General features: G+C 40.2%; 1 protein-coding gene across 8 annotated transcripts; it reads right to left on the bottom strand.

Moving 5' to 3' along the window:
• Nucleotides 1–6841: 6841 nt before the first annotated feature.
• On the bottom strand, nucleotides 6842–105988 carry UQCC1 (ubiquinol-cytochrome c reductase complex assembly factor 1). 8 transcript variants are annotated; one of them, XM_072736034.1, is made up of 12 exons: nucleotides 105591–105634; nucleotides 95182–95342; nucleotides 89201–89305; nucleotides 79879–79974; nucleotides 77695–77802; nucleotides 70741–70813; nucleotides 65178–65235; nucleotides 51128–51236; nucleotides 29010–29057; nucleotides 16771–16848; nucleotides 11217–11330; nucleotides 6842–8355 (listed from the first exon to the last, which is right to left on the bottom strand). In XM_072736034.1, exons 4-12 carry the CDS (start codon nucleotides 79963–79965, stop codon nucleotides 8221–8223), a joined length of 810 nt encoding a protein of 269 aa, XP_072592135.1. In that variant the 5' UTR covers nucleotides 79966–79974; nucleotides 89201–89305; nucleotides 95182–95342; nucleotides 105591–105634; the 3' UTR covers nucleotides 6842–8220. The 8 variants fall into 8 exon arrangements, with proteins under 8 accessions (XP_072592135.1, XP_072592132.1, XP_025865610.1 ...); XM_072736031.1 differs by lacking the exon at nucleotides 95182–95342 and having other exon boundaries at nucleotides 105591–105784; XM_026009825.2 differs by lacking the exon at nucleotides 29010–29057 and having other exon boundaries at nucleotides 105591–105649.
• Nucleotides 105989–106199: the final 211 nt, after the last annotated feature.

Below are 106199 nucleotides of genomic sequence, written 5' to 3'. Positions count from 1 at the left end.
AGAAAGACTTGTGGGTGTGCAAAATGGCAAGCAGGGTATTCCCAGCGGGAGGACTAGAGGGCTGAGGCTGTGATTATCGAAGGAAGATGGGGGCTGTGGCGCAGAGGAAGAACTGGTGGAAAGGCCATCTGGAGCCACACTGGAGAGGGCCTTGCTAAGTTGCTGGTTCTCGTTGTACGGACGACAGCACAAGGTTGGCAAGATTCCTAGAGCAGTGTTTTAGGGTAACTTAGGAAGCAGCCCTCCCCCCACCTCCCAGGGGGAGAGGCCCAAAGCACTAGACTCCTAGAAACAACCCAGATGGGTATGGTTCACTGTTCTTGAGCACCCACACAGGCCTTCAGGAGGTCCCACTGGCTCTGCGACTTAATGTAAATTCAACAGTCAAGTCACAGTGGCTTAATCTGTAAAATGGGACCAACATCATTTCCTTCACCAGGTTTTTATAAGGAATAAATGGGCTATTCTATGGCAAGTGCCTGACTGAGAGGAACAGTAGTTTAGTACATGCTGGATTCTAGAGCTTTCTCAAGCACAAAAGGGCAGGGGCTCGGTGACACTGAAGACAAATGAACCAGCAACAAGGGAAGCTCTCCTCAGTCAGTCTTGGGCCCTTTCTAGACCAAAGGCTGGCCCTGAATGTGAACATGGCCCTCTGGTTGTGTCAGTGGACTGTGGCTCTGAGATTTGGCCTCTTATTTCAGCTCATAGGAGGCAATGGCCTCTCCTCACCTCCACACTCAGGTGAGCCTTCTGGCAGGCAGACCACAAGAATGAGAATTTGAGCATTCTATTTTGGAAAGCTGGCTGTGTATCTGGGGTGTAGACTGCAGACACTGTGATGATGGGGTTTCCCTTCACTCAACCTCCCTTCTACCCATTCATCCACCTCATTCCATCTAATGGTGGGAGATTTGTCCTCACTAATGTTTCCATACAGGAAGGGAATTCCCACTCTACTTTCCTCGAGGGTGAAATGTGAGACCACCCCCCTCTTTTCTCTTCACTCACCCTTCCTTTCCAAGGGAGGAGGTTTGTCTGATTGGTGGCTTAGAAGGAGCTGGGCTGAATCTTTCCACCGACCCCCCTCTCTTTTTTGGTTCTGTTGTAGCAAAGGTAGCATATTCTTCATTGATCTACATGGTAAATTTCCAGATGAAGTTCTGCCCCTGTACCAGGGAGTGAGAGGTCTGCTCTTTTTGGGGGTGGAGGTGAGCATGGTTAGTTTTAGGAGATTATTTTTTTTTAAAGATTTATTTATTCATTTTAGAGAAAGAGAGCACATATGCACAAGAGCCAGGGGAGGGACAGATAGAGAGGAAGGAGAGAAGCAGACTCCCAGCTGAGTGTGGAGCCTGATGTGGGCTCAATCGCACAACCCCGAGATCGTGACCTGAGCTGAAATCGAGTCAGATGCTCAACCGACTGAGCCACCCAGGTGCCCCATGTTTTAGATCATTAACAAGCACATTTGGCCACATTCTCTAATCAGCTTTGTCAGAAATACTGGTAAAACCACTTTTTCATGTCTGTCTTTTATGTCTTATTTCTCAATTTATTTTGAACTGAGAGGAGGAATTATCTGGTGATCTCTTAAGCCCCCAACATTATTGGTCCAGCTACCTCACCCTCCCCAACCTATCCAGCACACACACACACACACACACCCCAGTCCATCCAGTTTACCCAACATGTATTTAATGCCTCCTTTAGGCCAGGACTGTGGTCACAAAAATGAGTAAGACTTGGTCTCTGCCCTGGAGGAACTCGCAGTTTAGTGGGGAAGGCAGACTCATAAATAATTATAAGCCACAGGTTAAACCAACGTATAAACCAAGTGCTTTGGGGTTTAGAGCTCATGACCCAATCTGGAACCTTAGAGGAACCATGTCTCCATTCCCCTGTCCCCAACTAGTGTACAGCCCTGAGGCAGGCTTTTTCTCAGATGGTGACTGGGAGGTGAAGGAGCCATTTCTGGTCACAAGGAGAGATAAAACTAGGAAAGAAACAAGCCAGCAAGACCTATGGTTCTGGTTTGCAACTGTGAAACCTTGAGTCAGCCTCTCAGGACCTCAGCCTCTCATGTGTAAAGTAAGAAGGCTGAGTTGGAGGTCTCCAAGTCTCTTCTAGCATTCACATATTCCATTACCTTTTGTTTTTTCCCCCATCACTTCTTAACATTACAAGTCAGTACTTGAAGCCTCCCTTCCTGGGACTTCTCCAGTTAGGATCTCTAGGACCTGACCTGTAATGTCAGGTCCTAGGCTCACCAGCATGGCTCAGGGGAAGTCTCCTGGAAGCCACAGATGACTTGTGATGGGTGGTTAACACTGGAGCAAGGGTGAGTGGGTAGAGGATCATGGCTGGGGGGCCTGGGGTCTGGTTTACCCCTCCCTAAGGCCAAACCCATTGGTGGGGGTGGGCAAGCCATAGTGGGATGCTGTGGGAAGGCTAGAAGTGGATAGAAACAGGGCAACAAGTACAGGAGGACTGCTCCCAAGGGAAGAGTTGAAACATTTTGTGACTATCTCATTCTCTGTCCACAAACTTGCCAGGTTCCCCCCTTCCTTTCCCCTTCACCCCAATAGCTGATAACTCTAGGTTTCCTGGGCACCGAGACCAGAAAGGGCTGGCTTTTCCCTCTCAGCCCTCACCTCAGAAACCCCTTGTCCCCATCTATATTCCAATCTCTGGTTTCAGAAAAGAGTTCCCTCCTCCCCTCCAAAGGCAGCAGGCCCTTGCTCTCAAGACCAGGCTCCCATGTCCAGAGGGATCTAATAATTCCTAACATTTACAGGAAGTTTCCTACTCCACTGAGTGCTTTACATTTAATCAGGCTCCCTCTCACCCCCATGTGCATCTTCAGCTTTTTTCTGTGCTGAAAACACCTTAGTTCTTACCCTATTCTTTTCTGTGCTGAAAACACCTTCTTACCCTACTCTCCTAACTCCTGCCCAATTTTTCTCCATTTCTTTTCAGCTAGCCACATACCAAGATATCACAGCTGCTGCCATACCCTTTCTTAACTCTTCACAATCTCTAAAGCCCTTAAGCCTCATTCACTTACTCCCTGGCCCCTACTCTGCAGGATGCAGCATTAAGAACCTCCTCCTTCTAGAAGCTCTCCTCTCCCGACTTCTACTCCAGCCTCTACTTCCTACCATAGTTCCTACTTTTCCTACTCCTCCCTCCCCAATACCTGCTGCCACCTGCCCCACCCCACCCCACCCTGGAATGCTTTCTCCCACACCCACCCCAGTCGCTGACTGGTAGTGGGTCATTTCACTCCCTACATTTCACCTCTGGAAGCTCATCCATTTTCATGATTTCAAGTGCCCCTTCCACACTACACCCAAGACAAGACCAAAGCCCTTAAAGACCCCTCCCTCCTAATCATCCCCTGAAGTCCAGCCCCTCTCTTGCCTTCCCTGGAGCACCTTCCACCAGACTGGCTCCCATACAGATATAACCTACATATACCAAAAGCAATGGAGTAGGGTTCAAAAGACAGGAGATTGTTTGGCTTTGCCACAGGGTCACCTTGCATCAATTTGTGGCTGCTTATCAGTGGACCTGTCCTCCTATTGCATGATGGGGCAATAATCCCTGCCCTGTCTATCCCATAATATAATTAGCACTTGGGGAAAAAAAAAAAAACCCCACTACAGAGGATTCTTCTCTTTGAGCTTCCCTCTTCTGCCTGACTTCACCATCCCGTTCCCAGGAAAGCTCTAGGCTGCTCTCTTCAGGCTCCACATGCCAGGAGGCATCAAGTCTTCATGATTTCTCTGAAACATCTCTGGGGTTTGAGCTTCCCTTTGAATCCCTACAATCACCCCCCAGGCTCCCAAACCTAGATGGCTAGTTCTTGACTGAGCCAATCTACCTTGCACACTGCTGTACATCTTCACTCCCAGAGGGTCACAGTCCTTACCCAGAATGCCTACCAGGTGCAGCATTACCCAGGCTGTCCCCCACTAGGCTCCCTGCAACCTTTATCTGCCTTTAACAAACCACTCAGTTGGTCCACTTGAGTCTAAAGAAGCTTCCTATTCCGTGCCTTCCTCTAGGTAGCTCATTTCCTGTTTTTCTTTCCACCTTCCTAAACTTTGTCCCTCCTTTTATGTCCTGACTCCCTTCAGGGCTTTTCTGATGTCTAACCCCCTTGTTCTGATTTTTCCTGTTAGTTTGGGAATCTGTCCACACAAGCCCATGCAGCTGGAATATCAATTAAGGCTTCCTATTACTTTTTAACTGTGGCACAACGGCCCCTTTCCCCATCTGGTACTTCTCTAAAACTAAATGCATTGGACTTGGTCTCAGAACCACTTGAGTTTGCATGCAGAGTCAGTTTGGGCCACCCTGAGCTTCATGCAGTTTCCCTCAATGGTAACAGGAATTTAATACCACCACAGATTTGTCACTGAAGATTAAGAGATAGCAAGTAAAAATACTAAGCTGTGTCTAATACAGAACAGAAACGCAAAAAAAAAAAAAAAAAAAAAAAAATCCAGCTGAACTGGGGCCTTGGCTTTAATCTCAGCTTGATGTAAGAAACAGCAATTACTTACAGTTCTCAAACTTTGGGGCAAAACTGCAATCTTAGAGGTACTGTTCACTGCATTGTTCGGTGTATCTCATTTAAAACCCCTGTAATATATTCTTCTCTGAAACATTTCTTTCTTCTGATGAATAAGTATACTTCCTTTTATGTAACAAGATTCTTAGAACCTTGACTCCCATTTCTGCCTTTGGCTCCCAAGAAGCTCAGAGCAAGGTTTTACACTCAGTTGCAGATTTCCTCACTGGCCTGTGGGGGGCAGTGTGGGATGGGGAGAGAGCAAGGGCCCTGGGGTTGGAAGATGGAAACGGGCACTCTGAGCCGGTTCTTCCTGTGCCCAGATGACGTGAGCCTTAGTCCCTCACCCATGGAAAAGCGGTAAGAACGATGAGGATACCTATTTTACAGGACTGCTGTGAGACAATGTGTTAAAACTACTTTATAAATTACCCCAAAAATCCTGTGAAGGTTGGTTATTAGCAGTATAGGTTTTCTGACATGATTACTTCTCTCCCCCACTTCTTAATACTTGCATCTTATCTTTTAAATTTTGTGTTTTTAAGATTTATTTATTTTTCTTTATGATAGACACAGAAAGAGAGAGGCAGAGACACAGGAGGAGGGAGAAGCAGGCTCCATGCCGAGAGCCTGACGCGGGACTGGATCCCGGGACTCCAGGATCATGCCCTGGGCCAAAGGCAGGTGCCAAACCACTGAGCCACCCGGGGATCCCCTTAAATTTTGTTTTAATCACTTTGCAGTTTTATTAGAACGGTGTCTTTTAATTGCTGTGATCCTTTATGGAAGTATACAGAATATAAATAAATTACAATTATTTCTAAAGAGCAATCTCCCTGAGGGCAAGAAATATCCTTCACTTGTTTTGTATAATAACAACTTACAGTAGAAATATATGTAGCTAGAGGGGCACCTTGCTGGCCCAGGCAGTGGAGCATGTGACTCGTGACTCTTGGTCTCAGGGTCGCCGAGTTCAACCCCCATGTTGGTGTGAAGACTACTTAAAAAAGAGAGAGTGAAAGAAAAAAGTAGCTACAGAATGAACATTTAGCTTTCATTACTATGCAAAGGTCAATGGAGGTACTTCATACTGAACTGCTAAAATAAGCTGAACTATAGGTCAGAGAATGATCCAGAAAGGGATTTTTTCATAGGGCTTGTACTGATAATGACTGATGATCTAATTATTCATTCCTTCTTCCATTTGTCAAGGTTTATACTGATGCCTACTGTGAGCCAGGCACTCCTAGGGCACTAGAAAAACAAAGGCGATTGACCCAAACACAGTGCCCACTCTGAAGGAGCTCACAATGCAGGATGGAGAGTGGGTATAAAAAATAATAGTTTCCACCTGGGGCAGACAAGACGTAACGGGGGGTGGGTATTTGAGCACACATGGGATTTCTCTAGTCAGAAGGGCAAGCGAGGATGCCAGGTGGAGGAAACATACAGGGTGATCTTTTCAGGTAACCCTAAGCGGTTCAGTTTGCTCAGAGAAAAAATGAATTAGAGACTCAGAAACAAACACAGGTCAAATTAAGAAGAGCCTTGCAGCCTCCAGGGACCTGGATTTTATCTTGAAAGGGAAGGGGGTGTGTAGTGGGTGAAAGATGCTGACAGCTGGAATTGAGGGCTTTGGGACATCCCCCACCTGATAGATACAATTCAGCTCTCTAAAAGGCAGCTCCATATTGCAAGTTGCACCGTTTGATGATTACTCAGCTTATGGAGACAGGATTTGGCTCTGCAGGCAGAGGTATTCATAAACGGCCTGTATGGACATAGGCCAGCTGAGATGCTGAGAAGAGGAGTCAAGTTCAGGACCTGAGCTGGACTAAGTGACCTCTAAAGTTTCTTCTAAATCTGCAATTCTGGGGGATCCCTGGGTGGCGCAGCGGTTTAGCGCCTGCCTTTGGCCCAGGGCGCGATCCTGGAGACCTGGGATAGAATCCCACGTCGGGCTCTCTGCATGGAGCCTGCTTCTCCCTCTGCCTATGTCTCTACCTCTCTCTCTCTCTCTGTGTGTGTGTGTGTGTGACTATCATGAAAAAATAAATAAAATCTTTTTTAAAAAATCTGCAATTCTGTGATTCTCAAGCAAGCCCAGTAGCTGAACTGGTGCTGTGGGCTGGGATCTGTGGCTGGGGAGCTGCCCTGGGCAGCAAATGGGTTAAGGCTCAAATAACTTTTATATATGAATTAATGTGTAGAGTTGGGAGCCAAAATCTGTTCCATTAATTTTTCCATCCATTCCAGGAGCAGTTAGGTACACACAGTAAAGTTTATTTTGGTACATGGTATACTTCACTCCATTAAAAATAAATTAATCAGCAAATTCCTGCCTGGCTCAGCTCTGGTTTATGTAAATAGTGCCCAGCTGTAATGAGTTACAAGGTGTTACTATCTCACACACACAGAGGGGGCTTCACTCTAGAACTCCGCTCGCAACAAAAGCATCTTAAATAAACTCAGAGAAGGCGGTCTGATTTGTAATGTTTTCACAGAAGTGGGATATACCTCACCCATATAGAATTTCTTTATATGACTCATTTTATAGCAAGTTAAATGAAGGAAGTTTGATGGGGGAAGGAGGGGCAATATGGTTCCCCGCCCCCTTTCTTCAATGCAAAGAAAATTCCCCAAGAAATGACCCATACTCAGGAAGGAGGGGACTGATTCAAGTGCACAGACTGAGCTGACTCTGCAGCACATGCTCCAGAAGTTGGGATGGGATTAGAAAGCTGGGCACAGGCTGGGCCCTGGGATGGTACAACTAAGTCAGAAAGAATTTTCTCCTCTTCTCCCCAGTATCTCACGTAAAGGGAGTCAAGAGAGGAAAGACAGCATGTTCCTCACCCTGTTCGGTGGGGAAGTGACAAAAGGACCTATGTTCTTGGAACTTCTTTCCAAATGATTCAGGATGTGACAAGCCCCTTGGCCATCAGAAGCCTCCTGGGTCCCAGAGGATGGAGCCTGGCAGGCTATGCCTTGGACATAATAGTGACATCTCCATGAACTGGAGATAAGAGCAGCAGCAGAGACCTTCCTGACCTCTTGCCCTCCCTGTCTCTAACTTAGCTGGGTGGGGTCCTCAACTTATGGCAACTGCCATCTCAGATAAGTTTCTAAAAACCCCGAAATAAAGAAGAGCCATGGCAGAGATAAGTCTCTGTTTCTTTTAATGGCCAACTCAACCCCATGGCTCAAAGCCAGAGGACAGAGCATGGTTACCCGTCTTGACTCAGCAGCATTCCAAACTGCCCCTTGGCCACAGCGGGCCCTTGGTGGAAGTGTCCCCTTTCTAACCTATCCCAAACTCTCTGGGGCCTTTAGGAAAAGTTGTCAATCACATAGTTGCTGGAGGGACCAGGGGAGTGTGTGCTGGAAAGCTCTTGCTCCAGGCTTCTCCTGAGGGGGAGGATTCCTCAGAAGAGCTGAGGGTTCTCCCAGCACTATAGTCCACCAGATCAGACTTCTGGGCATACTAAGAGGAAAATCAACACAAATGGGGCCAGATATTTGACAGATGCTGTTTGAAGGTCAGTTCAGGCCACTTTCTGCAGGGTTCTGGGCCAAACAAGCACCTCTCTCCTGGCAGTTCCTCAAAGCCAGCTGGCCAGCTGTTCAGAGGCATCAGCCCATCAAAGACCCTCGTCGTTATAAGTTGGGGAATGGGGCTTCAGGATGCTCTGAGGATTCTTCTCCACGAGAGGGCGCCAGCTCACCTCCCCTGTCAGAAGCAGATCCTCCCCATTCATGGAGTCCAGGTACTGCATCTGCAACAGGGAGAGCAGGAAACAAGACAGGGACAAGGGCAGGAGAGACATAAGATGTCATACGGAACCAGCCTTCCAATGGAGAGGATGGTGGGCGGGGGGAGGTTTGTGGAGGGGACCTGCCAGTCCCAGGTCCCGGCACAGCTGATCTCTGATCTCCCAGATTATTTCATTAAAGTGGGTTGGGAGAAACACATCACTGGGGAAGCTCATTAGAAAGGTTTAAGGGAACACCCCATCATACCTCTGGATAGACAGACATATATGCCCTGATTTTCTGGACTGCAAGAACTTTCTAGGGAGGATGTACTGGGGAGACATGTCCTTGGGATGTGTGTGTGTGTGTGTGTGTGTTTTATCTGTCTATTCAGGGCAGGGATGGTACTCAAGGTGAGCCAATTCCCTTTTCTGAGATTTAAGTTTCCTTGTCTGAGAGAGGGATAGTAACATGCACCCCACAGGACTCATGAAAAGATTAAATGATACAACATATGTACACTGCTAGTCACTGGCACTTTTTAAATTTTAACTATGTATGTCCCTAATGTTCTCTAGTGAGCCCCAAGCCCACGATTAGTGGACCACCATGCTGGCCAGTGGGCCCAGCTTCACCTCCTGAACAGCAAGCAGAGAAGCGACTCCTGTGATGGAGAATGGGGAATAGCTGCGGAGAAGGTGAGATTTGGGTAGTTCTGCAAGAGGCAGGTGATCTAATGAGTGGCCAAGTCTCAGGAGATGAAGGTGGTCTCTGGGAAATCCTCCCCAGGCTGCTGCTAGTAAGGAGGACAGCAGAATGAGAAATGCTATCAAGGGGAGATGTGTATCACATCAGGAGTGAGAGCACTGGATTCAGAGAGATGAGGCTCCATTGTAGGGTGAGAAGGCCCTTGGGAGAAAGGGAAGGGACAGGAGTCTGGAGGCCTCGTCTTAGTCCCTGGATCATCTCCCTCTTCAAGGATTCCTTCACTCCTATTGTTTCACCTTCAGCTGCTGACCCCTGAACTCAACTTATCTCTCACAGATACCTCAGGTCTAGATCTCCACATGTCCTGTTGTCTTCCAGAGCAAGGAGAGCAACTGACCTATTACCTTCCCTAAAATACACTCCTCTTTCCAACAACTCCATTTCTGTCCCTGATGCTACCACTCTGTCCATCTTCTGCACTGGGAATATTACCATAACCTCTGACTGGGTCTTGGGCTACCCACCAAGCCAACTAGGATTATGGTGCAGAACTAGTCTGCTCAGGACCCAGCTTCTTTGGTTTCCCGAGCAGTGCACTCATACTTAGTCTTGCTTTTCTTTGGCCTTCCACAGCACTTTGTTTCTACCTGTATCACATCACAAACTGACTTATTCCAGGGTTAGCCTTGTGCCTGACTGGCTTCATCGCTAAACCATGAGGTCTGGGTCCTATGAATTTCTACTTCCTCAACAGAGTGTCTGGCACAACAGATATTCAGATGTTTTGCTGACAGGACTGGGTCCCCATCAAAGCTTCCTGATTCCTTAAGAGCCCCATCACTGTTTTTCTATTGCCTGCCTCTCATTGGACAATATGGGACTTCTTCTAGGGGCCCTGGTGTGCAGTCCCTTGTTTTAGGGCCCTCAGAGAGGTCCCAGCTATGCCCTTGTTGTGGCCCCTGGCACAAGCCCACCATGGCAGATGGAAAAGTTAAGCTGGTCTCTCAAAAAACTCAGCATTTGCTTTGCCAACTGCTACTTGTGTCTGATGGTGAGTCCAGTCAACAGTGTGAGTCTCAAGAGTTCTCTGTGGGTGGAGCCCTCTGGCCACAGTGCCTTCTCCCAGCTCTGTCAGATTTGAAGAATAGTCAAACAGAAGTCCTGGCTTCTGGGGGTTCTCTACCGTCTGGGTCTGAAGAGCCCCACTGTGTGATTTTTCTAGCGATCAACAAGCTGTTCCTGCTGGCTCTGTCTTCTCCCCCAGAGCCAGGGCCTGGCCTTCCCCTTCCTGGCTGCTGAAGGCTTGAAGGCTGTGGATACAGGTGAATAAGAGAATAACTGGGGTGAGGCCCCTTCAGCTCCAGGGCCAGGCCCAAGCCCAAGAAGCAAAGGTGTGACTCATGGGACAGCCTGAGCTGATGAGCTGTCTGGAGCAGCTAAGGCCTCTAGTGGCTACATGAATCACCAGCTTGGGGTTGTAGGCCAGCTGTGCCATCTGACTCATGGGAGACCCTGGAAAAGCCCTTATGTTCCTGTTCCCTGTCACTCAGTTCACTCATCTATACGGTATGGGTTTCCCATCAGGACAGGATCAGGGGACAGAGAGATCAAGAAGTGAAGCCATGGTTTCGAGAAAAACTATGTAGTTAAGCAGTCCTCACACTGGAGTTTTCTATTGGAAGTTTTAGTGTCAGGGAGCCTTGGGGGAAGAGGAGGTTGGGGAATGAGGCGTGGGAAGAGGCTCGAGGGATGTCTGTAGAATGCTGCCTGGAGTCTGGTCCTGCTAGAAATCAGGAGTGGGAAACATGAGCCTTGGAGCTTCGAAGTGGGGACAGAGGGGGTTACAGTGGGTGACTGCACTGTACCCCATTCCCAAAGCCTACAGGACTGTGTGTGCCTGGGGTCTCATAGAGCACTGGGCACATAACAGGCAATCAAAGGTGTAGTGAATGAACGCCTAAAAGTTTTTGAGAGCAGACTACTCAGTGCCTCTTCTATCTCATTCCCCATCGCCACCCCAGCTCATGGCTAGGCTGCACGTGATATGGTCAGAATAACCTCAGATTGGCCTATGGAAACTCAACCTCTCCCAATCCTCTGCAAGTCCAGCATCCACAGTCCTCAGGAAAGACTTGCTTTCCATGAGCCTCTGGAGGCGAGGGGTAGGTCTGCTCACCTGTTTCCTCACATACTCCACCAACAATTCAAGCTGTCGAGGGTCTTCACATTTCTGGTTGAAGAAGGTTCTCCAGAGGGCAGCAGCCAGCCCATGGTCATCTGAAAGGATCCCCTGGAACACACAGTACAATTGGTCTTCCAGAGAGCTGGGGATATTGTGAATATGCTGGAAACCACAGAACTGGACTGGAAAGGCCTTACAGACACTACAAGAAAGAAATAGGGCAGCTACATGGTAGAGCTGGAAAGGGTCTTCAGAGAGCATCAGATCCAAACTTTTCATTTTATGCAAAGGAAGGACATGGGAGTCGGGGCAGGGGGGCAAGTGACTGGCTAAGATTAATGTGGAAATGGGGTTCATGTATGGCTGCCCTCCTAGGCCATAGCTCCCTCAACTCTCCCGCACCATACTTGACCCAGCAATACTTATGAGGCCGGGAAGAGAAATGGTGCCACAATGCTCCTACTGCTATCTGCAAGGAATGGGCATGAGTAGTGTGGGTGGGTATTTTTTCCCCAGAAACAGATCTGGGCATAGGCTGCACCTTCTCTCCTGGTCCAAGGGCACATATCTGCAAGGCAGCTAGCTTTATGGGGAAGGAAAACAGGCACCTTGGCCTCACTGTCAACCATCTCTGGGTTGGTCATGGCTGACACGGCCTCAAGTAGAGAAACAGGCCATTCGGAGGACCGCCATGAGCCAAAAAAGGAACGCTCACAGAGCCTATGTGTGTGTGTGCCTAATACTATCCTTTGCAGCACAGAAAAGGGCTAAGAAGCCCAATGTCACAGAGGCTAATCAGCAGCACCTGGGCCTTGGACTAGGGCCATTTCCTAGCTTGGACCTCTAAGGGAAAGAGAAGGGAGAGTCGGCTTCATGGGGTGAGGGTTACTGAAGGGAAAGGCCTCAAGAAGCTACTCTGTCCAGAGTAGCTTCCTCAGGGACTGTCCAGGTGCCAAGGTCATGTAGACCAGACAAAACACTGACTGGGACTCAGAAGTCAGAAGGCCTGATCAAGTCTTGGCTCTGCTGCTACTAAGCTTAGAGATGGTGGGCAATTCACTACTCATCTATGAAACAGATGAAACTGCTTGCCCTACACACAGCATCTTTGCATTATAAGAGTCAGATCATGTAAAGGTATTTTGTTAAATGTAGTATGTCAGATACAAGGATCAGGAGCTTGCTTTGGTAGGCAGCTGTGGATATAGTTGAATCAACAGTGAGATCTAGGGATCAGACCACCTACATTCAAATGGCAGCTCTGTGTGGCCCGCTGAAAGCCACCAGCCCTTCTCGAGCCTCAGTTTCTCATGAGCCAAACAAACACAGCAAGATCCAGCCCACAGCACTGTTGTGAGAATTCAGAGATAATAGCCAAGACAGGTTCTATAAGTGGCAAAGCATTATACGAAGACCCCAGATCATGTCTTCAGTGTGATGTTGTGGGCTGGCCTCTGGGACATGGTGGCATCTGAGGTCTGACTTTAGGCTTTCTGCCAGGAAGGGCCAAATCCAGGATGGGGTGCTGACAGTTTGGTGGAAAAACATTCAACCTATTCCAAATGCCCCCTGCTAAACATCCCTGTAATTCCCCAGCTTAAGAGGCTGTGCTGGTACAATGGCTGAGTCAGGAAAATCAGCTTCTTCTGGCAGATGGGGACAGGGCCCAAGAACAAGCTCAGGCACATCACCATTCTCCAAGCTATTTGCTAACACAACAGCCTGCCTGTGTCTGAAGTGCCCTGGGCACAAACTGGAGTGCTGCTGGCAGCAACCCACATGTGCTACATGGAAAGGAACAGGAGTGGGAGCAGGTGTCATGAGGACCTAGAGAATGAGCAATAGAGCAAAAACCATGGGAGCCATGGCCTGCTGCAAATAGGCACCCCTAGCAATGGGTGAGATGGCTGGAAAGGGGCAAGTCCATAATCAGTCAGAAAGAAAAGGATGACTCAGGACTCAGATTAACAGTGATAACACCTGACTATTCCAGGCTGTCAGAGTTCTTTCACACACCTGGCTTCTGATGACTACGTATGCCAAGAACAGATATTATTATCCCCATTTGAAAGATAAGTACACAGAGTACACAGAGGCTTGGAGGCTCTAGCTAACTGATAGTAAACTCAGGACCAGAATGCACTGGTGAGTTTAAGGGATGATGCCCAACTAGCTCTATTTACGATGCAGTACCTAACACAGAGTACAGGGCGGTGGGGGATGGGGGTGGGTGGGCGATAAAAATGGCTAAATAAATCAATGAACCCAACACTTCAGCCTTCTTTCCACCCAACTGCTATGAGTCAGTGAAAACAAATGGGAAACTGGTTCTGAGAGAGAAATCAGGAAAGGAAAAAGAGTGTTTGGCAGCCAAATATTAGTTTGCATAGCAATTTTCCCACAACTTACTATGGGACCTGCCTGTTCTCCCTCACAACACAGAAAAGCATGCTTCAGGAGACTGGGACACCTAGGTCTAGACTAATTGAGAAGAAGCCTGTGCCTTGAGAGTCCTGGGTATGGTTAAGGGTTTGGAGTGGCAGTCTCACTCAGAAGACTGATTTTGACACCATGATGTGCTTACCCTGATGCTGAGAACACAGAGTCACAGCAAAATGGTCTCTGGTCATAGGCAGCTGACAATCAAGTTGAAGGGACAAGCTAGTGCATACCAAACAACAGCACAAGATTAAATTCAGGAGAATGAACAACTGCCAATCTGTACAGGGAGACTCCAAGGTATACCCTGTGCATGGCTGGCTCCTCAGTCTTCAGTCTTAGCTTCTATGACATTCTACTTGTAACCAGATCTTTATTTGCTTGTTTACCTGTTTATTGCCCATATCCCCACTAGAAGGTAAGCTCCAGTGGGAAAGAACCACACCATGTTTGTTTTATTCACCAAAATATTCCCAGTGCATCCCATATGGTAGGCACTTTATACCTGTTGGATGGATGGATCGATGGATGGATGATGTTGAAATTCAGAGTAAACAAACAGATCTAGAGAGGTCAGGAAAGCTTTGTGGAGAAGGGGGGCTTTAAGAATGGAGAATATTGGAGAGCTACATTCTAAGAGAGAATATATTGGTTCACTGAACATTCACACAGAGAGTGCCTGCAAGGTACCAGGCCCTGAACCAGGCCCTCAGACCTAAAGCTGATAGACTTGGCCACTGCCCTCCACACCTAGTTGTCCAGGAGAGCTTCAGTCAAGCACAGGATGTCCACGGAGCAGTGGGGCAAATGGCCTCACTTGGAAAGAAGGTTACACACTCAAAAACCATGGGAGATAACAGTGGATAGGACATGTTGGGGACAGTTGACAGAAGGCCTGAAAGTGCCATGGAGGAATTTGGACTTAATATAATAGAAAACAGGAAGTTTCTGAAAGTGGCCAGGATAGGGGCACAACCCAAGCAACATTCTAGGAAAAGTGCTGTAGAACGGCGCTGTCCAACTTCAGCGGGGCTGCCATCCCACTCCCGCAAAGCTCAGGTTAAATCAATGACGTGTGTAGTATGCAATCTAAATTGCTCTCCAATAATTGAAGATATTTGGTGGATTGAGAATCAGGAGATCTCCATTTTAACTGCAAATAAGTCCTATTTTTGTAAGCTTATCTCCTGACTTTAATTATTATCTTCAGACTGATAACACTTCCTCCAGCCTGAACTCATTTCTTACTTTCATCCTTTATGCCTTTCCTCCCTTCCTCATTCTTCACTTGCCACATGCCAGGTACCATGACAAGCAAAAGAAATGCACACACAGCAGACACTGCCACTACCCAGAAGAAGTCCCCATCCAGCAGGGGTGACATTTAACACTAGTGTAGCAAATGCTGTGGAGTCCAGGGTGGGTGAACGGAGTGGAGCATGGGGGAGTTCCAGGCCTATTTTCCAGAAGCAGTGCTGCTTGTATTAAAAAGCTGGAGGTCACCACAAAATAAGCATAAAAGCACATGTTTTGTTAAAAAGATGAGGTATGATGAACCCTGGTAGTGTGCATACAGGTGTTCATTACAGCATTTTTTTACCTTTTCGGAATTTTTGAAATTTCCATAATAACAGTGGGGAGAAAAAAATGAGACAGATGCTACCACATGGGTGAACGCTGAGGGCATTATGCTAAGTGAAATAAGCCAGTCATAAAAGAATAAAATAAAAGAGTACATGAGATACTCAGAGGATTCAAATTCACAGACAGCAAGGAGAGGGTGGTGGTTACCAGGGGCTGGGAGAAGGCTGAGGGCAGAGTAAGGGTTTAATGGGTACAGAGCTTCGGTTTGGGAAGATGGAAAAAGTTCTGAAGGTGGATGGTGGTGACAGCTGCTCAACAATGTGAATGCACTTAAGACCACTAAAATCTGTAACTTAAAAATGGTAAATTTTGGGCAGCCCGGGTGGCTCAGCGGTTTAGCGCCGCCTTCAGCCCAGGGCGTGATCCTGGAGACCCCGGATCGAGTCCCACATCGGGCTCCCTGCATGGAACCTGCTTCTCCCTCTGCCTGTGTCTCTGCCTCTCTCTCTCCTCTCTGTGTATTCTCATGAGTAAATAAATAAAATCTTTTTAAAAAATGGTAAATTTGGTGTCACATATATTTTACAATGAAAAAAATGAGATCTAAAAGTTCTGATGTGGAAAGAGGCCTAAGATATATTATTCACGGAAAAACGCAAGGTGCAGAATAGTGCATGTAGTGTGACTCCCATTGTGTAAAGAAAATATACAGATGTCTGTGTATGCAAATGCAAACGTCTGGAAGGACACCCAATAAACTATTAACAAAGTTTTCCTCTGGGACAGGGAACTGGGCAGGACAGGAAAGGAGCCTTCTATTTTCTACTTCAACCTCTTATTTGCAGTTTTATGAGTTTTTGAAATGAGTATGTATTGCTTTTATAATTAAAGCCATAAAAGTGTGTGATGTCTGGCAGCCCATACTGTTTAGATGTGTATTCCTATCTCTGGAGGCTGAGACTGTGACTGATTTGCCTTTGTCCCTACATCTAGCACCTCACAAGGACTCAATAAATGCTACTAGCTGAATGATCTGACCATATTATGCCATTTGTGCTCTTTTTCCAAGCACTAGGCAAATTGCTGGGCATAGTCATTCCTGTTGCCAAGTCACTGATGATGAGGAAATAAATTCTAAGCTGTGATGGCAGATAGTGATGATGTCCCTTGAAGGTTCCCTCAGAGTTTCTCACCAAAAGTCTTTGTATGTAAGTGATGAATCCCTGAATTCTACTCCAGATACTAATATTGCACTGTGTGTTCACTAATTAAAATTTAAATTAATGGGGTACCTGGGGGTGCTCAGTGACTGAGCATCTGCCTTTGGTTTAGGTCATGATCCTGGGGTCCTGGGATCAACTCCCGCATTGCGCTCCCCACAGGGAGCCTGCCTCTGCCTATGTCTCTCCCTCTCTCTCTGTATCTCTCATGAATAAATAGAGAAAATCTTTAAAAAAAATTAATTAAAAAAAGTCTTTGTTGGGGGAAGTCAATGTTCTGCTTAAAGCTTGGCAAATGATCTTACCTCATCATATCCCAAGATTGCCGCATAGAAATTATTTGTCATAAGGATCATGTTCTTCTTCAGGATATAAGAATTAACCTACAGAAACAAAATGACAAAAACAAAAGTATGAAAAAAGGGGGAAAAAACCCCAAAAATATTATTTTTGCCTCTTAACTATGATAAACTCCTAGTAAAACAGAGAGAGAAGGCCCCTAACAGTTGAACTGTTAGGCCACCTCCGTTTCCCTGATCTGTCAGGATTCTCCCCAATTTGATAGCTTCTTTTGGGTTCTGATCACAAAGCAGTAACTTGGTTTAATGAGCTGAGCCCCAGGTACATGTCAGGCTTCATGGTAGACCCCATGAATACAAAGTATAAGAAATGATTTTTTAGCTGGAGGAGCACACAGTCTAGTATGGAAAAACCGACATGTAAAGAAGAATTAAACTGTAATACGTTGCCTCAAATTCTATCCCCAAGGTGGTAAACAATAAACTAATTTTTTAAAAGATTTTATTTATTTATTCATGAGACACAAAGGAGAGGCAGAGACATAGGCAGAGGGAGAAGCAGGGTTCCTGTGGGAAGTCTGATGGAGGACTTGATCCCAAGACCCTGGGATCACGACCTGAGCCAAAGGCAGATGCTCAACCACTGAGCCACCCAGGTACCCCAATAAATTAATTTTCATACAAATGATCTCTGCTCTGGAAGCAAGGGATGAGTTCTCCAGGAAGTAATGCTTATGTGACCCTTGGAGGAGAGAGGACATTCTAGACAAAGGGAACAAGGTTTGCAAAGGTGCAGAGGCAGGAAAGAAAATGTCTGGGGATGCCAGGGAAGGTAAATGGGCAGTAACACTGGAAAGGTAATGCTAGGATCAGGTTAGGAAATGCCTAAGGGCTACTCAAAGGAGCCTGTGGTATCAAAGACAGAAGGAAGAAGTGTGAAGAGGAGGGAGACAGGGAGGACCTGGAGTGAGATGCTGAGGAGAAAGGAGAGCCAGGAGGCTGTGGGGAGGAGGAGAGAATAAACCAGCTGGAATAAGCCAGGCTGAAGTAGTAAGACCGTTAATCTTAAGAGACTGTTTTGAAATACAATTCCAGTGAGGCCACTGACACCTTGGTAGAACTTTTCTCAGAGAACAGCCAGGTGGGCCTTCAGAGTCTTATACTACAGCTCACTGAATATCTTCAGTAGGGTAAAACTCAGACCTCCAGACTTCTAGGAATATGCTTGAGAGCCTGCTCCATGTTTCATCCCAGCAGAGAGCCTGGTGTAATGTGCAGTACATAAGTAAGGACTCACTGGATATTTAAACTGACAGATTTTAGAAACAACCAAGTTATCTGGAACTTTACATGGAGAATAAGATTTGTGCTTAACAACCCTGACCATAACCATGCCCACTGTCATCTCCTCCATTTACTAAGCACCTGGTTCTGGGCCACGTGCTTTATGGATATCATCTCCTCTAACTACGACTGGAATTCAGAGGGTAGGTGTGCCAGAGTCACATTTTTATATACATAGAAAACTGAGCCTCAGGTAGGTGAAGGGACTGGCCCTAGTCCCACAGCAAATTAGTGATAAAGCTGAGATTAGCATCCAAGTCATCCGAGTCGAAAGTTCATGTGCCTTACGTTCCATCATATTCCTACCTCCAGGAGGAGGATTTAACTTTGGATCATAAATCAAAGGAGTGATTTAATTCTATGGTTCATAACTGATCTGGAAAGTAGAGCAGAAAGGAGTACTGGAAGAACCTGGGTTTGGTCAGACAACCTGGGTTCAAGTTCTAATTCTGCTGTATACAGAGGATGCCATCTCGGGCAAGTCAAACCTCTCTATTTCCTTGCATTTCAAATGCTCTACACACAGGGCATTTGCTGGTTTAAACAGCAAATGAATTAGCATATATTCATTCATTAATTCAACAACGTATGCTGAAAGCCCCAGTAAACTGTAAAGTGCTCTGCACTTATAGAAAACTAAAACCAGTTCTAATAGGGATAATTTTCAAAGAAGAAAGAAGAAGAAAGAAGGAAGAAGGAAGAAGAAAGAAGAAAGAAGAAAGAATAAAGAAGAAAAAAGAAAGAAGAAAGAAGAAAGAGGAGGAGGAGGAGGAGGAGGAGGAGGAGGAGGAGGAGAATGGCACAGCTCAAACTGGAAAATGTGAGAGTAGATATAGCTGGTAATACAATCCATGACCTTTCCCCCTACTATCAGTCCAGGCCAAATCAGACCTCCAGCCTTTATGTTCCTAGAGCTCTGTCCACATTCCTCCTCCTGGATATACAATGTGGTTTAGAGCTATTTATGTACCTGTCTCTCTCACTAGTCTGTGAGCTACTCAAAGGTCATAAGGAACTCTGTCTGATTAATCTTGGCACCCCCAACATCTAGTCCAGGGCCTGGCCCAGAGAAGGGTTTAAGACTGGCATGCTGATGGCTGAATCCTTACAAGTGCCTGAGTGTCACACAGAGTGTGTTCTGTCCAATGACACCCTTTTGTCTGTTTCCTCTTTTTTGCTGCTTTGAGTACCTTGCATGTTTCTAAAATTTCAAAAATACGTACTGCCTAATTTCTTATTGCATCATCTTCCAGAATGGGTTGAGGCAAAAGGCAGAGTCAAGAAACAAGCCAGAGCTAGAGTTCATTCCTTTTGAAGTGGGAGGATAGGACTACAACCCAAAATGTTGATACTCATTTTGGGTCTCTCCCTACTCCCATACAAGTTATTCTCCTAATCGTGCAAGAAGAATCAGAGCCACAAGCAGACGTCAGAGGTGTCAAACACAAAGGCAAGAGCATCTCAGGCGCAAACATTCACTGAATCTGCTAAGCAGAGCTAGTTTATGTATTGTATCTAACCAGTAAACCTTAAACCTGGAAGGGTCATCAGAGATCACCTAGCTCAATGCCTCCAAGAAATTGGTGAACTAAGACCCAAAAAGGGGTAGGGACTTGTCTTGAGGTCACACAGAAAGCTACTGTCAGAGCCAGGATTAGACTGTGATTTCCAGACTAGTGCTTTACCTACTTCACCATCTGTAGGGGCATTTCCAGAGATCAGCAACACGGTAATGTGCAAACCTCAGTTTCCAGCAAGGTTCAGTTACATACAAACACACTTTCTCCTCTTGGGATGCACCTACATTCTGGCTGCCTATGACCCAGGAAGAATGGAGAGCAGGGCTAGAATTCCCTATTAGCAAGGCTCCACTACCTCTGGTCCTATATTCTAACTCTAGTGACCTGTAAGCTGCCTCTCCCTCTTCCCTCTAGCTGAAGGATGGCAAGCAGCCACAGCTAGGAATGGCTTTCAGATATCATCACCCAGGCTGCATTAGATCATGAAAAAGGTCCTTCCTGGAAGAGGGTGGAAGCTCGATCAGTGCAGACACATGATCTGCAGGCAACAGGTGAGGGTGAGTGAGAACAGCTTCCTGAACTACTGGACTTGCCCCAATGGGCCCTTCTAACCAGCCCAGCAGTCAAAGGAAGCTCGATACTCCCTCTGGTGAACCTCTGTTGGGATTTTATTCCCTCATTTAAGCTTTTGTTTGTTGGCATACAGGTTCTGTGCCCTGCTGCCAGATGGTTCTGTATGGAGCACCCTGCCCATGATGGAAATACAGATGGACAAACCAAATGAAAAACTCCTCCCAGATAGTGTTGGGCTGTTCTCTTAGTAAACTCTTATCCTTTCTATAATGCTTTGCTTTTCATAAAAACCCATACATACAGCACCACCACAAGGAAAAGGTTCCTTTTATATCAGTTACTCATATTTTCCCATTTATTTAAGCTATTAAAATTCATGCAGATATTTTATAAGCCATCAGGATTTGGTGACTGGTATTACTGAATGTTTAATAATAAACTAAACAGAAGAAATCAGAGGGTTAAATGATGACTGCAATTCCTGTAATGACTTAATTAAATTTTTATTGAGTACATAAACTATGATGTCATTTCTAGCCAACCATGGGTCTGCTTTCCCAGCATGTCACAGGGTGGGAGCACTCAATAGGAGGCTAGGCTAAATGAGCAGCAAGTCTTAGCTGAAATGGGGAGGGGAGCAAGGCTCATGTAACACACTCAATAAATTATCCGTTCATTTTTAAACAAAGTCCATGAGTTATAATATATTTGCCATGCACTTTTTATGACATAATAAAAATGTTACCTTAAGGATTACTTAACACATACTACAAATGTTATAGCAGAGGCAGGCACAAGGGGCAAAGAAAACAAACACGAGCAGGCCAGGGACGGGTCCTGGAGTTTACGTCCCAGGAGGAACAGCATAGTATATTAAAAAGGGAATGCCAAAAAGGGGGTGGGGAGATACAAGAGTTCAGGGTTACTAATCAGCCAATTAATGAATGAGACAACCAACAGGGAACACAAGTAAAACAATAATGAATCTTGCAAGGCACATGTTTAATTAATATAGTATTCTCGAGGAGGAATATTAGCTTTAAAGAGATGCAGTTTGTTTGAGGCTAATTCGCTGCCCTCTTGCCCCTTTTAGCTATTGCTGCTCTTAAAGAAGTTTATGTGACTGCTTAACAGAGGAACCAGATTATGCAGATGGAGGGAGTGATGAAGGATCAAGTTTAAACTCCTCCAGGAGCTCTACATGGTTCTCTGAGATCTGTTCTTGATCATCTTTCCTGCCTCACCTCCTCCCACCTCCCCACTTTTAACTCACCCTTCAGTCAGGATAAACTATATGCAATTTCCACAAACAGGCCTTGCTCTCTTATAGTTCTTAAGCATACTGCTGCTGGGAATCCTTCCCCCTTCTTTATCCACTGGGATGCTAACTCCTTCTTATCCTCTAAGACATAGCTTATAAATTATACCTTCTGCAAAGCCTCCCCTCTCCCCAGTCTTAAGTGCCACAAAAGTGATTCAAGTCCAGAACGAGGTGCCAGAACTCACTGTTTACCCTGTTCCAAGAACTATGCTAAGAGCTTCATGCATGTGAGCTCACTTAATCCTTTGCAGTGACTCTGTGAGATAGGTACTGTTACTATCCCCACTTTGGAGAAGAGGAAACTGATATTTGGGAAGCTAGGAAATAGTGGGTCAAGATTAGAATATAGAGCAGCCTGACTCCAATGCCTATCTACATTAGAACAAACAAAAAATAATATAGCCACCTGCTCATGTACCTACAACTGAGATTCTTTATAGAGGCAGGGCTAAGAACAGCTAATATAGTCTTGGGTAAACACAACTTGGAGATTCCCAATTGCAATGGTGGCTAGAGATGGGTCACCAGATGGGTCATCAGTGGCCAGTTACTAATACATATTAGACATTGCTAGTATAGCTAAGCCCCGCTCCTGAGAAAACTAACGGGAGAAAGGGTGTGATGTGGCATAGGAGGACAAAATGAAAGAAGGTTGGTGGGGACGACACAAGAACAGGTGCACATGAAGGTAAGAATAAGTTTTACAGCTACTGCCTTGAGGCAAAGCTATTAACAGTAGCAAGCTAATGAGAATTTGTTGGAATGGGGGAGCCTGGCTAGCTCAGTCAATGGAGCATGCAACTCTTGAACTTAGGGTTGTAAATTTGAGCGCCATTTTAGGTATAGAGATTACTTAAAAATAAAATCTTAAATAAAAAAGAATTTCTTGGAATCAATGAATGATAAAGGGTGGCTAGAGCTGCTGACTAAAAAGCATAAGGAATACATGAAATTCATCATAAGGGTAACAGTGCAAAAGATCGCAGGTCAGGTCTTTCTAGCAGTCAGAAACGCCATCAGCGACACTTTGCACCATGAGCTACAGTGACTGCATGGCAATAGGCTAATGTGCATTGAACATCAGCCAGTCTATTAAATTTAATGTTAGAAATGAGCTCACTGTGCAATATTATGTGAAACACACAGAAACAGGTGAGAGGAGACAGAGAGGAGGACATGGAGAGACTAAATACACATGGGTGCATGTAATTCACTTACTTGTATGAAGACTAACAGATCTACTGAGGACCTCTTAGCAATGATCACAAAACACTATAAAATTATTTTATTTTATTTTATTTTATTTTATTTTATTTTATTTGAGAGAGAGAGACAGCATGAGTGGAGGAGCATGTCAGGGGGAGAAGCAGAAGGAGAGAAAGAAGCAGACTCCCCACTGAGTAGGGAGCCTGACGTAGGGCTTGATCCCAGGACCCTGAGATCATGACCTGAGCCAAAGGCAGATGCTTAACTGGCTGAGCCACCCAGGCACCCCAACAAAATAAAATCGTGTGTATGTATGTGTGTGTGTGTGTGTGTGTGTGGTAGATCCAGAGAAAACTGTAATTAATACCAAGAAGAAAAGGAAAAATAATAAAACATGAAAAGATGGACAGTTTCAATTTCTTCTTTCTTCTTTAGAAAATCATGTGAGGGGCACCTGGGTGGCTCAGTGGTTCAGTGTCTGCCTTCGGCTCAGGCTATGATCCCAGGGTCCCAGGACCAAATCCTGCATCAGGGTCCCTAAAGGAAGCCTGCTTCTCCCTCTGCCTATGTCTGTTTCTGTGTGTCTCGAATGAATGAATGAATGAATGAATGAATGAATGAAATCTTTTTAAAAAGAGAAAATCATGTGAATCTGAGTAAAGCATATTTCAGCTGTGATGAAAAGCCAACCTAAACAAAACATGAGACAATTCTTACATCTTATTTTAATAAATCATTTCAAACTTTTAATGGATAGGGAAGCTTGCTACACTGAAATGCCTTTTTAAAAATATTTATTTACTTACTTTAAAAATCCTAGTCTTGGGCAGCCTGGGTGGTTCAGTGGTTTAGCGCCGCCTTCAGCCCAGGGCGTGATCCTGGAAACCCAGGATCGAGTCCCATGTCAGGCTCCCTGCATGGAGCCTACTTCTCCCTCTGCCTGTGTCTCTGCCTCTCTCTCTCTGTGTCTCTCATGAATAAATAAATAAAATATTTTTTTAAAAAAATCCTAGTCTTGCAGCTTAGAATCTACATATTCAAGATTTGCGCAGCCTGATCATGTCTTGAAAAATGAGGTACATGGTTTCGCAGGCATTCCTACAGAACCACCAACTTTAATTTCTGAATGGCTACAAAGTACAGGAGCCTTTTCCTCAGGCTTGGAAAAGAGCAAAGCAAGAGACATCTGTCCTTGAAAATTAAGATCATTTACCCACTTGACAAGGCATTCAAACACATCAGTAAGTCTGAAATCACCTTGAAAAGAGCTGATGAGGGACATTATGGTCCCGGGAAGATCAAACTATCACACCAATTTATTTCTTCTATCTCAGGACATCCAGATAAGAGGAAGATAATAGCTATAATCTACTTTGATTTCTGAAGTTTTTTATAGCATCCCAGACAGCAAGACTCATGTGTACTGCAGTCAGAGGGGCTAACACAGGCTTGAAAGAGTCACTATTTTAACAATAACACTTAGAGCACAAAGTCCTAAGAGAAACATTTCGCGGGGGGCGGGGAGTCTCCCCTGAAAATCTTAACTGATAATAATTACAATAGTGGTGATAGTAACAATAAGCATACATCACATTTGATTTGATATATGTGCTCACATATACAATCTTTTTTTTTTTCTCACATATACAATCTTATGTGTACCTCACGACCATAACCTTGCCCTTCTAGGAGCTCACAACCTAGCTGCTACTTCTGTCCCCATTCTATAAACAAGAAAACAGAAGTTCAAAAATGTTCAAGGACTTGCCCCAAAGTCACACCCTGCTTGTGACAGTGCTATGACTTTTATGTCAGACAGCTGACCCCTAAATCTAGTGTCTTCTCTAAAATGTCACACCTTTCTACTTCTGATGAGTCATCAGAAATGGGAGAACCACGTGAGCAAAAAAATAAAAATAAAACTGCTAATTCCAATACTTTGAAAAACAAGAATAAAATGGAAATGACTATGAATTGTTGAAAAGTTATTCTAGAAACAAGATGAGATCCAAAAAGGTCAAAGCACAGTAGCATGTATAAGCCAAAAAAAAACAAGTAATCGGATGAAGGAAGGTTTTGACAATTTATATAGTAATAATATAGCCCCAGAGCAAATCTCTGGTCATGAGCTGATAAATGAGAAAATTTTAATGTGGACATATGAAAAGAAATTCCATATACAAAGGTCAAAAGTTTTTTTTTTCCTCTATAATTGTAATAGTTAAGAGTCTTTGTTCTAGCTACCATACTTAAGAAGAAACATGGAGAAACCAGAGATATTTCAGTGATGAATGTCAGATAGGTATGGTCGTACTGGGTTGCCATTGGTCATGAGCTGGGGCATTCAAGATTCTGGACAAAAGGAAATGTCCAGAGGCTGTACCATGAGTTGGCCTGGTTGTTTTCATCATCAGTCTCAATAGATCAGCAGATTTTGGAATTACTCTGATACTGCCTGAGGTGAGTATCACTCACTCTCTGCATCCCTTCCTTAGGGCCAGGACCTACTCCTCCCTAACTTCATATGAGTTGGCAGACTGCTGACCATGGAAACCTAGTCCCTCATCATAGAAATCAGCAGAGAATCCCAGCTAATCTAATCTGACTCTTGCTTCTGAGCAGAGACATCCAAAGATAAAAGGTAGCTAAAGTTGGATCATCCCAAAGAGACTATACAAAGTTCCTGTTACAGATACTGAGATTCCTAAGCTTCCTGAGGCCTGTTGTCAAACTCTCCTTTCCATTCTGTGACCACTAGTTACTCTCCAATAAATGCCTTTCTTTACTTAAGTTAGCTGAAGTCTGTCTCTGTTGAGTGCAATCAATGGATATACTGTCATTCATCGATTCAATAAAACCTCTCCATAATAATATAATAACAACATTAGCTAACATTTGTTGAATGCCTCTCATGTGCCAGCAACTGTATTAAAAGCTTTATGTATTATCCCTTTAATCTTCACAATAATCCTAAAAGGGGGATGTTATTGTCCTCATCTTACAGAAGATACATCACTTCATTTTCTGTGAAGTCTTTCAAGTTCCCCAAAGTTTGTTGCTTTTTCCTTCACATGGATTTTAATTAATTTCCACCAAGAAGGCATACTGTGCTATTTTAATAATCTGTTTATAATTTGTCCCCCCCCCAGACTGTGAGCTCCTTGAGGGCAAAGATGGTGCATTGCTCAGCGCATGTCTGTAGAATGACTCAATATAGTATTTCCTATCATAATTACCTCTTGTATTGTGATACCCATCCACTTTGACAAATTTCTGAAAAGCTCCCTTGAGTACAAGGATTTGAGGAGGGGTTGAGCAGGTCTGTGTACATGATGCTGTCGTTTTCATGGTTTCCAAACACGACTATAGACCAAAGAGGCCCATGCCTGTCCTTTCAGTGTGTCCTCACATAGCCTCTGAAACCCCACACCTCTCTCAAAGCAGTGTCTTCCACTGAAATATTCAAGACCATCTCTATTTCCATGACTACCATCTGCTAGTGTTCTAGACCTGAAATTAAAATACTTTAACAGAAGTCTGAAGTAAGAAGGAGAGCTTTCATGGGACACCTGGGTGGCTCAGCATCTGCCTTTGGCTCAGGTCATGATCCTAGGGTCCTGGGATCAAGTCCCACATCACACTCCCCACAGGGAGCCTGCTTCTCCCTCTTGCCTAAGTCTCTGCCTCTCTCTGTGTCTCTCATGAATAAATAAATAAAATCTTAAAAAAAAGAAGAAGAAGGAGAGCTTCTGACTGAACAAAGCAAGAACTTCATGACTGTCAGGGTAAGAAAACACAAAGTGGACAACTCAGTTTTTCCTCTCTCACTGACCATTCTAAAGAGATAATACTCAACTAACTCTCTAAAGTCAACAGGTTAAACATAAACAGACCTCTGATCCTTGTCTGTTCTATAACAAGTGATACAGAAGAATAACTAGGAAACTTTCTAAGAAGTGCCCTTTTGCTTACACCTCCAAGTTTAACAAAGGGCTTATGCTCTGCTAACAAGTGCCAGTGCACAAAAGTCTTGATTAGGCTTTGGTTTTCTGTTACCGAAGACAAGGTTTGGAAAGTGAAAAGTTTTATTTATTAGTGGTCATTAATGACCAATAATCAAGGTAGAACCAATCAGCAAGGCAATCACCTGAAGTATAATAAGCAAAAAATAATTCCATTCACACCTATTAGGATGGCTATAACTTAAAAAAAAAAAAAAGGAAAAGGAAAATTATGTTAGCGAGGATGCAGAAAAACTGGAATTCTCAAGCAATACTGGTAGGAATGTAAAACAGCACAACATTGTGAGAAACAGTTTGGTGATTTCTCACAAAGTTAAACAGAACTACTCTATGACCTAGTAATTCCATTCCTGAGTAGATACCCAAAAGAGTTGAAAGCTGAGACTGGAACAGATACTTGTACAGCAACATTCATAACAGCAGTATTCACAATAGCCAAATGTGGGAAAAGCTTAAGCATTCATCAACAGATGAATGGATAAACAAAATGTGGTATCTACATGAAATGGAATAATATTCAGCCATAATAAGGAATGAAACTGATAATATGCTACAATATGCATATACCTTGAAAACATTATACATAATGAAATTAAGTCAGATAGAGAAGGACAAATATTATATGATTTCCCCTCTGTGAGGTACTAGGATAGGCAAGGAGGCTACAGGACTTGGGGAGTGGAAATGAGGCAGTTTTTGTTGGGGATGATGAAAAAATTGGTATACATAGTGGTGCTGGTTACATAACATTGTGAATGCATTTAATGCCACCAAATGGTACTCTTGTTAAGGGTTAAAATGATAATAATTATGTATATTTTACCACAACAACAAAAAAAGAAAATCTCAATTATAAATAATTTTTCTCAAACAAGAATTTCAATCTGTGACTTAACCATGTGTATACATTAAAGCCTCTCTTACAATATTTACCCTGTTCTGAGCAGTAGTATCATGAAGTAACTTATGTTCCTTGCAGACCCCAAGCTGTCCAAATGTGGAATTCTACATCGTCTTGTACCTTTCACTAAGCATCTATTGAGTGCCTACTAGATATAAGGCATTATAGTATGCAGTGGACATAAAGGACGAATGAAACACAGTAGCTATCCTGAGGAAGTCTGTGATCTGTGATCTCATGTGAAAGACACCACACACAAATGAAACACCTAGCACACTGTAAAAAAAAAAAAAATGGCAGTAGTGACTCTGGGGCATGAAAGACTTCAGAGATAAAGCAACATTTATTATATCAGATATTAAAGGGTGAACAGGGATTACTACCTCTCAGACTGAAAGAACAGTATGTGCAAAGCCATAGAGAGGTAAACAAATACTGCATTTTCAGAGGAAAATCTGTAACAAAGAGGCCATGAATGGGAAGAAGCAGAGGCCAAACTAGAAAGGCAGTATGTGTTTGATTAGAAATGGCCCTGAATGCATGAAAAGGTCTAAGCACAGAGAAGTCGCATGGACAGATTTATTTCCAAAAATTAATTCGAGAAGTATAAAATACAGACCACAAAGTAGGGGGAAAAGCCAGAGGTAGGAATACCAGAGGAGGCTGCACCAATGGCCCAGGTGAGAGTTGGTAAGGAACTGAATTAACATAAGTGGAAAGAGGAATAAAGAGAAAGGAAGGCTTTCAAGAGAAATGTCTACAACAGGATTGACAGGATTTGATTATTAGGTATACGGGGAGGAGGCTGTGACTCACACGTAATCAGACCTCACTGAATGCTAGCTGAAAAAAGAATGCAACAGTTAATATGTAATCATAAGCTGATGACTTTCTGACCTTGGTCACACTCAGGGCAGACAACCAATCTTATAGGGTTTTAGCAACCACAGTGCCCTCAATGTCTCCTGTGTTGCAGTAATGGAAAATCCTACTTGAACAAGATGTAATATGAGCAAGATGTGTACTTAGCTTGAGCCCGGCAGGCGTCTCCAGTGGAACAGGAGTACAGAACACCAGGGCCTACGAGCCTGACCCTCTATCCCAGCAATCTATTCACTACACATCAGTGGATATCACTCATCTGGGTCCTCTGCACTCTACCTGCAGTTATGAGGTCTGATCACTGTCAGCAAGATGCTGACACACCTTAGGTTTCGAGAGATACTTGCAGGCTCCCAAATATACCCTGGATCTCACTCCTGGACTTCTGAGTACAAGATAGCTGCAGGCACAACGTTACTTTTTTAATTGATTTTTTAAATTAAATTTAAGCAGACTGGGGACAGTGGGAAACTTACAGGATGCTTGTTCCCCACCAGTACTGGCCATCTCAAGTGCACAGACATCTAAGCAAAACAGATGAAAATGGATAATTAACATGCTAGTAAGTACTTTGCTAATGGAGCCTAGGCACTATCGCTTGTCCTGGATGCCAAAGATCTAAACATCCCAGAACACCTGGAAGCAACACTGTCCTTTCTCACTCAGCAGTTCCAAGACAGACATCATGCTGCCTGGAAAACAACATTCTCTGAGGATCCAAAATCTACCCCCTTCCCAATCTTGAGGTTCCTAGCCCTTCTACTAAACAGTCCTGTCTTCTCTTTCTCTGCAGTAGCGGGGAGCAAAAGAGATAGGCTACCCTAAGTAACTGAATCATACATGTTAACGGTGACTCCTGCTGGGCAGAGGAGGTCAGGCCAAAGTCTACATCCCCAAAGACAATGCTTGTTTTTCACTACTGTCTCCTTACTGCTCACTGCTCAGATTCATACAATTTTCCAAATACTGCCCCTGTGGTAACCTGAGAAACAGGCTGGTCTCCTCTGGAGATGAGCAAACAAAGGCTCAGAAAGGGGAGTCACCCACTGTCACTCCACTCATAGATGGTGATGTTCACAGAACAATGTCATCTGAGTCCTAGTCCAATATTCTTTTGTCTCAAGACTCAACACAAGTGCCATTCCTCTGAAAGAATGCTATAGAAGTATCCTGCGAATGGCTGAGCTTGGATTCTGGTAGAAGGGCTCCTGCTCAAGTAATGAGAAGGCCAATGGTGAGATGAACAGTATAAACATTTTGCCTAAAGGAAAAAGAAAACCTCAGTTGATGGGACACCTGGGTGGCTCAGCAGTTGAGCATCTGCCTTCGGCTCAGGGTATGATCCCAGAGTTCCAGGATCGAGTCTGACATCGGGCTCCCTGCATGGAACCTGCTTCTCCCTCTGCGTGTCTCATGAATGAATGAATAAAATCTTAAAAAAAAAAAAAATCTCAGTTGGGATGCTGTATCTATTAAAGAGCTGCTTTCTCTGGCGATCTGTATTCAAGTTCCACTTGGACCTTAGAAATGCTTTGAAATTTAAGTAAACTCTAGGCCCAAGTAGCTCCATTTCCTCACACTGTGACTCTGGAAGACAAATCTCTGAGATTCAGTTTTGCCATCTAAACTATGAAAACTGCCTTTTTTTTTTCTATTTTAATTATCATGCCAGATACAAATACCTAGTAATAAAAGAGTCTCACATGTGATAACTCATTTACACCCCCATACTACTGTAAGGTGAGGTACATACAATAGCCATACCTTTCTACAGAGAAAAAATGGAAGCACAGACACTATGGACCTTACCCAAGGTCACACAGCTGGCGTGGGGTCTGAGCCTAGTCTGGCTTTGCTGTCCAAGGGCTCTCAACCACTGAGATTCTGCGTTAGAAAGCAAGTTACAAACCCAACCCATTTCTCCACCTAAGCAGAGGTGCCAGGCTGCCAGGCTCCATTCCACCTTTCAGACCCTGGGGGCTGCCTAGTTTCCCGCACCTTCCTGCCATCATACTCAGTACTGTGCTGGGCCAGCCTCCCTAGGAAAGTCTGCAGTGAAAATACAACAAAACAAACAAACAAACAAAACAGGTGAACTCAAATCTTACTGGTTCATCTATGTAGTGTAGAACTGAATCTAGGAAAGATTCGACTTCATTTCTCTTTTTGCCATAGGCTAGTGACTGTAAGCCCTGTAAGATCATTTCTCTCTAGTATACCTTCTACCAAAAGGATTTGGAGATTAGCACATGGTGAGGGACAAAAGTATTCCCTAAATGAATAAATGAATAAAACAATCCTTAACAGAGCCATAAAATGAATAATGCTGCTGGACCTGGAGGGGGAAAAATTCAATTGTGCTTTCATCTACAGATGTATATTCAGTATTAACCATCCACCAAACACTGTTCTAGCAATAAACAAGAGCCAATTCAGGGGTGCCTGGCTGGCTGAGTTGTAGAGCGTGCGACTCCTGATCTTGGGGTTGTGAGTTAGAGCCCCATATTGGGTGTCGATTACTTAAAAATAAAATCTTAAAAAAAAAGGGGGTGGGGAGAGAGACACAATACTTGAACTCCTAGAGCTTATATTCTAAGAAGGGGAAAAGGGCAAAATAAAATATTCAGAATGTTAGGGATCCCTGGGTGGCGCAGCGGTTTGGTGCCGGTCTTTGGCCCAGGGCGCGATCCTGGAGACCCGGGATCGAATCCCACGTCGGGCTCCGGTGCATGAAGCCTGCTTCTCCCTCTGCCTATGTCTCTGCCTCTCTCTCTCTCTCTCTCTGTGACTATCATAAATAAAATAATAATAATAATAAAAAATAAAATAAAATAAAATATTCAGAATGTTAGATACTAATTTTAGTGCTACTGCCCGAATCCTGTTGTTCAAGACTCCTAAAATGAGAACTGCCCAGTGCTGTGTATGGTGTTCTGATGAGGGGACAGGATGGGAGTCAGCTATTGATAAATGCTGACAAGCCCTGATGTAAAGGCAGGAGAAGCTGCTAAGAGACAGAAGCAAGAACATGTGATGGAAGCTTTACTGCATATTCCTGGACAGGTCACATGGTCCCATCTGTATCCCTAGCACAGTACCCAGCACATGGCAGGCACTGAGTAAACACTTTATGCCAGTGCAGAGCATCTGGGAACTGGGAGGGAGGGAGACTGGAAAGCCTCCTGCCTTCATCTGTATCACTCTGCTCTCCACCACCGTGCCAGATAAGAAAGAGTCAAGGGGATAGCAGAGGAAAATTAATCAAGAAAATATTATTTAGAGGTTTCTGGGTGGCTTAGGTTAAGCATCTGCTTTCAGCTCAGGTCATGATTTCCAGGTCCTGGGATCCAGCCCTCCAGTCAGGCTCCCTGCGGGAGGTCTGCTTCTCCCTCTCTCCCTCTGCCTTCCCTCCTGCCAGCCCCCGGCCCTGCTGCCACTGTGCACACATACGCTCTTTCTCTCAAATGAATAAATAAAATCTTTTTTTTTAAAAAAGAATATATTATTCAGAATATGTTTTACCCTTATATTTAGCATAGCTATCTCAATATCCATCAAGTTTTTTCTTTCTAATCTCCCCTGGAGCCTCTTGCATTGCAACAAAACTACTTGTTTGATCAGATCAAGAAGCATTTCCTGTGCTCTGTGCTGGACCCTGAGAAGGCTACTGGAGGATGCCCCAAGATCCTCGTACTCAAGAAAGGTACCATCATACTGGCAAAGTAAGACACAAATGTCAATCTGGAGTGGTTAGGGAGAGTTTTAGGGGGAGTCAGTAGAATGTGGATGTGCAGAGACTGAAGGAAAAGCTCTGCAGGCAGAAAAGATAATCAAATGATGGCGAATCACAAGAAACCCTGAAGACAGGTTAAGGGGATGGCGTATAGCTAGCAGGTCACCAGGAGACACTGTGAGTTTCTGTGTGATGAGTATTTGACATAAGCAGTGTTTAGGAAGATGAGCCAGGCTGTTAAATGATTTGCAAGATGCATATAAGATGGAAGAGGGTCAAGAGGCGGGGAATCAGTGAAGCAGCCGGCAGCGAGTGGACATAGGATGTCAGGACTAGATGTAAGCGTCAGTAATACAGCTCATGTCCAGAGAGTGGTTGTGGTTCTTCCTGCTCCTTGGAGGACCAGACGTGTTACATTTATGTTGCATATCACTGCCACTCAGAAAGAGCAGCTACAACAGATAGCATTGACGTGGAGGAAGAAGTCCCTGCTTTCTAGCTAGGCCCCTTCAGGTCTATCACCACAGGATTTTCACCCACCATTTTAGGGAAATGGGGAAGAGGACTGTTAGAACTGCCTCACCAATGGATCCGGAAGTACAGCACATCCAGGGCAGCTATAACCAATGTCTGTCTCTACTGTACCCCAGGTGTGACCCCCCCCCCTTAACTTTCAGAAGTTTTTCACGTAGTCATCCCATCTTTAATAGAGCCACTGTCCTCTGGTAGTGTCCAGTGCAGGATTAAACTCACAGGAGTAAAGCGCAGACAGTTGCCTACCTTCTGGTAGGACACAGAGTGAAGGGTACTAATAATCTTGCCTTACCCTAAGAGCTCCCCACAGTGCTACTACAATCATTCCTTTTGCTGAAGACACTATTAACATTGCTAAAAATGCAAAAGTTATCTGGGACCATTAAAACATTATCCTATTAGCATCCATCAACAATTTAGTATGAATGAGTTTATCAGGTAAGGTAGCAGTAGAGAACTGATTCTCATTCTGATAAGAAGTTAGGAATAGACTCTGTGAGTTCATTTACTTATTCACTAATATTTGATGAAGGCCTATTATGTACTAAGCACTGTGCTAGGCACTAGAACACTGACCTTAAGAGAGAATGATCAAAAGAGCAGTAACCTAGGAAGACAAATGGAGGTATGTATAGCAGCTCTAGAGAACAGCAAAGGGGATAGTACGATGTACTGAAAAGAAGAGAATGAATCAACAGTGAGTTTTAATCTCTGCTCTGCTATTGTGACCCCCAAACAAACTAGTTTTTTTCTTGCCAGGACTAAGTGTCCTCAACTGGAAAAGATTAAATTAGGATCATCTTTGTGCCTGTCAAACTCCAAGGAGATTGCCAGCCACTGAAATGGCACAAAATATAAACGCTGACTGCTTTGCAGTTCTGACCAGTGAGAGCTAGCCCTGACTTAGGCTTCCTGCCATCAGCCAGAGCAGTCTGGACTTCCTTAAAACAGCATCTGAGGGTCATCACCAAGTGGGATTCTTCTGCCATCCATGTCTACCCACGGCTTCAGACCAGATAACTCCAGCATGTTCTGAATCCCCCTCTGGTCCCCAAACCACTCTAGTCTCTTCTGGGCCTTTGAGCTGAGGATAATAGGGAAAGGACCAAGTTCTTCCAAGGCTACAGAGCAAAAGAAGCTTGGAGAGTAAGTTGGAAGTCTGACAAACTGCTGTTCCCTCCTGTGAATTCTATGCTGGACTGGAAAACTCTTATCTCATATTTTTTCAAGCTGGAAGGGCTCTTAAAAATAATATGGGCCAGGGGTGCCTAGGTAGTTCAGTCTGTTAGGTGTCCAACTCTTGGTTTCAGCTCAGGTGATGATACTGGGGTCATGGGATTAAGCCCCACATCAGGCTCCATGCTCAGTGGGGAGTCTGCTTGGGATTCTCTTTCTCCCTCTACCACACCCCAACTCTCATGTGTGCACTCTTTCTTGCTCTAAAAATTAATAAATAAATCTTTAAAAAGAGAGAGAAATAATCTCGTCTAGACTCTTCACCTGCGTCTGCTGATTAATGGTGAACCCGTGTTTAATTCCTTAGTCTTTTGACTCCAAAACTAGTGAGTAGTTTTTCGACTCTCCCCTCCTCTCCTTCCTCTAGGAGGAGGATCTTTTTTGGCAGGCACAGTAGAGGATAAACACTTCCTGTCTTTGAAAGAGAAGGGGTATAGCCATAAATTATCTGGACTCAAAATACCAAAGACACTAGAATTCATTTGAAATCCAAAGAATCTTAGCAGAAGGGCATAGGACAGGGATAAAAGTAGTAGTGTGGGAGACACTGAGAATGCCACTGAGTGCTTAATGGGAATGGTCTCCTACTTCCCCCACAACCAGGCACAAACCACAAGTCTGCTGATTCTTAACCCCAGCAGCTGAACTGCCCAAAGCCCACAAAAGGGGCAACACACACAGTTTACACCTTTTATTATTCTGATAGAAATTTCTCTCCTGGGAGCAGAAAGGAGTCAAAAGTCCAAAACCAAAAATATATATCTTTATAAGTCAGAGCAAAAGAAGTATTACAGCAGACAGTAATTTAAAAAAAAAAAAAAAAAAAAAAGCCTTAGTTGAACAGAGCAGAGTAGGAGGTGTTAGAAAACTCACTCCAAGTAATTTATTCGCTGGGAACCACAAAGGGCTTTCCCAAGAACAGCAAAAACACCATTAATTTCCCCAGTACCCTCCTTTCAAAGGGCTCCAAACACTTCACACATATCGTTTTAAATTGTCCTCAAAGGCTCCAAAATAAGGGGTTACTATTTCCCCAGGTTCAGATGGAGAAACTAAAACATTCATGGCCGCTGTGCTCTGTCCAAGTCATCCTAACAGATTCAGCCAACATCACCTGAGTGCCTGCAATGCACATGACCTATGCCAGGCAGAACAGAGAATACAAAGATGAAAAATATGATCTCTGTCCTCCGGAGAGTCAGAATCCAGTGAGGCATGACAGATGTGTACATTCATCTTCTTGAAATAAGGCAGCCAATGCTAGGTGTTATAGGAAGGGTCCAAACAGTGCCCATTTTATCAAGTTACTAAAATGTGCCAAGCACTGTGCTAAGTCTTTACTAGTATACTGTTGAAGTCACACACTGTATGTGACTCATCTTACAGAGAAAGGAGTGGAGGTACGTAAGGTTAAGAGATTTGCTCAGGTCTTAATTATGGCACAGTATGATTAGAACCCACGTCTGTCTGGCTCCAAAGCCCCTATGATAGGAGTTAAGTGCTTGGGAAGTTACATACATACATACGTGACAGCAGAGCATCCTTTTCTCAGAGGCAGAGTAGAACTCCTGCAGAGGAAGGAGGCCTCTGTTGGAGATCCCTGGAAAAGGTTCTGGCTTGACAGCTCTATAGAGCCCAGGAGGTGCCCAGGTGGGGGTAACCTCTGCCTCTTTTGCCAATGCTCCATTTTGGAGACCAAGGAAGAAAGATTTGAGGGAAGAAGAGCTTATGGGGCAGCAGGCCACTGTTTGCAGACCAGACAGGTTAGAGAGAGTATGATCAGACTTGGGGAATCCCTGGGTCTTAGCAAGCTTAATATAAATAGCTCTATTTTAAGCCCATAGGACAAAAAGCAGATGGGGGAAAGGGAAGGTCCTCCAAACTCTAAGAGCCAAGCAGAGCCTGGTACTATGGAAACCCAATCACCACTCCAACACTCTTCCCATTTAATAATGGGATCCTTCTTAATTTCAACCTATGAAAACAATAACAACAAAAAGCCTTTGATGGGGCACCTGGGTGACTTGGTTAAACATCTGACTCTGGCCCAGGTCGTGATCTCAGGGTCCTGGGATAGCCTCACTGGGCTCCATGCTCAGCAGGAAGTCTGTTTACTCCCTCTCCCTCTACTCTCCCCCTGCTGTGTACTCTCTCTCTCTCTCAAATACATAAATAAATAAAATCTTAAAGAAAAAAATCAAACATTTGATAGAGCCAGATACTTCTGTGTATTACTATCTCGATCAACACCAGTGATCCTGTCAATGAATAGGTTAGTCATTAGTTCATTTGCTTGTTCCTGTATTCTACCTACTTCCAAAAAAGGTTCAAGTTGGCTTCTAATGAAAGGCCTGTGGTATGGCCAAAAGTTTGAAAATCAGTCAGACCTGGACTTGTGACTTACTATGGTGGCCACAGCCTAGTTCTTTGACTTTTTCTGCCCCTCAGTTCTCTTCAGCTGCAAAATGGGCACACTCTTCTCTCTAACCAGGCAATTTGTAAGTGAGACAAGATCTGTAGAATGCCTGTCAGAATCTGGCCCAAAATAAACATCTCAACCAAAAAGAAAAAAAAAAAAGTAAAAGAAAAGCATTAATAAAGGGTATGTGTGAGAGAAAGAGGATAATGAAAAATTATATCAAATACATAAATAAGGGAAGCTCTGTACTTGCTGGCAGTTCCATGGCAGCTTCCCATGGAACAGGGAAGCAGGATTGTTATACCATTCTCATCGTTAAATAAAGGGAAACGTGTACATTCATCAGAACAGAGAAAGTTCTTAATTCTAAATGCAGAGAGGATAATCTACAGTTGAGTGGATGTGGATGTGCACATACATACATATGCACACTTACACCATTTTTCTCTCCAACAGGAACAGGGCAAAAGAGCTCTCTAGAGCCCTGCTGCCCCTCTGACACCACACTACTGCTGCATGCAATGAAGTACTTCAACAGTTAAAACATTTTTGTGCCAATATTTTAAGAGTGCAGAAGGTTCCAAATTACATGTAAAATAAACAATGCCAGACTGTGAAAACTCTTGGCTGCAACGTTCTCTGATGTTAACAAGAGTTTCTTTATTACTGTAACCTTTCAGAAGTGAATAAAAATTATTTCTCTGCCCTAGTTTTGCCCTCCAGTAAAAGGGAAGAGAACAGTGACCATGGAAAGAGCTGTACAATGACCTCTCATGAAGGCTAGGAGGCTGGGAAGGGGGCAGTTTAAAACACAAAGCCTTCCATATATGTTTCTAGTCAAAGGTTAGAAATCTAGTTTGTGCTGTGCTGATCATATTGTAAAATTTTACGTTCCCGATATTTTTATGTAACTAAAACCCTCAGGGGGACCAGAGGGTATTTGCAAGGAGCCCAAACTAAGCTGATGCTAGGAGAAAACCCAAATCTTGATCAAGTCTTCTTAGCCATTCAGGAAACCTCATTACTCTGAAATTGAGTCTGAAGTACCCTTAAAAAACAGCGGCTGAACTGTCTGCCTTCAGCTCAGGGCATGATCCCAGGTCCGGGGATCAAGTCCCACATCAGGTTCCCTATGAGGAGCCTGCTTCTCCCTGTCTATGCCTCTGCTTCCGTGTGTGTGTGTGTGTGTGTGTGTGTGTGTGTGTGTGTGTTTCATGAATAAATAAATTTTTTTAAAAAAAGAAAAGAAAAACAGGGAAAAAGATCTACAGGTGGCCAAGGCTTAGACAAAATAGGTTCTTTTGCAGACCTTTGAGTCAATGAGTCTGAATATTGGACACCCAAAAGGATCTCAAAATGGGAGCTAGTCTGGATAGAAAGAGTCTAGTTTCAGCACTGCAGGAAAAGGAAAAAAGTTACCATACAAAGGCAAACATGCTCTGTCCTCTCACACCATCCTGCCTCTACCTACACTGTTCCTTTGCCTGGGGCCGGGGGGTGGGGGGTTCTCTTGTCTATTAAAAACTTTTCTGAAAAGATACAACCCAAATGTCATCTACCCCAAGCTTCTCTCCTTTGGGCCTTCTCAGCAATTTTTAAATATCACAATCTCTTAATATTGTAATCACCTGCTTCATATGTGTGTCTTTTCCTATAAGACTGGGGAATTGGGGACAATATCTTCATCATCTGTATACTCCAGTGCCTAGCAGAGTACCTGGAAGCTAGCAGGCCACAATAAAATGGAGGAAGAGATGGGTAAAATCTTGTTTGTGTCTGGGAACAGAAATCAGACAGAGAATGATGAACTGCTAAAAAAACAGAACACAAGCTCTGGGATTTAACACAAGGCTAGCTTTTCAGACTCTCACAGAGTTGCGGAATGTTAAGTCTGGAAGAGAATTTAGAAATCATCTAGCTCTCCTCCCCAGAGAGGTGAGGTGATTTGACTTACTCGAGCTCACTCAGAGAGTGGCCAGGCTGGCCAGAACTGGGGCATTATACCATACCACCCATTCCTTCTCTTTACTATCAAAAATTATAGGTGTAAATATTTATTTGGCAGTGAGATGAGAAATATGATTAAGACTACTTATTTTGAGAATGCTATTTCATTATAAATAAATAACAATGGATGTCATGCTAAAATTCAAACAACTTGACACAAAATGCTCTGAATTGCTCAAAAGTTAAACCTAACATCACTGTATGACCCAACAATTCCACTCCTCAGTAATATACCCAAGAGAACAGAAAACCCATATTCAGACAAAAACCTGTACATGATGTTCACAGCAGCATTATTCATAAGAGCCAAAAAATGGAAACAACCCAAATGCCCACCAACTGATAAATGAGACTAAAATGTGGCATATTCATACAATAGACTATCCGTAAAAAGAAATGAAGTACTGACACATGCTACAACATGGATGAACCATGAAAACATGATGCTAAGTGAAAGGAGACAGAAAGAAAAGTCCACATATTATGATTCCATTCGTATGAAATGCCCAGAATAAATCTATGGAGACAGAAGGTACAGGAGTGGTTGCCAGGGGCTGGGGTAAAAGAGGAATGGGGAGTGACTGCTATAGGGCTTAGAGTTTCTTTTTGAGGTGATGAAAATGTTCTGAAATTAGATAGTGGTGACGGTTGCATAACACTGTGAATTTACTTTTTAAAAAAGCACTTAAAATGGCGACTTTTTAAAAAAAAAAAGGCGACTTTTATGGCAGATGAATTATAGCTCCATTTTTTTTTTTTAATGGAAGAAAAAAAAGATACAATCTCTGCCCTCTAGGAGCTAACAATTTAACTGGCATGAAGACCAACATACAGACAGGCCTAAGGACTTGGAGGTTCAGTGTCATGTGACAAGTAATGTTATGCAAGTTAGAGGAAGAAGGAAACAACGCTTAAGTTAAAAATCTTAATGTTTATGTTACAGCCATAGTTCTTAGTGACCTTTTCAGGCAGTAAAGTAGTGATTAAGAGCATGGGCTCTAAAGTTTGGCGGCAGGTTTGGGTTCTAATCCAGACTCTCATATTTACTATGTAAGACTGATTAAATTACCTTACCGGTAGGTGGAATAATGATTTCCTAAAAGATACCTACATCCTAATTCGTGGAACCTGGGAAATGTATCTTATATATGGGGAAGAAAGGACCTTGCAGCTATGATTAGATTAAGAGTCTTCAGATGGGGAGGTTATCCTGGATTATCCAGGTGGGCCCTAAATGTAATCACATGGACCCTTAAAGAGGGAGGCTGAAATCGGAGTGATGTGGCCACAAGCCAAAGAATGCCAGCAGCCACAAGAAGCTAGAAAGGGCAAAGAACAGATTCTCCCCTAACCTCCAGAAGGAGCATAGTCCTGCTAAGATCTCCATTTTGGCCATGAAGTTCTAAAGTTCTGGCCTTCAAAACTATGAGAGAATGAATTTGTTTTAAGCTACCAAGTTTATGGCTAGTTGTTACAGCAGCTACAGGAAATGAATCCACTAACCTCTCTGATCCTAGTGTATTCATCTGTAAAATGAGGATAGAAATACTACCTATCTCACATGTGAGTATTGCAAAATTTAAAGTTCATATGGTGCTTATAAAGTGCACAGCAAAGAGAAAGTTCTTGGTAAATGTCAGCTGCTACTACTGGTGACCTGTTTGTCTGTATTATGCTGAAATCCTCAACTTTCACAGCCCATGCCCAGATCCTGCTCCCATCAGCAGGGAGAACAGTAAAAGCCAGAAATCAGGAGACCCAAGTTGTGCTCTTCGTTTGGTTTCTAAGTTAAAATTTATTCAGCTCTCCTGGAGCCAGTTTCTCCATTAGTTAAATGACAGTATCAGACGAGAGCAGTGGCCCTCTAACTGCAGGGTGTGTGAAAACACAGATTGCTGGACCCTACCACCAGAGTTTCTGATTCAGCAGATTGAGGGTCAGGCCCTAAACTTGCATTTTTAACAAATTCCTAAGTGATGCTGAGGCTGCTGGTCTGGGGACCACATTTTGAAAAATCTCTGGTCTAGATTATTTGAAGGTTCTTTTCAGTTTTTTTTTTTTTTTTTTTTTTTTGGTTCTTTTCAGTTTTAAGAGACACCCCACAGAGGTAGCATTCAAATAATAAACACTGCCTTACCAGGCTGAAATAGCTTTACAACTAAGTTCTTTTCCTATGTAAGAGAGTGGGGGATGGGAGGGTATAAAGAACATGGTTACGGACTAGTTTTAACTTTTGAACTAAGCAGAATGAAAAATCTTAAGCAATAGTGGGAACAGGAAGAGGCTGTCTCCTTATCCAACATGCTGGCCCCATTTTAATTTATCTTAATCCCACCTTTCTGCCTTTTCACCAGACCCCTCCCCCTTATGCCCTTCTCGAGAAACACATCTAGATGTCTCCTGAATTCATTTATTGGCTTTGCCGTGCGCAGTATAATACTGCCTTTGTTAGTCTCCCAGCCCAGCCTCTCCGAGCACGGTGTTCAGTCGCGGTGTTCTCTACTCTTAAAAAAACACAACCAAGGAGTCTCTGAAAAATAATTGTAAAATCAACTAAGGCAAATTCAGACGATGTGGAGACATTCAGACTCTAAATGCTGGAAAAAGAAACAAATTCAGAACATTGTTAGCATTCTCACCTGTCCTTTTTTTCCCCCTTAATCTCTATGAGTCCTGTTGAGTAGGAAACCTCTGCCGTATTGGATTAGAAACTGAATAAAAGGGGCCTCGAGCTTGGGACTGCATTGAAGAAATGGAATGCCTCGAGATTCAAGAAAAGCTGTCCTCTTAGCCTTTGGAAGGTGATTAAAGGCTAGGGAGAAGGAACCTGCCATGAAGTTGATCCCCCTCCCACACCCGGGAGGGATCACAGCGCAGTAAAGCGGACAGTAGATTGGGAATCAGCATACCCTTGCTTGGGTCCTCATTCTGCTGTTTAAAACTGCATGAGCTTGGACAGAACAATTAACTTCATTGGGACCCCATTTTCTTACTAGAGAAATGAGCCACTGAGACCAAATCTATAGTCCATACTCTGAGACTCTGATGTCTCTGGGGAGACTTCTCAAAACACACACCTCTGAGCCCCTTAGACTGAGAGCCACTGAACAAAAGAATCTCTAAGGCTCAATCTAACATTCTAAGGTTTATCTATTCCATAAAATGAATTAGAAATATAAATGATGAGGCAGAGATTGTATCTTTTTTCTTCCATTAAAAAAAAAATGGAGCTATAATTCCCAGAGGCAGGGCAGAGAGAAAAATGAAACTTTCTGAGGAGGAAAGATGGTCAGAGAAATTGAACCCAGTTGTGATAAGAGATCATTCATTAAGTCAGTATTTGGGAAATAGTGCTGCCAGTCACTAATAATAGAGGCAAGTACCTGTGTTCACCCAAGTATCTGAGGAGTGATTATGTTAGGCATTCTGTGCTAGACCAGAAATCCGATGATCCTCACTCCAACTAATGGGCATGACCTACACAAACCCACAATTACAGTAGAGCATGTTAAGTCCTATTGTAGGAGTTTGTGCAAAGTGCTGCAACAATACAGAGAAGGGAGTGGCCAAATATACCAATATTGTCAGCTGGCGGGGGGGGGGGGGGGGTGCTAGGAAAAGCTTGATGGAAGAGGTACTATCCACCTGTGTCTTACTGTACCATGAGCAGAGGAGACAGGTGTTAAGACCACATTAGACAAAGGGAACTACATAAACAAAAGCCCAGAAGCATAAAGGAATATGGCATACTATAGCATTAGTGAAAATCTGACATGAGTGAAACCTGTGTTTGAGTGTAAATGTGTGACTACACATGAATATCTGTGTATTAGAGAAGTCTGCTGGCAATCAGACTAGAAAGATGGGTTGGGGCTAGAATATGAAGATTTCTTTCCCCCCATTTTTCGCTTTGAAAAGTTTCAAACTTACTTAAAAAATGGAAGAGTAATATAACAAAAATTTGTATAATTTTTAGATTCACAACTGTTACTATTTTTAATATTTGCTTCATCTCTCTCCACATATACACACACGTGCTTTTTCTTTTGCTAAACCATGTGAAAACATCAAATCTTTTCATTCCTAAATACTAAATACTGTATCTTCTAAGAACATTCTCCTATATAACTACGAAGGGTTCTCCTGTTCTATATAATTACAAAGGGTTCTATAAACTGTTGCTAAGCTATCTGAATTTTGCCACTAGGATTTCTAGACAGAGGAAGGATACGATCAGATGTGGAATTTGGAAAAACCTCTGGTGGTTTATAGGGTGACAGGGTTCACTAGAGTGGGGAAAGTGCAGAACTAATTAGGAGGTCATGTGCAATAAAGGAGAGACAATGAGGGTTGATAAGAAGCAATGAAACAGAAGAGTGGAAAAAATCCAAACATATTTTGGGCAGAAAAGTGACAAGACAATTTGGGTGCAGAGGATGAGGCAAGAGTTGAGGAGGACTCTAAGAATTCCAGCTTGGAGGGGCTGGATAGATGGCAATGACATCAGAAGTGAGACTGGAAACACAGGAAGAACAGGTTCATGGACCTATTTATCCCATCTCCTGAGAGGTTTATTTAGGAGAACCATTAGCAATGCCTGAAAGGAAGATAAGGAAAATGGCTTTAACTGTGCCCAATGTACACAGCTCTAAGCAGTATTACAACTATGATACAAAAGATACCAAAGGGAACAGGGCACCCAAAGGAAAAAAAAAAAGTGGTAGGCTGGAGAGTTAAACAGTTCTGAAACAATGAACTGAATTTGAAGTACTTAGTATGAAGAGTACTTAAGAAAGGTACTAAAAAGACAGGATAGTGTCAATGCACCAAGGCAGCCAGGGCTTTGAAAATTGAATTATAAAAAAAAAAAAAAAAAAAAAAAGAAAGAAAAAAGAAAATGGAATTAGGTCACTGTCTTTCTTCTACAGAAATTCCGTGAGGTAAACTGAAGATATAGCAAAGAGGACCGAATTCACTTACTGATTTGTTCAGTCAAGAAACATTTATTGAATGTCTACTAAGTATAGAGCTCCATTTCAGGTACCAAAGGAATATAAAGGCAAACAAATATGAATTATACCTCAGGCAACTTCCAAACTATAACTGCAGATAAAAACGGCTGTGAAAAAAAAAAAAAAACCGGCTGTGAGAGAGATAAATGATCATGTGCATAGAAAGGAGTTTCATGCTCTATTTTCATTTCAATTTCAGAAAGGTTTACAACTTCTCTTTCAGGGATGATCCCTGAAATGAAGTGAGTCCAGTATGCTGCCGAGAAGGACAGGGGAAATGAGCCATCAGACTGGCATTCTGCCTGTATGCTCCCAGGCATCTGATCAGTCAAAAAACTGCCTAAAGCACATACTCCATGCATCCTTGCTACCTACTGAGACCTGGGGTCATGAAACTTGTGCAGAGAAAGGAATGCATCTACTAAAGATACATTTCAGTTGGGCCCTGCTAACGTTCATGAACCAATCCCAAAATGAAATTGCTCTGCCTTCTAAGAATTTAGCCTTCTCTCACCTAATAAACAAATATCTACTCCAACAGCTTAGAACATTTAAAAACTTCCAAAAGAACAACTGATATCTGGGAACAAACATGTCTTTATTTTTAAAGACCTGGAGCCCAAGGAATTGCTTTATATTTACACTCCATCATTTGTATCATTGGCTGCAAAACTATGCCCTTAAAGTGGTCCTCATATTTTAAAATAATACCTATGGATGGCAGTGAGTGTTAATTCTGACCTAGAGATGCAAAGTATAGCAAATTTTTTTACCTTATGGTAAAACAGAGGAGTTTGTTTGAAAATTTCTGTGGGGAGGTAGGGAGAAAAACAGAATGGAATTACAGAGGCCTAGAAGAAGATTTCCAGAAAAACTAAAGTATGTATAATTCTTATTTTTACCACCTTTTATAGATTTAAAGTCTTTGTTTAGAATCATAAAAGGCGCCACTCTGGAAAACTGTGTGGAGGTTCCTCAAAGAGTTAAAAATAGACCTGCCCTACGACCCAGCAATTGCACTGTTGGGGATTTACCCCAAAGATTCAGATGCAATGAAACGTCGGGATACCTGCACCCCGATGTTTCTATCAGCAATGTCCACAATAGCCAAACTGTGGAAGGAGCCTCGGTGCCCATCGAAAGATGAATGGATAAAGAAGATGTGGTTTATGTATACAATGGAATATTACTCAGCAATTAGAAACGACAAATACCCACCATTTGCTTCAACGTGGATGGAACTGGAGGGTATTATGCTGAGTGAAATAAGTCAATCGGAGAAGGACAAACAGTGTATGTTCTCATTCATTTGGGGAATATGAATAATAGTGAAAGGGAATATAAAGGAAGGGAAAAGAAATGTTGGGAAATATCAGGAAGGGAGACAGAACATAAAGACTCCTAACTCGGGGAAACGAACTAGGGGTGGTGGAAGGGGAGGAGGGCGGGTGTTGGAGGGGAATGGGTGACGGGCACTGAGGTGGACACTTGACGGGATGAGCACTGGGTGTTTTTCTGTATGTTGGTAAATTGAACACCAATAAAAATTAATTTAAAAAAAAATATGTAGAATATTTCCATCGTGCAAAAAAGCCTGTAATGCCCATTTGCAATGAGTTCCCCTCCACCCCAACAACCAGCACTGTTCAACTACTGATGACTTTATGTGATTAAAAATTAGATTTGACTTTTCTAGAATTTCAAATAAATCACAGTATTTACTCAGTGTCTGACACGTTTAGCTCAGCATAATGCTTCAGAAATCCATCCATGTCAAGAGTCATCTTGACAAGACTCGTTGTGTATATCAGCAATATGTTTTATTTTTTATTGCTGAATATTATTATGTTGTACGGTTAAACTACAATTTATAGCTATTCATGTATGTTGATGGACATCTAGGTTGTTGAACATCTAAGTTTTGGTTTCTTATGAATAAAGCTGCTATATGCATATGTCGCAAAAAAAAAAAAAAGAATCATAAAAGGCCTCATGTAGAAGTTGTTTTTTTGTGGTTTGGTTGTTGTTTTAGTCAAATCCATTAGAAGATGGGAATGCATGGAAAGAGAAAAACTTGAAGGTAAGGGAAACAATTTCTCTTTTTTTCTTACAGTATTTAAGACTAACAGAGCAAACAAATATGCTCAGAATGAAAAGGGGGATAACTCTCCACCCCACTTTTTCTAATACAGATAAGGGGCTTCCAGAATGGTCTTCTGTTGTCAGTTATTTACTGGACATGGATTAAGTCAAGGGGCTAGGATAAGCACTTTGGAGACTACAAAGAGGGATACAGGGGATGCAGCCCCCCAGGCAATTCACCCGGAAGATAGTCAATACTCATGAATAACAATGATACAAGATAGCCAGAAGGGTACATATAAATTAATTACTAAGGTACTTCCAGCTAGTGGAACAACTGGGACTGGTTTCTAGTGTGGGATGGAGGGATGTAAAGGAATTGGGGCTGTGGTGTTTAGGCAACCTAGTGTATGTACTGCACCAGGAAAGACATAAATAAGACAGGAAGAGCAAGGCATTCAACTTGGCTGAAGAGTATGTGAAGCAAGGCTGGAGTGTGATGTTCATTGAGTGCTTACTATGTGCCAAGCACATGTGCTAGAAGGTTTCACATATTTACAGTTCAAGAAAAGCTAGAGGAAATGAGTTTGGAGAGGTAGTCTGGAGTGTGATCACAGAGGATCTTGCAAAGCAAAATGTTTTCTAAAAAGAAAAGTAGAATTTTACAAAGAAGTCCGGTTCAGCCCACAGCTGCTCCACCTCTTTCTAGGCCTTCTGCATGGTCTCAGGAGGCAGCTCTGCTAGAGAGAACAAAAGACCTTCAGATGACAGAAGGCTCATCCTTATTCTGGAAAGGTACTGGCAAGAAGTCATCTAAAGTCTTGAGGAGACAATTGGGATTCCAGGGACCACTGATAAGGGTAAACTCAGAATTTCTTAACTACTCCTTCCGACCTAGTCTCCAAGGCTTGGAAAGCTTAAACCTGCTCATTGTAAGCCACAAGGTGGAGATGTCTGGCAGAGCAGAACTAAGAGGAAGTCGTTTAGCCAGCCTAAGGTTACCATTAACACTTTGAGCCACTGCCTTGAGCTAATTTTTATGTTTGTTTTTTAAGTTTGGTTGAAATGTCACAAATGGAAAAATTAACTAAAGCGCCTGGGTTAGCCACAAGACTGGACACACCTGGCTGCAAACCCAGCAAAAGAAACTTACTTCATTAGTAGGAGAGGCAGAAAGTGAAATTTACATCTGAAATGTGCCTGCACCAGGAGAAAGTGCTGAGGCCAAAGGCGCTGTCTGTTTTTACAGCTGTGTCAAGTCTTAGTTCTCTACTCTTACCAACACTCAGGAGTGAGGCAAGGGCCCAAGGAAAAATGGTCTCCAACCTCTTCAGCTGCAACTCAGCTCACAAAGGTTTTTAAGAACCAGTTAATGAAATAAAACAAGACCAGATGAGGTGATATAATGAATTTTATTTCCACAGCTAATTTATATGTTTAAATCCCAAATAATGTTTTTTTTTTAAGTTAGAACACTCTAAATTATTGATGTGATTTTTGTAACCTCAAATTTAACACTTGCATTTTATACCAGCTCCACTAATGATATATGAGTCTGCCTTGTTTTTCACAATAGTTGGACTCCTAAGAAGCTGATAAAAAGCAAAAAAATTTTTAATAAAAATATCCCCACCAAATAAGATTGCAATTCTAATTTCAAAGGAGTTCTTGATTCAAATTTCTGATTCATTATTAATTCACAAGTGGCTCCACTCAAAGTAATAGCCTCTAAGAATTCTTTGGCATGAAAAAAATCACCACCACATTGATCAGTCTTATAAATTCTACTTTTTATATGAGTTTTCTTAAAGATGTACACCTGGGATGCCAAATTACACAGAGACAGATTTACAAATTACCACCTTCAAATCATTGATTTTTTGAGGCACCCCAACAACTCACATTTTTCAAAGAATAAACTGAAGCACAGAGAAGGAGACTTGGCAGCCAGGGTCAGAACCAGGCCAGACTAGCTTAGCTCCCTACTACTTTCTTCAGCTGTATGTCCCTAACTTTTCTCATTTCTTTAGGTTGTACACACACAGAAGACTAAGAACTCTATACACATAATCACACTTGTAACTTAGAAGTGGTTAAAATACAATTTTCTTGCCTGTATAAAGTGTGTCTGTTTATACAATGAGCTTGGAAAGGGAATGGGGGGAGGGCGGGGGGACCAAGTCAATTGCAATAGAAAAGCAATAATAGTAATTTCCTAACTTCCAAACCTCTGTTATTATTAAATCACCACCTTTATTTATAGTCTTTGTAAATGAACTGGGGCTTGGCATTTCTCTTCATACAGGTGAATTTACAAGTCTGTACTTGGGGAGTATTATGGATCATCTAAAACTTTGCTCTTCAAAGTGTGGTTACCACAACCTCACCCTGCTCCACCTGTGGCAATCATCACCTGAAGCTTTCTAGAAATGTAGACTCTCTGGCTCCACCCCAACCTACTGAATCTGTACTTTAGCAAGATCCTCAGGTGGACTATATAGGCACATTAAAGTGTGACAAACACCAATCTAACACCTTGCTCTATAGGACAACATCATATCTAGAAAAATTCAGAAAGAAAAATGGTTCAATAAAACAGGAGGAAAAATAAAGAGGAAAAACTAATTCCTACAGGACTGCACTGATACACACTTGGACTAGAAACATACAAATCAAGTATCGCTGGGATCCCTGGGTGGCGCAGCGGTTTGGCGCCTGCCTTTGGCCCAGGGCACGATCCTGGAGACCCGGGATCGAATCCCACGTCGGGCTCCCGGTGCATGGAGCCTGCTTCTCCCTCTGCCTGTGTCTCTGCCTCTCTCTATCTCTCTGTGACTATCATAAATAAATAAAAATTAAAAAAAAAAAATCAAGTATCGCCTATCTGATAAGTGGGCTTTGAAACAATTTTAGAGGCTGAAATTCAATTTATTCATCCAACAGTATTTATTCATCCACTATTTACTACATAAGCAAAAAAAAACTACTATGTAGTTAAAACAGGTCTCCTGCCTTTATAAATATGCAGTCAAGTGGAAGCAATGTTTTAAAGTAACAAAGAAGGTTCAAAGTGCTGGAGATTAGGATGGAGATATTTATGGAGGTCCAAAGGAAATTCATGGTGATGGGATAAATAACTGAAAGATTCCTGTAGTTCAAGAGTTAGTAACCTATGGCTCATTAGCTATTCAAATTGTGGACAGTTGTGGCCCACATGACTCTTGCAGCCCAACTGTCCAGCCGAGTTTAGTCAATAGTGACAAGAAACAGGTTAACTAATTAGAAGAACTACTGTTTCATTGCATGGCAGTCGGCCAAGGCTTTGGCTGGCCCAGGGGTGTCACTGGTTATCATTACGTGATGTGATAGTAGCAGCACCACCCTATGTCCACTGGGTGCTGCCACGGAGTTGGATAGTAAGTACCTGAGGGCATATGGAACACTCCGTGGGATTAAGGCTGCTGATACCACTCTGGGTAGCAAAGACATCAGAAAGGCCTGACAGTGAAAAAAATGGAACAAGGAACCAAAGAATACACAAAGACAGCACTCAATGACTCCAAAACAAATGATGATGATGCTGATGGCAACTAAAACTCTGACATATGCTATCCTCTTCTTGGAATGAACAGAAATACCAATGGTCTACTGTCTCAGAGAAAGGCATGTGAATGTCATTGAAGACACTTTAAGACAAATCTATGTCCACTGTGCTTCCTATATATATATATATAGGGCCTCCAAAGACATGAGAATTTAGGAATACCCTCTCAGTAGGCAACCATCATCTCCATGATTTAGCTTCAAAGACCTCAATTTTACACATATAGTAAGCACATGATACCATTAGACAATGACACAGGAGTGTGTGAAAATAATCACAATAAATAAAACGTGGTGACAACCTCCCACTCAACTCCCATGTAGCATGGAAAAGTCTCTAAGACATATTGTTGAGTGAAAAAAATTAAATACATATTAGTACACAGAGGATGATTTCATGTATACTCTAATATACAAGGACGCCTGGTGGCTCAGTGGTTGAGCATCTGCCTTCGGCTCAGGGCGTGATCCTGAGGTCCTGGAATCAAGTCCCATATCAGGCTCCATAGGAAGCCTGCTTCTCCCTCTGCCTAGGCCTCTGCCTCTCTCTGTGTGTCTCTCATAAATAAATAAAATCTCAAAAAAATTAAGTATACACACACAAAATCAATGCTATATATTTTCTATAGAGAACGTAGAAAAGAGCCTTAAAAGATATACACCAAAGTGGAAACAGTGATTACTTCTTAAAAGGAGGTAACTGGCCAGGAATGAGATTGACGATTAAAGGGATTTCAGTCTTAATTAAAACATTTTGAATTTTAAAAACAAACGTAAAGTAAAAAACATCTTAATATAGGGGCACCTGGCTGGTTCAGTCATGGAGTGTGTAACTTGACCTCAGAGTCATAAGTTTGAGCTTTCATATGGGTGTAGACATTACTTTTAAAAAATCTTTTTAAAAAATCTAATATATATATTAAGTTAAAAAGCCAAGATACAAAACTATGTATGGTTAAGCCCATTTGTGTTATGTTACAGAATATACATTTATAATTTGCATTTATATAGGAAACTAGAAGGATACACATCAACTCTTAACAATGGTGACTTTTGGCAGGTTGGAATGAGGAAACAACACTTGTCTTTACATTAAATGCTTTTCACTGTTTGATTTTTATTCTATGAACATGTATGACTTTTATAATACATATATAAACTCTATTTATTCTTCAGTCCATAGGGAGAACTTTGTAATGGAAAAAAAAAAACAACCCATTTCATGACCCCATCTGATGGTTCTGCTTTAGATGATCCTAAGCTAGGAGGCTTAAGGAGAAAAAACAAGGGGATAAAACAAGGATTACAATCTACTAAAATATGGTCTAGATGCAAAAATACACAAAAGAAGAGATTACTATTTATATAAACAACTGTTTCTAATGCTTTGGTTTCATCTTTCCATTACCATTACATTCTATGTTTTATATGTATATATCCCCCTCTCTCAGGTTAATTATTAAATGTACTAACATACATTTTCAGCAAGTATGTTGCCAAATTTTTCTAGGTTGTTAGTGATCAAGGAGCTTGTTTTTCAGTTCCTGAGGACAGTGCAGGCCCAATGCCAGGGCATTTCCATCAGAACTAATTTAGAGGAGGACTAGTTCAAACATTCAATTGGTGTCAAAGGCATAGTACCCTAAAACTCGATTACTATTTGATTTCTTCCATTCAACAAATCCATCCCTCTTACCACCATTATTTGGGATTAATAATTCCATTTTCAAACACAGGATGTCCTTGGATTGACAAATCATAATAATGTGTGCAAACACATAAAGTGTCCATGGTATGTCAGTCTTCATAGAGGCAGAAACAACTCTAACTGAATTACCACCTGACATTAGGCAGCATTACACAGAAATCTAAAAGCAAAGCTATTCTAGAACAGATAAAACATCAACTCAAGTCAAGCAATCCCTCACTGGAGTTTTCCTGGACCATAATCTAACAGTATTTACTTACCCCCATAACTCTGCCACGCTGCTCAACATCCTCCCACATAAAATGAACTATGATCCGACACATATATTTCCCACTCCGGCCTTCCTGCTTCATTCGGACTAGACACATCCTGGGTGGGAAGAAGACATAAAGAGTAACTAGCTGTTTGTAATTTTTTTTATCACACCTTATAATTATCCTGAAGGTCAGCTCATCTTGGTAATTTCAGTAGAGAACACATAATAAAAAAACTGGAAGTGATCTTGTTAAAAAAAAGAAACTTTCATTGAGGTACAATATAAATACTGTAAAGAACATAAATCTTAAGTGTATAGCTTGATGAATTTTTACATATTATATATATACATATATATATATACACACACACACCCCCACGTAAGCAGCGAGATATTTAGAGATATGTCTATCTCAAGATAGAGATTATTTAGAGCACCTCAGAAGGCACTCTCCTACATGAAAGGAACCCACATTTAGCTATTAGAAGATAAGCAAGACAAAATCGTTCATTTTGCTAAATGAATACAGGAGTCCTATACAAGGGAAGTAATTTGCCCAGCACCAGAGTAGTCTGTAAAGATGGGTATAGTGCTGTGCTGTCCAACACAGAAGCTACTAGCTACATATGCCTATTGAGCACTTGAAACATGACTAGTTCCAGCTGACACGTGGTATAGGTTTAAGATTTCAAAGATTTAGGGGTGCCTGGGTGGCTGTTGGTTAAGTGTCTGCCTTCAGCTCAGGTCATGATCCTGGGATAGAGCCCCACATCTGGCTCCCTGCTCAGTGGGGGGTATGCTTTTCCCTCTGCCCCTCCCCTTGCTCATGCTCTCTCTCTCTCAAATAAATAAAACATTTAAAAGATTTCAAAGATTTAGTTCAACAAAAAGACAAATACCTCAATTTTTTTATACTGCTTACATGCTGAAATATTATTTCAGATATACTTAGTTAAATAAAACCAATTATTAAAATTCAGTTCATTATTTTTCACTTTTTTAAAATGGAGCTACTAGAAACTTTTAGTTTAATATATGACTTGCGTTGTTTGTTGGACAGTATCTATCTAGAACACAGATCACAGAAAGTATTCACCTGTGTAATTATCAAATCGTTTCCCCCATTAGAATGTAAGTTCCACTGAGGACAAAGATCAAGTCCGGGCTCTGTTGTTTTTTTTTTTTAACCACTATATACCCAGGGCTTAAGTGTAGTGGGTACTTAATATTTACTTGCTAAATAAGTAAGTGAATAAAACACCTCAAAGCTAGTTTAGGGCTTCTTCTCCTATACCACATTGCCTCTAATCAGTCTATAAGGGTCTCTGCTTAAGACCTTCCATAAGAATTCTATTTTTAGGGGATCCCTGGGTGGCTCAGTGGTTTAGAACCTGCCTTCGGCCCAGGGTGTGATCCTGGAGTCCTGGGATCGAGTACCGTGTCGGGCTTCCTGCATGGAGCCTGCTTCTCCCTCTGCCTGTGTCTCTGCCTCTCTCTCTCTCTCTGGCTCTTGTGAATAAATGAATAAAATCTTTAAAAAAAAAAAAAAGAATTATATTTTATTAATTAGTAAATATGTATTATACTTAATTATAAATAAGAATATAAACCGGGTCATCAACTTTCCAAACGAGTTCCTTATCTCATTCTTAATGAGCTTCCTTATTTCTGTTACCTCTCATTAATTAGTTTTTAAGCAGCTATAATAGGACTACTCACCAAAAAGACAATTCCTGCTATAATTATGTAATATTCTATCTAAACTGACAATTCTGTCTCCATACACAATCCTACCCGTTAAAATCTACAAATTAAAAATAAAATAAAGTAAAATCTACAAATTGAATTTAAATTTTTTAAAAATGTAAAAAAAGAAAATCTACTAGCAATAGTATGATACAATGGAATGATTCCAGCCTGGCCTGCCTCAACATCTCTGGTAACCACTAAGATGGAGAAAAGAAAACATACTTATCAAATCTGCAGATGACAAGAAGTTGGGCAGGAAGACAAATATGCTGGATGACCCAACTATGAGCCAAAAATACTTCAACAGACTGTTTCAATGGGCTGAATCTAACAGAATGAATTTGAACAGGAGTAAATCTAAGGTCCTGTACCTGGGTCTTAAAGAACTGTATGTAGCAGTGCAGGATAGGTGAGTCATGTCCATCTATGTGTGAAAAAGTCTAGGAGGCTTAGGTTGACAATTAACTAACTTCAAAGGAAGTCAAGGTGATGATGAGGCTGCCCCCCAAATTAATGTGATTTTAGATACAGTAACAGAAATATAATATCTTCCATGTGCAACAGTGAAATTTTTGTTCCATTCATCACAGGTCAGACTCTACTTGGAATACTACCCATAGTTTTGAACATCATATTTTAAGAGATAAGATGAAGAGATGAAAGATCAGAAGATAAATTCCCTGAGAAAAATAGGAGAGTTGCTTTAAATATTGTAGAAAAGTGATTAGACTATTTGCCTAAGAATTAGAACCAAAAGGTGAGCCACAGAGGGAGAAAGAATTATTCAACACTGAACATTGAAAAAAATAACTTTCTAACAGGAGAGTTTCTGAAGTTTCAAGTGATGGAAAGAATAAACCCAAGACACAGAGAATCTGCCTACTTCTGAAGGGCAAATAAATCCTTTGTGAGAACTCAGCTATTTGATAGGCCGACTACATGACCACATCCCTTCCAACCATGAGGTTTGCTGATGTTATTTTAATTCTTTTTTTATTTTTTTAAAGATTTTATTCATTCATTCATGAGAGACACAGAGAGAGAAAGGCAGACACAGGCAGAGGGAGAAGCAGGCCCCATGCAGGGAGCCCGAAGCGGGACTCGGTCCTGGGACCCCAGGATCACGCCCCGGGCCGAAGGCAGGCGCCAAACTGCTGAGCCACCCAGGGATCCCCTGATGTTATGATTTTAAATTTGTAACCTCTGAACCCAATTAGTACCTAAGAATTAACACTTTCTAACAATAAAAACAGGTCACGGAAAAAGATCTGGCTACTTTATATGATGTAGGATATATTCCAAAGCAGAAACAAACTGGGGAAATTTCAATGGTCCCTTTTTTTTTTTTTTAAGATTTTATTTATTTATTCATAGACACACAGAGAGAGAGGCAGAGACACAGGCAGAGGGAGAAGCAGGCTCCACACAGGGAGCCCGACGTGGTACTCGATCCCAGGTCTCCAGGATCATACCCCAGGCTGCAGGCGGCGCCAAACCACTGCGCCACCGGGGCTGCCCAATAGTCCTTTTTCTTAAGATTTTTCTTAAAGTTAATCAAATCGTTCATGTCAGACTCTCACCTGAAAAGACACGGTGAGTTTTGATGCTTACATGTCGTCAGAGGCCAATTCATCAACAGCAAGTGAGGTAATGGAATTCTTCATTTATTTGAAAATTCTGTAGTTTGTTAATACACCTGCCCTCTGAGGTTTAAAAGGCACAGATTTTCTCAGACCATAAAGTATACATTATGCTATGCTCACCTCAAGTGTAGCTACCATCTGTCACCATAGAACCCTATTACAATACCATTGACTATACTTTTGATGATGTACCTTTGATCTCCATGACTTATTCATTCCTTAAACTAAAGGCCTGTATCTCTCACTCTGTTGCACCCATTTTGCCCATCCCTCACCCTCCCTTCCCTCTGGCAACCATCAGTTTGTTCTGTGTATTTATGAGTCTGTTCTGCTTTTATTCATTTGGGTTTTTGTATTTTTTTTTAGATTCCATACATTAGTAAAATCATATAGTATTCTTGTTTCTCTTATTTAAAATTTTAGCATCATACACTCCAGGTCCATCCTTGTTGTCAAAATGGCAAGATCTCAACGTTTTTATGGCTGAGTAATATTCTACTGTGTGTGTGTGTGTGTATATATATATATATATACATATCATATATATATTCTTTTTTTTAATATTCTTTATTCATCTATTGATGAACACTTTGGTTGCTTCCATATCTTGGCAATTGTAGAAAACACTGCAATAAACACAGAGGTGTGTATATCTTTTCAAATTCATGTTTTCACTTTTGGGTAAATACCCAGTAAAAGGGGATCCCTGGGTGGCGCAGCGGTTTGGCGCCTGCCTTTGGCCCAGGGCGCGATCCTGGAGACCCGGGATCGAATCCCACATCAGGCTCCCGGTGCATGGAGCCTGCTTCTCCCTCCGCCTGTGTCTCTGCCTCTCTCTCTCTCTCTATGACTATCATAAATAAATAAGTAAATAAATAAATAAATAAATAAATAAATAAATAAATAAATAAAATACCCAGTAAAATTACTGGACCATATGGTATCTCTGTTTTTAATTTTTTGAGGAACCTACAGTGTCTGCACCAATTTACATTCCCACCAGCAGTGCGTGAGGGTTCCCTTTTCTCCATATCCTTGCCAATGCTTTTTATTTCTTGTCTTTTTGATTCTAGCCATTCTTACAGATGCAAAGTGGTATCTCACTATAGTTTTGATTTGCGAAGCCCTGATGGTGATGTTCAGCATCTCTCCATGTGTCTGTTGGTCATCTGTGTCTTCTTTGGAAAAATGTCTATTCAGGTCCTCTGTCCATTTTTTATAGGATTATTTATTTGGGGGGAATGTTGAATCATATAAATCCTTTATATATTTTGGACATTAACCCCTTATCAGATATATCATTTGTGAATATCTTCTCCCATTCAGTAGTTTGCCTTTTCATTTTCTTGAAAAAGCTCTATATAAAAGCTTTATCTTCTGGTGTAGTCCAGGTATTCCTACTGTCCACACTTTATAATTGAGGAAACTGAGTCGTAGAGAAGTAACTTGCCTAGAGTTACAAACCTAGTAAAGGGTAAGATCTGAACCCTGATCATCTGATCCCAGAGTTATACTGTTTTTCTGCTTCCTGTAATGACTAGTACAAATCTTACAGAATCCATTTACTCTGCTTTCCATTTAATCTTCACAAGGGTAATAACAGTTTCAAAACTAGCATCACATTAGAAAAAGCATATCATAAGGGGAAAGACTGGCTAACTTGAGGCAAGCATACCTACAACAACCAAAAGTAACTGCTGGCCACCTAACAGGAAAGAAAAACTAAAAATATATTGAAAACAAACACACAAAAAATAGCACAGCAACTGAGACTTAATAGTGAGGAGAACACACTCAGCACAACTCAAAAAAGATAGCCTGGCAAAGTGTAACTAAGAGTTATCAGAACCTCCTGAATCATCCTGAAAAGCTTAAAGTACATTGGCAGGTAAAAAGAAAATGAATGAAACAAGTTCAAAATGGTAAACAAAAGCAAAAAAGATCTGAATATCCCAGTACCCACTACGAAACAAACCCAACTGTCAACAATCATGTGTGAGTCACTAAGTAAACTATATTCCACAACAACTGAGAACACTAGGTTTATATAACAGAATGGGATAGCTCTACTTCAATTTACATTATGGATGCATTCCTCATAATAAATGTTTAAGTATTGAGAAGTCAGTTACATTTTACTACTGATTTATCATTTCAGAGCTCTGTCCTGGGAGAAATGGTGGAGGGAAAGGGGCGATACTTTCCTGCTAAAACGTAGTAAGAACTGCCTTTATGAATGCAAAGTAAACTTTAAAAAGAAATAATCTTCCACTCAAACCTAAAGCTGCCCTAAAAATAGACTATTTTTTTAAATATTTTTACAGGGGTACCTCCATAGCTCAGGGATTGAGTGTCTGCCTTTGGCTCAGGTTGTGATCCTGGGGTCCTGGGATCAAGTCCCACATCGGGCTTTCCGCAAGAAGCCTGCTTCTCCCTCTGCCTATGTTCTCCTCTCTGTGTCTCTCATGAATAAATAAAATCTTTAAAATTTAAAAAAAAAAATAAAAAATAAAATTTTTTTTTACAAAGAAAGAACCTAGCAATAAAAATATTCTTGTATTAATTAATGAAATTAATCATTCCTTTAACAAGTATTGACTAAGCACCTACTCTGAGTATAGACTTAAGTCTGTATGTAAACTACTGTTTAGGAGCAATTCCAGTTACCCCTCCCAAGTTTGATGATGTTCTTAAACCCACAATTTATTATTGAGGTTTTAAGCTTCACAGTACTATCCTTGTGTCTCAGTGATTCCAGTGGCTCATAAATAATACTGATCTTCTTTACATATAAGGAAAGCAAATAACCCAGCTAGCAAAGTAAAGAAAAAAAAAGGAGTGGTCAAGCCCTAGCCTTGGCTCCCAACTATCACTAAAAGGAAAGCACAGAGGTGGGGGAAAAGGGAAAAATACTCACTCACTAGGAGTCTCAATAAACAAAGGGCTAAATATAAATTTTACCGTATGGCAAATAATAATAGTGATTACTGCCGTTTATGACATCCTCCAGTAACAGACTCGTCACTTGAAAATGCATTTGCATTCACTCTCTCTTTCATCAACTATAACTGTTCCCATTTCACAAAAACAAAAACAAAACAACAAAAACCCTGATGCTATGAGGAAAGAAGAGAAGGAAGTAAAGAGGCTTCGTCCTCTAGGCTTATAAAAATGTTGCAGTGTTTCCCCATCTTAAAATAAAAAATGTTTCCTCTCCATCTTGTTTCTCCCTTTAGTGACCACCTTTCTTAATCACCAGGAAAGCCTTAAAATGTAGTTCATAATTACTTTAAAAACCTAAGTTGCCCAATGGAAAAGAGCAGAGCTGGAATGAAGCCTGAACTCCCTCTCTTTCCCCTAAGGCTTAATATCTCCCTGGGCAGTGTCGGTATCAGCATGTTCCCCCATTCTGTGACAGCTAGAGCCTCTTCCTCCTACATCAGACAAGGAGGAAGACAGGAACACTGCCTGCAGAGTTCAAAGGAACAAGAGTCCTAATCATGCTTTCCTCCTCTCTGCCTAAATCTGGGAGGGAAAAATTCTTGTTATTCTTGACGCTGACCTCCTGCCATGTATTGGCAGTTCTGAGTATCCTGTCCCGCTTGTTCTGTTTGGGCCTTCTGACAATGCCAGTTGTGTTTTGGCCTTGTTTCTCCCTAATGCTAGTTTATAAAGCTGCTCAGAGAGGATCTGATTTTGACTTCAATGAAAACTAGTGGGCATTTAAGGTAGGTCTGTCACTCCGGCTGCTATGAAGGAATCCCAAAAGGGGCTTTCACATAGCTTGTTTCCCTTACTCTGCCACCAGCTGAGGCCAAGGAAGCAGAGTCTACATGCCCACACTCAAGTCTCAGCAGTGTGCTAATGAATAAGTTTATTTATTTGTGAGCTGGCATGCCTACCCTTTCCTGGGGCTGTGTACATGGCTATCTCCACTTAGTTTCCTAAACTCCCTCCCCATGAAGCCTAACCTTTATGTGCGGAATGTGGGGGCCACAGGACAGTCTGTGGACAGACAAGTGGGGTGAAGCACTTCCTGAAGCCATCTCACCTGACAGTGAGCCTCCTCTAAGAACTACACCTGGCCCCTGTGGCCCGCCTGTCAGATCCACTATAGAGAACAAGCTCCTGGGTAGCATGTACCAGTACTTTTAGGTTATGCAATGTTGATAAAATGATGCTGCATAGGCCTTTGGTTTGTCCAAAAAGCTACATGCGTGAATGAACAGAGTGACTGGATGGGGGAGAGAGAGAAAGGATGTGTACATGGCCAGGGCTTACCATATATAGCAGGTCTGGAGCTGCTGGAATCCAGCGAGAGCTTGAAAGCCCTACAGCTACATCAAAACTGCTGTGGCGGTTCTAAAGAGCCTCTTGCAAAGGCCAGGAGAATCTGCCAGGGTGTCCTCTGGCTGGACTGAGACTGGGACCAGTCTGTTTTCCAACCCCTTCCTACCTGCACAAGTTACTTCCTTCTCTACTTTCCCAGAGGCTTCTTCCCCCAGACTTACAAAAATGTTCCAGTGTTTCCCCCTCTTAAAAAAAAAAAAGAAAAAAAAAAAGTTTCCCCTCTGTCCTGTTTCTCCCTCTAGTGATCATCTTTCTTAATCACTTGGAATGTCTTAAAAAGTAGTTTATAATTACCTCTTATCCTCCTAAAAACTCCTTAACACCCCATGTGCTCTGGTTTTAGACCCCAGAAGGCCAATGCAACTGCTTCCTTTGACCATCTCCAGGCAGTCCCCCTTCCCCTTGTGCTTCCATAAGATCTGCATGTCTGCTATACATAGCACTTACCACCCTCTACTGTTTTCAGGTCTACTTACTTGTTGCCTCTTCCAGAACATAGACAGTTCCATATAGTTGATGATCAGTGCTATGCTGTTCATATTCATGGGAAGAAACCCCCATCCCCATGACCACCAAAAGGAGACACTCGAAGTACTGCAGAAGGAACAGTTAGCTTTGAATTTGAGTCTGAGTCTCAGATCCTCCATTACAGATGAAGAGGCCTGTGACAAATTCCTTAAAATCATCAAAATCATCTCCCCAATTGTAAAATGAGGGGGTTGAACTAGATGTGTTTTATTTTTTATCTTTTTAAAAATATTTATTTATTTACTTGAGAGAGAGAGGGAGAGAGAGAACAGGGGGGAGGGGCAGAGAGCGAGGGAAACAGACTCCCAAGCTGACTCCACGCTAAGTGTAGAGCCAGATGCAGGGCTCAATCTCATGATCCTGAGATCGTGACCTGAGCTGAAATCTAGAGTAAGTCACTGAACCAGCTGAGCCACCCAGGCGTCTCTAGATCTGTTGTTTTTAAGCTGTGGTCTGAGTTTCCACAGAATTATGTAAGGGTCCCTTACCAGTGGGCACATTGTAAAGATCTGAAGTGAGGTCATTCCCACTTCCTCAACCCAAGTAGCAATTCTTTATCTATTCGTACATGGTAACTGAACATAAAATTTCATTTTTAAAAAAGATTTTATTTATTTATTTGACAAAGAGAGAGGGCACAAGCAAGAGGAGCAGCAGATGTAAGCAGAGGGAAAAGCAGGCTCCCTGCTGAGCAGAGTGCCTCAACATTGGGGTCCAATCTCAGGACCCTGGGATTATGACCTAAACTGAAGGCAGACACTCAACCAACTGAGCCAACCAGGCACCCCTAAAATTTCATTTTTAAAAAGGGCTCAGCTGGTAAGAAGATTAAACCACTAGACCCCTACACCTGCAATGCTTTATATTTAAATCATCTCTACACACAATGTAGCCTTCAAACCCAAAACCCCGAGATCAAGAGTCACATGCTCCACAGATCAGACCAGCTGGAGCCTCTACAATTTACAGATTTATGTTTAAGAATAAGCAGGTACTTCAAATAATAAATAGCATTAATAAATGTTTATTTTAAAAGTAAATTAATTAAATATTAGTATTAATAAGCAATTAATTATTACTTTGGTAGTTTTAATTACCAATGAGGAAAGCAACTTAATACTTTGAGCTACCCAGACTTATACTTTGAATTTCCTCTCCACCATGTACTAACTAGTTGTTTGGGCAAGTTCTCTGACTTCTCTAAGCTGCTGATTCCTCATATGTGAAATAAAAATAAAGTAGCTGTAAGAATGTGTGAGAAAATATATGTAAAATAAATAAAAGAAAATATAGTAAAAGGCTTAGTAATTATTATATTTATGATACACCTGGCTTTAAAATAATTTTTAAAAATACAAACTGCAGGGGCACCTGGCTGGCTCAGTCCATGTTGCATGTGACTCTTAATCTCTGGGTTGTAAGTTCAAACCCCATATTGGGTATACAGATTATTTAAAAATGAAATTAAATAAATAAATAAACAAAATAAAAATTAAATAAATAAAATTAAATTTAAAAATACAAACTGCAATTTACTCTCTGCATTCCATCTCCATCATAGGCATATTCTAATTTTATTTATCCAATTCCGTTTTCTAAAATTAACTTCTTCATCTAGAAGGTATTAGTATTCCATGACTACAAGAGAAGTCTCTAACAAATCTATTAAAGCCAACATAGGGGATCCCTGGGTGGCGCAGTGGTTTGGCGCTTGCCTTTGGCCCAGGGCGCGATCCTGGAGACCCGGGATCGAATCCCACATCAGGCTCCCAGTGCATGGAGCCTGTTTCTCCCTCTGCCTATGTCTCTGCCTCTCTCTCTGTCTCTCTGTGACTATCATAAATAAATAAAAATTAAAAAAAAAAATTAAAAGCCAACATAAATTCCAGCTACATACATGTAACTACCAGAGAAACTTAAGTAGGAGCAGAGCTCTGTCATTCTCACCCAACCAAAAGACAACACCAGGACCTTTCCAAATGCTGTGGGGCCCAAGTCAAACCTGGAGCTATCAGTTACTTAATGAACAATTATTGATACAAACTAAGAGTAAGACATGGAACTGAGGAAAGTAATACCCCATTCTCAAATCTTTCTGAAAAGATAATAAAAGTAATTCTTGCTCTCAATAAATACACCATCCACAAAGAAGACTGATACAATAAAACATAATAATGTTTGTATGACCAAGGTGTCTAAAATTCTAAGAGAACATAGAAGAGGAACTAACTCTTGCCCTCAAAGGGTAGGGAAGGCTTCAAAGAGAAATAATATCTGAGTTGGATACTGAATGAAAAACAGGAGTTTGTCAGGTGGAGAGGAGGAAGAAGGGCTTTCAGGACAGAAGAAAACTTTGTACAGAAGACTTGATATTTCTATTATTTAATATTGTATTATCTTGCAGAGGAGAAAGTGGTGATGATAGTGGTACCTACAATAGCACCATACGAGACTAGCAGAGGTGGCATATTTAGTGGGGTATGAATGCCATGCTAACAAACATACTTTGTCCCGAGAATAATGGAGAATAATTAAGGAGTGTGTGTGTGTGTGTGTGTGTGTGCTGATTCAATTTGTATTGAGAAGACCAATGGCATATGAAGATGGAAATTGGAGGCCCAAGACCAGTTTCCAGGTACTGCTGCTTATAACCCAGTAAAATCAATTAAATGGGTAACATCTTAAATTTTTCTTTAAAGTGAATTCAAATGGAATGGAAAATATCAGATTATCTGACATTGGTAGGGATAAGTTTTTCAAAACTGTAATATCAGATATGTGTGAGTTCTGGGTTGCAAAGTATAATTTATTTTTTACTGTGGGTCATGGTAAAAAAAAGTTTGAGACCAAATAAAAGGATTTCTGATGTGGACGCCTGAATGTATTGCAGTGCCATTGTCCAGGACAGGGAACAGAGGAGGAGGCCTGCCTTTATTAAGTCCACATTTGGATTCAGGGAAGCCAGACAGCAACCTTTCTTAACAATTTTTCAGCAACCACAGTCAAAACTAATCTTGTTCAGCAAAGACAAAGGACACATGGTCATTGCAGCTGCAGGCTCACATGAATACACAACTGATAAGGGCCCTCTAGAAACTGGAACTACCCAGAAAAACTTGAGAACTGGTGAAAGCAGACAGGATAAGGGAATCATCAACACCTCCCCCAGGGAACTAAAAGGATGTGAGAAATCCTGTCCCTATTCTAAGAGCCAATAGGGAGCAATCACCCTTGGGAGCCCAAGCAAGCTTTCTGCAAAGTCCACTGCCAGGGTATTCTGTTTATTAGGGGTTATTTTTTTTCTTGAGGGGTGAGGAGGATTCTTTTATAACTGCTTTCTAAGCCTTTCTACTTCTCCCTCATACTACCACCTACAGGAGTTATTTCAACCCTACACATCTCTAGCAAGTCGACTTAGTCCCATAATACTGGATTTGGCTACCCCGCAGTTATCCTCCTGGAGTGTGAGGCTAAGAGAAGAAGGCAGGAAGAACATAGCTTCTCCATAGATTTGGAGTGGATCCATTACTCCTAATACCCCTATTGCTTAGAAGAGAAAGTTTCCCCAATTCTTGGAGGATGATAGCACAGTTGGGCACCAAACTGCATTTATGGCAACCCTGACCATTAAATTCCTCCATAAACCTGCTTTAGACACTTCAGACAAGTGGCTGTCCTCAAATACTCCATGTCCTTGCACATATGTTCTGTCTTTTGCTCCTGATATTCCCTCAACCTAGAATGCCCTCCTTTTCTCTGACAGAAATTCTACTCATCCTTCATGGTACATCTCAATGTCACTTCTACCACAGAGCCACTCTTTATCCAATACTCTTCTCCATGCCCCCAACACCAAATTTGGTTTTAGTCATACCTATAGTATCTGTTTGTACCCTGGGCACAGCACTTCTTTCACTGTCATCCATTACAGGCAATTGTACTTTCAGCCTGGTATTTGCTAGATTAAGTTTCTTAAGGTGCACCGCATGTCAAACCCTTCTCTCCAAAGCCCCACAGTCCTTAACTACAGTGAGTTCTCAATAAGAATTTGCTGGTTCAAACTGAAAAGCTATTGATTCATTCCACCAAAGCCTGCAGATCATAACAACTAAAGAGGAATGGGGGGGGGGGGGGGGAGACCAAGTGTAGATCTGAAGCAGACAGCCTCCCTCCCCCTACTTAACTGGTAGCAGTACTCCCCACTCCTCTGAGAAATTAAAACCAACCTCAGCAAGGAAGGCACAGCAGGCATGTTTGGAAATGGTGTCTATCTTGAAAGAACTATAAGTAGTTTCAAGGTTCTCTTGCCCACTATTACTCAGGGATTGACCTTGGGATGTGGTCACAAGGATTATATATTTTATTTTGCCATCCACTCCCTCTAACACTCTGATACCTCTAGCTATATGGGTAATAAAGAGTCTTTCATACAAACTCTGAATATTATCTTTGAGCTCCTCTGGGAACAGCCTAGCCTCCTCTCAACCCTCCCACCTTTCCAGTGAGTAATTCTGCAGTGCCACCTCTGCAGTCCTCTCCTTTTGAAAAAGTGGTTTTCCTCTCAGTATATCCAGCTTCCCTCCCTAAACCTTTTCTTAACCTTCACCATTCAGAAAAAAGGTAGCCTGCCTTCTCAGCTGCCTAAAAGACATGGTACATTTCAAAGAATAGACAGAACTAGTAAAGGTTTTGATAGTTGTGGCTTCCTCTGTGATCCCAAAGGCACTACTTACTCAGATTTATTAGAGAATTTAGCCATTTTGACTTATCACTATTGTAAATGTCTTATCTCCCTCATTAGACTGTGAGCTTCTTGAGAACCACTGTTAGCTCCCAGCAAACTGCCCAGGACATAGTGTGCACTCAAGGAAGTACCCGCTTAGACAAAATAACATAAAATAAGTTGCCATCTTATGCCCCTTAGCCAATCTCAGTGTCTATGAGAGTTCAGAAGGAGAAATATTTCAGAGGTGATCAAAACCAAAAAGTCTTTATATAGTAGTCTGTCCTGTGATGCAAAGCTCAGCTGAAGGCAGTCTCAAACAAGGGTCCTTTTGACAGAGCAACCATTCCCCACGTTCCTCAGATACTCACTATGGTCAAAGTAGTAAACTTAGTTCTCTAGAATTTACTTTCCCGAGATCTGGCAGTTCAATAAATGCATTCCCCAGCCCCCACTTCAATGTCTCTCCTATATCCTTCTAACCTTTAATACTGTGTGTAACATTAGATGAAAAATTGATTTTTTTTTTGGCTACTTAATTTGCAGCTGAAGAAAAAATATACTGTTTAAGGTGTTAAATATTTTTACATGCAACAAACCTGGCATGAATCTAACCTGTATGCACATTTTAGAGGTACAGGCGTAAATGTCAGTGCTGTAATTTGTTATAGGTTTCTGATGACCAGCAATGAAAATGACCACGGATTCTCACAATTCAAACCACTTTTACGTAAATGTGAACTTTCCTAAAACAGCCAAGGGAGAGAACTTTCCATCTGAGCTCAGAGAGTCTCTTAGAGATACTGATAGCATTGTTCACTAGGTTAGGTGTTCTTTGAGAAAAGCCTACAAATACTAGTTTCTTTCTGGGACTATGCTTTGACCTTTAATAAAAATGTGCTTTAAGACACTAGTTATTAAAATGAAAGGAACAGTTTTTAATGCCTAAACAACTGCCATTTTACATAATCAGCCCTGCTGAAGGCTATACCTTACAAGTCAGCAGTATTAAAAAAAAAAAAAACAAACATTTGGTGACTTCATTTAAATTGCTCACTTACCAGACATGAAGTAGAGTTATAAGAAACCATGAATTGAATGTGTCAGGCATCTGACATCCTAGAAAATAACAATAAAGTATAAATATGTGAGGGTTTAGAGAAGGAATACTGACTATATATTAAATATTGGTAGGAGTCTATTCAACTCAAATATTTGGCAGTTACAGAGCTCTCTGATTATGCGACCATGAGAGGGCCAGAGGAACCACAGGACAAAATGACAGACTGAAAGAGCATTGAATACAGTCAGAATGCATAATCCTCACTTTAATCCTGAAGAAAGGTATTGAATGCCTTCCAGTTACAGCCCTGGTACCACTTTGCTGTGTGGCCTTCAGCATATCGCTTTTCTTCTCAGATGCTTGGTTTTCTCACTTTGTATAATGTGGCCTAGATGATCTGTATGGTTCCTTCCAACTCACATGCTATTTTCCCTTTCTGGTTTCAAATTCATCTGGAAAGGTAGGCAGATACTACTTTACCTACCCCACTTAAGTATAGGTGTCTTTCACTGGAACTCTACTGAGAAGTCTAAGTTCTAGTTTCTTTTTCCCGCCTTCCTTCTTTAAGGCAACTCAAGTGTACTATGAACATGGGTATGCTGAATGATTCACCCAAAATAAATGACCAAGAGAAAAAATGGGGGCTCTAGGAAGCTGCAGATGAATAAGAAAGCATATTACATCTAATGAAAGGCCATTCATCTCCCCCCAAGAATGACAAAACCTTAAGATATTAAAACTCAGGTCAATGCTTAGACATCCATATCTCCCAATTCTCAGATGGCTACAAAATGCCTCTGGCTAGACGAGGGCCCCCCCACTGAATTTACCCTTCTATCACATAACAGAAAGAAAAGCTGGTGCAAGAGGACAAAGAAAAGTGACTATCAGTGATCAATTTGGGCCCTTTGGGTAGAATCTGTCCTACCCTGCAGTAAACAATGAAATATACAATGTACTAAATGATGACAAACTGGGGCCACTAGGAGAGAAAACACAGAGCAGAACTCTGTGAAGAAGAACACTAACATCACCAATAATAATAAAGAACTCTAATTCCTTGAGGGCTTACTTTGTGTGAGACACTGTAACTGATGCTTACATGCACGAGCTCAATGAATCTTACCAACAGGCCTATGAGGTGGGTATTAATAATAACCTCAATGACAGGTGAGAAAATGGGACTCTCAGAGAGATCACGACAATTGCCCAAGCTCACACAGCTATAAAATGAAACATCTAGGATCAAATTCAGATCTGCTTGCTCCTAGGCACTTCAGTCTTAATCACTAACTGCTTCTCTAATACTAATATATCAGAAACTAACATTCTCTAAGGACCCATATTTCCTGCCAGGTCCACTGCTAGTCACATCAATACATTATCTCACTTAGTCCTCACTTTAACCCCGAAGGGAGGCATTATAATCCTCAGTTTAGAGATGAGGAAACAGGCTCAAAAAGGCTAAGTAACTTGAGGGCAGCCACAATATAACAAGCTAGTGGTTGGGCTGGAGTTTAAGTCCAGGTCTGTCACAAAATGACACCAAAATACTCTGGTGAGCTTACTGGGAGGTGCCCAGCAGTTGTCAAGTGGACTTCCTCTTGGAACCCAGCAGGAGGGAGGTGAAGGCTGGCCTGGCCAACCATACAGCTATTAAGACACATGCCATCTGAGAGTGGGCCAACCACTCTCCACCTAGAACAAGAATAGCCATGAGAAACTCTCAAGCCCAGATCTGAAGTTGGGTCTTTTTTGGATGCTAGAACAAAACATTAAAAAGAAAAGTTTTCTTGGAAGTCTGTCTTTCAATCTGGAAAATGAAAATTGGCTGCTTCTAAAGGACAATCTGTTCAATTGCTACCTCTACATCAAAGCTTCTCAGCAGCCTCCAGGAGCCTTTCCAATTTTCTCCGAGAGGGAATCAATTCTTGGGCTGGAAAGCACAGACAGACAGACAGGCCAGCAGTTGGACCTGGGTCACAATTTTCCATTCTGGGGGTCGGCTCAGGGCTAACGATGGGAAAAGAACTGGCATTTTGATTCCCTGTACCCACTGGGATCAGAACAGAAACCCACAGAGTGAAGGCCTAAGAAACAAGACCACTGAATGTCTGACCATGAGCATTGCAAAAACACAGCAGATCTTTAGCTCAATGAACCATGTTTAAACACTTCTAAGTTAAAATCCATTATTGTCTTTTGTCAAGATCACACTCTTGTACCAATACATGCTCAGTGCATTATTTTCTGAGGCTAGGTACTTTCATTGGATAAAAATTAAGTAATTCATCACTGTTATGGAGCGGTAGTATCAATACAGTTGTTTGTTTAATACAGGCTCTGGGGTCAGACTTTTCGATTCAAAATCTTGACTGTTATCTCTTACTTGCTAAGTGACTCTAGGTAAAATTATTTAGCTTTCTCAGTGCCTCAGCTGTCTTCTCTGTAAAAATGGGGAGAGTAAGAGAACCTACCTTATAGGTATTTGTGAGGATTAAATGAGATATGGCTTGTAAAATGTTTAGTAAAATAGTTAATATTTAATAAGTACTCAATAAATATTTACTATTGTTGTTTCTCAGTGTGAATTATTTAAACACTAGGGTTTAAAAATATCTTAAATAGCTCACTATTTAAGACTATGTCAATAAAATGATGAACCTCAATCACTGACTCAGAACTTATTCATTAAGGAGGCTCCTCTCCAAAGTATTAAGTCTAAAAGTATTAAGAGCTAAAGACAAAGCAGTTTTTAGACAGTATGGAATTTCAGTATAGAATTAAACACAAACTTTATTGATTGGCTTCATCTGTTCCAAAGTGCTCCTCATAACAAAACTCATCTCCAAAAAACCCCAGTTAGCAAGCCACTGCAGGCTCACAGAGGGTATCCTCACTGATGCTACAAATGACATACACCACATCAGAACATCTTGGAAACAACAGAAGGCTAGCTGTGAAGGTATCTCACCAGTCAGAGTCCCCAAGGTTTAGGTCTCTGGATCAAGACCTTTGAGCTCTGAGATGATAGTCTATAACTTGGGCATTTTATGGGGGCCTATCCAAGAGACTACAGGCCTATTTTTTACTCACAAGCACACTGTGAGTAAAAAACTCATTCTTATACACCTTCATAAATTAACACTGGCTTCACTTTTGTTGGAAGAGTAAGGATGAGAATGCTGAGCTCCTAAACCTCTATATCCTTTTAAAAAGTTACTGAATGCTCTGAACTCTAAAAGTCAAGCCCTAAAATACCAAAACTCCAAGGGAGCAACAGCCACTTTAAAGGTGTAATCTTGGGAAACAATGTATATATTCTCTTCTTTTACCCCAAATCTGTCTGGCCTACTCTTTAGAATCTTTTTTTTTTTTTTTGGAAGATGCAAGAAAGTCTCATTATTTTGTAGATATTTCTCTGCCTTCAAATGGTATTTTTCAGATTGGCTCCCTTTTTTATTCACTACCCACAGTTCAGAACCACTTTGTTTGATTTTAAAATGTAATCTACCCACAAATGACAAAGATGGACCACAATGGAGCATAATACAAATGAACAAGCTATAAGTCTAATATTGAGGTGTACATAACTCTAATATATATATATATATATATCACTTTATAATAATAGAGTATCTCCTAGAGGTAGTTCTCATTTAAAAGCAATAACATACAAAAAATATTAAAATGAATTATAATTTCTAATTTGCAGTTACATTCATTCATAAGCAATATGTTATAGTGGAAAAATTCCTGGCCTTTAAGCCAGACAACATATGATCAAGCCTTAGCTAAGCAACTTTGGGTTACTTAGTCTCTTAAATTTCAACTATTTCTGAAATGAAAATAAGAATACAAGCCTTCCTACCCTATAAGGTTCTACAACTTCTAATGAGACAGTGTAAAAGCATACCATGTAAATGTGAATTATTAGCATATAATGGTAATAATAATTTTTATAAATTTGTATTTTTAAGTAGCTTACAAAAGCTTATAAATTGAAACATATGTTACCTTAAATATGTAATAATAACCTCATTAATCAATCTATAATACTAACTCAAGGATCTTCAAAAATGAGGACTAAGACAAAGAGAACTAGTAAACATTTCAAAATAATTATAAATTCATGAGTTATTTATGGAATCAAATATTAAATAGATATCTGAGGATGAGGTTTTAAAAAGATCTGATGAAAAGTACTTGAGGGACATATATGTAATCCAGAAATCACTTAAAAATCCAGCTTCTAATATGAATAGTTTCTTCATAAAGTAGATAAAGAATATTTTCTCCTTTCAGACCAATTTGTCGTAATATGAGGAGTTTTTAGAGATTAAAAACAAACAAAGTTTTCTTTTGTCACTATGAATAAATAAGAAACAGAAGGTAGACACTAAATCAGGATTATAAGTCAGTAGGGTATTTTAAGTTCCTAACATAACATCAATTTGCTGAAATTGTAAAATCACCAAAACAACTTGCATTTGGTTTTTAAAAACCAAAATAGCTATTAAATAATCCAAACTGCAACTAGCTATCTTCCTTGTTTAACATAATTCCATATAAATATTTGCTCTCCATGAAAAATGTCAAGATATACAGTTAAGTGTTTGTTGCTTGCAGGATAATGGCTGTTACCACAGATGTGCACAGCACACATTATTTTCCAAAATCTGTGGAATTGGAAACAGCTTCAACTTTCCTAATTACTTCACAAGTACCTGCTTTAACTAACTTTATTTATAACTAAGCAGTTTATAGCTTCAAAATAAATACTATATTTATGTAATCAATTGATAATGGTGGTCTAAACCAGTAAAACCCTTTTGGAAAACAATTTATCAATGGGATATAAATAAAAAACTATATATATATGTATATGTATATGTATATGTATATGTATATGTATATGTATATGTATATGTGTATATATATATATATGTGTGTGTGTGTGTATATATATATATATATACCTTTTGACCCAACTGTCCTTCAACAGAAAGAAAACAATCATTACGCATATGCCAGAACTAACCAAAAATAATTAAAAACTAGAAATAAAAGAGGAATGATTGGCATAAAAGTTCACTTCATGTCAAAATGCTAAGTAAAACATCCAGAATATAAACAGGATTTGTTTACTATGAGTATTCGTATGTAAAAAGATGCATGTGTGGAAAAAATGTCAAAGTACTGGACAAATTTTTAGGTTTCCTCTTTTTTCAAACTTGTTAAAAATGTCTTATTTATAGAGTTCTTTTGCCGTTGTTTATTCTATTAAAAGAGAAAAATAAGCAGCTTTTATTACACACTTTGTACAGGAAAAACTGTTTCACTAGTGACTCAAAACCTATCCTACTAAGATACAGTCATAAAAAAGAAAAATAGATTCTTTTTTTTTAAGATTTTATTTTTAAGTAATCTCTACACCCAACATGGGGCTCAACTTACAACCCCAAGATCGAGTCACATGCTCTATCTACTGAGCCAGCCAGGCACCCCTTGAAAAGTAGGTTCATTTTCCTTTTTAGAACCATCAAAAACAGTTAACTTACTTAGAAAGAATTCCTCGAAGTCAGTTTTCTCCACACAGCTAGTATACATGCGCAGAGCCGCAATCTTAATCTTCTAGACAAAAAAACAAAAAAACAAAAACAAAAACAAACTCAAGATATGACCAAGTGGATGTTCTAGTGCTATCAGATGTAGGTCACAACATCTTATATTTGTTCAACTAAGAGGATGAGCCCAAACCTGTCTCTAGGCAAATTTAATAGCTAAACCAACATAGATTATTTCTTTCTTAAAGCTAACCATTCACAGACTTTACACAACTTTCACATTTTAAGATTCAGCATCAAAATGTCAAAAAGATTTTTCTAGTATTTCAATGAAAATATCTACTTTAATTCAAACTTTATCACATTTGAGCCTATAAGCCACTATTCAGCATCATTCACATTAACTCTTTATAATCTGAAACCCCTTTATATTTAAAATTACCCATTCTTCTGACCAAATCAAACAAACCAAAAAAAAAAACCCCTCAATCCTTCAATGTTACCTGAGAAGCACTACTATCCATTGTCTTTTTTATACCTTGGGGAAAGAGTCATTTTTTTCCATATTTTCCCTAGTTTTATAGTTTGCTGATTAAGAGTTTACAAATAAGGGTTTTTAATGAATGCAAAATATAGTAAAAGGATCAGCTTTCTACTATTCCTCAAAGCACTAAGACTTCTTAGGAACGTGATTTGAGTAATGGTTTTAATTTTTTCACTGTGTACTTAAGATTTGTATATTTTACTATGTGTACTTTGCCTTCCTAAAAATAAGCCTAAAAGTGAAAAATAAATTCTTTTAAGAGTTAAATTGTAGGTCTGAAGACCAACTTAGTGCTAAAGTAAGGAAGCATTTCTAAGGACTTTCAAAATATTTCCTTAAGGATACAATTAAATAAATGAGCCCATCCACAAAAGGCTTATAGCAGCTTATTTTTTTCGTAAAATGATAGAAAATTACAAACTCAAATATGCAGACTAAAAAACATGCACAAACTGAGAATATGATACCAACTGAAGAAAAAACAATCTAGAATTTTAGTAAATCTGTACTGTATTATTAAGGTTCAAAGTCACCAAAAATATACTATATCCAGTACTATATAATGCTCATTTCTCAATACATTCTACAGTCAAAACAACAGTGTCTCTAGGCAGAAGTACCCAGAATAAATTAAAGGGTTATGTCTCTAATTGTAATTAAGGTTTTTTCTTTGCTAATTTGAGGTCTGTTATGTTTTCAAGGCTTTTAAAGTAAAGCTCATATAGGGGAAAATAAACACATAACAACTGAAAAATAAATATATTTACATGGGAATAAATCAGCATTAGAAGCCTATTTAAACAAAACCCACAGTAAGACACTAAAAAAGAAGAGCAAATTAAACCTAAAAGCAGGCAGAGATATAATAAAAAACAGAGATCAATAAAATTGGAAACAGAAAATCAAAGAAGCCAAGGCTGGTTCCTTAGTAATACCAGTAAAATTAATAAAACGCTAATAGAACTGATCAAGGAAGAAAAGAAAAAAAGAGAAGATAAAAATTAGTGGAATCAGGGCAAGTAGGTGGCTCTGTCAGTTAAGCATCTCCATATCTGGCTCGCACTCAGTAGGGAGTCTGCTTCTCCCTTTGATCCTTCCCCTTCTCCTACTCTCTCTTTCTCATTCTCAGTCTCAAATAAGTAAATAAAATCTTTAAAAAAAATTAGCAGCATCAAGAACCAGAGAAGGTATCACAACATATCCAAAAGATATTCACAGAATAATAAAGGGATGATTATGAATACCTTTAGGACAACAAATTCAATTACTAGAGCAAATAGACAAATTCCTTGAGAAAAACACAAACTACCAAAACTTCCTAGAATAAATAACATGAATAGTCCTATACTATTAAAGAAATGGGGTTTCTTTAATGTGGTAAAAACAAAACAAAACAAAACAAACCTTTCTCCAAAGAAAACACACTCAATGGCATCACCAAACATCACTCAATGTTTTTTTTTTTTTTTTTTAAGATTTTATTTATTTATGCATGAGAGACAGAGAAAGGCAGAGAGGGGCAGAGACACAGGCAGAGGGAGAAGCAGGCTCCATACAGGGAGCCCGATGTGGGACTCCATCCCGGAACTCCAAGATCACACCCCCTGGGCCGAAGGTAGGTGCTAAACCACTAAACCACCCAGGGATCCCCTCAATGTTTCTATCAAACATCTAAAGAAATGATACTACATCTACATAAACTCTTCCAAAAAAACAAGAGGGAAGAACACTTCCTAGTTCTTTCTATAAGGCAAATATTACTGATATCAAAACCAAAGTCATCAGAAGAGATTAAAATTATAGAACCATAGTTTCATGAATATAGATGTAAAAATCCTTAACATTAACAAATATTAACATCAAATCCAGCAATATTTTAAAAGGACAATAAATCACGACCAACTGGGATTTATCCCTAGAAAGCAAAGCTGATTGGACATTTAAAAAGCAATCAATGTAATTCACCATATTAGCAGGCTAAAAGAGAAGCCTTTTAACTTTGTTAACATCTGCAACTCCAGAAAGCATTTGACACAGAAGTCATTTTGGGAAGTACTGGTCTGCACCATCATCAAACTAATGATATCCTAATATCATTATCCCAATGCTTTAGCTTTGATAGGCCTATTTCTATCCTCGAGACAGGGAGTTTAGGACATCTGTTAACTCTTCACTTCAGTCAAAAATAATTTATTGAGTACCTAACTCCATGCCTGAAATGGATTTGGATATTAGGAATAGAGCAGTAAATAAAGTCAAAAACTATTCTGTTTTCATGAAGTTTACAGCCTATTTCAGCTATAGAAACATTGATACTTTTTTTTTTTTTTTTGCCAATAAACATGAGAAGACACTCAACATTACTAATAACCAGAGGAATGCAAATTAAATAAAAAATGCCATTTCGCATCATCTAATTGGTAAATATTAAACAATTTGACAAAAATAAATAAATAAACAATTTGACAGTATCAAGTGTTGGAAATGATATTGAACCTTTAAACTCTGATGGACATATAAACTGATAAAACTGATGAATAATTTAATACACTTAACAATATTCATAGACTAGAACCCAGTAACTCCATCTCTCTCTCTCAAAAAACTGTACAACCTAAAAGGTTCTGTCATTATGAAAAAGCTAAAACTACTGTCTTTGGTACAGGAATAGTTAAACTGTACTTTAATTATATGATATGAAGCTATTCAGCAGTTGAAATGAAAAAAATCAGATCACCACTCAAAAACATAATGTTCACTAATAAAAACAGGTTGAAAAGTGAAATATTATATAGCTTTTATGAACACAATATATAATGGTATATATATTGTTTATGGATAAAAAGATGAGTGGTAGAAGAACAAAAATTTACAAGGGAATAACAACCAGCTTTAAAATAGTAATTATCTTGGTGGAGGAAGAAAGAGAAGAAAGGAGAGAAATGGGCTGGATTTTTTCCGTAAAAGTTTATCCTGGAAAATACAAAACTAAAGCAAATATGGCAAAAATTAATTATCTGTCAAATATGGGTACTGGTATATAAATGTCAACACATTTACAATTTTATCTTATTTTTTTTAATATTTTATTTATTTAGTTGAGAAAGAGAGAAAAAAAAAGAGAAAGAGATCACTAGCAGGGGGAAAAGTAGAGGGAGAAGCAGACTCTGCTAAGCAGGACTTGATCCTAAGACCCCAGGATCATGACCTGGGCCACAGGCAGATCCTTAACCACTGAGCCACCCAAGTGCCCTCACATTTACACTTTTAAATAAAACTCCTAATGGCCTATTTTTTAAATTTTTTTTCTAACTCTGCAGTTTCCTTCAGATTCTAATATAGAGTCCTCTAGGTTCATTCTGCCTGAGAAAGACAGATTTGCCACCAAGACCCAAATCTTCTCTTGAAAAGGTTTTTCCCACCACAACATGTTTATGAAGAAAGCCTTCATTACAAATAATAAAGACCTCACTAGACTGGCTAGTGTATTTATACAGTGCTCAAAATGTGGCAATCAGAAGCATTTTATAGTTCCTCACTTTTCCTGCAGTGAAGCCAAGCCTTTATACTTGGGTGAGCCATTTTCCTGGACAAATGTCTAAAGCAAGTCCCCTAAGACCATCACAGAGGGACTGGAAATAACAACTTGGGGAAAGAACTTCTTCCAAGATTCATGCATTAATATAAGTTAAAGAGGTGGGTGGACTAAATTCCACCCAGTCAATACAAATTATTCTGGTTCTCAGATGACTTCATGTTTATTTCATTCTAACTCTGGAAGACTTCATCAGTGTCCCTGATGAAAACACAAGCACCTAAGACAGCTTTAAGAAATGAAAATCAGCTCTCCCACTGACATTTGCATCTTGTGCCATCTTACAAGATGAAAAATGAATGTAGTAAAAGGTTTGCACTAACAGCTGTGTGAGAGTTGGAGGGGCTTTGAAGTCATTTGAATCTTCTATTCCATACTGGAATTCCTTCTACAGCATTTTTGGTTCTCAGTCAACCATCTGGGCCACTGTTCAAACAAGTCCAATGACCTTGTGAGGTTACCTATCCCCCTGAAGGACAATTCTTGTTAGATTTTTGTTTTATTGAATGTAAATCTGCTTCATGTAACATTCATGAAATATCCACTGCCCAGTGGAATACCTTAGATTAAGTTTCTTTTCTTTTTTCTTTTTTTTACAAATACCTGAGAACCATCACCTATTTTCTTCAACCACTCTTCACTCAATATGATTCCTGAAGCCTTCACAAGGCTCACTGCCCACTTCTGAATGCATTCTAGTTTGTAAGTGTCCTTCAGAACAGAAATAATTTTTGGCTTTATGCTAATCTGGAAACTGCCTATTCTATGACATGTGACTGAACCGGGCAAATGTTGTCCTTGTCTTACCTGATGTTGCTACAAAAGATAACGGAAAAGAATGGTTATTTCAGGACAAACAAGGAAAAGCTACATTTAAATTCCTAAATAAGAATCTAGAAGAAAAATGAAACTACATATGAAAATGTTACAGGAAAAAATGAAGGAGAGATGGTTGATAATGCTGATGTCAAGCAGATTTTACTTCCTAATGAAAGATGTGAAAATACAAAATGCAAAGGATCTTTCCAGTGCAATCCAATACAAGTGTCTAGTCACAGATATCTAAGTCATCATTTGCTGAAAAGGGCTTATAATCTTTCAAAATGCAAAGCTATACCTATGTTTTCCACTCAAATTATACTAGAACATCATATTTTGATGTTTTGATGTCACAAATTTTAAAATGAAGGTTACAGAAGGAAGATACTGCCATACCACAAAGCCCTTTAAAATGCAAATATTAAGCACTTAGTTGAGGTCACAAAGGAACCAAGAAAAATCAAAAGGCTAACTTAAACTACAACAGTGAAGAAATTTTCCTGATGATTTAGTAATCCTCCAAATGGTAGCCAACTTTCCCTCTGGAATCATAAAAAAAAACAGACTAGACAAAGCAATGGTAGCAACCAAGTGGAACTCAACCATCAAGAAATGAATAAAACAGTAAATTTTTCCTTTTTTTTTTCCCCTTTCTGCTCTCATTTCCCTTTTCTTTTAATTAATTTCTAATTTTCAAACAAAACACATATTTTAAGTTGTTGAGTCCAAATGCCATAATCACAAACATTTTTTAATAAGGGAAAATATTCTTGTTAAAAACATTACCAGACATACCAATGATTATCATTTGCCCAAAGATTAAGATGTAAAAAAGATAACTTCAGTGAATATAACTAATATTTCACTAACGATTAAAAAGGCACTTTGTAATCTTAGGGTCTCAAGAACATCATTATTACCTATATATGTGTTATCTTTTATACTTTTCAAAGTCTCTTAAAAATAAATGCTTGTGGAATCCCCATTTGCTTTTCAGAATTTATGTCAAAAGAGATTAGAGAGAGAAGCCTATACTTGCTGCAGTGAGAATTCAGAAAGAAAACTAGATACTGCAAGAAGAAACTACATGTAAAGTCTATATTAAAACTGAAATTCTAATCTGAATCCATCCTGCTAAAATTGTATAACTGGCATTATTTGATCATTTGGGGCAAAGCTATGATGTTTTCTAGAAAAGTCCTCCCTACTGCTTTGTGTTGATTTGCTTTGATTAACATATAACTTATGACTGATTAGGCTCATTCAACATTCTAGCAACCTTGAAAAGCATTAAAAGGTACTTCTGCTATAAAGGTAGAGAGAAATGCTAGCACCAGGAAATAACTGGGCTAATATTTTATTACTTTAATTGGTTAGAGGCATTGTTATAAAAACCCAGGGGCAATACATACCTGATGCAAAGAAGATAGTCATTCATTTATAGCAACTACTATAAAGCAAATAATGTGGTAGACCAAGACTTGACTAGGAATGACACAGCTAGCAAATATTCCTCCATAATAAGAATTACAATAAATTGCAGAATTGATTAATTTAAAAATGCTTATTAGTAAAATTTTAATAAAAGTCACTATAATGACCAAGTAAAAAAATCACTTATGAATACGGATTCATCAGTGAGTAATATTTCCATAAGAATGCTACCCATCTACTTCCTTGGAACTCATTTGTATGGAATATCATGTAGCAAGAGCCTGGAAAGTCCAGTCTTATTGGCTTACTTGTACTGAGACACTTTTAAGGAATCAGGTTAAGGGAACAGAGAGAGTACTCCAGACCCACAAATACATAGATCTGACTTGGAGTTGGGGATGGGGAGGGCGTGGCAGGAAGCGGACACAATACATTTCAAAGTTCTGAAAATGTATGAATTTCACAAAAGCAAAGCAGAAGCTTTAAAAAATGTTCTATGAGGAGCAGAAGGCACAAAGCCCAAAAAGAAAATGAGAAAATTTTTAAAAGACTTTACCCATTTACTGTATTTCAAAGGTCCTGTAAATCCCATGGCTTCTATTATCTTCGTGAAGGCACCAACCTTCTCCTCAACAGGCTGTGGGGAATCCTTGGTAGTAGAAAGCTATTTAATCAAAAAGAAGGGGACAAAATTAGTTGCAAAATCAGTTTTTTTAAAGAGTTATTTATTTATTTTATAGAAGGGGGGCAGAGGGAGAGAAAATCTTTTTTTTTTTTTTGAGAGAGAGAGCATATACACACACAAGCAGAGGGAGGGGCAGAGAGAGAGGGAGAAGCAGACTTCCCTCTAAGCCAGGAGTCCCACACCGGGGCTTGATCCCAGCACCTTGGGATCATGATCTAAACCAAAGGCAGAGGCTTTACCAACTGAGCCACTCAGGTGCCCAAGGAGAGAAAGTCTTAACCAGACTCCTTACTTAGTGCAGAACCTAATGTAGGGCTCAATCTCACAACCCCTGGATCACAACCTAAGCCAAAACCAAGAATCAGGCACTTGACCAATTACACCATTCAGGCAGCCTGAAAAATAATTTAAAAAAAAAGAATGCTGGGGATCCCTGGGTGGCTCAGTGATTTAGCGCCTGCCTTCGGCCCAGGGCTTGATCCTGGAGTCCCGGGATCAGGTCCCACATCAAGGCTCCCTGCGTTGAGCCTGCTTCTCCCTCTGCCTGTGTCTCTACCTCTCTCTCTCTCTCTCTCTCTCTCTCTCTCTCGCTCTCTAATGAATAAATAAAATCTTTAAAAAAATGTTTAAAAAAAAAAAAAGAATGCTTTTGGGCAGCCCCAGTGGCGCAGCGGTTTAGCACCGCCTGCAGCCTGGGGCGTGATCCTGGAGACCCGGGATCGAGTCCCACGTCGGGCTCCCTGCATGGAGCCTGCTTCTCCCTCTGCCTGTGTCTCTGCCTCTCTCTCTCTCTGTGTCTCTCATGAATAAATAAAATATTAAAAAAAAAAAAAAAGAGTTGGGATGCTTAACTGAGTGAGCCCCTCAGGTATCCCTATAATCTGATTTAAAGAAAAAAAAGAATGCTTTTGTTTCTTATTAGGTCTAAGGGTATTTTTTATTGCTTAGATTTTTTTTTTTTTTTTTTTTTTTTACCTAGAATTTCTAATTCTCATTTTTCTGGGCATCTTATCACTCAGTGCAAATACATCTGGAACTCCACATAATAGATGTCCTCCAAATTTCAGACCCATCTCATTAACCATATGCCTATGAACCCATATCTAGGAAATGACAGATTTGGGCTATCAGAATAAAAGCGTTATGGGAAAAAAAAAAAGTGCTATGGAAAAGGGTACTTTTAAAAGTAAATCTTGACCCTCGTTTCCCAAAGAATTCTGAGAAAAGGAAAGCTCTATGGTTTTGACATAACAGGAAAAGGAAAGAAAACTATTGTCTGAAAGCAGTCAAAAGTTATTCAAAATCATAATCAACTAAAGCAAGCCCTGAATAAATGTTCCTAAACTCATATTTTTTAGGGTACCTCAGTGGCTCAGTTGGTAAAGTATCTGCCTCTGGCTCAGGTCATGATCAAAGGGTCCTAGGATCAAGCCCTGCATCAGGTTCCCTGTTCAGTGGGGAGTCTGCTTCTCCCTCTCTCCCTGCCCTTACCCCCTGATCATGCTTGCTCTCTCTCTCTTTCTGTCAAATAAATAAAATCTTTTTAAAAATAAATAAATAAAATAAACTCATATTTTTTAGTATAACACATTTTATTAATGACTATTGAAAATATGAGTCCTGTTGGCAAACAGACTCCAAGAAAAACCTATCCTAATGCTAGGCCTCTCCAAATGAAGGCAGGCTATATAATCAATAAGAAATTCTCCAGAAGTTAAATATTACTTTAAATATATAATATGTCTTAACATATAAAAATCTTTACATTACTTTTAACATATAAAACCCATAACAATTTTTTTCTCTAAAGTGTTTTCCAAGCAAGACAGTACAAGAAGAGATATAGGACATAGGATCAGAAGCTGTAGATTCAAATATTCAGTTGGTCTGTCACTTATCCTTGTGACCTGGGTAAGTCACTTCATTTCCATTAGCCTCACCTTGTGCATTCAATAAAATTCCTTGCCTCATCCAGCTAACAATTTTGCTGAGATTCAAATAAGAACACCTGTGTGAAAGCAGTCTATAAATGTAGAAAGTACTAATAATTCTCACCTTATTTGTGGTGTGATACTTCCTACTCCACTGTACACCTACTCCAGGAATCTGTTCTGATCTACCACATCCTAAGAACTGGCTCATCGGGGACCACTGGGGGATTAAAAAAAAAAAAAACAAATGTAAGCAACAGAGAGCATTCATTAGACAGTTAATCTGAGTAGAGCTGTTTCAAAGTAAGAACTATAGAATCTTCGCAATCTTGATTAACCTAGTTCCTGGTGATCTGATCACCAAAAGAATCCAAGATGGGCACCTATGCAGGGACTCAATAAATATCTCTTGGATACCTGAATAAATCAAAGGATTTGGTCCTGGAAACCTGGAACTAAATAAATCTGAGTCAACTCTAGGAACTACAATTGCAATAAAGACCTACCTAAATATTAGTAGCAGTGTGGTTGGTATATGTGGGGAAAAGACTAAATAGTCAGTTTTTAAGTTTAAAGCCTACTTTTGCCACATACAATCTGGGTGGCCATAAGCAACTTACTGAACTTCATATGTAGGGAGGGTTAAAGAAGATAATACATGTAAAGTACCTTTCACGAAATAATGAATAGAAGCTCCCATCATCACTCACATCATTGTTTGGTGTTTTTTTAAAGATTTGTATTTATTTATTCATGAGAGATACAGAGAGAGAGGCAGAGACATAGGCAGAGGGAGAAGCAGGCTCCCTGCAAGGAGCCCAATGCGGGACTCAATTCCAGGACCCCAGGATCACACCCTGAGCAGAAGGCAGACACAGAACCAGTGAGCCACCCAGGTGTCCCCACTCATATCATTGTTGTTCAGATAAGAATTGCCTTCCTTTTATGTTCACATTGCACTTGAATGCACTTTGGCAATAAAATAGCCATTATTTACAATTATCATGTGCCAGGTTATATATGCCAAGTGCCTTACATATATTACCTTATTTAATCCTCACCATAACAGTATTAGGTTGGTATTAAAATCAAGACCGGGACGCCCAGGTGGCTCAGCGGTCAGTTTGTTAGGTTCATAGAATTATGGATGAATTTAGGAATAGTTTCCAAATTCTCAGTAATGTTATATTACCTTTACCCAAAAAAGGGGTGAGGGAACAGAAGGAGGGTTATCCCTTCAATTCTAGTTTATTCCAAGAAGGGACATATAAAATGAAAATGACTTTTTTCTTTAATCCTAATGAGGGAAAAATAGAATTTCTAATTAACAATTATTATTTACTTTTCTTTCCAAGCTAAGAGTATAAAAATTAGTTAGGATTCTCCTGGTCAGTCCCAAGGGAACTTATGCTTTAATTTAGGTATTAAACAAAGACTAAACACAGAACATACATCAAATACATCAATGTAATGGTTCATCTTTGTAAAATACAAAGCACTTAAATAGGTTCAAAGAACAATGGACAACCATTTCAACCTGCTGAGCTTTGGGGCAAATTCTCTTTTACTAGATTACATGATCCTTCTCTTCTCCCATAGCTCCAGGAGTAACCAATGGATTCCTGTGTGACTGTCTCACCAACTCCTGTATTTTTTGTCCTACCATTAGTTTCATTAGTTAATATTTAACACTATTTGAACCACTAGAGTACCTAGGTATCTAGTACCAAAAACAATAACTAGTTTCCCCATCCCTGCACATATCTATAAATATATATTTTTACTCTTTTGTAAATGTTCTTGCCCCCTAAAATAGATTCCCTTGACCTTTAAAGACATCAATTTTTCCTTCATTTAAACTGAAAAGATGGGATCCCTGGGTGGCTCAGGGGTTTAGCGCCTGCCTTCGGCCAACGGCGTGATCCTGGAGTTCCAGGATCGAGTCCCACATCGGGCTCTCTGCATGGAGCCTGCTTCTCCCTCTGCCTGTATCTCTGCCTCTCTCTCTCATGAATAAATAAAATCTTAAAAAAAAAAAAAAAAAAAACTGAAAAGATCCCAATAAACAACTTTTTGTAAAAGAAAAAAAATTACCCTAAGATACTAAAATTTCACCTTTTCAAAAAGACCTTCTCTGGTCATTTTATCTAAATAGTTTCTTATCATACCATTATTCTTTATGATAGCAGTAGCCTGTTCATTTCATTCATAGTACTCATTATAACGTACAATTATATATTTATGAAACTTGCTTATTTCCTATCACCACTACCATAAAGATCCATAAGGATAGAAACTAGGCATATTACCAAAATCAAATACAGTGTGTTAGATATGGGAAATACTCAAATATTTGTTGAATGAACAAACCCAACCACTCACTCATATGGTTATTCCCTACATTTCCTTCTTGTCTTTATCTACATACATGCCATGAATACATACATCATTCATCCCACCTTTATTAAATGCCCATAATATACCAGTCTTTGTGTCAGGTTTTAGGATACAAACAATCCCTATCTTCAAGGAGCTCATAGTCTTGTGGAGAACAGAAAGAAGACTCACTACACATGAAATGGAACCAAATATAATATTTTAAAAAGGTTAAAGGGGCACCTGGGTAACTCAGATCACCCATTCATGATCATACTCTCTCTCTCAAATAACTAAATAAATCTTAAAAAGATAAAAATTAAAAATAAAAAATGAAATAGTTAAAGATCGTGTACCCCCTTATGCACACATACACGGAAGTGTTAGCAAAGATGCAGAGCAACCAGAACTCTCATACACTGCTAGTGGGAGTGTAAAATGGTACAATCACTTTGGAAAAAATATTTGGTAGTATCTATATAAGCTGAATGTATGCACATTCTATAAGACTCAGCAATTCCACTTCTAAGTACATACACCAATAGAAATATGTACACATGTTCAAAAAACATCTACAAGAAATTTTCATAGCAGCACTATTAATAACAGCTCAAATTAGAAATAATCCAAATACCAATCAATAGATAAATGGGTAAGTGAAACATGGTATATTTATATAATAAAATGCTACACAATAACAAGATTGAATAAACTATTACAACACAGAACAATAATGATGAAGTAGAGACATACAGTACATACAGAGTATGCACTGTATGTTTATTTTTTCATACTGAATGTTTAAAAGACAAAACTATTTTATGATATTCAAAGTGAAGACTGTGGCTAATCTGGGCTATAGGTAGTGACTGGGGGCTCTGGGTAGTGACTGGGGGGCTCATGGAGTTTTTTAGGTTCTATTTCTTGATCTGGGTGCTAGATAGTTCACTTGTAATGATTCATTGAGCTGTACACCTGATTTATACCTTTATCTGTATTTTTATTATACTTCAATAAAACATACAAAAATGCTTAAAAGGTGTGTAGTAAACAGTGTAAACCACAGAAGTTTGGAGGGAGAAAAGAATTACCTAGAGTTATCCAAAAAAACTTACAAAGAAGCCTTACGAAGTAGGCAGGATAGAGAAGGTGAATGAGAAGTCAAAGTGGATGAAGCACAGTAGAGTGGAAGAGAAAGCACTGAGGCAGAAGCCTCAACTCTGCCTATCACAAATTTGTTTTGGAAACCAAATAAAACAACATATGTGAAAAAGATAAACAAATTACAATGCATAACATAAATGCAAAGACCTATTCCAGACAACTCCAATGATGAACTCTTTTGCAGGCAAGCTCCTCATTAAAATGAAATAAGATATGACATTTATTTATTTATTTATTTATTTATTTATTTATTTATGCATGCTTTCAGGAGATTCTGAAAGAGACCTTCCTGAGAGAGAGAGAGAGAGAGAGAAAGAAAGAAAGAAAGAAAGAAAGAAAGAAAGAAAGAAAGAAAGAAAAGGAAAGGAAGGGAGGGGTGGTATGGGGAAGGGAAGAGAAAGGAAAAAAAAAAAAAAAAAACAAGGAAAGAAAGGAAGGAAGGACTCCAGCAATTCTGAAATACCATGGTGTATGTAACTGGTCTTTTTAGCAAAACTATAAGCTCTATCAAGGCATAGTTTATCTTATACTTCCTTTATTTTCTGTCCCATTACTCAATATCATTCTGGGCACAGAGTCGGCCCTCAATAAAACTTAGGTAGATTTTTTTTTCCAATGGTGTGTGTGTGTGTGTGTGTTTTAAATAGAAGGACAATCTAGAGAAGGTCCAGAAAAGAACCACAGGAATGACCAAAGAGATGAATAAAAGGTCTTAGTGGAAAGGCTAAAATGAATTGAGGCTGTTTAGCTTGGAGAAAAAGCAAATGAAGAACTAAGGAGTAACTCAGAATCACACTTGAGCTGGAAGAAATCTCAGAGATCTAAATTCAACCTTTTCATTTCGCAACTTAAGGTAGTTTTAGGACAATTTTTTTTTTAAGTTTCAATTTATACAGTGAGGATAAAATTTACCTAAGTAGCATGAACATACATATAGCAACAAAAATAGCAATTACAATTTATTGAAGATCTCCTATATGCTTAATATTTTACTTATATTATCTCACAACAACTTTGCAAAGTTGATACTATCTTCTCTCATTTTAGAAATGAGGACACTAAGACCCAAAGTAATATAGTTCATTAAGGGATTAACCATATATTCAGAGCTATCTTCTTTCCCCTACATCAAACTGCTTTATAAAACCTAAGTAGAGGGTAGCCCTGGTGGCTCAGCGGTTTGGCGCCGCCTGCAGCCTGGGGTGTGATCCTGGAGACCCAGTCGGCTCCCTGCGTGGAGCCTGCTTCTCCCTCTGCCTGTGTCTCTGCCTCTCAGTTTCTCTCTCTAACACTGAGCACAAAGATCTTGATTTCTAAACATTCCAAATACCACTCTCCAGTTAAAGGAACCAGGACTCCTTAGAGAAATTGCTGAATCTAGGACTAAAGCAAAGAAAATACAACATGAACCTGAAGTATCTTGTGATGCTAGAAAATAAAGAATGTCCAAAAATGATGAAAGCACATAGAAAGGAACTTGAAGGAGTTCCTAAAAGCCAAATCTGGTTAAAGACTCCTAACTCTGGGAAACGAACTAGGGGTGGTGGAAGGGGAGGAGGGCAGGGGGTGGGGGTGACTGGGTGACGGGCACTGAGGGGGGCACTTGACGGGATGAGCACTGGGTGTTATTCTGTATGTTGGTAAATTGAACACCAATAAAAAATAAATTTATTATTAAAAACAGCCAAATCTGGGACAATTTGATCAACAAAATTAATAATAAGCATGATGAATTACAACTCACAGAGAGAAATATCCATGAGCTCATACTGATATAAATAATTGAATAAATAAATAGAGAAGTAACAGCTCTTCCTTACAGTAGAATTCTAAGCAATAAATATAGTAGTCATGATGGAAATAGAAAATCATCATTATATAAACACCACAGTAATGATTGCAGTCAAGAACCATCAATAGAATTACCACATAATGCAGTAATCTCACTTCTGGGTATACATCGAAAAGAATTCAAAGCAGGACCTTGAAGAGATATTTGCATACTACATCGCTCCAGCATTATTAACAATAGCCAAGATGTGGAAGCAATCCAAATGTCCATCAAAGTAGATAAAGCAAATGTGACATATATACATAACGGAATATTATACAGCCTTAAAAATGTGAAATCCTGGGATCCCTGGGTGGCGCAGCGGTTTACCGCCTGCCTTTGGCCCAGGGTGCGATCCTGGAGACCTGGGATTGAATCCCACATCGGGCTCCCAGTGCATGGAGCCTGCTTCTCCCTCTGCCTATGTCTCTGCCTCTCTCTCTCTCTCTCTATCATAAAAAAATTTTTTAATTAATTAAATAAATAAATAAATAAAATAAAATAAAATAAAATAAAATAAAATAAAATAAATGTGAAATCCTATCACATGCTACAACATGGATGAACCTTAAGGACATTATGCTAAGCAACATAAAGGACAAATACTTTATGATTCTACTCATATGTAGTATCTAAAATAGTCTAAATCATAGAAACATAAAGTAGAAATGTGGTTGCTAGGGGTGGGGTGGGTGAATTGGTATTAAATAGGTATAGAATTTCAGGTTAGCAAGATGAAAAAGTTCTAGAGATCTATCATACAACAATGTGAATATACTTTACACTATCAAACTATATACTTAAAAATGGTTAAGATGGTAAACTTAATGTTATATGGGTTTTTTAAACCACAACTTTTAAAACAATTAATTAATTAATATCCTAAAAAAAGAACCACTGATGGATGTTAAAAGCAGTGAGCAAAAGTATGATGAGAATAAGGATATCTGCATAGTCTCTTAAGTATCTTCTCACAAGGTACTTATTAATTACAAAGGGGAAGATTGTAACATTATAGTAGGGAAACCTAACAGACACCAACTTAATAATCAAGTGATCAAAGTTAACATCACCAGTAACAAGACATATTGGCATCATACATCCCCTATAATTATGCACTGAGAAGGGAACATCACTTTTGCCAAAAGTGTATAACCTAATTATAAGAAAATATTAGACAAACTCAAATTGAAGAACACAAAAAAAGGACATAAGTGGGAAAAAGTCTGGTAAAATTGTACTAAGTTACATAGATTAGTTAATAGTATTATATCAATGTTAATTTCCTGGTTTCAATAATCACACTATGGTTATAGAAGATACTAACATTAGAGAAAGCTAGACGAAGAGTATATGGGAACCCTACCATTTTTACAACTTTTCTGTAAGTGTAAATTATTTCAAAATTTTTAAAAATGTTTTTAAAGCAGACTCATCAAAGTATGACAGAACTTCAAAAGGTTATTTAGGAAAGACAGAGGTGAGAATACAATGTCCCTAGCTTGGGATCCCTGGATGGCGCAGCGGTTTGGCGCCTACCTTTGACCCAGGGCGTGATCCTGGAGACCCGGGATCAAATCCCACGTCAGGCTCCCGGTGCATGGAGCCTGCTTCTCCCTCTGCCTATGTCTCTGCCTCTCTCTTTCTCTCTCTGTGTGTGACTATCATAAATAAAAAATAAAAAATAAAAAAATAAAAAAAAAACAATGTCCCTAGCTTTTTGAAAATGGTAACAGGGTTATATAGCATTGGACATTACCTTTGAGATCATCTGATACTATCATTCAACCAACGAAGAATTCTTTTATGTTATGCCCTTAACAGTCTTCCAACCATTGCCTGAATATTTCTAGTAACAGAAAATTTACTATGTCAAAATACACAAGACAAAATCAGACAGGGAGACAAACCATAAGAGACTCTTAATCATAGGAAACAAACTGAAAGTCGCTGGAAGGGGGAAGGGTGCCAGGAGGACAGGGTAACTGAGTGATGAGCACTAAGGAAGGCATGTGATATAATGAACACTAAGTATTATATAAGACTAATGAATCACTGAGCTCTACATCTGAAACCAATAATACATTATATGTTAATTAACTGAATTCAAATAATTTTTTAAAAATACTGCCCACACATTCCATGACCCCACAATTCTAATTACCACAAAGTTCTCCATTCTGAGCTAAATCTGCCTTCTTGTCAAGACATGTACGTGAGGAAAACCAGAGTTTTCCAACAAGGGGTCTTCAAAGTGGGAAGATGTGCCAATGAGGCACAATATGACAAAATGTCCAGTTTATTTACATTGGCTAAAATTACATCTTGTCAGCATGAGATAAACCATCCTAAGTTATTTACATGAATGCTTTGCTATAATGCTGTCCCAAAACCTAATACAGTATCTGGTACATATTAGGTACTTAAGAAATGTTTATTGATGGAAAGAATGAGGTACAAGTCTGAGATTCACCTGAAGAGTTACCCCTCCACCACCTATGCACACAGAAAAACAAATGACTTAGAATTCTATGATAAATCCCATTAAAATTTTCCAATAGACAAAAATTAACAGAACATACTCCAACTCTGAAAAGAAATAGCTATATGACTACACAAAGTAGAATGCCTCCTCTGTACAGAGATATTCTTTATTTATTCAACATATATTTAGCGCCTACTCTGTGCCAGGGTTAATGAGAAGCCCAGGAAGTACAAGCACAAACAAAACATGTCCTCAGAAGGGCAAGGCTTACACACGTTAAAGAGAATTACACTATTTTAAATAGTTTTAGTATATTATATTTATGTGAATAAATTATATAACATAATTTACATTAAAATATTTTAATTGCATCAAATATGAAAAAGTTAATGACTACAGAAGGAATTCATATAAATTGGTAAGAAAAATAAATTTGCACAGATAAATGGAGAAATGATACAAGCATATGATTTTTTCAAACTAGAATTGATAAACATAGAAAAATATTTAATCCTGACAAATAAAGAAATACAAAGCAAAACAAGGTAACATTTTCTAACCAGTTAGTTTAAATTCTTTTTAAAACACCAAATTCAGAGGAGGTAATAATGAAATACTAGTTATATATACACTGCTGGTGGCACTATAAATTAAGACAACCTTATGGAGAGAGAAATTGCTCATATTCATTGACCCAGGGTATACCTTTGGAGAGAGAAATTGCTCATATTCATTGACCCAGGATATACCTTCCTAAGAATTTATCTTTAATAAATAATTTAAAATTTTAAAAACTATATATCAAGAAAATAGTAACTATTTAAAGCTTTAGTGGCAAAAAAATGGAAATAATTTTAATATCAAACAAAGCTTAAGTAAAGAGAATAACACATAGCCATTAAAAAAATTATTTATATAATCTATCTAACATGAATAATGTCTGCTTTAATAAGTGAAAAGGCACCAGAAAATAAAATTCTGTGGATATTTGTTAAGGTATCTAAGGAAAAAATTAGTACACATACACACACACATAAGGACTGGAAAAAAACCAGCAGATGTTTTCACGTTTGAGGTCATGGATGATTTTTATTTCCTTTATTACTAAATTATTTGTATAATTAACAAAAATCAGGAGAAAAAACTCTCAAGGAGGGTCCAAGGTAATGAATCATGTGGTCAATGGTAAACTAGGACTTCAAATAATTGTTCCTTGGATTTTGTGTTCATAAAAAGAAGAAAAAAAAAAAAGGAAGAAACATTTCTTACCCCAAATAAAAGTGGCACAATGTGGCTACAAAAAGAAAACTGAAGTTAACTCTGAGATGAATATCTGGAAACATTCCCAACAGTAAAAATCATCAGACTGTAGCATGGTATCCTAGGCTAAGTTCCACTGCTGGGGTATTTAGAAGCAACGCCCTAGACACCATACTGTAGGAATCAGTCCTGAGCTGGCACCACAGAGACCCAGAAGTGGTCTCATGAGGTTTTTCCATCACACAATTTGTTTGGCTAATCTATAAATATATGACATTTGCAAATAAACACTAAGGTTTTCATACCAAGCAAAGGAACAACAAACCTTACCTGGAAAGTACCAGACAGAGCCCTGCCCCACTGTCCCTGTGTAGAAGACACAGGTACCAATCGGCTACATACTGGAAACCACTGGGAAATGTTAATCCGGTTCCTCTAGAGAAAGAAAAAAAGTGTCTGTCAAGAATTTATAGCCAATTCCATGTATAGAAGTTTAGAAATCCTGCCAGAACAGGGTACATGAAAGGAGAACTTCCAAAATAAAACCAGGACCAACCCTCCCCATGCTCTTCTCTCTAAGGATAAGATGTATCCCTGCCTATTCCTGATCTACGAACTCTAGTAATGGTTGATTCAAGCAAGGGGACATGGGCTCCCTCTCAGGAGAGTAACAAAATAAGCAGACTTCAGGCATTTTACAATCAGATTATCATTTAAATAAGAGTTTGCAAAGCCTTTTCAAAAACACTGACCTGTCTGATCTTCACAGAATCCCTTTCTAATAAGCAGTATGGGATCACTATCATCCTCAAAAGGATGAAAAACAAGGGCTGAAACTTATAGGGTGGGAAAACACAGTAGGGCAATTTAATTTCCAAAACAGGTCAGCCCTGGTGGCGCAGCAGTTTAGCGCCGCCTGCAGCCCAGGGCGTGATCCTGGAGATCCTGGATGGAGTCCCACGTCAGGAGCCTGCTTCTCCCTCTGCCTGTGTCTCTGCCTCTCTGTGTGTGTGTGTGTCTCTATGAATAAATAAATAAAATCTTTAAAAAAAAATAATTTCCAAAACAAAAGAGGGAGATTAAATGGCTGTTAGAGTTATGACTGAAGTTCAGTTTTCCCCTCTGGTATTAGCTGAACCCAGAAAGGTCTTGGCCAAAGTAAAAGACTAGGCTGGGGAAAGGAAGAGCTCTACTTTGCTAAATGAGAAGCCTACTTTATTTTACAAACTTTATTGAAATACATTCCATTGTATAATGGCACTCATGTACATAGTACTGGAGATCTCTATTCTATGAACTAGCTCTGAGGGAGCCAAGGGTTTCTTTCACTTGACCTGTAGATCCTAAAGGGCCACAATGAGGACTGGATACACAAATAGTTTAAAAACACCTTGTCAGGGGTACCTGCGTGGTTCAGTAGGTTAAGCATTGGACTCTTGATTTCAGCTCAGGTCATGATCTCAGGGTTGTGAGATCAAGCCCCACTTCAGGCTCTGTGCTGAACACGGAACCTGCCTAAGATTTTCTCCCTCTGCTTCTGCCCCCCACCCATTCCCCACCCTCTACTCTCACTCATGTTCACACACGTGCACACATTCTCTCTTAAAAAAAAAATAACAGCACATAGGGACGCCTGGGTGGCTCTGTGGTTGAGCCTCTGCCTTCAGCTCAGGACATGATCCCGGAGTTCCAGGATCAATTCCCTCATTGGGCTCCTTGCATGGAGCCTACTTCTCCCCCTGCCTGTGTCCCTGCCTCTCTCTGTGTCTCTCATGAATAAATAAATAAATATCTAAAAAACAAACAAACAAACAAACAAAAAAACATAAACTACTGTACTAGGAGTCAAAAGATCTGAATTCTAGTTTAAACTCAGCTATTTAGGGATCCCTGGGTGGCGCAGCGGTTTGGCGCCTGCCTTTGACCCAGGGCGCGATCCTGGAGACCCAGGATCGAATCCCACGTCGGGCTCCCGGTGCATGGAGCCTGTTTCTCCCTCTGCCTGTGTCTCTGCCTCTCTCTCTCTCTCTCTGTGACTATCATAAATAAAATAAATAAATAAATAAATAAACTCAGCTATTTAAATATGATCTTTACAAATAATTTAACCTCTACAATGCACAGGTTCCTCATATCAATTATTAGCAATACTTATGAGCACTTGCTATGTGCTGGGAACTTTTCTAGGTACTTTACATATATGAGCCCATTTAAAACTCACAATCAAGGGACACCTGGGTAGCTCAGTGGTTGAGTGTCTGCCTGCAGCTCAGGGTGTAATCCCGAGTCCTGGGATCAAGTCCCACATAGGCTCCCTGTGCCTATGTCTCTGCCTCTGTCTCTCATGAATAAATAAATAAAATCTTAAAAAAAAAAACCCTCACACTCAGCACCTGGGTGGCTCAGTCAGTTAGGTGTCTACCTTCAGTTAAGGTCAGGATCCCAGAGTCCTAGGATCCATCCCAATAATGGGGAGCCTGTTTCTCCCTCTCCTTTCCCCACTTCCCCTGCTTGTGCTTTCTCATTCTCCCTCTCTCTGTCAAATAAAAAAAAAAAAAAAAGCTCACAATCACCACCCAATGACTAAGAGTATTGCTATTATCCCATTTATATGAATAAAGAAACTGAAGTATAGATAGGATAAGTAATTTCCCAAAATCACATAGTTAATATAGTGAGAAGGTTAAGATCTAAACCCAGACAGCCGGGGATCCCTGGGTGGCGCAGCGGTTTAGCACCTGCCTTTAGCCCAAGGCGCGATCCTGAAGCCCCAGGATTGAATCCCACGTCGGGCTCCTGGTGCATGGAGCCTGCTTCTCCCTCTCCCTCTGCCTGTGTCTCTGCCTCTCTCTCTCTCTCTCTCTCTGTGTGACTATCATAAATAAATACAAAAATAAAAAATAAAATAAAATAAACCCAGGCAGCCCAACTCCAGAATCCAGGCTCATTTACGGGAATATTTCCAAAATCTCTCCTAACATTCTATGATCTAGTCTTGAAACAATTAAAACACAGTATAGTACAATGCAAAGAGCCATATACTTGGGACTCAGAAAGCACTGGCTCCACTGTGAACTAAAAGCCTTTGTCATCTCTTCTATAAAATAAAGAAAAAATCCCTACTTCTCAAGATTTAAGAAATATCAACAAATGTATCTTGCAGCATGTCCAACTCAATAAATACTAAGTTGAATCTGAATCTCCATTTCCTCATGAGTAGACAGGAAGGGATAGGGGTGATGTGAAGAAAGGTGTAGAGATTTTATTTTTTTTTTAAGTTTTATTTATTTATTCATTCATGAGAAACAAAGAGAGAGAGAGAGAGAGAGAGAGAGAGGCAGAGATACAGGCAGAGGGAGAAGCAGGCTCCATGCAGGGAGCCCAACGTGGGACTCGAGCCTGGGTCTCCAGGATCACGCCCTGGGCTGAAGGCGGGGCTAAACCGCTGAGCCACCCAGGCTGCCCAGGTGTAGGGATTTTAAACCTAGAGATGTTTTCTTTTTTTTTTTTTCTTTTTTTTTTTTTTTTAAGATTTTATGTATTTATTCATAGACACAGAGAGAGAGGCAGAGACACAGGCAGAGGAAGAGAAGCAGGCTCCATGCAGGGAGCCCGATGCGGGACTCATCCTAGGTCTCCTGGATCACACCCCAGGCTGCAGGCGGCGCCAAACCGCTGCGCCACCAGGGCTGCCCTAGAGATGCTTTCTAAAGTGTCTCACAGTTTTAAAACTGTATAACTATTTTTAATATACCACTCACAACACCTTATGTTTTAAATGAAAAGCAAAGTTTCAAAATATTTTATTTCAGCTGAGATCTGATCTGTTGGGATAATGTTCAAATAAGAGATAGTTACTGGCTTTTTGTTTACTAACACTGAATCATTCAATGTTAGAAGTTCCTTTCCTAAAAATATAAATATGGGATAAGATGAAATTTCTGCATATTCAAGCCCAAAGCAAGGGAAGAAAAGTAAAGGGAAATTACAAGTAGGAACAATGCAAACTTTTGAAAGATTTTCTGGAGAATTTCATCATATTTTTCACCACGTCAACATATTTTTCCTCTGTAATTTTGGTTCTACTTGGTTTTATGCCAATATCTTAAATTAGTTCTTATTAGAAGAAAGAAGCAATCAGCTCTGTTCTTTCCTTCTCCAATCCTACAACAATTTTTGTCCAAACCCTTAACTGAAACTGAAGTGCAGCAGAGAGTGTCTAAATCCCAAGACTGTTATTAAATAGCTGTGTAACCCTGAACTAGTTATTCAACATTCTGGACCTCCATTTTCCCTTATATAAAATGGGAATAATAAAAAGTACCTCACAGGAGTATTCCAAGGATCATTTATAAAAGCATCTCAAGAAAACTAAAACACATAAAATCATCATGACTGTTATTAACAATTGTTAATAACAATAGTTGAATTATGTATATAAGCTTCTCTTTAATAAAAAATTAAAAAAAAAAAAAAAGGGATCCCTGGGTGGCGCAGCGGTTTGGCGCCTGCCTTTGGCCCAGGGCGCGATCCTGGAGACACGGGATCGAATCCCACGTCAGGCTCCCGGTGCATGGAGCCTGCTTCTCCCTCCACCTGTATCTCTGCCTCTCTCTCGCTCTCTGTGTGACTATCATAAATAAATAAAAAAATTAAAAAAAAAAAAAAAGCTTCTCTTTTCACCAGCAAACTGTCATAGCAGCAAGAACCATTTTTTAAAAATATTGTTTTGAACCTGATAGTCCCTTTCTCAAAAGCTTGTGGTGCCTCCAAGTGCTCCCTTTAGTCAAACTTAAACACCCAATCTTTACCAAATAGACTCCTCTAGACTCAACTTTATTCTTACATACTCTGCCTTGTATTCTCCATTCAGGAGTTCCAAAACTTGACTCAGATCCTCTGGTTTGGGAATTACTGCTCCTCTCCACACAAGCTAATCCCCTTCTAGTCATTTCCTCTGGGAATCTCTTCTTCCCTCTTACCCAACCCATGAGCTCATTACCTTCAAGAAGTGTCCCCAGACTCAGGTACTGGTTCTACGGACTCTACTTGGTTCATTTTCCTCCCCACGTTTCCCAGTACTTCATTTATAAATATAAACCTGTGAAAGTACTTATCTCCCTTGTACAGGTACTAACATATTAGGCCTATAACAATTAGCAACCTCAACTCTCAAGTTTAGGAAAACATTTATAGCCACTTCCAATGGTTATTACTGCTTTAACTTAGGATAATATATACACCATAACAAAACAGAAATTGGTTTTATTGTCCTTTTTGGCCTCATCAATACCTCAAAACCAAAACTTTAAAGACAAGTTTCATGTTTTTATTTCCTGTTCATATTGTAATTGCAGATTGCAAATGATTTTACATTTGTACTTCAAAATATTCTGACATACCAATTTTTCAACTATACCTTAATCAGTCCAATGACCAGCCTTTTGCTGAATGTGGTTTTAAGATACAGTATTTTCTTTGGCTTACTAATGAACAGGAAAAGGCTTTACAGGGAGCCCATTCTTCTATTCTCTATAGTTTTATGTTAATAAAGTGAACACAAACACTGAGTTATTAGCAAATACTGAATAATCACCCCTAGGGTAAAAAGAAGCTTAGGTTCCTGCAAGCCTCTGATCACAACATTTTCATCAATCAATACATAACCTTGTGTGTTTCTGTTAAAGATATCTTAGTTACATATTATACATGTGTAATAAAATACATATAAAATAAATGTGTGTATATATATGTATGTATATGTATATAGTATATACATATAGTTGATTCATTAACATTGAACTCATGGCCAATAGCACTGTGTTACTCACTCCTGAACAATATTTATCTAACACATAAATTTTCTCTGTAAGGAACATCACAGCCTTCTTGTCCTTAGCAACACTAGATAGCACAAGATGGCACTAATATTTCAAGGCCATATTAAACACGAAAATCACCAAAAAACCACAAAAATGCAAAAAACATGGCATTAATTAGACCGTGAAAAGGATATCTGTTTATCTGTTTATCTAAAATAAGAAATTAAGAATATCTATCTCAGCTAGGAACTTGCATATTGCAGCTCAAATTTTTCACTCCTCTGCATATATCCATAAATGACCACAAAAGTGCCATGAGTACTGATTTTGGGATTATAAATAAAATTTAACAAGTATAATGAATTAAAAAATACAGAATCTATGAATAATGAAGATTGACCAGAGTCACCAAATCTACTCTGCAAATGTCCACTGGTTCCTGTACTCTGAATACTCATCCAATTACATAACCCAAAGGATAAACACTACCTTAGCAAACTGTCCTGCAAGTTACAAAGTGGCATGCTATAAAAGGATACTTAGAAGGAGCAGAGAATGTTCAATCATTCCTTCCATAATAACTGAATACTCTGCCTCTTCCCATTTTGTTGGAGGTGTCCAATCCAAGCTTCTTAAAAGACTGATTAAATCTGGGAGAGATTGAAGCAAATCAGTAAATATATTAAGATTTAGCAAACAAGCATATATATTATTACAAATATTAAGAGTTTCTATTAGAGAAAAGAGTTAACAAGTATGAAAAGGCAGAAAGGTACAATAAGCCCTGTGATCCTAGGGTGAATTTAGAGTAACTAGTATGGGTTTTTAATATGTATAGATAAATACAGAAACAGATGTGTGTTTATGGCCTGGGTGGCTCAGCAGTTGAGCATCTGCCTTCAGCTCAGGACATGATCCCAGGACCTAGGATGGAGTCCTACATCAGGCTCCTTGCAGGGAGCCTGCTTCTCCCTCTGCCTGTGTCTCTGTCTCTGCCTCTCTCTCTCTCTCTCTCTCTCTCTCAGGGAGCCTGCTTCTCCCTCTGTGTCTCTGCCTCTCTCTCTCTCTCTCTCTCTCTCTCTGTCTCTCATGAATAAATAAAATCTTTTTTTAAAGTGTGTTTATGTATATGTATACACATACATATACTTCCTATCCCTGTCTTGATAGGTGCTAGGGGCAATAACTACATCTAGTATTCAGGCTTAGTTTCTAAATAGCAATATTCACTAAAAAGGACTAGTCTTCTTCAGAGAAAAGTTGACATCGGAATGAAGTTGATGCTCCTTAAAGCCTTATTTGCAAAGAACCAGCATTATTTGAACTGTTTAGTAGTTGTTTTTTTAAAGACTTTATTTATTTACTCATGCAGACACAGGGAGAGAGAGGCAGAGGGAGAAACGGGCTCTGTGCAGACAGCCTGATGTAGGACTCGATCCCAGGACCCTGGGATCATGTCCTGAGCCAAAGGTAGACACTCAACCACTGAGACACCCAGGTGTCCCTGTTTAGTAGTTCTTTGGAAGACTTCATTGGTAAGGCTGTCCTGGACCTCACCCAATATGAAAAATGTTTCCCCAGGAGCACTGGCTCAAAACAAATAGAGGCAATTGTTTAACTTCACGGCTGCCTAAGGCAGTATATAATACTTGTGGGAAAAAATAGGCTAACAAAAAAGCTTAAAAGGAAAAGCAAAAGAATGAGCTGTTCACAAGGACTTTGAAAAGGTCTAACATACTCCTGGGAATGTGAAGGCCATGCATATGCACAGGGCTGTGTACATGAATAGGAAAGACCTGAGACTCCTGGTTGACCTTGATGCTCCTCACAAGTAGGAGTGAAGTTCAAGACAGAAATGTTAAATGACTAGTAGAATGTTGATGGTATGCCCCTACATGTGCACAGTCCCTCAGCAAAAACCAGAAGACTTATTGGTTCTAAATATTTAAGGAAGTCTCCAATTACTATCTGACCACTAAGCTAACTGAGCAGAGACCACTCCACAAAGAGTACAGACTTTACAGAATTAATTCAGAAAGGTCACTAAACAGAAAAATAATAACAAACTCTGGAAAAGGACAGAGCTGATTTCCAGAGCTGCCACACTGTATTATTTAAAATGTCCAGTTTTCAACCAAAAAAAAAAAAAAAAAAAAGAGTATGAAACATGTAAAGAAATAAAAAAGCATGGCCCATACACAGAGAGGGTAAAATCTATAGAAACTGTCCCTGAGGAAAAAAATGAAAAAGAAAGAAATTGTCCCTGAGGAAGTTCAGGTGTTAGACAAACTAGACAGACTTTGAACCAGCTATTTTAAATGTAAAAAGAGAAACCACACCTAAGGAATTATAGCAGAGTATAAGAATGCTATCTCACCAAATAGAGAATATCAACAGAGAGATTATTTTTTTAAAAAAAATAGAAATTCTTGTGTTGAAAAGAATAAATAAGGATCCCTGGGTGACTCAGTGGTTGAGCGTCTGCCTGAATTCAGCTCAGGGTGGGATCCCAGGGTCCAGGATCGAGTCCCACAACAGGCTTTCTGCAGGAAGCCTGCTTCTCCCTCTGCCTGTGTTTCTGCCTCTCTCTGTGTGTCTCATGAATAAAATAAAATAAAATCTTAAAAAAAAAAAAAGAATAAATAAAATGAACATTTCACTAGAGGAGTTAAACAGCAGATCTGAAGAAGAGAAAATCAGTGACCATGAAAATAGGTCAACTGAGATTATCCAGACGAAGGAACAGAACGAGAAAAGAATGAAAAAATTTCACAGAGCTGCAGAGAGCTATGGGATACCATCAAATGTACCAACACAGGTATTATGGGAGTTTCAGAAGGACACAAGAGAAATACAGGGACAGAAAAATATCTGAAGAAATATTGGCAGAAAACATCCCAAATTTGATAAAAACCATCAATCTAGAAATCCAAGAAGCTCAACTAACTCGAGTAGCATAAATTCAGAGGAATCTATAAATAGACATATCATAATCAAGCTGTTGAAAGACAGACATAGAATCTTGAAAGGAGGAAGAGAAGCTATTCAACATGTATAAGAGATGCATGAAAACATTAACAGCTGATTTATCCTCAGAAGCCATGGAGGACAGAAGGCAGTGGAATGAAAAATTAAGACAAAAAATAAGAAAATTTGTCAACAGCAGACCTGCTCTTCAGCAAATACTAAAGGCTGAAATGAGACCTCTGACACTACAGTAACTCAAATCCACATGAAGAAATACAGGACATGATAAAGGAAACTATTTAGATAAATTAAAAATACAGCATAAATGTTTTTTTTTGTTTATAATTCTTTTTATTTCTGTTTTTATTTTTAACTTAAAGGGCAACTGCATAAAGAAGTAATTGTAAATCTATGCTGATGTACACATGATGTATAATATATAATTTGATGACACTAATGGCATGAGGGACTCAGGAAGGAATGGAGCTAAACAGAATTAAAGTTTTTATATATTACTGAAATCAAGTTGATATTAATTCAAACTAGATTGTTATAATTGTAATCTCCATGGAAAACACAAAGAGAAAATAACAACAACAACAACCAAAAAAAAAAAACCAGGGGCAGCCCTGGTGGCCCAGAGGTTTAGCGCTGCCTTCAGCCCGGGGTGTGATCCTGGAAACCTGGGATCGAGTCCCACGTCAGGTTCCCTGCATGGAGCCTGCTTCTCCCTCTGCCTGTGTCTCTGCCTCTCTCTCTCTCTCTGTCTGTCATGAATAAATAAATAAAAATCTTAAAAAAAAAACAGTAAAATTTTATACCATATGCAAAAATTAACTCAAAATGTATCAAAGACCTAAACATACAACCTAAAATTATGAAACTCTTAGAAGAAAACATAGGGAAAAGCTTGATGACATTGGATTTGGCAATGATTTCCTGGATATGACACCAAAGCCCGGGCAACAAGAGAAAAAATAGTTAAGTTAGCCTTCATCAAAATTAAAAACTTTTGTGTATCAAAGAATACTATCAACAAGACAACTATCAAAAAGAAAACCCATGGAATGGGAGAAAGTACTTGCAAATCTTCATTTGATAAGGCACTAAATCCAGAATATACTAAAAAGAAAAAAATTACTACAACTCAACAACAAAAAACTCAATTAAAAAAATGGTCCAAGGGGCAGCCTCGGTGGAGCAGCGGTTTAGCGCCGCCTGTAGCCCAGGGTGTGATTCTGGAGACCCGGGATCGAGTCCCACGTCAGGTTCCCTGTGGAGCCTGCTTCTCCCTCTGCCTGTGTCTCTGCCTCTGTGTGTGTGTGTGTGTGTCTGTCATGAATAAATAAACAAAGGCATTTAAAAAAAAAATGGTCCAAGGACTCACATAGACAATTGTCCAATGATATATAAATGGCCAACGTGCATTAAAATATGCTCCACATCACTAATCATTAGAGAAATACAAGTCAAAACTACAATGAGAAAATCATCTCACACTCACTATGATGGCCACTTGGGTGGCTCAGTCGGTTAAGTATCCAACTCTCAATTTTGGCTCAGGTCATGATCTCAGGGTTGTGAGATCGAGCCCCACCTCAGGCTCAGGCTCTGCACTGGGCATAGAGCCTGCTTAAGATTCTCTCTCTCCTTCTCCCTCTGCCCTCTTCCCCCACCCTGTTCCTGTAGTGTGTTCTCTCTAAAAAAGAAAAAAGAAAAGAAAAGAAAAGAAAAGAAAAGAAAAGAAAAGAAAAGAAAAGAAAAGAAAAGAAAAAAGGATGAACACTATGAAAAAAAGAAAGAAAATAACAAGCATTAGCAAAGATGTAGAAAAAGCCCTTATGCTTTCCTGGTGGGAAGGTAAACTGGTGCAACCACTGTGGAAAATAAAATGGCAAATGCTCAAAAACTTATACACAGAATTCCCATATGATCCAATAATTCTACTTCTGAATATATAACCAAAGGAAGTGAAAAAAGGGACTTGAACAGATAATATATACCCATGTTCATGGCAGCACTATTTCATAATAGCCAAAAGATGGAAGTAACCCAAGTGTCTGTCCTCAGATGAATGGGTAAACAAAATATGGTGTGTGTGTATATATATATATATATATATATACACACATGCACACACACATATACACAATGGAATATTATTCAGCCTTAAGAAGGAAGGAAATTCTGACACATGCTGTAACACAAAAGAACCCTGAAGACATAGGCTAAGTGAAGTACACCAGTCATAAAAGGACAAATATCATATGATCCCACTAATATGAAGTACCTAGAGTGGTCAAAATCATAAAAACAGAAAGAATGGTGATTGCCTGGAGCTAAGTAGAGGCAGGCATGGTGATTTATCATTTAATAGGTAGAATTTCAGTTTTGCAAGATAAAAAGAGTTCTGTGATTGATGGTTGTGATGGCAGCACAAAAATGTGAATATATTAATGCTAAAGAACTGTATAGTTAAAAATTATTAAAGTAGTATATTTTGTATTATGTATTTTACTACAATTTTTTTAAAAAGTACAGAGAGGCACCTGGATGGTGCAGTCACTTAAGCATCCAACTCTTGGTTTCAGCTCAGGACATGATCTCAGGGTTGTGAAATAGAGCCCAAAGTCCAGCTCCGCCCTCAGTGTGGAGTCTGTTTGAATTTCTCTTTCCCTCTCCCTCTTCTCCTCACCCCTTCACACACTCTCTCTCAAATAAATAAATAAATCTTAAAAAAAAAAAAAAAAAAAAAAAGAGTAGCTGTCTGCAACTTCTACTACTGTCAAAGTAAAGCAAAAATGATCACCAATGCCCAGGACTGCTCATAAAACCATGAACAAGTCCCACTCTACTACTCAAATGTCTAGTTCCTCTACTGGAGCTAGTCAGCAATAGTAGTGTTTTAGCTTCCTCCTGCTTCCTAAACCCATCGTTAGAGAAGGGAAAAGGGGAAAAACTAAGGAGAAACTAATGAGAATGTTTTAGGAATACTACTTCTCTGGGTTCAAATTTCTTAAAATGGAGAAATAGTGCCTACCTTTTCAAAAGGCTATTGTCAGGATTAAGTAAATTCACATATACAAAGTATTTAAGAGCACTTACCACATGGTAAATGCCCTATAAATGTTAAACATCTCCTTTCTTTCCTTTCTTTCTTTTTAGAGAGGGAGAGTGAGAATGCGTGCATGCATGGAGGTGGAGGGGGCAAAGGGAGAGAGAATCTCAAATAGACTCCCTGCTGAGCGCAGAGCCCTATGTGGGGCTGGATCGCAGGACCCTAAGATCATGACATGAGCTGAAATCAAGAGTCCAACACTTAGGGCAGCCCTGGTGGCGCAGCGGTTTAGCGCGCCGCCTGCAGCCCAGGGCGTGATCCTGGAGACCCTGGATCGAGTCCCACGTCAGGCTCTGCATGGAGCCTGCTTCTCCCTCTGCCTGTGTCTCTGCCTCTCTCTCTCTGTGTCTCTATGAATAAATAAATAAAATCTTTAAAAAAAAAAAAAAAAGTCCAACACTTAACCGACTGAGCCACCCAAGCGCCCTGGTAAATGCCCTAAAAATGTTAGCTATCCATATTCTTGCCTAGGAAATCTCAACATCTTATTTCAACTACATCCTCTATCTCAGCTTACCTACTATCTCCTGAACACCAACTCTCCAGCTGCTTAAAAAAAAAAAAACAAACAACAAAACACCACCATCTCCAGCTGGATATGTTCAGTGAAGGACACTGCTATATTAACTCAGACATCAAAGGCAGACCCGGGACTCACTATTAAACATCCCTCTCCCTTACCCTCATATCTAACTTTTCACCAACTCCTATAGCCGGTTTCCTCAATACTTGTTGAAATCATCCCTTCCTCTTTAACCACACTTTCCCTCTTAGTACAGGCCTTCCTCACTTCTTCTAGGATTACTTGAGTAACTTCTGACTGGCCTTCAGGACTTGAATCTCAGCCCTCTGATCCATTCACAAGTGCTACAGTGATCTATTAAAGAAAAAATCTAATAGCAGGCATGAGGGTTTATTACAATGAGTTTTTTTTTTAACATTTTTGTACTTTGAAAATAAAAATTTTTAATTTAAATTTAAAAATGAGAGGAGAGGCACCTGGCTGGCTCGTTGGTAGAGCATTCAACTCCTGATCTCAGGGCCATGAGTTCAAGACGCACGTTGGGTATAGAGCTTATTTAAAAAAAAAAAAAAATTAAAAAGACCACAGCTTTAAAAAAACAAACAAAAATTTAAAAAATAAAAATAGAAAATGAGAAAAGAAACTAAAGCGTTCTCCTGATCAGTGATGATTGCAGGGGCAGAACAATAGGAGAAAAGGACTTGCAAAAGAACACAAAGAAATTTTGGGGCAGGAGTGACATGTTCAATATTTTTATTGTGGTGATAACTTTTCAAGTGTATATCTATGTTAACAGTTATCAAATTGTATAATTAAATAAGTACAACTTATTGTGTGTCAATTATTCTTTAAAAATAAAAATAAGTGTTTCAAAAACCTTTAGAAACAAACTTTTGCCCTAAATACAGACACTTTGACATAGATGTCATCTACAGCGTGACAGATGATGCCAAGCAATAAAAATATACATCACTGTCACAGACTACCTGCCTATCTCCAGCAGAATTCACAAAAGGTCAGGGAATGCATAACCTTGTCCTAGAACCTAGTCTCCAGGGCCAGGTGCAAACTGGGGACCACAGGAAACCAGCCTGGACACTGAGCTGTTATCAGTTCACATGAGGTTGCACACCATTCAAACCTCCTCAGTGTGCACTTGCAGCTTACCCATGATGCATCTCCTCCCTTTGCCCATTTGAAAAACTCAGGGTCTCACCCTATAGAAACATCTTAGTGGTTTATATAATAGGCACGAGAGCAACTTGAGAATGAAGATCGGGTTGTTTTCAACTTGAAAATTATTTGAAAATAAATAAGTAGTTAATTATTTGGAGGGAAAACCCTATTAAAAATAAATCTTCTCTTGCTTAAACTATTTTCAAAGGCTCTCCTCTGCCTCAGGATAAACCTCTAATCCTAACCATGAAACACAAGGCTCTGACTCCTCTCCTGATACTTCCCCATAAATGTCCCTGGGTCAAGCCAACAGATAATGTGTACAGTTCTTGACTGTCATTAGTAGCATAAGCTAACGCTTCTCTTCCGTGCTCTCTCTCCCATTCTCTATCTAGTGCTCTCACTCCGTTCAGGCATCTCTCCCTGATGGATGCTTATACTCAACCTGAATTAGGTGTATCTCTACTCTGCTCCTGTAGCACCTAGTACAAACTTCTATCACAGCATCTCAAATATTTTATTAGTAGTCCTCTTTTCTGTTCTCCTATTAGATTATAAACTTGACAGAAAGATCTATGTTTTGCATCCTCAGTCCCTTAGGTAGTCCTTAGAATGTAGTAAACTCTCAAAACAGTTGTTAAACTAAAAGGAAGGGAAGAAAAGCACTTGAATGTCGCCTGTATCAATCGATCTTCTGATCAATCCTAGCAAAATTACTGTTAAGAAAATCAGAGGTTCAGAGAAGAAGTTAGGTGACTTGCTCAAGGTCACATTCATAGTAAGTAATGGAGCCAAGCTTTCAACCAAGGCACTTCAAACTCCTAGACGGGTAGATTTCCTATATTTGTGAATTCCTCAGAGCCTAACTCAAATATCTCTTCAGAATAGGTAATCAATCAATATATGCTGTTTTCATGTTTACTGCCACTTTCAACAAGTCCTAAGGGAGATTCCATTGCTTTGTCACACAGCACATATAATTGATATAATCTGATTCTATCATATAATAAGAGGCCTTTAAAGAATCACAGTATAAAGTGAAAGTGATTTTTAAACCTAAAAAGGTGGGATCCCTGGGTGGCGCAGCGGTTTGGCGCCTTCCTTTGGCCCAAGGCGCGATCCTGGAGACCCGGGATCGAATCCCACGTCGGGCTCCCGGTGCGTGGAGCCTGCTTCTCCTCCCTCTGCCTGTGTCTCTGCCTCTCTCTCTCTCTCTCTGTGACTATCATAAATAAAATAAAATAAAATTCTTAAAAATAAATAAATAAATAAATAAATAAACCTAAAAAGGTAAAAGTGACTTTCCTTATTTAAATTTGGTTTTTAGGGATCCCTGGGTGGCACAGCGGTTTGGCGCCTGCCTTTGGCCCAGGGCGCGATCCTGGAGACCCGGGATCGAATCCCACATCGGGCTCCCGATGCATGGAGCCTGCTTGTGTCTCTGCCTCTCTCTCTCTCTCTGTGATTATCATAAATAAATAAAAAAAATTTTAAAAAAATAAATTTGGTTTTTATCAAAAAAGATGAACAGAAAAGAATAAATAGAAAAAAAAAGACTAAAAGAGGGCAGCTAGGTGGTTTCTATGGATGCTATCACCTATGAATAAATCTGCAACAATCCACACACTTGGGCAAGAATATTTAATGTATCTAGGACAGCTACTAACTTCCAAGACAAATAAAGGTGTTCATTTCAGATGTATAGACCAATAAACTTGTCCTCTTTTCCATGACATATCCACCTTAAAAACTAAGTAACTTAGGACATCCAGGGGACTGGCTGGCTCAGCGGTTGAGCGTCTGCCCGTTGGCTCAGGGCATGATCCTGGGGTCCTGAAATCGAGTCCCACATCGGGCTAGAAGCAGGGAGTCTGCTTCTCTCTCTGCCTACATCTCTGCCTCTTTGCGTCTCTCATGAATGAATAAATAAATAAATAAAAGTTCTTTTAAAAATAAATAAATAAATAACTTAGGACATCCCAGTTGCAATTTCCAACAGCCGATTCTCAAATCTGAATCCATATCTGCCCTGGCATCAACAATTACTTCACCAAGTGAATCTTTAAGTTATATGAGCTCTTCTCCAAACACTTCCAAACAGCAACAGAGTCCCGCACTTTGCTAGGCTGACAAGTAACACAAGAGGTAAAACTGCAGTCCTTGTAAACCTAAACCGTACATAAAAAGATTAGAAACCTAAAGTGTAAGTAACAACTCACGAGACCGTCAGAGGCAGGAATGAAAAAGTGCTCTGAAGAACAATGTCCTTGACCCAATTTTTGAAAGACTTGCAAAATTGTAAATCCTCCCATCCCTCAATGATTAGTAACTAAGCTCTGTATCTTCCTTTTTCTGCCGTCACTTTCTTTCTCCTTGAGTTCCCAGATGTTAGGGTATGCTGGAAGGATAGGGACTGAATCACAAATACAGTAGTTTCCCATAAGGGTGCTAAGAAGTCTAGTAACCCTTCCTTACCTACTTCATTAACTCCTTCAACAAATATTTCTTGGACACCTATGACGTGCCATACACTGTGTTAGGAAAAGGAAAAACGACAGACACGAGCCCGGGTTTTGGGGCAGCTTTCAATGTGACAACCTGTAACAGTATTCCACTTAATCGTACAGTTACGAATTGTCTTGCCGATCTCGGAAACAAACCCAGAGAACCTCAGAAACCAAAGGGACTGCAAATTAACGTCGTTTTTTCCTATCGGGACACTGAGGCCCGAAAGTGACTCGTCCAAGGTCACACTGGGCATCAATGAACAGAAACTGGAACCCAGGTCTCCCGAAACTCCAATCACTGCCCCCACGTGCGGCCTTTCCCTGAAGGAAAAGCGGTCGCCTGAGGTGACTAAGGAAAAAGCAAACTTCGCCAAACTTTGGTCCGATGTCACTCTCTCCCTCCCCCAAAGCGGGGGAAGCCACCGCCAAAGAGAAGGTAGGGGGAAGTGGGACGCTGCCTCAGTTTCCCCCGCAGAGAGGCGGCCACGCAGCCTCGCTGCCACACAAGCTCCCCCCCTGCACTTTGCTCCAGTTTCTCCCGTCCTGCCCTCTCCGACTCCAACCCTGAGGCCCGGCGGCGACCGCAACAAATGATTCCTTCACTCACAAGGACTCGCACCAGCAACGCCATGTTCCTCTACAACCATTTCCGGGTGAAGGGTGGCCTTCCGGAGTCCCCGCGGCCCCCACCCCTGGTCTCTGTCGTCCTTTCGCCGGCGGGTGCCGGGCAACGGCGGCGCAGGCGCACAGAGGCCGCCGCGCTCACGAGCGCGCGCTTCCCCTTGCTGTGCGCGAGGCTGCCTGGCCCCGGCGCGCGCCTGCCGTTCTCTCCCTTCTCCCCGCACGTCACAGAGGTTCGAGTGCGCTCCGCAGCACCTGTCCTCCTTGACCCGAGGTCTCGGGCTTGTCAGAGCTCTCCCTGCCCCGCTTCACCCAGCCTCACTCCTCAGAGCCCCGTTGGCAGAAGGCTTCCAGATCCTACCCGCCCCTCCCCCCCATCCCTGCCCCTTGTCACTGGGAGATTGAAAGAAACAGGACTTTGGGGGATCCCAGCATTTAAGGGCTCCCTAGAAAAAGAACCTGAGAAGGAGTTGCAGAGGAACGCAGGAGAGTGTTCAGCTGAGTCCCGAAAGTCAGGGGACCAGGGTAGTCAATGGGGTGACCTGAGGCCTGAAGAGAAAAGAACCCTTGGGGTTTCTGGCTGGTTGGTGGTTTC

This window comes from Vulpes vulpes, chromosome 14 (assembly GCF_048418805.1).
Source record: "Vulpes vulpes isolate BD-2025 chromosome 14, VulVul3, whole genome shotgun sequence".
NCBI classification, from domain to species: domain Eukaryota; kingdom Metazoa; phylum Chordata; class Mammalia; order Carnivora; family Canidae; genus Vulpes; species Vulpes vulpes.
This window is presented reverse-complemented; position numbering and strand designations above follow the sequence as displayed.

Excerpts from the sequence above, each read along its gene's own strand:
- UQCC1 (XM_072736031.1), bottom strand. The coding sequence starts at position 105,614 with ATGGCGTTGCTGGTGCGAGTCCTT. Across the intron at positions 70,814-77,694 it reads CTTTGAAATACAGTAAATGG|AAGATTAAGATTGCGGCTCT; the intron begins GTAAAGTCTTTT and ends TTTTTTGTCTAG. Across the intron at positions 29,058-51,127 it reads AGCGTGGCAGAGTTATGGGG|ATGTCTGTGCACTTGAGATG; the intron begins GTAAGTAAATAC and ends TGTTTTGCTTAG.